Raw genomic sequence first — 144,179 nt, forward strand, 5'->3', positions numbered from 1 at the left:
CTTTTGTTGATGTTCATCTTATATCCTCCTTTCAAGACACTGTCCATTCCATTCAACTGCTCTTCCAAGTCCTTTGCTGTCTCTGACAGAATTACAATGTCATCGGCGAACCTCAGAGTTTTTATTTCTTATCCATGGATTTTAATTATTATTATTATTATTATTAAGCATTACAATCCATGAAGGCTTTTTGCTGCAGAATGGACAATGTTGAACCACTTTGCTCTGTCTTTACAAGTAATTTGCCACTGTCTGTCATGTCCTAGTTTTCTGAGATCGTCTTGAATATTGTCCAAGTATCTCATGCGTGGGCGTCCAAGAGGTCGTCTTCCGGTGGGAATCTCTTCAGTCACTTTCTTGATGGTCCTGTTTGGTGGTGCTCTGATGACATGCCCTATCCATTTCAGTCTTTTGGCTTTAATTTTGGCCACTATATCGGAGTCTTTATATAATTTGTAAATTTCATTGTTATTTAGCAATCTCCATTCATCACTGATCCTATCTCTTATGGGTCCAAATATTTTTCTCAAAATTTTTCGTTCAAATACTCTTAATCTGTTTTCCTCTTTTTTTGTGAGAGTCCAGGTTTCAGATCCATAGGTGAGTACTGGTATAATCAATGATTTGTATACTTGTAGTTTGGTGTTCCTAGATATTAACTTACTTTTGAAAACTGTCAAGAGACTATAGTAGCATTTATTAGCCTTCTGAATTCGTGATTCTATTTCAATTTTTATGGAGTTGTCAGAGGTTACTATTGTACCAAGGTAATTAAATTCATTTGTCTTTGTGAAAGCTGTGTTATTAATTTGCAGTACATTATTATTTGATGGATAGCGGGATAAGATAAAGTACATTGTTTTGTCTGTATTCAGCTGGAGGCCTGTGCCATTTGTGGCTTTAATTAATTGTGCTGTAAGAAGCTTCAAATCATTCTCACTGTCAGATAATAATGCAATGTCATCGGCGTATGCTACAATGTTATTTTGCTTTCCAGTTGTGCTCCAATTTGTAGTAGCTTTATTTTTGGATTATTCTATTGATTACTATGTTAAAAAGAACTGGTGAGAGTGAATCCCCTTGTTTGACTCCAGTTTTAACCTCAAAGTCTTCAGAAAGTTTGCCAGCTACTTTTATTTTGTATTTTGAGTTTAAAGTGCAAGCTTTTATTAAATTTATCAATTTGTTAGGGATGCCAATCTGCCTCATGCACTTCCATAAATATTCCCTGTTGATACTGTCAAAAGCTTTTTTAAAATCAATGAAAAGCATATGTACATTTTGATTGAATTCATATTTCTTTTCACCCAACATCCTTAGGACATATATATTGTCAATAGTCGATCTGTTAGGTCTAAATCCACATTGGGCATCATCTAGGGAGTCTTCAACGTAAGGGCTTATCCTTGCTAACAGTATATTTGTCAGAATTTTATATGTTGTGTTTAGTAACGCAATTCCTCTGTAGTTTGAACAATTTGTTGGGTCCCCCTTCTTGTATATAGGGCACACAACTACTTCTTTCCAATCATGTGGGACCTGTTCCTGCTTCCAGATGTTGGTGATGATTTTGTGTAAGCAGTTTACAAAAGGAAATTTACTGAGCTTCCATATATCTGTGTCTATACCATCACTTCCAGGAGCTTTATGTCTCTTCAGCTTCTTGATGCTTTCTTTAATTTCTGCTAAGCTGGGCTCTTCGTCCGATGGGTCAGCAGTAAGATATTCATTGTCATCTTCCTGAGAGACGCTTATAGTTGGAGCATTTAGTAACTCATTAAAATATTCCTTCCATCTGTTAGCAATGTCACTTCTTTCTGTTAGCAAGGAGCCATCTGGGTCTGTTATGAACTGTCCATAATTTTTTATATTCCCACTTTTAAACATATTTATGCTCTTGAAAAATCCTCTGGAGTCTGTGGTACGGTCATTCTCAGCTCTTTTTAATTTGTAATTCATAAAATCCCTTTTCTTTTTCCTAATGAGTTTCCTGGCATGTTTCTGTTTCTCTTCAAAAATAAGTTTGTTTTGTGTTATTGGTTTTTGTAGGAATTTTTCCCTTGCTAATTTTCTATCTTCGATAGCGTTCGAGCACTCGGCATCAAACCAGGGGTTCTTAGTTGTAGTAAAATGTCCCAAAACTGACGTAGTTGCTCGTGTGATATTTTCTTTCAGAGCGTTCCAGGCTTGATTAGTATCATCATTGTTAATTTTACTTTCCACTTCAGGTTTGTGTGTTTCTAATTCTCTAATGTACTGGTTGAGAATGTTTGGGTTTTTCAGTTTCATTGTATTAAACCTAGGAACACCATTTAATTTAGACCATTTATGTCTTGAGAGTGAGATCTTGAACTTGGCTTTTACAAGAAAGTGATCCGAATCGCAGTCTGCTCCCCTTTGACTTCTGATATCATGTATGCATTTATGATGTTGTTTTTCGATTAATACATGATCAATTTGATTTTTTGTGATGCCATCTCTTGAGGCCCATGTTTGTTTATGTATATCTTTATGTGCAAAATATGTACTTTTGATCAACATGTTTTTGGAAGTGGCAAAGCTAATAAGTTTTGTTCCGTTTTCATTACTCTGCTGATGTAGACTATGAGGTCCAATTGTAGGTTTATAATGATTTTCATGTCCTAACTTGGCATTGAAATCTCCTAGAATTATTTTAATTGAATTTTTCGAGAATGTATCATATACCTGTTCCAATTTGTTGTAAAATTCTTCTTTAATATTGTCCTCTTTATCCTCTGTTGGAGCATGGCAATTTATAACATTTAAAGTCTTATATTTGCATTGAATCGTAATGTGAGATATCCTTTCATTCACTGCCTCAAATTTCCTAATAAAAGGTAACAATTTGTTGTTTATTATAAATCCTGTCCCTAGTGCATGTGTTTGTGTATCATTTCCCCCATACATTATTGTATACTTATTTTTGTTTATACTTCCATTACCCGTCCATCTGATTTCTTGTACTGCAACTAAATCCATTTTATACCTTTCAAGTTCCTGTATGACATTTATCAGTGATCCTGATCTATAGAGACTTAATACATTCCATGTTCCCATATTCATAACCTTTAAATTTTGCAAGTTCGTCATCAAGTTTGGTGGCCCAGCATTCTTGTCATTCTGATTCGTAGCAATCCATTTTCTCCTACAGGATCCTGTGATAGGGTCGCTGGCCCTAAGCACAACCCCCAACCTGGAGGACCAGGGTCTTGATTTCGGGGATGCCTACCCCTAGAGCAGTTGCTTTCACTTCAGCTAACGAACTTGCTCTGTCCGGCCTGTTGGTCCGCGGGAGGTATTTGATTTCCCTCCTACCACCCATATCTGGGAGGCGTTCCCCGATCCGCCACCTGGGGACGCGCCCTCTAGGAGTTACAGGCTCTCCCGAGGATTTTAATACCTACTCCAAATATTTCTTTTGTTTCCTTTACTGCTTGCTCAATATACAGATTGAATAACATCGGGGAGAGGCTACAACCCTGTCTTACTCCCTTCCCAACCACTGCTTCCCTTTCATGTTCCTCGACTCTTATAACTGCCATCTGGTTTCTGTACAAATTGTAAATAGCCTTTCGCTCCCTGTATTTTACCCCTGCCACCTTTAGAATTTGAAAGAGAGTATTCCTGTCAACATTGTCAAAAGTCAACAGTCCTAGTCAACATTGTCAAAAGTCAACATTTTGTATGTGATGCCTAATTTCAAAATAACACACAAAGAGATATTTCACTCATTTCAGGAAAGTCTTCCATTTCAGTCTTCAACTTTTCCAATATGGCTGGTACAACTCTGTGAATGATGTTTGGTTTAACAGAAGTACAAGGCAACTAATTATATCAAGAGGACTGTCTCACAAGTTGGCTACATAACATCGATTGGCAGCACAATTGTTTCCCATCTGATAGGAAGCCCCGATACAAATATTGCAACAATGAACAATGAAATGGAAATACTCTCCAGAGGTTCAGCAACATAACATCCACAAGCCCACAGTTTATAAGGATGCAAAAGCAAGTGAATTAAACATCTGATATTAGATTCATGTGCATAAACACACAACAGCTGTGAAAGGCAACTGGAGAGATCATATTTACAGCTTTGGTCTTGTTCATATGCATCATCAACAATGTAGGAAAAGACATATTGCTACTTAACATAAAGAAGACATGTCAATTTGCAGTCAGACACAGTTAAAAGACACTTACATGAAGCTTTTGGCCACACCCTTCATCACTAAAGAGAGACACACACCATACACAAACAAGCAGGCAGAGCTAATGCACACACAATTGCCAAATCCAGCATCTCAGGCTGGAATGCAACTATCACGTGGGACGCAAGCAGCCATCTGGAGGGGCCAGGGAAGGGAAAGGGATGGGGATAGAGTAGTGCACAGGTTGGAAGAGAGATGAATGCTATCTGGTGGAGTGTGGGGGAACTAGACTGCCAATAGGCACAGTGTCAGGAGGTTGTGGGGCAGTGAGGTGGGGGAAAAAGGAACAAAAAAGGAAAGGAATAGGGGGAGTTGGGGGATGTGTTGGGAGAGGGTTGCAAGTAAAGAGGGTGGGAGATGAGAATGGAGAAGAGATGATAGGACTGATGGGGGGGAAACTGTTGAGTGGAGGATGTGAGGGACAGTATATTACCTTAAGCTGAGGCTGGTATAATTACTATCTGATTCAATATGTCACTTGGTTAAATTAATATCACATTAATAGACAATTTTCAACAAAATGTTTACTGATTGTGATTTAGTAACTAACACTACAGCAGAGAATGAGATTAGATTAAGTTACATTTGCTACAAAAGTAAAAAGGGAACAGAAATTTCAAAGTACAATAACAGTATTTGATACAGTTCCTCAGCATTGTTTCGTAAACAAAATATGTCTATGTAGAAGAATATCTGCAGAAAAAATTAATATTAGGGTCAACATTTGTAAAACTCTAATTCCTCTCTCTCAAACTTCAGCCTATGGGGAGAGAGGGAAAGTTTTAGTTTTAGCGAATCAAAATTTACAAAGTAAATTTTTTATTTATCTTTAACCATTTTCCATGCAAAAATGGATTTTCTTGAATTACAGCACCAACTACTAAGAATCAAAACAAATGTTTAAGACAAAATGTACATAGTTTTTTATTTAGAATCTGATCCTGCAATAAAAAATGGGGATTCCCATTTGAAATTTTAAAGGTGCCTCCCACCCCACCCCCAGGGGGCTGCAGTGGCGGGCTAATTTTAGCACCAGCAGATGTCCCCCTCAAAAATAATCAACTTTGGATTCTACACATTTTTTCATATGAAGCTTATTTTTCAAATTATAGTGGTTTGTCAACTTAAAATTTACACCCTGTATATTGCAATAACTTTTCCTATGTACTGAATAGTATTGAAAATATTCTCAGTAAACTTCTGAATGTGAATCTATTTGTATCAAAAGGATGACTGAGTTATGTAAAGGATCATAAGCATCATACTTCATTTTAAACTCTCATTGTTACATTACCTGCCACCTTCAAACCATTCTCACTTAATATGTTATTGTGATGAGAGTACTGTAATACTAGTCTTGTGCAACCAAAAATACAAAATTGCCCCTATTCAGTCTGGATTATTTGCAGCGAAAATTGCTGAGTAATGCCTGCAGGATAAAAACAATCTTTTTGTTGTACCTAAAGCATCTGCTGTCATCTCATTGTTCCAGTATAACAGAGGGTTAGTAGAAGGAAATACAATCTAAAGCAGATAGAATAGTAAATGATGAAGGATAGTTATACAGAAATCTAAATATGAAAGAATTTAACAATCATTTCAAGCCTTGCACGCGACACTCTACAACATTCACACAGATTGCGAATCCCCTGAGGACTTAAGTGCACACAGCTACAACCACCCCATCCCAGTGGCATTAAAAAGTGTATAGCAAGAGGCATTTCTGGATACATCAGTCAACACACACAAGGTGCTCAGGAATTCACATCACAAACATCTTGGACTTGTAGAGGGGAGTGGTTACATAATATTTTAAATAGGAATCCATGTCCGAAAACATACCATTTCTGCACTACAGCCTTTGAAAGCATGTTTACTAGATAAGTATGCAACAGGATAGTCATGGCGGAACTGGTTATGTCAGATAGGCTGACATCATTTGACTTCTATCCTACCTCTATGACTTGGTTCAAGCCTCATTCATATGTCTATGAGTGTTAGAGCAGAATGGTTGAATACATGTTTGCAGAATACACCAGCATGATTCTTCGCCACAATTGCGCAACAGCTTTGAAAAAAGGTACCTTCACTGTCAGCAGGCATGTCTGTGGTGTTCAAAAGAGATGCTGCACACCCACATTGAAAGAAGCTGTACTGCATCATGTTGAAGAGAACTCATCAACGAGTACGTCAGCCATTTCTTTGGCTATTAAAGAATGGAAGTGTAAAACAAATGATGCACTGGCTCACACCTAAAAATTACTTATTAAGTGGTCGTGTTAGCAACATGTTTTCAAATGGTTGCAGATCGGATATGGTTTGTTTCCTGGAATGGGTTCCAGTTCAAAATATTATCTACTCACTCCCCTCGACAAGTCCGACAAGCTTGTAATGAGAATTTCCAAAAACCTTGTATATCAATTTGTATAATGTAGGCACGAGGCCACCTACATTCCACTTCAAATTTGCCTTTTCATTTATCTTCAATTTTCGACAGATATTTGTCGCTATCATTTGTTGTAACTTACTGCTTAAATGTAAATGTACAGATGTCCTTTTTGGTGGTAAACACTTCAACAAATGTTAACATTAAGTTATTACTATATAATCTTATGAAAACATTAGACATGTTAGATAAATAGGAATCAAATGCCACTAGACAGTGAAAATCCAAATAAACATTCTAAATTGTTGACTAAAATCTGTTGTGTAATCATTCCATCAGTTCAGTTGAAACCGCAAGCCAAAATTAAATAATGTCTGCCAAATAGATCGATTGTGTCATATGATTAAAGAAGTGTGTCAACAGGTAATGTAATATTTTTCCTGTTCATTTTGAACAACTAAATGCTCTTAACCCTTCTCCAAAGTTGCATAAGTAGAACCTGACATTGCCGTTACATCTAATTCTTTATTCTATTCTAATGCATTTGAACTGATTGCAGTGTCTGGGACTTATTTATGTATTTTAGTAAATTCTAGTAAGTAAAACCTCTAGCCACCTTAAATCTTTATTCAGGTCTCTAGATTGTTCATTAACCTCAGTCTTCACTAAGTCACATTTTATAACAATTTCCGAGTGTAACTACTGTATTGAAATTGAAATTTCAGCTTGTAATTTACCTGTTTTAATATTTATCTTGAATTTCCTCGTTGCATCTCAACTATGTGCTCATCTAGTTTTTCGCTACTTGCAATTCCCACTTTAAGTCATCACTCTGAGCCTTTATACTAGCATTAGTGGTATTCAACCAAACACTTTTTGTGCCTGTTTTCACATTTGACTTAGTTAACTGCTCAGTAAATGTTCTGAATATATTTTTTAAACACTGCTCCATATGCATAGTCAGTCCAGGCTTACAATTCTAACAATATTCAGTTTAAAGCTAATGTTCTCTAGCTAACAATACAACTATACTGGAAAAAAGATCTTTTAAAACACAAATACTTTTTAATTGACCAACACACACACACACACACACACACACACAGTAAATGCTGTCTGAAGATGACCTTGTAAGCCGAAAACCGGTTAACAATAAAAGTAATATTGTAGAACAAAATCAAACTGGTGCTTTTCATTTACTATAATGTTGTTCTATCAAGAACCGATGGAAGATTCTGTTAACGTTCAGTTTGACTTTAACACAGCTCATCAGAGTTACTTGTGTTGGCTTGCAGCACCTAAGCGATGACGGGAAACCACATGAACTGAGTTGCTGTTGGCAGATGCACAGCTGACGTTGCTATCTTCTGCTGCTGTGGCTTAGTTTTGGACCTGAGGGAAACGTCATTGCCCTTAGTAGAGTCGGATACCAATCTTATGAGTTCTAAATGTTAAAAATTCTTCATAGTTGTAATAGTCGTTGATTAATTTGGTAATTGTTCATTGACAATTATTTCTTCACAAATCTTATCTTCATAGATGTAACTTCTTACTTATTTCGTTGTAACTTTCGGCTGTTGATGTACTTGCTAGTGACAACAGCAAGAATCATAGGTAAATCTTCAACTGTATATCACATTCTCCACATATTCCATTTAAAGTGGATATTTCTTCTTAATTTTCATTGATTTATAGCACATAATTAACCCAGGTCCAGTTGCCATGGTGTCAGAATGCATTGTTCCCCTTGAACTGTATATGTGTACAAATTCAAATTAGTTATCTTGAAGCTCTGAATTGCTTCATCTATAATTAAATTTTCTTCTTAGACCATGATGGAACTGCTTGAGGGAGTTTGTTACTGCTGCAGTTTTGCTTGTGCTGAAATCTGATTAACATCAAACAATTCTTGACTTTCTACAAACGAATGTGGAATAGTTCTTCTTTCAACAACTCCTTACATTGTACCACACTGTACAATATTACTTACCATATTAAAACATTTAGTAATCAGGCAAATACTTCGTATGTACGATTTGAGATGGTACACCAGACTGTTGGATTTTTTTACAATTCTATAGACATCTTCAGTTCCGTCGTAATGTAATACTGCATTTTCACGGTGCACTCTTTACTCATTATACTACTCCAGACTGGGACATCAGCTCATGGAGGTTGCACAAACCCCACACAGACATTGCATCTCATAGCAATACTGTAATCATCGTTCCAGCTTGAGGGTGCGTGGTGTACATCCATATGTCACATTCAAAACCGTTTACAAAAGCCCACTAACACCTTTCTATGCTGGACTATCATATGATTTCAACTATTACAGCCATCAGTTGTTGGCTAGTTGGACGCAGGGTTACACATCACTGCCAGAGTGATATGTTGAAGAAAGACAAAGCTCTTGCAATAACTCAGATGTGGAAGAAAACAATTCCAGATTGAGTATTATAATTTTTCTGAAACACAGACAGTAGTAGTATAAACTATAGTTCACAATATCATGAAAAGGAAACTTGCTACTTACCATACAGCAGAGATGGTGAGTCACAGATAGGCACAACAAAAAGACAGTCACAGGGGAAAAAGGGAAAGAGAGTAGCCATTTTGCTTCAGGGCACTTTCCTCTCCTGTGCACCGCCTGTGATCTTGGGAGAGGAGTAAGTCTCATTTCACTTATACTTTTGCCATTTCTCATCTTTCTTCCTATAGCATAAATGTCGTTCATCTAAAATGGAGGCAATGCTTTTCCAATGCATGTGCGAAGCAGCTAATCCAGAAAGGATTGACATAGGGCGATGAACATTTGATCATGGTTTTAAGGGAGATGGCCAACATTTGAGATTTGATGGAGATTTAGTCACAATAAATTTCAGCTGCATAACTACACACATCAAAAAAAGTTTTGCATCACCCTGGTTCCCAGAACTCCTGAAGGCAGACGTTGTCTGTGGATATTGTAGCACAGACACAGTCCCTTTGACTGTGCGCAATAGGCTGTAGCCCAACTTCACTCCCAACATCCATGGCAAGGTCCATCTTTGCAAACACGGCATGTAGTATGGTACAGCTAAGCCCCAACAACATGCCAAATGGACCGCTCAGGATTGGCATCACATTATCTTCACCAATAAGGGTTGCATATGCCTTCAACCAGACAATCGTCGGAGACGTGTTTGGAGGCACCCCGATCAGGATGAATGCCTTAGACCCACTGTCCAGCGAGTGAGCAGCAAGGTGGAGGTTCCCTGCTGTTTTGGGGTGGCATTATGTGGGGCCGATGTACGCTACTGGTGGTTAAACAAGGTGCCGTAATGGGTGTATGTTACGTGAATGCCACCCTCCAACCGATAGTGCAGCCATATTGGCAGCATATTGGCGAGGCATTCGTTTTCATGGACGACAATTCAGCCCCTAATTGCACGCATTTCGTGAATGATTTCCTTCAGGGTAACGACATCACTTGACTAAAGTGGCCAGCATGTTCTCCAGACACGACCCCTATTGAACTTGCCTGTGATAGATTAAAAAGGGCTGTTTCTGGAGGACCTGACCCACTCTGAATCACCATTGAGGAGAGGGACAATTTGGACCAACAGTGCCTTGATGAACTTTGTCATATTGTGCCACAACGAATACAGGCATGCATCAATGCAAGAGGATATGCTACTGGGTATTAGGCGTACCGGTGTGTACAGCAATCTAGACACCCACCTCTTAAAGTCTCGCTGTATGGTGGTACAACATCCAATGTGTGGTTTTCATGAGCAATAAAAAGGGTGAAAATGATGTTTTTGTTCATCTCTATTCCCATTTTCTGTACAGGTTCCATAACTCGAAACCGAGCTGACGCAAATATATATATAAAACAAAGATGATGAGACTTACCAAACAAAAGCGCTGGCAGGTCGATAGACACACAAACAAACACAAACATACACACAAACTTCTAGCTTTCGCAACCAGCGGTTGCTTCGTCAGGAAAGCGGGAAGGAGAGGGAAAGACGAAAGGATGTGGGTTTTAAGGGAGAGGGTAAGGAGTCATTCCAATCCCGGGAGCAGAAAGACTTACCTTAGGGGGAAAAAAGGACGGGTATACACTCGCGCACACACACACACACACATCCATCCACACATATACAGATACAAGCAGACATATACAGAGGCAAAGAGTTTGGGCAGAGGTGTCAGTCGACGCGGAAGTGCAGAGGCAAAGATGATGTTGAATGACAGGTGAGATATGAGTGGCGGCAACTTGAAATTAGCGGAGATTGAGGCCTGGTGGATAACAGGAAGAGAGGATATATTGAAGAGCAAGTTCCCATCTCTTCCCACTAACACCAACCTACACCAACCTATCCGAACTCCGGAGATGGGAACTTGCTCTTCCCACTAACACCAACCTACACCAACCTATCTGAACTCCGGAGATGGGAACTTGCTCTTCAATATATCCTCTCTTCCCGTTATCCACCAGGCCTCAATCTCCGCTAATTTCAAGTTGTCGCCACTCATATCTCACCTGTCATTCAACATCATCTTTGCCTCTGCACTTCCGCCTCGAGTGACATCTCTGCCCAAACTCTTTGCCTCTGTATATGTCTGCTTGTGTCTGTATATGTGTGGATGGATATGTGTGTGTGCGCGCGCGCGAGTGTATACCCATCCTTTTTTCCCCCTAAGGTAAGTCTTTCCGCACCGGGATTGGAATGACTCCTTACCCTCTCCCTTAAAACCCACATCCTTTCGTCTTTCCCTCTTTCCTGACGAAGCAACCGCTGGTTGCGAAAGCTAGAATTTTGTGTGTATGTTTGTGTGTCTATCGACCTGCCAGCGCTTTCTATTGGTAAGTCACATCATCTTTGTTTTTAGATATATTTTTCCCATGTGGAATGTTTCCCTCTATTATATATATATATATATATATATATATATATATATATATATATATATATTTATTGTAATAAGTGGTGTGTGTGTGTGTGTGTGTGTGTGTGTGTGTGTGTGTGTGTGTGCGCGCGCGTGTGCATGTGTGCATGCGTGCGTGTGTGTGTGTGTGTGTGTGTGTGTGTGTGTGTGTGCGTGTGTGTGTCCGTGCGTGCGTGTGAGAGATGTCACACAGTATCAAATTTTGAGGTAACTCCAAAAAAATGGAAGAAAATTAAAAGAATGAAAAAGTGTTGTATAAGACTCATTTCTGGCATAAATTCTGAAATGAGTATTACGTTCAAGTGTTCAAAATGTTTGTCATATTGTGTTTTCTGATATGTTCCACACATGCAAGTATCCCCACATCTTTGGATATATGCAATGAAAAATTAAACTAATATAAACAAAAAACTATTTATTTGTTCATAGCGTATTATACACAGATAAAATCAGAATAAATGCAACAAATTTGTATATATGTATTATGTGTAATCTCTAAGTATTATTTACAGAAGCTGCAAAACTCTGCAATCTTTTAGCTTCTTGAAGAAATTTGAAAAACTCTTTGCAGTCATAATCAAAATTTATTTCAATCATAACCTTGGATTTCATCAGTTTGCTGCTGTTTCTCTGAATACTCCACTTATTGTTTGTATATGAAAAAATTCTTTTGAAGCCTTGTGAAATGTTCTCCTGTTGTATGAGTCAATTTAGGAATAAATAACATAAAGAGCACATTTAAATGTGAATGTCTCTATAAGCCTCTTTCCTGAGTCCTTGTTACTTCCTTGTGTTAGTTGTACCACAGCTGCTGATCAGTACCCAGCAAGCACATCTGTGGGTTGTCAGGACTGAGCGACACACAAGTGGATGTTCTCCCTCTACACATTATGTTATTCTTTCTCCACACCTCACACTCCCTTACAGTCAAACCATCTTCCTTCCATAGAAGCACGTACCAAAAGAAGACATGTTGACAATAGTATCAGTTACTATACGGAAACTTTTCGAGATCTGTCAGTCACGGGACAATTGATGGTACTTCATGGGTACAAATTTTTCTCTAGTCATCAACAATATCTTGTAGAACAGGCTTCACAACAGGCAGTTGGTGGCTTCGTAGTTTATTCAGTCTGGCTGTGGCTGCTGTTAAGAATGGACACTACAGCTGCCTTCTGCCAAATGTAAGATGTACAGGATTACTCAGTTTCTTAACTCAGAGGTCCTCCCAGTTATTTTGTTGTCTGACAGTCATTTATGGCGATATGATTAACCAGTGTATTGTTAGGAAATGGTATGTTCAGCTATAGAACCAGTGTGCATGACAAGGACGGAAGGAGATCTTCAATTGATGACATACTGTTGGAGAAAATTTAGGCTCAACTTCATGAAGACCGCTGTCCAACAGTCCAGGACCTTGCAATTTCGATTCCTGAAGTCAGCAAACCAACGATCCAAACCCTTTTATTAAAAAAAAATTGGGTTACAAAAAGGAATGCGCTCCCTGGGTGCCAAAAATGTTGACAAGAGATCCACAAGAAAAATTGTGTGAATAGTGCTCAGAAGTTTTTGAACCATTTTGAAATGGCAGGAGATGAGGTTTTGAACTAAATCATATACAGATGACAAAACATGTCTCAACTGATGAGGAAGAATTGTCAAGGTAATTGCAGACCTCGTTCCCAGACTCAAAAAGGATGGAGATTAAGTAGAAAAATATAGCAGCAATGTATGAACGTCTTGTACAAACAAAACCTTCTCACTTTTTAAAATAAACAGGATCTTTAATTTGTGGATAACCCTTGTAAATGACAGTTGTATAACACAACAATGCAAATTTCTGGATGGAAACAACAGAAGACAAACAGCAAGAGTTCAACACCAAGTGTAAATACTATTTTGTTACATGTGTCTATGTGCCACACATCTGTTTGCTATAGGTGAACGGTTGCCTTTCCCTTATTTTATGCAAATCATATGGTTTGGTTTACACTTTTTTTAAAAAAATAGTATTAGCATAGCTTGGTAAAAGTAACCAAGCTTATGTATTACCTTAACTCAGCTGAAGATCAAGTTCACAGTATAACTGGCTAATATGTCCTCATTGTAGATTAGTTTCCATTACCGCTGCATTGAAGTAATGACAAATAAATTGTGGTAAAGATATTTTAGGGTTTTGTCATACTTAATCTATACATTTATATTAATTATAATTAATGACTATGAGAATGGATTAAATATGTGGCTATTTTGTAACAATGCTCAAGTAGGTTCCAGACGAAGTACAATACAGTAATTGAAAGGGTAGTTTTGATATAGGTACTGCTGAATACTTATTTGCATCATTCCTCCAAGCAGGGGAATATGTGGTGTACATTTCTTTTTGGCATAGTGATGTGTAATCTTTTGTCTGTCTAGCCAACAAATTATGGTCATGATAGTTGAAACAATATAATCGTTAAACAGTGAATAGAAAGCTGTTTGTGTGTTTTTATTACCTCTTTTGCATATGACACTTCTATGACGACCGCAGTATTACCACTAATTCTGGGACTCGTGTGAGTGATTTACGTGCCTCCATGAGTCAGTGTCCCGGTTAAAGGTAGCGTACCGTATTTACTCGAATCTAAGCCGCACTCGAACCTATGCCGCACCTGAAAAATGAGACTCGAAATAAAGGAAAAAAAAATTTCCCGAATCTAAGCCGCACCTGAAATTTGAGACTCGAAATTCAAGGGGAGAGAAAAGTTTTAGGCCGCACCTCCAAATCGAAACAAAGTTTGTCCATTGTAATATGAGACACAATTTACGTCGAATGAATGACGATACAGCTACAGTAGTTTGGTTCGAGTCTAAGCTTAGCAGTTAAGCTTCACCACGTAGCCATTGCTATGCGTCAGGCGCTCCGTCCGTATTTATACGGGTCCCCTTCCTTTTTCACGTGCTTCGTCTGGTTTGAATCGATTGCTTATTTTGCTTTGATCTGATAATTGCCGTTCTCTTTGTTATAGGTGTTTGCGTCACTCTTAAGCTGAAAATACATTACTGCACTGTCATGCATTGTTTGTCGCATTCTGATAGTGCGTGGTTACGGCCTGTCGCGGCTCGCGGAACGGCTTACTTTTGTGCGCGCTACCACCGCGTACAATTAAAAAAAAAAGAGGAATCGTCTCATTAGCGAAACAATGGCAAGAGACCGCAATTTGTTGTTACTTACACTGCTGCTTTCTTTGATAATGATCAACAAGAATCAAATAATAGACTGCGTATGATGGGACATGTTTTGAACGAAAGTTAGGCAAAAATTTTTCTCCGTTTGAAAATCTTTGCGGTCGCATCTTTATTACATCAAATTCTGCACAGAAATTAGAGTCATTTTAGATTTAAAAATCTAGTCACTTGCCGTGCTTCATTTCTGACTGTATCACTATTAGGCATAAGAATAATACGAATATAAACATGACACGATACGTATATTCTTCCGAGTTTGCTGTTGTCTCAATCTAGTTTCGTAGTTTATTAGGCAGACAGGATTTAAATGAGATAGCAGCAAACACGAAAGAATACATGGCAAAATGTTTATATTCGTATAATTCTTATGGTGAAGAGAATACTGTATATGATTCAAATTTCATCAGGTTCCTATTAGCAACCATCTCTTCTCACAGATAGGAAAAAATTCAGAACGTAGAGTTGGCCATATTGACAAACATCCCAAACAGTCTTGCCAGTCAGATTTTCGTAGTACACTGAAATTGTGCTACACTCGAAGATGAACAATACGGAATTTGTATTTACTTCGTTGGATAATGTATGAAAATGCATTGGTCGAAACTCGCGGCGGAGGAAAAAAAGCTCGTCTTCCACTTTTTTTTTTTTTAATTTATTTGCTGACGCTGAGATTTTGGCGCCAGTATTTATCCTTGTGCCTACAAAGCATGTCTGCCTAGCGCTACATATATTCGGCAGCAGTAGTTAGTTGTGGCGGCATGTACCGACATTTTTCATAACTTCTGCTTGCTTTGCACTCGATTCTAAGCCGCAGGCGGTTTTTTGGATTACGAAAACCGGAAAAAAAGTGCGGCTTAGATTCGAGCAAATACGGTAGTGAGCCACTGGGTAAGTAGTGTACCAGAGACAGCCCAGTTGCAGACTAAACTGACCTACAATTGCTTCACAGTAAGCTGTTGGTCTTCACGGCACAAAGACTCACATTATGCATGTTTAAACAAACAAACAAAAGTAGGTTCCGGAAGCAGGCATTAAAGTTTATGCCCGAAATGAAACTGTGTTAAAATTCTTTGTGGTCCACTGTATTTGCCCCTTGATTAGCATGCTTCCATCATCAGCAAATGTTACAGATATTGAACAGTCCTTTAAAGCAAATTAATTTTGGCCGGGAAAAGTGGGACTGGCATTTTATATGCTCCATTGCAAGTTCAGTTTTATTCAGTTTGCCCACATATGATTCAGTTTTCTGTTAAGGATGTGCGATTACATACATGAAAGAGAGATACCACTGTATCATAATATTTTAGTTTTTGAAGTAAAATTTTATTGTTCTTACAACCAAACACCTAGTAAAATAACAGAATATACAAAAAGAGTGGTTTTCTCATTTAGTTATGGGAGGAATTTACATAGCTTTCTCCGTAGGGAATTCTTTGCTGGAGCCAAACAGAAGCAGACAGTGAAATGCTGTGGAAGATTAAACAGTGTTCAACTGCACAGCCTTTTATCAATTTTAAGACTGGAAAGAGTTTAATTAGAGGTGACTAACTATCTTCAGTTTCTGGTATGGTGTCACTATAAGGTACTGGGGACAGACAAAAAGACGACCCTTAAGTCACTGACCGATTGCAGAGAGAGCTCACATGCAGTCCTATCAAGTCAGCGTAAGACACTGACCGATTGCAGAGAAAGCTCACATGCAGTCCTATCAAGTCAGCGTAAGACTGAATATTCTGCCACTTCCTACTAGTGATTCTTGTAACACCTAAGGATTCGTATGTTTGATGCTAGAGGCAATTAGTGGTGTACACAGTGTCTATTGGAGTGCATCTAATGAGTACGATCCAATCCAACATTTTGAAACCTGCTCTGAAATATTTTTATAAAGAATACACCAAAAGGAAACATCACGTCAAAATTTTAGCTGCTAAGATGCACTGCAACTATATATATATCTATATTTCACCAAGCAGCTGGAGAAATGTACACCCCTACCTTAGTTGTAGCAGACAGCATATGCGCAACAATGAAACTCTGAAATGAGTGAAAAAAAAAAAAACTATAGGAAAGATTTAGAGCTGCTTGTGATAGTCAATGCACTATTACTGAGAGAGATGTATGAGTGCGCCGTCTGGTTTCAGGATTCAGGAAATCAGACAGAAAAGGAAGTTGCAAAATTATTTACTTTACTTCTGGTAAACATCTACAAATGTCATTAATAGGTAATACTATAGAGAAATTTGTAGCTGACATGATCCTGTTATCCCTTAAAGAGGTAAGTATAAAGGCCGTCAGTCAATTTCGTGCAAGATCTATGTGCAAACTACACTTGAAAATGATAAAAGAAGACAGAGCCGCTGTGCAGTCATTGAATGCTATGGCACATTAGTACACAACAATGCAAGTGATAAGTATCAGTGGATTAAGGTTTCCACAACTTTATATCCGTTTTCATGAACCTCGAGGCAAATTATGGCCAAACATTAAAACAAGAACTGTTTAGTTGCAGAAGTCTTGTAATTGACACAGTACTAATAATTACAAAGAAGTGCCTGAATGCATTGATTTGTATCAGGTGTGGCTGATGTAAAGAAAATGCTTGTTTTTGTCATCCAATAGACACTAATCATTTTTGACAACTGCAGGGAACAAGGATCTGTCTCACTGTATGTACAATATGCGTTATTCAAAAATTAACATAAGAACTGTGTTACAGGGATTGCTATAAAATATTTCATGTCAATAAATTAAAGTCCTGTTTAATGGCAGTCTTCTGTAATGTAATATCACACACTTCCTCGATTTTCTCACTGCTTGTGTAACAATTACACATCCAACAGCTTAGCTGTTGAGTTCATGTTATTCAAAAAATTAATGATTTGAGACATTTCAAATTCATCTGTGTGCACTTTTGACATTACACCATGTTACTTGTCATCACTGTGTCTGCGTATTCACCGACTCGCTCAATATGCAGTAACAGCTGTGCAAACCACTGCTGTAAGAGGTTCTCCATACAGCAAAAATAAGGAACTTCAACATTTTTAAAAAAAAAAAAAAAATCTACTTGCAGTGGGTCTTGGCAGCTAAAATTTTGGTAGTGTCTTACTTTCGGTGTATTCTTCTTGTGAGAAAAGTTTCACGGTAGTCTTCAACATGTCGGGTTGGACCATGCCCTTCTAAGGCATCATTACTTGGTTATTTATTACCATATGCAATGTTTGCTGTGACATTTTTATAAATAGGTGGTCAATGATTTCACTGGATCATTGTTTCTGGCACTTTTATGATTTCAGTACTCAAAGTAACTGCAGTAACTATTTGTATTTGATTACTGAGTAAAAAAGCTCTAGATTGTATCTGTCTCTTTCTTCAACTAATTGATTTCTTGTAGGTAATTTTTTAACAGATTAGGATTTAGTAACAGTTGTAGTATTAAAGTTTTGACTGTTAAAGCCACACAAAAGTGACAATCAAAACTTAATTGTTGTTCACACCTATCACATGACAATGCTAGTCAGTCTTTTTAAGAATACAGAAGCAAACATTGTTGCAACTGCAGTCCTCCTTTCTCAGGTGTAAAGATTAGACTGCTGCCACTATGGCAGGAGCTTCACATCTCTTTTTGACAATATTTTCAAATTCAAGCACATTTAGTAACACAAAATGGAAATTCAAAATACAGCAACAGTCAGTCATTTGTAGTAATATTTTTACATGGAAAAGGTGAGGGGTTTGCACAGAAAAGATTTTATTTTTCTGCTGCACCTATGTGAAAGTTAAAAACAACAGATACAAATATATATATAAAAAATTTATTTGTACAAATAACAAATGACAGTGCCTGGGCTGCCATTTTTACTTTCACTGTCTTTAAAACCACCACGCCACATTTATTATCTGTTTAATTTAAACAGAATAACCACACAATATAGCAGTCATAAATGAAAAACCTATTTCTCTTTCAAATGGCTCACTCCATAAATTTCACGCTGCCTCACCTTCTTCCTTCCTTTTATCTTTATCTTTCTTCTTTTTTTTCTTTTTCTCCTTGGTAGGTTCCTGAAACAAAACACCATAAAAGACTCACACATTTGTATAATTAATGATATTCTTACAATATGTCCTCTTGTGGGTGTTAGATCAGCTTTTTATACTGCTAAACCCAAATCATTCGTACCTTAATAAAAACCTTCCATGTTATCACAGCTAACGCTCCCAAATGCAATATTGTAGAACACTGCCTCGGAGAAATACAACTAATAGTTATCATAAATTCATGGAAATTCAGAAATAATGGACATAAATACTTGATTTGTAGAAAAAAGTTCAGTAACATATTTGGTAACCTGTTAGCGGCATTGCAACTAATACTGTAAGAAGTACCACTGGTAAGTATGTTGATAAATAAGAATAGGATGCTTCACAATGTTCTTTTCAACAATTACTTTATCTAAATAGTACAACAGCGGACAGTTACAGCATGTCACAGCAGCCTCTCTTGGGATGTGTACAGTTTACACCTTGAGGAAGGCAACTGTAATACTCTTAAAAATCTGTAATTTGAGTATTAAAGCATTTTAAATCATGATGAAGTTATACAAACACAAAGATTTTAATCCTTTCATCACCAGTCAGAAAATTCTATGTGCTTTCTTTAAAGACAATATTCTACACAACTCAAAAAGAAATACTTTCCGATTGCTGACAACTGGTTCATATTTAAAAATGCAAGTTAACCTTCAGCCTACCAAGTGGTGTAAGTCAAGAAGCCAAAGGTATATTTTTTCTTATTTTGACATGGAATCGGTGGTTGTACTTAATGACACTTTCTCTTATCTTCAGATAGACTCTCTACCTCACGTCTCTTGTGTTGGTTACATAACTAAGTGATTAAGATGAGAACTTATTTTTCAGGATATGATTTGTCTTCATTCCACTGGTGTGCCTGATCTAAGGAAAATGTCCGTCTTTGTTATCCAATAAACACTTTGCATATTTGTGACAAATGCAAGGAGCAAACAAGGAACTATTTCATTGTTAGTAAAATACACATTATTCAAAAATTATCATGAGAAGTGTGCTACAGGAATTGTTATAAAATATTTCATGTCACCAGATTAATTATGCCACAACAAACATTTCAGTACCTTCAATATTGGCAGTATGACCAGTTGTTTTGTCCAACTTTGTTTAGTTTATTATTTGGCACTTATCTGAGACCTCAGAGTCTTCGCGGCAGCATTTTCAAACCGCGTCAATTTGAATAAAATTCTCGAGCTTTTTAGGACTCTCTCTGCCATCATCATCATGAGTAAAACCACTGACTGCCAGGTTGACATGGTTTCCCATTTATATAAGTGTGGTTGCAGCCTCTGACACCAATCAGAGAGGGCCAAAACAGCATGTGCGGAAAGTGAGTTCGGCAGCTCATAGCAGCTCCAGCCCCCCCAAGGACCAAGTGACATCAGGTGATGTGAGGCACTGGATCCACATTTGAAACTGCCATTTCTGCCTCTTTACAAGGTTCAAGCATCTGTCTTTGTTTCCTTTCGACATCTGAAGCTCACCCCCCACACCCTAAGAACTGTATATCCGGGGGTCTCTGTTAAAATTGTTGCTTATCATTCATTTCCCAGTCACGGAATATTCCAATATGTTGACACATGAGCCAAAACTCCCATGTTTTCAAACTGTTTAATATGCTGCTTGTACTCTATACAACACTGTGCAACTGTGCAAACCTGTGATCTACATAGATGTTATCACATTCGCAATGGACACCATATATACTGGACACACAAAGAACTGTGTCGTCTTTGACAGGGTGCAAATACTTCGTATCTTGGGGGCAGAACGGAACACCGGTCTAAGTCCATGTCTCTGCAGCACACATCCTAACTTGATGCTCCTTGTCCAACATTATGGCAGGAAAGCAGCTGGCTTGGCCTCTTCTGCTGATTCACAAGGCATCCATCTTTGGTGGCATCTGAAAGTGTTTGCAAGGTCTCTCTTGCTATAACCATTCTCTCTGGATACATGTCTCAAGTGCTGCAATTCAGACTGTAGGTGATTGCCATCAGAAATACGAGAGTTATTCCAAAAGTAAGGTCCGATTGATTGCCAAATTGAAACCACAGTGAACATCAGAAATGTTTTACTTGTAACAATTAGCTACACCTTTCAGCTACTTCTCTACGTAGTCGCCGTTCTGACTTAGACTTTTGTCATAGCGTTGTACCAACTTTTCAATAGCCTCATCATAGAAGGCAGCCGCCAGTGCTTTCCGCCAATTCTCCACGCTGGCCTACACCTCGTTGTCTGTGTCAAAATGTTGTCTTCAAAGACAGCGGTTCATGTGACCAGAGATGAAACTCAGGGGGGGACAATTGCGGACTGTATTGTGGATAATCTCACATTTCCATTTGAAAACGATGCAGGAGCATCTTCATTGCCCCTGCAGAATGCGGCTGAGAATTGTCGTGAAGACGAAACAGCACGACAGTTATGTAATGTTGGCTGCATAGCTTCAGGCGAAATTTCTCACCAGGCCCTCGTACTTGGCGGCAGACACTATTTTCTAGACATCTTTACGCACTCACTGCGAGCTCAGAAATGAGAAGAGCGATGTGATGCTAACTGGGGTTATACTAGAGACACTACCCAACACATCTGTGCAAAGCTTTATCGGATTTTCATAGTCGTTTCCATTTCGCGACCGATCGGACCTTACTTTTGGAATAACCCTCGTAACTTTTGCCCCATGTATTAAGATGTTTAAGACCTCTTTCTTGTGTACAGGTTGGTGAAATCTATGGGCGTTGACGGATTGATTAATGTGTGTCAGTTTCCTGTATACTGAATGACCAAGCCGGCCTCCTGCCTTTTCCTAACTAAAACATACAAGAACGATAGCTTGCCATCCTCCTCCATCTCGATGATAAATTTAATGTTGGAATGGACACTGTTAACGCGATCAACGAACTGCTGCAGTGGACTTTCACTGTGAGGCAATATCAGGATGGTGTCTTCAACATACCTTAGGAAGCAAAATGGATGCAATGCCGCGAAGTTCATAACAAACTCCTCAAAGTGCTTCATAAAGAAATTCACTACTGCCAGAGACAATGGTGATCCCATCACTGTCATCCGTCATTTCATAATATTCATTACAATACAAGAAGTCTGTTGTCATTAAAATATGATGGAACAACTTGACGCTTCCAGGTGGAAATTGTGGGGCCAAAATATCCAGTGTATCCTGAACTGGCACCCTTGCAAGAAGTGACAATGTCCAGGCTAACCATTACATCATTTTGGCCTATTTTCATTTTCTTGAATGACGCTTCCAGGTGGAAATTGTGGGGCCAAAATATCCAGTGTATCCTGAACTGGCACCCTTGCAAGAAGTGACAATGTCCAGGCTAACCATTACATCATTTTGGCCTATTTTCATTTTCTCGAATATTTCAGCATGGTGTTCATAATGTTTCAGTTTTGGCACTAATAATCCTGCAAAATCTTTTGCCAGTCTGTAGGTGGGCAAACTGATCACACTAACAATGTGTGTAAGGGGGACATTTTCTTTGTGTATCTTCAGCAATAAATAAAGCCTAGGAGGTTTCGCAGTACAACACCTTAATTTCTTAACCACCTTTTCTGGTAACTCAGTCTTTTAATAACTTCCCTGTCTTTCTGATGATGGCCTGTGTCAGACTGTGATAAGCTTCCAGTTTAAGTCATCTAATAAATGTAGTACCTTCAGATGGTAGTCCTCAGTGTTCAGAACCACGGTGTCACTTCCTCTGTCAGATGACAAGACAGTCAAGTTGTCATTCTCATGCAATAAGCATAAGCCATGTCATTCCTCTTGGCTAATATTAGATTTCGGTGGCTTAGCTTTCATCAGTATACGGCTGGAGGTTAGTCTGACATCCTCAGCTGCAATCACAACCTATATGCAGAAAATCATGGCAGCCCCAACAATCATAGGTTTTACTCCTAACAACAATGGCAGAGACAGCCATCAAAAGCTCGGGAATTTTATTCCAACTGACGCGGTTTGAATACCGAGAAGGTTTTATTCGTTGATCTGAGAAATTAAAAGTGTTGTTTGTGTTAGTGAAACAAAAATGCCATGAAGGTACCACAACATGTATGACCTAAATAACCCAGAGAACCTTAGTGAAGTAATTTCCCTGATACAGAATGATAGTGATAGCGAAGAACTAAATAATGACATTGAATCAGAATATTTAGGAAATGGGTATGTGTTAGAGGTAATAGAAGAAATAGCAGATGAAATAGAAAATAGTGTTGATGATGATACTGATAATATACCAAGTGATAAAAATTTTGTAAGTAAAAATGGAAGATCTTGGTCGATAAATCCACGAAAAGCTATGCATCAATCAGTTCATAACAAAATTGAAGTGCTTCCAGGAGTTACAGGAGCATCTAGTGGAGCTGAATCAGCAAGTGAAGCTTTCAAGTAGTTCTTAGACAACAGCATTTTAAAAATTCCTTGTGGACTTCACCAACAAAAAGGTATACAGATATTATGAGGAATGAAATGCAAGATATCCAGAAAAAGCAGAAACAATTGTTGCCGAAAGATGTTGATGAAATGTACTCATATTTTGGAGTGCAGATAACTGTGCGTGTTCAGAAAATTAAACAGGAGTCTACAGAACTGTTGTGGATCACAGATGCTGTGTACAAAGGAGACTTTTCCTTAGTTCAATGTCTCAAATTTGATTTCAGCAGTCGTCTATGTTCATCAGATTTGATGACATCACTGCTATCAGAGACTATGTCAAATTGTTTGGCAACCAACTCAAGTCAAATTACAATCCTCAATCCTCATACGTATGTTTCAATAGATAAACAATTTTTCTCTTTCTGAGGGTTGTATGAAGTCGAAACCTATGTACAGCGCGTAAGTATGGGCTTTTGTTGATGCTGAATCAAATTATGCACTGAGCTTTCAGGAGTACACTGGAAAAGAAGGGAGTGCTCCAGAGAGAGAGAGAGAGAGAGAGAGAGAGAGAGAGAGAGAGAGAGAGAGAAACACACATTAAGGACAAAGTGTCAAGCTGGATCTAACTAGCTGTCTCAGAGCAGGTTACAGCATCACTACTGATTTTTTTTTTCCTCTTCCAATTGCAATTTAATGTTGCAAGAGAATCAATGAGGAAGAATAAGCAAGAAATACCTGAAGCTTTGTTACCAAACCCTATAAAGAAAGTAATGTCATCTGTCTTTTTCATCTTTTCCATAATGAGGTTACTTTGGTGTACATGTCCCAGTGCTTTGACTTTGCATAGTACTGAGCATAACAACATAAATGTAGGAGGCGACACTGAAAGCTACAAACCAAACATAATTTTGCTTTATAGCACAATCAAAGAGGATGTATATACAACAGACAAGATATTAATGAATATTCTTTGAAAAGAACCACAAGAAGATGGCCTTACTTCTTATTTCTCAACATTGTCGATATAGGATATTTGAATGCTTATATGTCATGGAAAAAAAATCAAATTCTCCCATGAAGTTCTATGCAAGAGAGGAGAAATTTTCTGCTGAATGTTGGCAAGGATTTGGATAGCCCAAAGGACATACGAAGATGGTAACTGTAATCAAATAGTCTTATTCGAGAACCTGGGGTACGGCAAGACAATATAGTGAACCTCCCACAAAACTCCAGCTTTCAAAAAGACGCCGATGTCAGCCGAGTCCAAGAAAGTTTGACAGAAAGTGTAGTATATCCTGTGAGATGTACAAAAAAGAACGTGCATAAAACATTCGAAGAAAATTACAAAAACTGCTTGTGTTCCATGCAGTGACAACAAAAAAGTAGACAAATGCTTGGAAAACCTTAAATTTTGTATTCACAGCCACAGCATTGTAGCCTTCATTAATTGTTTAAATGTGTTATATTAACAAATAAAGTTCATGTTGCTTAAGTACAGTTTTCTGTTACAGTTTGCAGTAATTTCTATTCAAAAATCACTATTATACTGATTAGAATCTATAAAAATCAAAGCTGCACTAATTTTGTGATTTGAAGTTGTCATATTCACTGTCATCGAATTGTTGGAAAGGTATGTTAGAAGGTAATTAATAAATTTTTATGTGCACTCAAAATATTCATTTTTATATTAACAAAAATTGTTAGGTATGCCAGACAGAAGGGACCTGAATCACGTCCTGAAATGAGGTCCACTCTATAGGAGAAGGAAGCATCTGCCTCCTCCCCCCCCCCCCCCCACACACACCTCCCCCCCACCCCCCTAGAGGTTTGTCTTTTAATCGTTTACAGACAACACAGAGTAAGCTAACTACTTGCTTCTGAAACTGCTGTTTATTTAAGTCCTTACTATTGAAGAATCATCAGTTGTTAACACCAACCACGAGCCTGGAATTTTGTTGGATAACACTTGCTACACAAACTACTGCAATCTGAGTAGTTTACAAAGCTGTGGAATTTTATCTTATCTTTTCTTCTATCAAAAGCAAATCCATCACCATAGTTCAATATATTCTACACTGGAAAATAACAGATGCAACACGTACAAGCATTTGAAAGATGCTATTTGTCTCTCACAGTTTGGGTTTTGAATTTAGAACACAAGAAAAGCAAATTTCAACAACTATGGGATTACTTACTTTATTTCAGTAAGCAAAGAGGACAACTGATTTAGACCAGGACTATATTAGCTTGTAGATATTCAAAAGAAGAACTCAGAAGCAGCTACACAAATGAGATAGTTAAGACTGTTAAAATGAACACAAATCAGTCAAAGAAAGAGTGGATAATGTGACAAGTGGCAGATAATTAAAATGTATGCTGAAACTACCACACAATTTGCACCAAGCAATTGTTGGTCTCTTCTCCAAGAAAGGGGTGACCTGGCTTCAGGCACATTCAAATTTCATCATCTCTCCTGATTAGTAATGAGGCAGTATTTCAAAGCTAGGCTACTAATCTCACAAACAGCCTGTAATTATTCTTACCACCCACCACACATCCTCTGTGACAACAAGACTACAGCATAGAAACTGCACTTCATACCACCACATCAACCACACAGGTCGTCTTGACATTGCTCATTTGTCGAATATGAATGTAACTGGTGACTAGCAGCATGAGTACCATTTTACAAGCATAATTAGACATAAAACAGTTGTGGATGTTATAGGTGTATTTTTCTCTTGGGCATATTGATTGAACTGCTCTAAGAATGTTCAAGAAGCTTAGACATGTGAGTGACGGACGGACTGCATTTTAGAGGCTACATTGCTATCATGATTAAAATATATTAACATATATCCAAGGAAACAACAGACCCATTACCCTACTATTTGCAGGCAATTCATGAAAACCTACTTAAATGGTACGAAATGACACAGAATGCTACTGCTGAGGAAACAAAACGTAATGGATCTGAAAACCTAACAGAAGCCTTTTATATTGAATCAAATGTACTTATGGCCTGCAACAGAAGTATTTAACAAGTCTCATAGCTTTGATCATTCTTCTACGCATAGTCCATATGAATTCAGGCAGGCTAGGAAAAAATCTTACCTTCATAGGCTCGGACATTGTTGAATTTAACATATGTTAAAACGAAGGACTACGTAAGGAACACATATTTTTTTGTTTTCTCAAAAAAAAATAAAAATAAAAAAAATAAAAATAAAACAAAAATTTGCTCCGAGATACAGCCCTCCAAAGATGAGACTGCGCATACCATTTTGAAGATGCAAATTTTGGAAAAAATTTTAAAATGCTGTATCTCTGGAACAATTCCAGATTTTTTTTTTTTTTTTATTTTAAAGATAACTGCTTTATGATTACAAAGAAATCCTTCATTTGGATTTATCTGTCAAAACTCTTTTACTACAGAGTTCTGAACTTTCTTTACAATTTATAGGATTTTTTTTTTTTCAAAAATACCAATCCATAAAATTTTGATTTTTTTCTGTTGGTTATTGCCATATAGTTCTACATTCTCTGAAAAGGAGAGCTTCCACTTTTAGATGGTACAGGTTTTATAAACAATTGAAATTTTTGCCATACATAAAACCTGTTTTATTACCACATTATTATATAATAGGCTCATAAAAATCAAAACCTAGCCTTCTTTAACATAATTTTAGTTTTGAAAGATGAGAAAGAGACTCGTGTTTCAAGCATTTTAAATTGTTCCGAAATGTATGTGAAATATCCAAAGACTTACAGGTTTCAATTTCTACAACTTCTGTGGACTCTGTTTTGTACTGAAATTAGCCAGTCAATTTATTACAAATGTGTTCCACTGCTTCAGTATCTCCCTTTGATATAGAGTGATGCCTTCCTGATGAACCAATAGGAACTGGAGCACTTACAATCTTCAAAACATTGTGAACAGGAAGTGAGCACTGATGGCAATGTTGCTGTCATCCAGCTGGAAACCTATATAAAGCAGCTGGTTCATGTGGTAGCATAAAGTTCACTACAATTTCGTTTAACTCATAACTGGTGTCTATAATCTCTGCCACCACTCACAGTCACACACACCACAAACATACCCCTTCTCAGGTTGTGAATCTGAATATTATCCTGCTGTTTCTGAGATGTTCGCCGAATGAATGAAATTTCTTCTTACATGCTATTTAAAGTGCACGCATTGTAAGTTCGTCAATCACTTTGAGTCCAAAAATGTGTCTTCTGAATTCCTTTCACAGGAGTAGTTTGTTTAGACCATTCTTCTCTTCTCTGCTCATGGAATTCTTCGATTTCCTCTTTGGACAAAAGAACGAGGGCTGTGGATGTGTAAGATTTCACGACTCTTGTAAAATCCTCAGCATTCTGAATCGCAGCTGTATTTGATCTGGAATGATTATGTTTTGTAGCATGGTACTTCAGCAAGCATCCAACACCATCACAAGGCCCCTTCCCATGACCAGTACCACTGCATACCCGGTCAGTTGGCAGAAGTGATTTACTCAATTCAAACAGCTGGTAATAATTTTTAAAATGATTAGGAACACCATCAGAAATGATGATGATCTTCTCTGTGCCTGTTTGCAGTTGAAGAATTTTGCGCATTGCTAGTAAAGCATGTGCTGAGTCATGTCCTGTGTCACCACTTATAACTGCAACACTTGTGGTCTTGTTTTGGAAATATGTCACTCCTGTAAAAAGTGAAGCCTTGTCATTATTCCAATGATACCCTTGTACTTCTTTTGGGAGAATTACAGTTCAGTTCTCAGCAAAATCACAGTGAAGCATTAAACATAGTTCTTCAGCCTGTACACACCCTTTCACTTCTGCACTGTGGTTGTTGCAATTTCTTCAGATGCTGGTGTGTTACTGCTTTCACAGACCATTTACCAAGTTCATCAATGAAACCATCAAAGGCAACAGTTTTCCTAATTAGTTTATTTTGCTATGCTATTTTATGTCACATGTGTAATTTCTGCAGAGTTATCTGCTACCTCTTCCAGGCCAAGTGTCTGTAAAGACAGTCCTCCCTTTCCAGGGCAGTCACCACATTCTTGAAACAAACAAGTCTCTTGCTTTATGTCACATACTACTAATGACTTCACATGCTCAACCAAGGTGTCATACATCACATGTTCTGGTAAGTTCTTCAAAGTTACCACACAAAGTTCAAAATTTACACAGTTCACACCTAAACAGACATCTAGGTGGGTGTGGAACTATCCACTCAGTTTTGTAGTACATAAAATTTTGATCTTCCAATATTTGAAGTTGTATAGTTGCTCTTATAAACTGCAAAAGTTTCTTTAATGCTGCGAGTCATGTATCTCTTCCCTTTCACAACTATTTTACCTTTAACTGTTACAGTTATAGTGTCTTTCTTTGTTGTCACTCTGGTGAGAACAAACCCATTTATCTTAAGAGTTCTGCACTATCTGAATTTGAGATGCTTCTACAGCATGACCAAAATAGTGATCTAGTCTTCCAAAGACTCCTTTTACAGACCTCACATTTCTTGATTTGTCTACCATGTACTTTAATACTGATGGAACGTGGTTCAAAAATGTTCTCTTCGAAAATGTCTCTGGAATAATAGTTAAAACTTGCATGTTTTTCACTGCAGGATGCACAATATTCAACAGCTGAATTGATATTTGTGAAAAATTCCTGGCAAGAGGTGCAAGAGTGCTTTGGTTCATTTTCTTCTGAAGATGGAATTTCTACTTTGAAGAGTGTGGTCAGTTTTGCTGTAGTGTTCATCCATAGCTTTAGTAAGTTCTCTGCACTTTCTTGATGCATAGAGCTTTTGACTCTACTTCACTGACCACAGATTCTTAACAGGACTAACACCTACCTCTGTAGTAGGGTATTTAATTCTTCCTCTACTGATGTAAAATCTGTATCACCTATACCATGGGAGGCTTCACCTTGTTCAGATACTATCATTGTTGTTATTCTGTCAAAACATTGAAGTCTTTTTTTTTGTCACTCTTATGGATATGCAAATAGTCAGCACACTTCACTCTCCTGTGGCCCCAGTCAGAAGACATTTACACCAGTCCTTTTCACAAAACACACTGCAGCTGTATCAACTGGCAAATTCCTCACGAAAACACAGAACTCACTGGATGGTCTAAGATTTCTTGGAATCCTCTTCAGTAAACAAATCAACACTAAACAACTATAATGCAGAAATCCGCAATGAACAACCACAACAAAGAAACTACAACAAAGAAACTACAACAAAGTGCAAGAAATATCTGCAACAATGAACGTGAAAAGAACTAACTGCAACAAAGAAAGTGATAAGAAATAACTGCAACAAAGAAAGTGATAAGAAATAACTGCAACAAAGAAAGTGATAAGAAATAACTGCAACAAAGGTAGTGTTAAGAAATAACTACAACAAAGACAACAGAAATGAACACTGTAACAAAGAAATTAGTAAGAAACAACTTCAGTGAAGACACATTACCTTTAAAAAAAAAGCTTTTTAAAAATAAAATCTGCCCAACTTAAAAGTGGAAGCTCTCCTTTACATAGAATATAGTACTACATGGTACTAATCAACAGAAAAAATCTAACTTTTCTGGATTGGCATTTTCGAAACAATATTTTTTTTCTGTAAATTATAAAAAAAATTCAAAAGGTGATAGTAAAAGAACTTTGTTTGACAGATATGTCCAAACAGAGGATACCATTGTAATCATAAAGCAATTATCCTTACAAAAAAAGGCAACAAAATATCTAGAACTGTTAGAGAGATACAGCATTTTAAAAAGTTTTCCAAAATTTGTATCTTCAAAATGGTGTTCACAGTGTCATCTTTTTGGAGGCCTGTATCTCAGGACAGGTTTTATTTTTCTTTTCTTCTTTTTTTTGAGAAAACGAAAAGTACACGTTTCTTTCTTACTCCTGACTTTTAACATATGCTAAATTCAGTAACACCCAAAGACTATGAGGGTAGGGCCCCCCTTGCCTGAAGTGATACGGATTATTCCTCTAATTCTTACAATTCTGCTCATCGTGCTATTTACTACATTAACTAGAATTGTACTGTACCTTTACAACATGAGGCAAATTTGGCAAATGAGAGACCTCAAATAATTACAAAAAAAGAAAACTGACAACTTTTTCCATTTTTCCTCCCCCCTATTCTTTCTCCAAATACTATCTATAATCTAACTGTATGTACATCCCTACAGCTTCTGTTAATCTTTTAACTGTTGAGGCATTGTCACATAGACGGAAGAGAAGTCAAACAATGGAAAATCCAGCATGGAATGTAACAACACGAGAGAAGGAAAGTTACCACTCACCATATAGCGGAGATGCTGAGCCGCGATAGGCACAATAAAAAGATTCACACAATCATAGCTTTCGGCCATTAAGGCCCTTGTCAGCAGTATATATATATATATATATATATATATATATATATATATATACACACACACACACACACACACACACACACACACACACACACACACACACACACACACACACCAGCAGTCTCTGGGAGCTGAAACTATACTCTGGAAGTGCCCCCCCCCCCTCTTTATTTATTTATTTATTTATTACAACACCATGCAAATTTGTCAAATTAGAGAGTTTCAGCTCTCTCAAACTGCAGATGTGTGCGCAAGTTGCGCTTGTGTGTGTGTGTGTGTGTGTGTGTGTGTGTGTCTACTGCTGACAAATGCCTTAATGGCCGAAAGCTATGATTATGTGAATCGTTTTATTGTGCCTACCGCGGCTCAGCATCTCTGCTATATGGTGAGTAGCAACTTTCCTTCTCTCGTATTGTTAGATGGAAGAGAAGCAGAGACATGTAAATATACATGCAATATCATTAACAAGTACTCCATGACTTCTAATGATCGAGCTGGAGTGTAGTTTCACTTTTAACAGAATTATGAGGGATACCAATCTCAGTGTCACAACTATCTGATATGACATCACTTACACAATACCTAACAGAACTGATAATACACAGATGAGTCAAACCAATGACTGAGAAAATGCACACTGCATTTCCACCCAGACATCACGTGTCACTGAACTTGCCGAATGTATACTAGCTGATAAATTTCCTGCATTCCGAAACTCATAGAAGGCCACAGCGGACATATTACAGGGTCTTTCTGATCCATTTAGGACAATGTTATTTTACTGTGGTACGTAAGACCCTCACCAAAATTCAAAAGGTATACTGTAATTGCTTTATTCTAGTATCTGGAAAGTGTTCTACCAGGCAGAAAGCAAATATAAATTGGAAATATAATTTCTTTTTAGTGATTTGTGAGGCTCTGCAAGATATTGTAACAAATATGAACGAGATGCGCTGAAGTAACTCACGTAATTTACAAAACTGTTTCATATGGAGAAATGGGAATTATATACCACAGTGCAGATTACAATAGTCTCACAATTGGCATGCTCCATGTTACCTTTGTAGTGCAGAAAAGCTATGTCCTCTTGCGTGTGTGTCTTGATATACATGTGTTTTAACTGTGGCAAAAGACTGTCCCCAGAACCTTAGCGAGTTTTTATCCTTATCTACACTCCTGTGACTCAGTGTGGGAGAAGTGAACTGTCCAAATACATAATTACATTTCATTCTGCATGGTTCACAATTTTAGAATTACAAAATACTAACCTCTGTACTAGCCTCTAACCCTTCTGTAGCTTGTGCTGTTTCCTCTGCACTTTCTAGCTCCAGTTTGGGCTTCTTTTTCTTCTTCTTTTTCTTCTCTTTTTTTACTTTCTCAGTAGATGCTCCTGATTTATCTAGGTCACTCTGCAAACTCGAACTGCTTGTACTCAATGTTCGCTGCAAATAAAATGATGTAATTAGCCATTTAATATACCAGCATTATCTGATTTTGGTTCCACAGCATATTCAGTTAATTAATGTTTTAGTTTTCTGGATAATTCCTGTGCATATAAGTCATTATACATTTAAGAGCAGCTAAAAGCTACTTATGTATATACTGATGAAACATACTAAAGTAACATTTGGAACCACGGAGCACTATTTCGCTACACAGCCCAGACTTTCAAGTGTATGGGCCCTGAGGAAGAGTAAACATGCCAACAATAGACTGAATATATAATGCCCAATGAATAGAGGCACCTGTTTGTGATGAAAATGTTTGCCCGATTTCGTCATTTTCAAAAAATTATTTCGGTATATTTTTCGCTAGTTTTTTCCATTTCATCAACAATTTCGCTAAATTTTATTTCCACTTTTCAGCAGTAAAAGGTAAAGGAAATACATTTATGGCACATTTGCAGTGAAAAATCTTTTATTTTACATAAATTGAAAAAGCATAAAAATTATAAATCTTATTGAAACACAAATACCAAATCATGAAAATTTGGAAAACATTTATCCTGTCCTAGTCTATGTACACGACACACAAGTCAGTCTGAGAAAGACAAGGATACTATGACTTCCATATTACTGGGAGTCAGAGCTGTTCTCCTGTCAGACATTATGTTGCAATATCTAGAAAATGATCTCCCACTATCAACATTACTGATTGGGATCCGCAAAGCCTTCACTGCAGCTTACACAAAAAGTCCATACTCTGCTTTCAGAGAAAGAAGAATACCAATCACATCAACATCTTTACCTTCTCTACAAAAACTAGTAACTAAATCCCTAAACAATGTGTATGGTACAAGAAATTCTGACATTGGAAGTTCTTGTAGAATGGGAATTTTCTTTATCAGCTGAGAGATTTCAGTATTGTCTAAATTGCCTTTTATTGTGTTTCTCGGGTCAAACAATTTACCTATAGAATTAATGACAATTTTTCCTGTATCACACTCCATCAAGTGGTTCAGTTTTGTAAGACTTGCTCTACCTACAGACTGGAAGAGTGATGTTAACTGTACTTGCATATGCTCTGGCAGTTTAAGAAGTTTTTCTGAGGTTGTCTCGGAAAAAAAAAAAAAAAAAAAAAAAAAAAATGCATCCTCTAGTAACATAAAGCTCTTTGCAAGGTCACCAAGCTTAGAATGCAGAAGATGAATTAACGGTATCTTGGTGCCCTCTAATGTGAGCAGGAAATTGCAACATTTTGAGCAGTGCTCAACAAGAAAAATAGCTAGGCATTGATTTTTTTTATTTTTTTTTTAGCAGAAGTCAAAGCTTTAAAATAATTGACAGCTACACTCTCATCTTCAACAGTTTCAACAAATTCTACTATTTCACAGAGATTTTCTCCAAGGTACTCGACACTTTCAAACCACGAGTTCCACCTGGTGATGACAGGAATAGAGGAAAGTTTAGCTTTTGTGGGTACACCTACATATTTCTGAGCTAAGAACTGAATGTATGGATGCTTTCTCTTTCGGGTATTGAGGAAGAAGCGTTTTGTCTGCAAAACACAATGGTTCAAATCACAAAGTTCCACAGCCCACACATTGCCAACCAAATTTAATTTATGAGCCCAGCATTGTGTGTGTACTAACCCTTCTGAAACTAAAACCCTAATTGCATTTATACACTTGCCCATATAACGAGCTGAATCTGAAGTTATAGGAACTACATTTCTGTACTGAATTTCAAGTTTCTGTATTACACTCATAATTGCTTGCGCACATTCTTTAGGATTTGCAATAACTTTCACTCCCCCGACAAATAATTTCTGAACTGCACCATCGCCACAACTAAGTACTTTTATCAGAACCACGGACACACACTGCCCTTTTCTGTCTGTCGTTTCATCACAAAGAATTGAAACTCTTTCGTCTTTCACGGCTCCTTTTAATCTTTCCTCTTTTTCTTTGATGATTCGATGTATGTAACCTTCCCGTAGTCTTCCAGCTGAGGGTAAGTCTACAGCACCTTAAAAATGTAAATAGAACTGCTATTAGAGTACTATGTAACGAATTAAATTACCACACTACCCAATTAGAAGACTTTTTTAAGAGGGTGCTCGAGGAAAAATTATTTTTAATATAGGGCTATTCTGACCAACAAAAATTATTGGATATCGAGATTACCTATCTTTGCTGCAATTAGCAGACAGTAAATTAATTATCACTCACACCTGGTATGTATTTGTTCATCCAATCTCTTATCTTTGGGTGATCAACTTCTTCCATCAGAATGTTAGCCTCAATGAAAGCTCGAATAGTCGATAAAATGAATTATTCTTCTTCATTTTTCGCTCGTTTTGCCACTGCAGTGACTTCCGTCAGCGTAGCTTGTCTTTTTATACCAGTAGTTGTTAGTGCCTTCTTGTTCTTCTCATGGGAAGAACTGTTATTAATGTGTTTCAGGCACGTGTCCTTCCTCTGCCATTCAATACGCACTTTGCAGTATTTGCACAAAAGTATCTTCCTACTTTTGTCGAAAACATAAAATCCTTCTGACGAAAGTTCCTTTCCTCGGTCGAAAACTGTCACTACCATATTAATCATCTGTAGCACAAAAACAAAACACAAAATACCACACTCAATGCACCAGCGATCCACAACGATTTCCAACACGCAATACTGAATACACCGCCAGAACATTGTAGAATGTCTTTGGAATACTCGAAATGGTGTACAATCGATATCCGGATTTTATTATCGTAACTCCAATCGATTTTCCGCAGTTAAGTTCAAATGACGAGATTTTGCAAAGTTTCGTAAATTATTTCACAATTTGGCTTAAAAGTAAATAGTTTCGTGTTTTCTGCAAAACGTGTAAAATTTCGTGAAAATTTCGCGATTTCGTGCTTTACGGAAAACATGTGCCTCTACCAATGAATCATTACAACAGTTAGTTGGGCAGATTTTGCTTAAAGAAAGATGACGTAATGCAGTGCAAGACGAAGTTTCCATCAGACCTGTATGATCAATCCCCTCTACGGGATCAGCTTCCAAGCTACACCTTTACACGATCACCATATGTTATTATGAAACTTATTACATTATCTTTTTATCATGAACAGCAACATCTTGTCATGTATACAATGTTTGTGTATTACTGTAGTCCGCAACTGATCAACTTTACAGGAAAGTAGCTATTCCTCCACAAAGCAGAGTGAAACTGATGTCCAACATTCCAGTGAATTATGTTCAGGTCTTTGTATGCTCTATTAATGAAGTGACAAACATGAATGTTAATTGTTTTGATAGTGTACAAGTCACAGCTGAAATACAAACAAGATTTTTATGCAGTTAATACTGCTGTATTCTGAAGGTCTAATATATCAGTCTGATGGTGCCGAATTGGGGAGGAAGGTAGCTACGCAGCTAAAGTTGTAACTCATCATTCCAGGTCATACCTGCGGGCCTGTTCGGTTTGCTATTATAGACACCAGGTCTATTTTCCAGTATGCATGGAACATGAGCTATTCTCCAGAGGTGATGGGGGTCGTCTTTAAATAATCCTTAAAATGGGTTTTGGTTGAAGCCTACTACGCTGGTGAAGGGGTAGCGACTTTCTCATGATGGCATAGGGTGGAGACGCTTGTGTATGAATACGTGTGTGTGTGTGTGTGTGTGTGTGTGTGTGTGTGTGTGTGTGTGTGTGTGTGTGTGTGTGTTTTACTGAAACTAGCAAACTGACTTCATCAGAAAGCTTAGTCTACTTTTATATGTGTGACTGCCATTCAACATCTCTTGTATGGTGAGTACCAATCAATCACAATTCATATTGTTATTACTCACACAATATTATTTCAAGTCCATTTACAAGCACTAAGGGCTCGGAGAAGAAATTTATTTTGTAAACACTAGATGAAATGTTCAACTCAAAATAGCAACTGAAACACACAAAGTTGAATGACATTACAAACAGAACAGTAAAACCATACTCGCCATTGTAAGGAGATGTCGCTCCAAAAATATCGAAAAAGTCATGCGAAATATTTTTAACCATGGGTGGGAGAACAGAGATCCCTCACAGATTACATTATTTCCATCATTTTACGAAGTAGTCCATGACAGTTTGAAGTACAGAATTTTTATGTAATTAAAATTCAGTACATTTCTCTGAGTCAGACTTGCAAAGTCTTCCATTCCCTCATCTTCATTTTTAAACAAGTAATTGTGTCGTTCATTAATAGTATACTAAAGTGCGTATTTCAAACAGTACATACAGGGTGATTCAAAAATGACCGGTATATTTGAAACGGCAATAAAAACTAAACGAGCAGCGATAGAAATACACCGTTTGTTGCAATATGCTTGGGACAACAGTACATTTTCAGGCAGACAAACTTTCGAAATTACAGTAGTTACAATTTTCAACAACAGATGGCGCTGCGGTCTGGGAAACTCTAGAGGACGATATTTTCCACATATCCACCATGCGTAGCAATAATATGGTGTAGTCTCTGAATGAAATTACCCGAAACCTTTGACAACGTGTCTGGCGGAATGGCTTCACATGCAGATGAGATGTACTGCTTCAGCTGTTCAATTGTTTCTGGATTCTGGCGGTACACCTGGTCTTTTAAGTGTCCCCACAGAAAGAAGTCACAGGGGTTCATGTCTGGCGAATAGGGAGGCCAATCCACGCCGCCTCCTGTATGTTTCGGATAGCCCAAAGCAATCACACGATCATCGAAATATTCATTCAGGAAATTAAAGACATCGGCCGTGCGATGTGGCCAGGCACCATCTTGCATAAACCACGAGGTGTTCGCAGTGTCGTCTAAGGCAGTTTGTACCACCACAAATTCACGAAGAATGTCCAGATAGCGTGATGCAGTAATCGTTTCGGATCTGAAAAATGGGCCAATGATTCCTTTGGAAGAAATGGCGGCCCAGACCAGTACTTTTTGAGGATGCAGGGACGATGGGCCTGCAACATGGGGCTTTTCGGTTCCCCATATGCGCCAGTTCTGTTTATTGACGAAGACGTCCAGGTAAAAATAAGCTTCGTCAGTAAACCAAATGTTGCCCACATGCATATCGCCGTCATCAATCCTGTGCACTATATCGTTAGCGAATGTCTCTCGTGCAGCATTGGTAGCGGCGCTGAGGGGTTGCCGCGTTTGAACTTTGTATGGATAGAGGTGTAAACTCTGGCGCATGAGACGATACGTGGACGTTGGCGTCATTTGGACCGCAGCTGCAACATGGTGAACGGAAACCCGAGGCCGCTGTTGGATCACCTGCTGCACTAGCTGCACGTTGCCCTCTGTGGTTGCCGTACGCGGTCGCCCTACCTTTCCAGCACATTCATCCGTCACGTTCCCAGTCCGTTGAAATTTTTCAAACAGATCCTTTATTGTATCGCTTTTCGGTTCTTTGGTTACATTAAACCTCCGTTGAAAACTTCGTCTTGTTGCAACAACACTGTGTTCCAGGCGGTGGAATTCCAACACCAGAAAAATCCTCTGGTGTAAGGAATAAACCATGTTGTCTACAGCACACTTGCACGTTGTGAACAGCACACGCTTACAGCAGAAAGACGACGTACAGAATGGCGCACCCACAGACTGCATTGTCTTTTATATCTTTCATATCACTTGCAGCGCCATCTGTTGTTGAAAAATTGTAACTACTGTAATTTCGAAAGTTTGTCCGCCTGAAAATGTACTGTTGTCCCAAGAATATTGCAACAAACGGTGTATTTCTATCGCTGCTCGTTTAGTTTTTATTGCCGTTTCAAATATACCGGTCATTTTTGAAACACCCTGTAGCTCCACATTTTTGCATAGAATATGCTATATTAGTTCAAATATTTGTTTGTGTTTTATTGTTATTGTTATTTGTTTACGTGGCATGCAGTGGCAAGAGTTTGCCAGCTGACGTATTTACAGCACAGAAAGTGCAACATGGAGTTTCCAACACTGCACAGACACAGAAGGGGAGCCTCAAAGGAGGCAACAGTGGAGATCACATTACAAGATCGTATATTAAAAATACAATTCGGATAAAAAGGAGAAGCTATTAGTTTTGTTTTAACTGTACTCACACATTTACACTTCAAGTACACTCGTAAATCCTCATGTAATAAATGCAAATTGTTATACAATCCAGTGGAAATTCATTGGAAATAGTTCAACCTCTGTCTTCTTTCCATAAAGAACAACCAACACACTGTCATTCTGGGATAACTAAGACAGTTTTGGCAGAGTTTCATAAAAGACTAATTTTCTGTGGTGTCACCAAGACAATGAATACTCATATAATGAAATTTTATGAGAGAAATTAAAGTGGTGTGCTGACCTCTCATTCCTTCCTTGAAGACTGAAGTCTTGCCATCATCATAAAAAATATAACTTTAGATAACAGGACAAAATATGTATTTCTGACATTATCTTAACTGTTTTTTGATATACCTAAGCCTGGCTCACAGTTACTCTGTATGTCTCTGCTTCCTTAGACCTATTTTAGCTGTACTTAGTACTTCTCGGAACCACTCGGTACAGAGCAGCATTTTGTGGAGCAGTGCAATACAGCACTGTTTCTTCCGACATATGGTGCAGTATTTTTCGATCAACATGATTCAACTTGGCAGAATCAAAGTGCCACTGCTTTTTATGCCACACTATTTGTTTGTGGTTTAAAGGAATTTGAAAATGTAGTGGTTGTTGCAACAGTACATACACTCAAAAAGATGTAATCTATCAACCTATTGTCACAAGGCTTTGAAAATGACAAACTCATGGCCAGGCATAGAAAATTTGCTGTGAGTGCGAGTGGCATTACAATACAATGTATAAAGAATTTAAAGATTTAGTTTGCAATGACAGAGAAAAGGAGTTGGCAGACCTAAAAAGACGCAATCTGATCCCAGTGTGAGAAACCCATACAAATATACAAATCACAGAGTTTTTGCTGTTTTTATTTGTACGTATTTGCTTGTAGAACTCCAACGTATTCACAGTCAGTTTCACTGTTTCTTGTTCTTAGCCAGCAACCAACTACACCAGGCCACCATTAAAAGCAAGCTACAACGTACTGCTAAAACTTTCCATATCAAATAAACTTTTCAGTTCAAAAAACTTTTTAGAATCCTGCCAACCTCACATCAGTTTTTGTGGTCTTTTGGAGATCGCTTGCAATTTTGACTGGAAGCACCCCTGTGCATTTGCACATTGAACTGATAGACCTGCAGCATTCAGTTTAAAAAAACAGGTTATTTCACATTAGAACCGTCCTGGAGTTCTATATAGGATTGTTTGGGAAGATTTTCCACGTCAGCAAAAGTGGTCAATGATTGGATCAACATGTGTGTGACAATTTTCTCAATAATTAAACAACATAGATCATGATTATAGAGGAACCTGAAAGATGATGTTTGGTTTGTGGGGTGCTCAACTGTGCAGGCATCAGAGCCCCGAACGAAGTCCCAATTCTCTACAAACGAAGTCCCAATTCTCTACGAACGAAGTCCCAATTCTCTACGAACGAAGTCCCAATTCTCTACGAACGAAGTCCCAATTCTCTACGAACGAAGTCCCAATTCTTCGCACAGCCCAATTCTTTACACAGTCCAATCCAGTCACTGTCAAGAATAATGATGATGATGATGATGATGACGACAACAACAACACAAACACCCAGTCCCCCGTGATCCAGAGGCAGCGACACTGGGCACTAGATCACAAGCTGCGAACACAACCTGAGAGAGGAAAATCTGTGAAACTGTCTGCACCTATCTGTGTGCCAGATATAAATTATACTATATCTTCCGTAAAACAAAAATAAATAATGGTGAAATTTTGAGAGGTATATTGCTGAAAATTTTAGCCACTGCAATGTCAGTAGAGAAGTCGTAGATAACAAAATTTGTTTCTTTCGACGTAGTTAAAATCATTTATTCCGTCTTTAATAGCACACTATAGAAATTATTTGCTTTTGCCTCTTTTTATATCTCAGCTTAAATGTTGCACAAATAAATTTTAATTTTTTTAGGTATATTCTCTTGTACCAACCAGAAGTAACAGTACAACACTGCTCATCATGGTATGTTGTACATAGCTTCAAATTTTTGAATTTGCTAATACATCATAACAACAAATGTAGCCACACACAATCTGTTCAGTGTTCCATGAACAGTTGCTCTACCAAAATGCAGCATGTTCGTAGTTAACCCTTCTTCACACTCAAATACCACAGTGAAGGGGGAAAGTGAGTAGTTAAGATGAGATATATCCACATGTGTGTAGAGTTCTTGGCTGTCCCTGTGCTACACACAAACTGATACAGTGTCTCCCCCCCCCCCCCCCCCCCCCAAGTACAACAGTAATTGTGTCTGCAGTACAGCTTATGACTGCATTAACAATATAAGCAGTTTGTCTACCACATTACATTTTACAGGAGGTACAAATTTGTTCTTGCTCTCCCCCTGCTACCCTATACTACATTCTTTTTCATAGGCCCCACAGAACGCATGTTTAATATTTAAATCTAAAAATATGTAAGTGTGTGCTTCAATGTGCTGTTGCCGTTCAGACAAGTAAGAACAGCACCACTTATTGTATTTAATTTTAATATTTCAGTATTCGTTTGTGGTAGCTGTAAATAACAAAGTAGAAAAAATTAATGAATATCACTACCTTTCTTGTCTCTGTTGTTTCTACTGGTACTTCAGATGGAGCCGCTGTTGCAATCTCACTCTCTGGTTTTGGAAGGCTGCAAAATATTGGCAATGAAATAAAACATATGCTGCAAAACATCAAATAACAGAAAATTGGAATTTGAGCACCTTGGAGCTGACTAAAGTTGCAAGCTTTAACTTAAATAATAAAATCTGGTTTTTAAAAATACTGTCTTGGTTAGTAATTGCATATTCACTAGTGGCAGAAAATCCCTGTAAAAGTTAAGTTTGGTAAGCATTAAGCACTGGCATCAGGAAGGTAGGAGACATGTCCTGGCAGAAGAAGAGCTGGGAGGGTGGGTCAGGAGTCATGTTTGAATAGCTTAGTTGGTAAGAGCATTATCCGAAAAAGGCTGAGCTGCAGGTTCAAGTCCTATAAGGCACAGCTTTAATCTGCCAAGAAGTTGCACAATACCACACATACTGCTGCGGATTGGAACATTCATTCTGGATTTCTTATCATATGCTCACTAATTTGTAAATTTTTGTCTTTGTTTACAGAAACTTCAACATTTTCAAAGAATACATAAGAATCATATGAATACATTTCTTGACATCAGAGTGACACAGAGCGGAGGATGAACAGTTGATGAATGAATGAATGCTGTTACACATACAATGAACAGATCTAATTGATAGCAATTTCAATATACAAGGACTCTTTGTAAGTGAGTATCAAGTTGCAGTAGACAATGCCAGCCTCAAAATACTATCAAAACACACTAAACATTGTTTCAGATAAGTTGATAGTCGAACATATTCTGTTTCGAACATATTCTGTTAACATGAATCCTTATGAAAAACGCTAGCACATGTAAATCTGCAGGTAAAGCTACTGAAGTACATGAAAGTGTTGCTATAGACATAGGAAAACCGCTCATGTCTTATCTGAATTTGACAGGCTGAAATATTTTTCTTCAGTCTGTTCCGTATTTTGACCATGGCATATTCTCCTCTGTGTATCTTACACACAGCTGAAAGTAAGAACGAATGAGTTATTTGTCAACTGCAGGAATGTTGATAAGTCCAAGAATTAATGTGACTTATTTATGGTAGTAATTTCCACATGCTACTAGCAATAGGAATCTGACCAAAATCAGAAAAGAAGAGCACCAAATCTTAAGTTCCAATTGAAACCTGCACACTTTTGGAGCCAGTTGCTCCCTCCTCTGGCAGAAGCGTTGAAGGGGGAAAAAAAGGGATGAAGGAAAATAATTGGTGATGTTTAGAAAATGAGGAGAGTTCAGAAAAGTTGTCCAGAACCCTGAGTAAGGAGAGACTTACCAGATGGGATGAGAAGGAAAGTGATTGTTGGGGACTGCACCAGACGGTATTTTAAAACCTGAGAGCTTAGTGTTGGAACACAGGGTAATATGCAAGACAGAAATTACTGCTAAAACATTGAACACAAGTTAACAATAGCGGAAAGCTAAATGCATCATATGCAATGGAGGTGTGGAGGGGGGGGGGGGGGGGGGGGAATAGCTGGGTTAGGAAACAAAAGATATAGAAAACTAAAAGGGAATGAAGAAAGGAATAATTACTAAGAAGAAATGCTGAAACCGAAGAAATTAACAAAAATTACAGCCAAGTTGGTGGTGAGAACCAAGGACATGTAGTAATGTCAGCTCCCATCTGCGGAGTTCAGAGAAAAAGGTGTCTGGGGGAAGAATCCAGATGCCACGTGTGGTAATAAAGGCACTGAGGTCACAATTGTCATGTTGTACAGCATGTGTGTTGCCATTTTACAGCCTTGGCCTATGTCTATTCATTCTAACTGATAACTTGGTGGAAGTCATTCCAATGTAAAAGGATGAGCAGTGTTTACATAACAGCTGGTTTATGACATCTGTTGTTTCACAGGTGGCTCTCCCTTTGATAGTATATGTTTTGCCAGTTAAAGGGCTGGTACAGGTGGTGGAAGATGCATAGGCAAGTCTTACAATGCGAACAGTCTGAGGGATAGGGGTCATAGGGTAAGTAAATGAGTGCAGAAGGAGTACAGGGTCTGACAAGGATGTTGCACAGATTGAGAGGTCAACAGAAAGCTACTCTATGTGTAGTGGCCAAAATGTCGGACAGAATGGCTCTCATCTCAGGACACTATTTTAAAAAGTCGCAGCCTTATAGAAGTAGTTGCCAACTTCTGCTGCTGCTTGGTAAATATTTTTTTTTTTTAAGTTATCTAATTACATTTATATTTTCAATAATTGGTTGCTTTTGTTGATATATTAAGTTCCAGGTGGGTTTATATCACAATGATAGGTTGGATGCCACATGCAACAATATTATTTATTGCAATAAATAACTACATTATATCTATTGACATCATTACAGATTCAGAATACAAAATAGCCTGGGTGATTGCATCATCAAAGGTGGGCCAAATCGGTTGCCTCTATAGGCTACTACTGGCCTCTAGAGGTTTAGTGCCACAGGGTTTCAGAAGGAAACTGGAAAATACTGTGGCTAAATTTCCTACTCACATTACTGGAGCATGGTGACATTTTAATTTTACACTTACTGAACGAGAAGGTTATGAGGGTAAAACAGTCACTAGGGACTAATATTTGAGAGTGTATTGCAAACTTTTATTTCTATTAAAAAAATTATTGTCTTGAACAATTAGAAATCTATCAGGGGAAAAACTTTAGTATATCAATAACTAACAGGCCCAAATTTTTCCATTTAATTAATGCAGAGGAGGGAATAAGTGACAATAAGGTCCTTGTCAGATGAGTGACTACTAATGTTACGAGGGATGTAGAAAGTTGATACAAAAGCAAAAATAGCTACAGTACAGATTTCTGCAAAGCTGAAGCCTCATTGACAGACAAAAATGAATGAAACCAAAATGAATACAAGGTAAGCAATGTGATAAAATGTTACATCTACACCCAAGTAAAATTTTATCTGCCACTTTGATGGAAAATATTTAATTTCAATCATACATGAAATTAGCCAAAAGATTAAAATCAACTATACAGTAGCCCAGACCATGTACTGGCCCTGAAACAGAGGATAATGTAGAGAAAGCAGAAGTACTGGATTATATTTCCCAAAAATGTTTCACAATAGATGATCCAAATTCTCCTCCTCTTGATACAAGTTAAACACCACATGGATACAGTGAGATGTTATAGAAGAATAGGAAAGCAACAAAAATCATTTAGCACAGGAAACATTTCTGAGGTGTCTATAGAACACTAAGGCCTTGCTTACACCGCAACTGCAGTTTGACATAGCAGCCCAGTCAATGACAGTTGAACAGCTTTGTACAGCAGTAACAGGACATATCATAAACAAAATACTAAAACCTCCACTGGTGGGGTGTCAGCCTGGAGGTGGAGCAAGGGGAGGGGGGGGGGGCATTTAAAGATCACTAAATTTTTTCTTCAATAACTAAAACTACGATTTCTAGTGAAAATGTTTTTCAGTACAAAATTAAACTACATTAAATTTTCTACGAAAAAGGTCCTATTCATTTTTCTCTAGGAGTAATAGTTTCTGTGTTGCAGAGCATGGAAAATTCACAGATTATTAAAAATAATGTATTAACATTATAAAATTAATAATGCTTACTGTTAAATGAAGTGGGTTAAGAACAAATATTAAATTGTTTACCATATCTAAATGTAATAGAGCCACATAAAAAGAGAAATAGTGTTCTGCGGGTGTAAGAAGGTGGAGATCTCAGTGGTAAAAACATGGAAGAATGTAGGTCACCGGATTGTGGTCAAGCACTTCCCTTTTCCATAGGTCAGCAAACTTAAGGTGGGCAGGTGATACCATGCTCTATCTATACCACTACATCGCAAGAAGCAACTACATGGCGTTTCATGGAGATATACAGAGTTTTCTATTGTGCTTTGTCAATCACTGGTGACACAATGCACAGACATGCCAGAGGGTGTTTATTTTCCGAACACTACATGGAATACAAAAGATTATTTCAACAATAACAGAAATCACTGGATGAAGCAGTATGTGAAATAAGGGAAAAGTAACCACTCACCAATAATGGGTCAATGCATGAAGCACAGAAACACATAGCAGAAAACAGTATTCACACTAGAATTTCAGCATTAGCTCTTTTAAGGGACAGTGCGCACACACACACGAAACGACAGTCTCTGGCTGCGAAGGCCAGACTGTGAGCACATCGCATGAAATGAGAAGCAATCTGGGTGGTTGGGATAAGGATGAGGATGGGCAGGAAGGGGAAGGGTTGGCAGGTTATGGGTGGGGGTGGTAAAGTGCTGTTTGTGGGAGAATACAGGGATGGGGTGGAGAGAGGGTAGGGCAGCTAGGCGCAGTCAGGAGGTTAGGCAGAGGGCAGAGGGCACAGGGCACAGGGAGGGGGGAGGGGGTGGGGACCAGCAGAAAAGGAGGGAATTAAAAGGACTTAGTGCGCTGATGGAATAGAGGGCTGTATAGTGGCAGAGTGGCAACAGGGAAGAGGATAGTGGGTGTAAGATAATGACTAACGAAGGTTGACGCCAGGAGGGTTACGGGATGTAGTATATACTGCAGGGAAAATTCCCATCTGCACAATTCAGAAAAGCTGGAGTTGATAGGAAGAATCGAGACTGCACAGGCTGTAAAGCAGTCACTGAAATGAAGGTTGTGTTGGGCAGTGTCTCAGCAACACGGTGGTCCAGCTGTTTCTTGACCACAATTTGTTGGTGGCTATTCAAGTGGACAGACAGTTTGTTGGTTGTCATGCTCACATGAAACACAGCACAATTGTTCCAGCTTAGCTTGTAGATCACATGACTGGTTTCACAGGTAGCTCTGCCACTGATAGGACAGGTGATGCTTGTGACTGGATTGGTGGTCCAGCTGTTTCTTGACCACAATTTGTTGGTGGCTATTCAAGTGGACAGACAGTTTGTTGGTTGTCATGCTCACATGAAACACAGCACAATTGTTCCAGCTTAGCTTGTAGATCACATGACTGGTTTCGCAGGTAGCTCTGCCACTGATAGGACAGGTGATGCTTGTGACTGGATTGGAGTAGGTGTTGGTGGGAGGATGTATGGGACAGGTCTAGCATCTAAATCTATCGCAGGGATATGAGCCATGAGGCAAGGGGTTTGTGAGCAGGTGTGGTGTAGGGATGGACAAGGAGTGGGCAAAGGAATATCACTGTGGGAGGGGTGGAAAGGATTGTTGGTAGGACATTCCTCATTTCAGGACATAAGACAGGTAGTCAAAATGCTGGCAGAGAATGTAATTCTGCTGCGCAAGTCTGGGTGGTACTGAGGAGTCACAAGGGGAATGATCCTTTGTGGCCGGATGGCAGGAGGTGACTGGAGAGATAAGCCGGAGGATTTCTGTTTCTGTACGGCAAGATCCTCGGTATATATTGAGAGGGACTGCTAGTCTCTACAGATGCAACGACTATGGGTGGCTAACCTGTATGGAAGGATCTTCTTGGTATGGAATGGGTGGCAGCTGTCAAAATGGAGGTATAGCTGGTGGATGCTAGGATTGATATGGATGGAGGTACTGCTGTAGCCATCGCTGAGGTGGAGCTCAACATCAAGGAAGGCCGCTTGTTAGGTCGAAGAGGACAGGTGAAGTGAATGGGGGAGAAGGTGTTGAGGTTCTGGACAAATGTGGATAGAGTGCCTTCAACCTCAATCCAGATCATGAAGATTTCATCAATGAATATGAATCAGGTGAAATATTTTGGATTCTAGATGGTTAGATAGGATTCCTCTAGCTGGCCCATGAATAGTTGTCTGTCCGCATGAATAGCTACCTACAAACTGTGGCCAAGAAACAGTCAGACCACTACACACAGAGTACTCTGCCCAAGGTAACAGTCTCCATTTTAATGACTGTTTCACAGCCTGTGCCATATGGATCCTTTGTACCAACACTAACTTTTCTGAATTGCGAAGGTGGGAACTCTCCCTGCAGTATATCGTGTGTTCCCTGGCCTCAACCTTCATTTGTCATTGTCCTACATCCACCTATCCCCTTCCCTGTTCGCATTCTGCCACTAAACAGCCCTGTATTCCACCAACACACTCACAGTCTTTTTACTTCTCTACTTTTCCAATGCCTCTCCCCCTCTCCCCTGCCTTCCATCTACCCTCCCAGCTGAATCTAGTTGCCCTACCCTCTCTTCATCTCGTCCCAGTATGTTTCCACAAACAGCACTTCACCCTCCCCCTCACCACCAGAGCCACCTCCTCACCTCTACCACCACCAGGACTATTTCTCCCATTGGGCACCGCTGCTCGCAGTCTGGCCTTGGCAGTGAGAGACTGGTTGTGTGTGTGTGTGTGTGTGTGTGTGTGTGTGTGTGTGTGTGCGCGCGCGCGTGTGTGTTTTGTCTATTTTTGACAAATGCCTTGTTGGCTGAAAGCTTATTGTGTGACAGTATTTTTGTTGTGCCTATCTGTGACTCAGCATCTCAGCTATATAGTGAGTAGCAATCTATCCTTGTCATAGTATTGTCATTATTAGTGATAATCTGCAATTTTTCAATGGCGTACAACACAGAAGCTAATATTTCTAGACAAAAAAGAAAAGGATGTTTTTCATAGGAAATGTACTGTAGTTTAATTTTGTACTGACAAACATTTTTGCTACAATTTTCGAGTTATTCAAGAAAAACATAAAAAGTGAGCTTTGAACACCCCCCACCCCTCCTGCCTCCATGCTCACACCCTCTGCCTTTCATCCTCCACCAGCACAACCTTATATCTCTGCATCCAGTCCCCGTCATGTTACTGCTTGCTACCACAGCAGCACATCTTCCCCCACGCAATGCCTCCAAGTTACCCCCACCACCCACCTTGGATTACTGCAGCTGCTGCTTGGCACCGGCACACAACCCACAGTCGGCTCCAAGCAGAAATAGACGGTAGCCGTGTGTGTGTGTGGGGGGGGGGGGGGGGGGGGGGGTTCCTTCTGCTTCTGGAGGAGGACTTTGTGTGGAAGGTGAAAGCTTAGCAGTTTTTCCATTGCGTCTGTCTGTAACACACCACCTACACTACATGTGATGAGTAACAATTTATCCCTTTCATAGTGATTTTGTAATCATTGGTAGGAAACGAGAAACAAAAATTATGTAGGTCACTGTCTGCCTTTATGTTTTCCATTTGTCTTGAGAAAACCCTGGAAAACAACGTAATCAGAATTGCTAATCTGAACTGAAACTTAACAGTTCCTGAATAAGCGTAGTTGCTCATTAAGCTTTATCATCAGCTTTACATTAAATTGTCTTCATATTTCTTTTCAATTAAAAATATTTAATATATTTTAAATCACCTACCATAAACCTGTTCACTAGACATCTGAAAAAAAAGGGATGAAGCAATATTTAACCTTACAATCTCTTGTCCTCACCTGTAATCTTCATACTCATTTAGCCATTCACCAGGAGTTTTATCATTGGGCTTTCCATATTTGTCCAGAAGACCTTGCTTAATCATGTTCTTCTTCAGTGATGCCTACAATCAGGAAAACAAAGGCTACAGAGAGAACCAGTGATAAATGTCAAATAATTCACTTATTCACTGATTTACTATTTCAATACAACAACATTAGAAAAAGTGCCGAAAATCAATTCGTCAATACAAGTAACAATTCTGGATGCACTAAATCCCAGTCAGACTGAATTTAATCAAAATTCAATTTTGTTGCAGGTGGCCTATGTTGGCTCATCGCTGCCATGAAAAAAAGCTGAGACTTGCATTGTAGTAAGACGATCAGTTTGCACTCTGCTGTCTTCTTGTGAACACTATTCTTTTATGTTTATTATTTCATTTCATTATTTCTCTCATAAATCAGTACTCCTTGTGGATCAGACACAAACAGCTTTTAGCTTGAGTAAATATTTTGCAGATTATCAAATTATGATGTATTGTATTACAGTTTTGCATGCTGTGTTTAGAAAATTACTGTGCACTGGATTACAGATTTAGATTACGTCGGAAGTTCAAAACAAAGTTGGCAGAATGTTTTTTCATATATACATGACTGTTTTTTAATTTGTTCTACTGTTGCACAATATTAAACTGTTTCATTCTGCTGATGAAAGTTACATAATTTGTTCATAAACTATGGCACTTTCCACAAAGGAACACTTTTTATTTTTGAACATGTATTTCAACGAGGTGACAAATACAAAGATTTTGTGCAGGAAGCATACGATGAATAATTCCCTGAAAGAGCTGTACATCACTGTAAAGCGGTTTGTCGACTTTCTGAGAAATTTCGAGGGGCAGGCTCAGTGTTAGGTGCCAAATGAACCAGAAGACAACCTAAACTAAACAGAATGGTTGGATATTTCTGACTACACAGCAGAGTCCAGCAAAATAATTGCTGAACTTGGCAAAAGAAAATGTTATTGGGCTTTAAATCATACACGATGGTTAGGTAAACAATGAAATTGCTCCTGAATTAAGACACAGCAGTGTATGAATTGAAAGATGCGGATTGTAAAAATCAAATCAGTACTGCAAATGGTCACATTTTACTGAGTAGAATACCATTTATATTCTTGATGTCACCTTCTATACAGATGACACCATGGTCCATCTTTCTGGCCACGTTAACACACAATTCTGGTCAGTTGAGATTCCTTGTGTTGTGTTTGAAATGTCACTGCATGATCACAGAACTGGAATCTGGGTATGAATATCCAGTAGGCACACTATTAGACTTTTTTTTTTTTAATCCATGAACAGAAAATAGAAACTCCATCTGTAAGGCACCCCACAACAGTATATAATTTCTACAGAAGGTATCTGACCAATTGAGTGCAGCCAAAAAGTCACTAGGCAACTACAATATATATTGTTTATGATAAATCCAGACTTTTTACGCAACAATAATCCATTACTTCCCCTTATTTTTAATTTACATACAAAATTACTTATTTTGTTCATGAATAAATTTTAAAGGCTTTAAATATTCTGCTCAAAAAAATTAGGGGGGAAAACATTTTAAACACCTGCATTACATTTCAAGAATGTTTGGAGTGAAACAGTTTTTTGACCTGGAAAATAAAACCTTTAACAAAAATGTACAGATCCTGCTCTCTTCTCATCACACATCTTGATGCTATGACCAGAAATTCATCAGAATGTCATAATCCAAAGTGGAAACTTCTTCACTTAACTCACATGATGTGCAAAAAGAAAAATTTAAATATCTGCCAGACCCCCTTATGTGCCTGTATTACTGCCCCATATCTTTGAGGCATGCTCCTGGCATGTCTGCAAACACATTCTTGTGAACTTTTTCCTTTCTCCTCAATAAAGACCTCTGCAACTTGTTCAAGAGTCTGAGGCACCATAGGACAGGCCCAAAGTCGTCTGTCCAGGTTATCACATAAATGCTCAATAGGACTGAGGTCAGGAGTCAGAGTGGGTCAGTCTAACATTTGAATCGAGAGGTCCTGTAACGCTACCATGTTGGCTGCTGCTGAATGCACTCTCACACTGTCTTGTTGTTGGGTGAACTGGGGACCCAGCACAACTATAATGTGCGTACTGTAAGCCAGTACACTCTTGTTGATGTACCTTTAAGTGTAACGTCGGTCTATGAATATCGGACGGTCAGATCAACCATCAATAGTGACACCAACCCAGCCACGACAAAACCACAGCCAAACCTGTCCATTTTCTGGACCACTCCTTCATTGTAACATTTATTGTGACAACAACATACATGATACACCCATCACACTGTGTCAGATGAACACGAGACTCGTCTTTAAACAATACATTGTGCCAATGACACCGTTTCCAATGCCCACATTCCTCAGCAAATCAAAGTCTATCTCTCACATGCCGAGCAGTTAATCAAGGGATGTGAGGAAGTCTTCTTGGTATTAAAGCAGTCTCTCTGAGTCTGTTGTGTGTTGTCTGACCACTGACACTACAACCAGCTGCTGCTCTTCGATCTTTTTTGTTGGTCCCAGGCAGTTGCAATATGCCAGCAGAGGTAACAATTACCTACATAACTGTCATCTCTGGGAGATTTTCCATTTTATTACTTGCCCTGGCTGTCTTATGTATGTACCAGTTCCATGAAATCATTTCTGATCCTCCCGACAACAGATAAAGCTACATTAAGCTCTGCAGACACTGCACAAATAGTCCAATCTTCCTGCAGCAATGTCACTGCCCAAACACATTGTCTCAGTCAGATGAAATGTACACAAAGACTTCAGAGACACACTCACTACTTACATTCATTAGGTGGCAGAGACACTGCTCATCCATTTCACTCTTAGGTGCAGCATGATACTTTTGAATACCACCAATAAGACATGGCTTTCAAACATATTGTGGAGGATTAGTCTCATTACTAAAACACTTCGGAAGATAAAGAGAGTATATATATAATCACAGACTACATACATGGTATATTATCAAATTCTTGTCCCTCTAATTGTTTTGAGCAGTGGTATGTGTCCCTTGTCATAAATATAAACAAAAATTAGAGAGGTCTAGAACGTTCTACCACAAAATACATCTGTAGGACACCAGGCAGGTATAGTTAATGGAACTAATCTATACCTTAGGTCCCAGACCCCACTTCCTGGGGTATGTGTCCCGATCCATGATAACACGTTTTATCTTGGCAACAACGCCGTGGTCACAACTTGCAATAGTAGCAGTAGTCATTAGAGCAATGCCTGAAAAAACAAAACTCCACACTTAATTAGAGTAATCTACAAAAACAAACAACAAGTTTTCTAATTGGAAGTGATAACTCTCACCCAGCGCAATAGCTTCTCCCTTTGTTGTAACAATAACAACTTCCATGTTAAGCTCAATGCCATCTTCATAACGGAGAACTCCAGGAAGCATTATTTTAGCACCATAGCAAACAGCATTCACCTGTAAAAAAATAGATAGGAGAAATCAGGAATATGAATAAAAACCATTTGTTTGCACGGACTTATGATTTCACTGTACTACTATATAAAGGGTGCATATTTGATGAAATCAGCCATTTATTTCACAAGATTAAATTAAGAATCAGCTTTAGAGTGGAGAAAACAACTGGATGGAAGGATAGTTGGTTGGATGGGGGACCAAACAGTGAGGTCATCAGTCCAATGATCTAAGATGCCAGAAATCAGGGGAGGAACGACACAAACAGCACAGTCCAGTCACGGGGAAGGGATAATGGGCAAACACGGGGGAAAATTGACATCACGGCAGTAAAAAGAGGAAAGAAGAGGAATGGGGTTGGTGGAAACTGGGAGAGCAGGGGCAACCCAAAAACGGTACCTGCTGTGGGACATCAGGGACCCCATCAACCCGTACCAACACCCACACCACGCCATTATCACGATACAATGGGGACAACGACAGGAAAGAAAGGAAAGAATTCATAAGGAAAGAGGAAACAGAACTGTGTAACAGAGCAGACAAAATGGAGGGAAAAGGAGTGGGCAGTGCAGGGGGTCCAGCCGTTGTGGATGCAAGGTCGAGGCCTCCATAAGCAATGCTTACGCTAACTGAGAGACTCAAATTCCAGAAGAAAATTCAACAACTTACACCTGAGAGGACAAACCACATTCACAAAGAAACCAGAGGACAGATGCAACCATGCAAGGGTCGTCCACTAAGGACCAGAACAAGGAAAGGGGGGGGGGGGGGGGGGGGAATAGTAAAAAATCATACGTCAACCTAGTATGGCATATATGAAGACAGCGGAGGATGGTAGATTTCTGCTGAGTGAGGCACAGGGAACAACACCACATGGTGAAAGCCTCCTTGAGTGCATGAAGTTCATTAAACGGGGAGGGGACAGTGGTAGCTTCCCAAGAGTCGGCCCACGACTGAACAAAAAACAGATCTGAAGTAAAGCTACAAATCCGCCCCCCAGAGGGGACATGGAGAACATGGGGAAGGTGGTCGCTCCCCCAGCCAGATGATCAGCAAGTATCAACCGAACAACCAGCATCATAAAATTCAGCGAGAAAGTTTTAGATGGCAGAGACCTCCGGATGGTTGGAAAAACTCCAAGTTATAGCCTGAAGGCCACTACTTAAGTGAGCGAGAACTGTTCAATGAAGCACAAGGCTCGATAGATTGCCATCAACTCCACAGTAAACCACACACACGTGGCAGGCAAGAGATGGTGTTCCATGCCAACAGAATACATATCCCACATTGATTGGTAGATTTAGAGCCATCAGTGTAAGAAACAACGGCATCCCGAAACACCCATAAGAGTGTTTGGAACAAACAATGGAACACCATTGGAGCAATGGAGGCTTTCGGACCCCAGGCCAAGAAATTAACTAAAAGGGGATGGTCAGTAGAGAATGTGAAAGCCCAGTCAGTAAACTGATCAGAGGGCGGGCAGCAGACTGGTGACAGCCTAAAGCCAAGAAAAGAACAGAATAGGACATGTGAGAAGGGGAAGAGGGGACAGTGATGGCATAGGAAACCAGGAGCTGGGACCATGAAATCAGCCGCGTGATCTGAGGCACCTTGTCACAATTCACATGGCTGTACATCGGGAAGATGTGCCTGAAATGTAAGCACCGAAAACACCACATGGGTGGCAGGATGCATGCCATAACATCAAACTGATAACACACAACCTCGACCTACTCTGGGAAGGTACCTCCCTCAAAAGCCAGAAAAAATGGCCCAGTATCGGCATGATTTCCCTTACGACCTTTCAGCACATGCCAAACAAAATGAACACCCCCATCGCTCCAGATTGAATCAGAGTTTCTCATAGTTTGAAGGATGAGGTCCCTATGTAAAATGACTCCTTGAACCATATTCAAAGACTGGTGAGGTGTAATGGACACCAGGACATCGCCAAGATGATCACAAGCACGAAGGGCTGCAGATTGGGCGGCAGAAGAAGTTTTGATCAACAGGAAATCCGCCAGCATCATACTGTAAGACTCCACGTCCCCAAACTTGTCTTGATAGTTTCCACAGAAAACAAAAGATTTGTGGCGATGAATGTATCACCGTCCGTCTTAGTACAGTCCAGGTAGCGGGCAACGTGTTTCACTAGCCTAAGCCGGCAAGCCTGGGCCTCTTCCCTGAAAGCAGCCATGGAAGGGAAGGCCATAAGGTCGTAAGCATTCATTCAATGATCCATTACCAACCACTGAGACGGCCAGATTTTTGGAGCTTGATACGTTTCATATCCAAAGAATCCGCTCTGATACCGTCCACTCCGATCAGGGGCCTCTTCCCATTGGCGTCACCAGACACAGGGTCTGGCATAGCGGCCATTGCCTGGAGTTCCAATGGTCCAGAATGACAAGCAACCTCTGCTATGCGTATCTGGAGGGGCAACAGCTCAGCTATCAGTACTGTGATCCCTGTGTTGTCAGGAGGGCTCAGCCAGATAGGTACACAACAACCACACCACACAAACTGGCTATACACACTGATGACCTAGCGGACTGGAGGGGGGCTGTGGCGGGGAAGGAAGGGAGGAGAGGAATCCATGCCATAGACACTAGGGAGGAAGTTCTTCCTAGAAGTAGACGTCAATCCTCAAAGGAGGACCAAAAATGCCAAAAAGGAAGGACGAAACAGAAAAGGCAAGGGGAACAAAACCACAAGGAATACAAGAAATGGGTGGATAGTCAGGTCTACTTAATTAAGAACGCCAAGAGAGGGGAAGGAGGAGGCAGTGGGGAAGGAGCAAGGATGAGGAGGGAAGGGCACGGGGAAGGAAGTGCAGACCAGGAAGCTCTGGGCCCCATGGGCACCACACATGGACTCACAAAATAGCCAAGAGCCCTGAGGGAGGGGAATATGACAGTAAAAAGGATCCTTATTTATAATCAGGCGTCAGGCTTCAGTGCATCAACTGCGATCAAGTGTATGTGGGACAGACTGGAAGCAAATTTAACACAAGATTCAGGAAACATATTTATTTGAGTGAAATAATCACTTATCTTTTGGTCTCACCCAAGACAACAAAAACAGACTGCAAGAGACATTAAGAATCACCTTATTGTCCGACATGAAGCAAATAAAATGAGATTACTTGGTGTTATGGGGAAAGAGAAATACACAGACACATTTATTTACACACAGGTATTACTCTTAATGAAATGAAGGAATTGAGGAATAAGAGTTTCATAAAAGATTTTAAAAATTAGCAGCCAAGACACACAATGAGGAGACAGTTTGTGATTACTATTCAGCCACATTTGGTGTTATCTTGTTATATAAATTTTGAACTACTAATTTAGCTTGAAAGTATTAAACTAAGTGGCGGCTTTATGTGCAAATGACCAGTTATTTTGGATTCTGTGTAAATTATATTTCAGGTGCCTGTTATGAATTACATTAACGATTATAGCCCACTTTTCATGTACATAACACTGATTCTAGTAACTATTAGTGCCAATTGTTGGCACTCAACAACAATGGTTAATGACCGGGTCAGTAATGCACAATATTTAGATTTTATATGACCTATCTTCATATTTTACTACTTTATATTGATTAAGTAACCTGTATCACTGCAGCTCAGATTTCACTTGGATATTTGTGCTGATACTGACAGATGGATACGATTGCTTACATTTTTAAAAATGCACCTTAGTTGCAAATAGCCCTAAGTAATTGAACAGGGTGCAAGCAGGAATGGTCAATATTCAGGGACATGACAGGAATGATCATTCGAAGCAAAAAAGTTTAGTAAACATGTGTTCTAAAATGCACACCTCGAGAGCTCTGTTCGGTAGATCTGGTACATACTGCACTCACAATTGCTAAATTGGAAAATGTGGAACATTTTGCCTCCACGATGCACTTGTTTCCAGAAGACTTTAGTGTTTATATGATGCTGGTACAGTGAGGCAAGTTTCTACTAGTTGACTGCGTGAGATGTATCAAGTTATATCATAGAGCACTACGTAGCATAGATTCAGTACAACTGGTCTTATGCTGAAATTAGCATGAACTGTTGGTTCTATCTGATTAAGTTAATGTGGTGTTCATGGAGGTGTATTCCTTCTTTGAACCTAAATGGAAGGCAGTTTAAAATGGAATACCAAGAATATCTCTCTGCACTGAAATGATCTACACTCTTGGCATGATGGCTGAATCTTGTAGCCATCAGCATGAGAGAGCCACTTTCACTGCAAATTATCCACCATGGTACCCTAACTGACTGGAGGATGTCACCATGGGCACCACCCTGCCATAGCAACAGCTGCTTGAAGTACCCTTGCACCAAACATGACTAATGCATACTCCTCTGAGTGCAAGGGGAACTCAGCATCTACAGTGCACTGCTTGCACTGTATAGGGAGGGGATAGAGGGCAGGTAGATAGGTCTGTGACCTGAAGACACAACCCCCTCCGCACACTAGACCCTCACTAATTGGCTATCATATTCAATCTGAGCACCTAATTAGATCCATTCACACAACCAGTGGTTAAGATAGCATTGCCCAGTGGGTAGAACATGCACCACATTGGGCTGTTGTGTTGCCGGTGAAAGCCTTTGACTTCATGCCTCTTCAGCATTCAGCATGAGTGCGTGTTCCTTTCTGAAGAAGGCTTTGGCTGAAAGCTCAAATGTGTAACAGTGTTCTGTTGTGCCTGTCTGCAACTCAACGTCTCTCACTCACTCACTCACTCACTCTGCAATATAAGTGTTTCATTTCTTTTATTCATGAAGCCTCTTCAATGGCCTGTAATACACATTTGTTTTACGTATCTAGTGTTTCATTCTGGAGATGTATTCACTCTGTCCACACACTTCAAATGGCTATTTTTTCAGTGGGTTCTTAACCACTTTTATATCAACACTTCACCACTTCATTTCAACAACCTATCATTGTGTACTGAATGTGTGTGTTTACAGGGCATAGAGCTACCAACTGCCATTGTGTGTTTATCCTTCGTCTTTTGTTTTTATTCTGGTATCTGGGTGTAGTTCAGTATTTGTTCATTTACTCTGTGTGTGTGTGTGTGTGTGTGTGTGTGTGTGTGTGTGTGTGTGTGTGTGTGTGTGTGTGTGTGAGAGAGAGAGAGAGAGAGAGAGAGAGAGGAGAGAGAGATGTGGATAAGCAAATTGGCTTTTTTTAACTTTTTTAACCTCATGTAACTTCCATTGCAAAAATTATTTCCAACATGAAAAACAAGAGAATAGCAAGACAAAATACAATGTAGCAACATATTTGTTAGTGAAAAATACATTTATTATATACACATTACAGGGCACTGCATATGCTTCACAAAATTCATCTGTGTCCTTGGTGGCTCAGATGGATAGAGCGTCTGCCATGTAAGCAGGAGATCCCGGGTTCGAGTCCCGGTCGGGGGGCACATTTTCAGCTGTCCACATCGAGGTATATCAACAACACCTGTCAGCAGCTGAGGGTTTCAGTTAGTCATCATTTAAAATTAATTTTACTTCATGTCAAGAGCACAATTCTCATTCTGGAAACATCCCCCAGGCTGTGGCTAAGCCATGTCTCCGCAATATCCTTTCTTTCAGGAGTGCTAGTTCTGCAAGGTTCGCAGGAGAGCTTCTGTAAAGTTTGGAAGGTAGGAGACGAGGTACTGGCAGAAGTAAAGCTGTGAGGACAGGGCGTGAGTCGTGCTTGGGTAGCTCAGTCGGAAGAGCACTTGCCCACAAAGGGCAAAGGTCCCGAGTTCGAGTCTCGGTCCGGCACACAGTTTTAATCTGCCAGGAAGTTTCACAATATGACATGTCCAGAAGCCAAGTGTCATTCCCCTGAGGATCGCATTTACTTTTATTTTTTCTATGTATCAAATTTACTTCTCTACCTATTAAAAAACCAGCCTCCTGCAACACAGGGAAGGACAGATTTGTAAATATACGAGGAATAAATGCAATGGTTTTGTTTATAAATTTGTAAGTAACATGATACATTTGCAATCTTTTTTTATTAACAGCCAGATTTGCAAAATAAAAAACTGAAGTAATGAACCACTGAGTAGGCAGATCTCCAAACTTATTTTTTAAACAACTTATTAACACTTTTCCCCCCAAATGCACAGAGGGTAAAATTAGTCTCCAATGTAGTCCACTATTGTTTCAAAAGATTTAGAACACTTCTCACAGACATATTAAAATGCTTACAACAGGCTTCTGAGGTAGTTTTATGTTACACACAGCATGGACAACCAGTGTTTTCTTTCTTTTTCAATATTTTTAATCTGGAACCCAGCATTCCAATAAAAATTACATTAATTTTTAGTTGTTGTCAGAATACTATTTACTTTTTGGTTAAAGGCAAAAGCTAGGTATCCAGATGCACATTTTCTTTTCCTATTTCTGAATTCCAAAAATGACAGTAAAGTTTAATCTGTCCTGCTTGGTTTCTATGGCATTCTCATGTTTTTACAGAGGTTCTGCTGAGTGTGTGCACTTCTAACAGATTAAGTAGTACACTACCTGTTTCTTTGACAGATATACGCACAATGTATAACATACACTACTGACAAAACTTCTACACCAAGAAGAAATGCAGATGATAAACGGGTATCCATTGGACAAATATATTATATTAGAACTGACATGTGATTACATTTTCACGCAATTTGGGTGCATAGATCCTGAGAAATCAGTACCCAGAACAACCACCTCTGGCCATAAAAACGGCCTTGATATGTCTGGGCACTGAGTCAAACAGAGCTTGGATGGCGTGTACAGGTACAGCTGCCCATGCAGCTTCAACACGATACCACAGTTCATCAAGAGAAGTGACTGGCATATTGTGATGAGCCAGTTGCTCGGCCACCATTGACCGGACGTTTTCAATTGGTGAGAGATCTGGAGAATGTGCTGGCCAGGGCAGCAGTCAAACATTTTCTGTATCCAGAAAGGCCCTTACAGAACTTGCAACATGTAGTTGTGCATTATCCTGCTAAAATGACGGGTTTCACAGGGATTGAATGAAGGGTAGAGCCACAGGTCCTAACACATCTGAAATGTAACGTCCACTGTTCAAAGTGCCGTCAATCCGAACAAGAGGTGACCGAGACGTGTAACCCATGGTGCCCCATACCATCACGCCGGGTGATACGCCAGTATGGCGATGACAAATGCACGCTTCCAATGTACGTTAACCACGATGATGCCAAACACAGATGCGACCATCATGATGCTGTAAACAGAACCTGGATTCATAAAATAAAATAAAATAAAAAAAAAAATGACGTTTTGCCATTCGTGCACCCAGTTCGTTGTTGAGTACACCATCGCAGGCGCTCCGGTCTGTGATGCAGCGTCAAGGGTAACCACAGCCATGGTCTCCGAGCTGATAGTCCATGCTGCTGCACACGTTGTCAAACTGTTCGTGCAGATGGTTGTTGTTTTGCAAACGTTCCCATCTGTTGACTCAGGGATCGAGACATGGCTGCACAATCCGTTACAGCCTGTTACCCTCCTGAATCCACCGATTCCATATTCTGCTAACAGTCATTGGAACTCGACCAACACGAGCAGCAATGTCGCGATACGATAAACCGCAATTACGATAGGCAATCCAATCCAACCTTTATCAAAGTCGGAAACATGATGGTACGCCATTCTCCTCCTTATACGAGGCATCACAACAACATTTCACCAGGCGACACCGGTCGACTGCTGTTTTTGTATGAGAAATCAGTTGGAAACTTTCCTCATGTCAGCACGTTGTAGGTGTCGCCACCGGTGCCAACCTTGAGTGAATGCTCTGAAAAACTAATCATTTGCATATCACAGCATCTTCTACCTGTCGGTTAAATTTCGCGTCTGTAGCAAGTCATCTTCGTGGTGTAGCAATTTTAATGGCCAGTGGCATAGCAGCAAAGACACACACAAACATTTATTTCAAAGTAATTCTAAGTTTTGTGTTTTTTATGTGCATATCATTACACCTATGTCTGTTAATAATGTCTGTATATATCCTTTTCATAGGTGCGCAGTGAGCAAAACGGAAGAGTTAAGGAATGAATGATGCTTCTGAATGGATCACAAATACAACAAACAACATGCAACTACATTGGTTTGCGAGGGCTTTATATTTTTCATTAATTTATGACCTCATCAAAATGTACCTAGACCTGCTTGCCAACATATCAAATTTATTGCAAACTACAAACAAAAAACATAGGCCACTTACTGCACTGTCCTTCATAATTATCCTCTTATGTGACGTCAGGAGTTCTTCTAGTGGTCGAACAACTCTACGTAAATATGATTCATCTTTATGGTTCTCATACAACCACTGTGCATCCATGACATCATGAAGAGTAACCATTCCCTTCTTCTCACTCTGAATCCCTATAATAAATTTACAATATAATTAAATATAAAGTTCCCTCCTTTGTAAGCAAACTGGTAAATGTTACTTTCAAAAATAAGTATCTGATGTCAAGGGATAAAAGAAGTGACAGGTCAGTTAAAATTCTATTTCTTACCTGATCTGTTTCTCCTCAGTTCCAACATTTGGCCACCCACCCCCAACATCAGCCCTAGGTGAACACACAATGTACGGACGTATGTTCCAGCCTCACAACTGACCCAGAAAATTCCTGAAATAGCAAATCAAAGCAAATAGGAGGTCAAATTTAGAAATATTTACACTTTAGAGCCCAAAAGTAGCTACAAGAACAGAAACTCTTGTGCCCCTTGGAATTCTGAATGAAAAATTAGCTCTGTTGCTATGGTGCAGTTTTGTTCATTTTATTATCAGGCACATCTCATGGAAGCATAATACAGTTGTTTCAATGGAATTTCTGAAACCAGGATGAATTAAAAACAAACAGGTGATAAATGTATTTTAGAAATGTTGCAGACCATATCTACAGACAATAACTAAAGCTAAGTGTGATCCAATTGTCCAACACGCGACACACATATCACTATCACCTTGCTCAGAGCCGATGCTAAAGATCTGTCATCAAAAACACTGTCATCAGGAAGATTTTAATTCCAGATCACACTGCCAAACTCACTTTTATTACTTGATACACTCAGATTTATTTTAAACATTCTTTCACAAAAAAGAGACTTTTTAAGCACTGTAATACACAACCAGGATACTATAAAGTTTTAAAAGAACTTTGCTAGAAATCTGAACCTAAAACTTTGAAAACTCAATTGTTTTGCATACACAAAACAATGATGGGGTATGTGTTGAGGTGACGGCTTACAAGAAATCGTCAACCTTCAGTTATTTAAACTCATCAAATGAGCAAAAATACATTTCAAGTTCTAAAAGCCTTAGAGTGAGAATACAAAGAAAGAATCCTGAATCCCCAAGTGGAACAGTGCAGTTCTGATCACATGAAGGTGCACTCAGATGAGACTGGTTGCCAGTCCATGCAGCAGAATCAGTACAAGTAGCATGCCACACATAACCTGGCTGGTCTGCTATCTTTCTCAGAAGACTGAACTGTATATATTTTCGTTCATGATCTTAATTATTGCAGTATTTCGATACCATATTTAACACTATATGATGCACTTTTTTCTTAAAAAAAAATTGCCTCCAAAATTCAGGTATGTCTTATACTCGAAATTAACATAATGTCCTGTGTTTCATTTAAAATTTCCGCCAGTCTTAAAAGTGCCACAGGAAACCTATCTCCGTCTGGAAACACTGGGTTCAACAGGCAGCAACAGTGCACCAATGCAACAAACATGAGTTGTGGAGTATTCAGAAGTGTGCTAAGACTGTCTTTCTTCCGCCCCATCATCACAAACCCAGAACACTGTGTGCTCTATGATGAATCATTGCAGTCCATGGTCCAATGAACTTTAATTGAAAGCTATTTGTTATCAATAACAGTACAATATTTTTGTTAGTAGCTACAGAAAAAATTAAAAGGTATTCACATGATGCAGGCTATAAATTGAAAGTAATAGCATATTCAGAATAACATGGAAGCAGAGTAGCTGAGTGGCATTTTGGCCCTCCACCAACAAAAAAAAAAAAAAATCTATTCGTGATTGGCAGGCTAGTAAATAACAAATGAAAAAAATGAGGAACACTAAATGCGCAAGTAAAGGACTGAGTGAAAAATGGACAAAACTAGAAGATGACGTATTAAGACAGATTAAATGACACCGTCAAAATGGTAATGGAATTAAAACAAAAATAATCCAAACACATGCTCGGAAGCTAGCACTACGTGGAACTTAGTCTAGACTAAGGGTGGAGTTGGTTGGTGCTAGGTTTATTTAGTGTCATGGACTTAGCATGTGAACCAAAACCAAAATATCTCAGAAAATGTCGCAACATTATGAAGAGAAGATACTAACTTTCCGTCGCTTTATTATTCAACATTGAAAGAAAACCAGTGTGGAAGTAAGCCAAATAGTGAATAGGGACAAAGCCCCTCCGACATTTGATGTGGTGGTAACAGAACTGTTGCCATGAAAGGTGTTAAAGCTGTAACTATAAAAACAAGTGGACAAGAAAAAGTGCACTACACTGTTGTCCTTTCATGTAGGGCTGACAGTACTAAGTCCAATAACAGTTTTCAAGGGCAAAACAATACCGAAACCTTCTGAAATACCACCAGGTGGTGGTGTTAACGTACATTACAAGGGTGGAATGGACGAAGCTGGTATAAAATTTTGGATTAACAGTGTGTGGGAGGGAAAGACCAATTTAGTAGTCATTTGAAAAACTTTGTGAAAGAGAAACTGAGACAGGGAAATTAAGAACATGCTGTTGTTCCGGGAGGATTTGCTTCTTCATAACTGTAACCTCTTGATGTCTTAATAAAGAAACCATTTAAAGTGAATAAGAGAGAGGAATGCAACAAATGGATGAAACCCAACATAAATTCATGCCGAAGGTAGTTTTAAAGTGACCTATCATCAAACAAGTGTGTCAGTGGATAAAACAGTCTTGGTGAGGGAGGACATTATTGTTAAATCTTTCAAGAAGTGCCGCTTATGTAACATTCTCTATGGCAGTGAAGACCATCTTAAATATGTGAAGACGATAATGATGCCAATGAAGGAGGAGGAGGAAGAAGAAGAAGAAGAAGAAGAAGAAGAAGAAAAAGAAGAATGTTCAGATAACAATTTTCAGGAATTTTAAAGGTCAGTTTGGTTGTGTGAAGTAAGAATCTCCTTTAGTCTGGCTTTGCAATCTAATAATAAAAATGGTAAGATTTTTAAAAAATAAAAAAAATGCTTAGAAATTAAGGTGCATCTTGTAGTCCGTGGTGTCTTATAGTCCATAAAATATGATAACCTACCATACAAAACAGCATACGTTTGCAGTAAAAACAACAAACTTACATTTGATGGTAGTTAGGTCATACACTGCAGCATACAAAAGAGGCAAAAATCTTGAATTTTTCTTGAAACTTGGCAGGAGATATCTCAAATCACAGAAAATTGACTGTATGTAGTGCACTCACTTCTGCCTGTGTGCCCCACAATAGTGACAGTAAATTTATCCACTGACATGTTCCACATCCTGGAGGACCTCCTCACTACGGATCAATTGGAATGAAAGTAAATCTAATCTAATCTATTCCTAACGTCCCTCAAATATCATAAAAGTTCAAAATACTTGAAACTACTTTTTGGCACATGGTGGCATGTAAAAATGGAGTATTTTGTCATATGGTTAATATGTGAATTTTTGTTAAATATTGGATTACAGACGTTAACTAATGTGAATTTTTGTTAAATATTGGATTACAGACGTTAACTATACATTTTTCAATGGAAAATTTAATTTTTAGGGGCCATCAATAGTTGAAGAAGGAAAATTTGGCTGGGTTTGCAACACTGTAACAAATTTTTTATAAAAAATTTATTTGCATACCGCAATTGCGCTTTTCACAAACTATTAGCGTATCTTGTCCTTAGCTGCCTTCTAACAAAAGACGTGTTTCAGGATTCCCTCGCAATTGCAACTGCAACTGTGGGTATAAGCTGGGTGCATAAGAGAATATTTCTCACCATTTATTTTGAATATGCTTCCCCTATGCCATGTCCAAGGAAGGGAGAGTCCTGGGATCTTATCTCTCTGCACTGAAATGGTCTATGCTCTCTTGCAAGATTGTAGGATCTTGCAGCCACCACCATGAAAAAGTTGATCTCTCTTCACTGCAAATTATCGATCGTGGCACCCTCACTGACTGGAGGATGTCCCCAAGGGCACCACTCTGCTACAAACACAGATGCTCTAAGTCCCCTTGCACCTAACATCACTAACTCTTCCTCCTCCAATTTCATCAGGAGTTTTCAGCTCTGGCACCTACAGTGCACTCCTTGCAATGTTAAGGGAGAGGGTGGTGGGCAGGTAGATATGACTGTGACCTGAAGAACACCCTCCCCACAAGCTAACCCACAAATAACAGGCTATCATGTTAGAATTTGGCCACCTAACTTGATCTGCTCACACGAGTGGTTAAGACTGGGTTGCCCAGTGGCTGGAACATGCACCACATTGAGCAACCTTCCCTGCATGGCCTGTACTACTGTAAAATTTTGAGAGACTGGAGGTCAAACCCAACTGTTGGGATCAAATGCAAATTAGCCAAAATGTGTGGGTAAAAGTAAGTCTGGAAAAAGTAAAGTAAGCGCCATACCCTGGTTGTCAACAAGGAAGCCGTCCAACAGATGAAGTTAGAGAAAAGGAACATTCGGCAAGCAGGATTGCAGCACATGAGAGAAAGGTATACTGCTATGGCTCAGGGGGCACCATGCTCGCCACAACACATACACAGTCACAAGAAACTGAGAGGTCCATGGAGGAGGGCATGGGGGGAGGGGGCATGTTTTGCCAGTGCAAACCTTTCAACGAGATGCCCCTTCAGCATCTTGCACAAAAAACTTCAACATTAATTTTATCAAGCAATTCCTTATTTGGTCATGCACACACACACACACACACACACACACACACACACACACACACACACACAACTTACTGATCTTTCCCATCACATTAGATAAACGATCTGGTTGACACAAAATATAATTTTACCCTTGTGCATTGTGGTGCGCTGCACACCCAACGGAGCACATACATAGAATAATCAGCAAACATGAGGTACAACCTCAATTTATGACAGTCAATGACAGCATTGGTCAAGAAGTTAAGCCTATTGCCATTCCTACAAGAGCTTCCATTTCTGTGGCTCTTTTGGTGACTGTACACATATTGTCACTAACACACCAGTAACTTGGAAATGCGATCTCAAACAGTTCTGTAGTGTGGTGGACAAGATGGCAGTCAAAATACAGCTGGTTTAGATTTGACTATCGATCTGTCGATCTATGTGGTGTCAGATGTTTACATCTACATCTACATCCACATCCATACTCCGCAAGCCACCTGACGGTGTGTGGCGGAGGGTACCTTGAGTACCTCTATCAGTTCTCCCTTCTATTCCAGTCTCGTATTGTTCGTGGAAAAGAAGGATTGTCGGTATGCCTCTGTGTGGGCTCTAATCTCTCTGATTTTATCCTCATGGTCTCTTCACAAGATATACGTAGGAGGGAGCAACATGTCTCCTGCACATCTTGTTATCATATTACAGATGTGTGTTCACAAAATACATTACAAACTGAGCACCTGTTACAATATTATTGAACACATTGTGATATTAACTATTTATTTTACATATTTCTAAGCTATTTCTGGGGCTACAGTCAAACAACACCCATGTTATGTATCTTTTATTCTAGGAGTACTGTAGTGAAACTGGAAAAGAAATGTGAATTTTTGATATGTCATTTCATTCAGGATCTCTTTATTCCCAATGTGGGTATTTCTTCAAAGATGTCCACTTTCCAGCTCTTTTCTAAATTATGTAGTACTTTGACATCGTTGTCTATTGTAACACTGTGTCCTGTTTCATTTATGTGTTTCACTATAGCTCATTTATTCGGTTTGCCAAGTCTGAAACAGTCAATGTGTTCTTTAAAGCGGGTTTTAAAATTTATTCATGTTTGGCCAATGTAATATTTGATGCATTGACTGCATGTAATTTTATAAATTCCAGCTTTGTTAAGTTTCTCTGTGTGTAAGAGGTCATGTATCAATTTTTTTTAAGTAGTTGTTGGTGGCAAAGGTGATCCTGATGTCTGTTTTTTGAACAGCTTGGCTATTTTGTCAGATATGACACCTAAATAAGGTAACATTATGTACTTGGGTTATTGGATGTTGTGTGAGGAAGATGTCTCACATTGTTTGTTGTTATTTTTAGTTGTCCATTGTGCAATGTATCTATTTCATGTTTGTGATAGCCATTATTATGTGCAATGTATTCGATAGTGTTCGTTTCTGTCTCATAGTTGGCAGCATTAACTGGGAATTTCTGTGCTCTGTTTAAGAAGGATCTTAATGCGTCTTGTTTATGTGAGTTGGGATGTGTGGAAGATTTATTGATGACTGTGTCTGTGTTGATATTTATGGTGTTGTCTGTGTTACTTACTGCCATGTCTAGAAAATTAATTTTGTTATCTTTCTCATATTCTATGGTAAACTGGATGTTGTAGTATACAATGAATGTGTCAATATATCTGCAGTAGCGTATATTTTCTGGGTTATTATTTCTGTGTTGTTGAGAAGTTTATTTTCAATGTAGTTAATGAAAATTTCTGCAATGATCCACTTCGAGGACTTCCCATTGCTAGGCCTACATATTGTTTGTACATTTTGCCATTAAATGTGAAATAACTGTGTGAAAGAACAAGCTCTAGCAATTCTATTAATTCGACTACTTCAGCTGTGGACATAGTCTGAGCTTTTAATAAATTATTTTTGATTATATCTATGGATTCTTTGATGGGTATGCTGCTATATAAGTTTACTATGTCAAAGGAGATGAGCTTTTCCTTGGATGGGACATGAAGATCTTCAATACTTTGAATTGCTTTTTGAATTTTCACTGAAAATGAGGTCTTAAATTTCTATTGTTTTTGTAAAATTGAATGCAGCTTACACGTAACTTTGTAGCCTGGATGATTTATAACATTGACAATTGGTCTGATAGGGATATTAGGTTTATGGATCTTAGGCTGGCTATCACGAACATGAAATAGACACACTAGCACAACGCACAACTAAAAATAACAACAATGTGACAGCTTCCTCACACAACATCCAAAAACCCAAGTACATAATGTTACCATATTTAGGTGTCATATCAGACAAAATAGCCAAGCTGTTCAAAAAAACAGATATCATGATCACCTTTGCCACCAACAACAACTTAAAAAAGAAACTGATACATGACATCTCACACCCCACAGAGAAACTTAACAAAGCAGGAATTTATAAAATTACATGCAGTCATTGCATCAAATATTACATTGGCCAAACAGGAAGAAATTTTAAAACCCACTTTAAAGAACACACTGACTGTTTCAGACTTGGCAAACCGAATAAATCAGCATTAGCGAAACACATAAATGAAACACGACATAGTGTTACAATAGACAACTATGTCAAAGTACTACATAATTTAGAAAAGAGCTGGAAAATGAACATCTTGGAAGAAATGGAAATATTCACCCATACCCACATGGGGAATAACAAGGTCCTGAATGAAATGACAGACTTCAAAAATTCACATTTCTTTTCCAATTTCACTACAGTACTCCTAAAATGAAAGATACATAACATGAGTGTCGTTTGACTGTAGCCCCAGCAATAGCTTAGAAATATGTAAAATAAATAGTTTATATCACAATGTGTTCAATGATATTGTAACAGGTGCTCAATTTGTAATGTATTTCGTGAAACCACATCTGTAATACGATAACAAGACGTACAGAAGGCATGTAAACATCTGACACCACATAGATCAACAAGTCGATAGTCAAATCGAAACCAGCTGTATTTAGACTGCCATCTTGTCCACCCCTCTACATAACTGTTTGTGATCGTGTTACTAAGTTACTGCTGTGTTTGTGACAACTTGTGAACAGTGACCAAGAGAGCCACGGAAATGGAAACACCACAACACATCACAACGAGACTGCCACGCCAGAAGAACAAAGTGAGTGACCGTTACAAAACATTTTCGTGCAAACATCAGTCCAGCTTCCAAAGGACATTGCCTCTTACTAAGTTTTCTCTTCTTCCACAGCATGACCACAGCATTTACGAACAGACTATGTAACATCAGTATGATCTTATTGTAAAAGTTGTTTTTGTAATGCCATTTAGCCTGAAGATGAGGTTTAACCCTCAAAACAAGTCGCTAAATAAATAAATAATACAATAGTTGACAAAGTTTGTGACTGGTAGCGGTAATTTTAAAAAACTTTACATATTATTAGGCCTGTGAAAGGAGTTCTCTGTGCCACAAAACCCACAAGTGCATGCCACATGTACGTCACTATCCTAGTTGCAAATTCCTGCATGCAGTGCACCAAGTTGCTGAAGGATTCACCTCAGATGCCCAAACGTCACCACAGCTCATGGCAGCAGCCTGAAACCTGTCAGCCATGGCCAATACAGCATCCAGCATTTTATGGGCAATGGCCAATTCTCCTTGTATGCATACACAAAAGGCACAGTAACTAGATGGTGTCTATACCACAAGGACTTCCCAAGAAATCACTGGATTCAATCTAATTTGTTCTGCAATGCTGCTTTTGGTTTGTACTACACTCCAAAGAAAGCTCACACAATGCCAACACACTATTGTTCACACTAAAACGTTTTCTCAATTAGTGCACACTAGTGAGTACAGTAAAAAACACAGACAAATTTCATTTCTTCGCAGAAGCATGTGAGAACAAACATGAAACTAAACCTTGTACAGAAATAGAACTACTTCTGTACATGGCATGTCCATTTGGTTTCCCAGTGATGGCTACATGTAAAATGTACTGAATATAGTTTGATATGCCATCAGTTTCTCCAGTGCAAGTAACATTTTCAACAGCTAACATGCCTCTGCGAACTGTTACTGTTCCTTATATCCTCACAATTAATGCAGAATAATCATTCTAAAGTATCTAAATGAGAGAAGCAGAATGACCAAATGCCATAATTCTTTTAATGTGAAAAGCGCTACATGTGGAGGGTTTTCACAACATTGCAGTTACCAGCTGTGTTACCAATATACACCAAAGTCAGTACACAACGCAGAAAGCTGTACTGTTTACATACAGCCTAAAGCCATGCAGACCTACGTCAAATAGCAAAATCTTTAACAAGTCAAGAACAAACTCCCAAATAAAGAGTAACTAAAGAATACCCTGCTACAGAGTAATTTTGTCCCAACAAGAAGCATACCACACTGAAATGCATTCTATATTAATGACACTCACTAAACAAGTAACAACCAAGCACAAAATAAAGCTGCTTATCATTTCACTCTAAGATACACTGAAACCCTCTTTACAAATTATCTATGCTGCCACCTCCAAACCACCACCTGAATCACTACTTCCATGACAATTCTTTCTGTATGACATACCCATATTGCTTTCTTCATCGTACTCCAGAAGTTTACTATCATATATTGTTCTGACCCTCAATTGTCTTTTCACTGCAGATATCAATGGGGGTCTCTGGAATAATGCACCACGAAGTTTCTCCAACGTCTGGCTGACCTGTAAAAATTGATAGTTTTGTAGTACCAAATGGAAAAAATATGATCAACTAACTATTCCACCGTATAACCAAAAAAATTAAGGTATGCTGTTTCACTCCCTCACAAAATGTGAGGTGACAATGCTTATGTAGATTTTATTAATGCAGAACTTCAGAACCGCAATCTACAGCATGAACTTCACAATTTGCTTATTTCCAACAAGTAAAAAATTGCTCTCTTTCAGACAGCATTGTGGTGAGGGTGGGGGAGGAGGATGACAACTAATACACACACAAAAACAAAAAAAAGATAAATTTAGCCATTTTCTCACAAATTACTGAAAATTGTGAAAAACAACAAAAAATGAAACACAATCAACATCAACAACAATACTGTAAGTCAGACTGTTCCAACTTGCTTGCACGTAGCATGCACAAGGCTGGGTCCCAAGCCTTATTTAGTTGGAAACCAATTATTTACAAGATAATAATGAAGTCTGATCTCGATTGTTTTACAAGCGACTACCTAAGATTATTTATCCTATCGTTATGACCCAGTGCGCCGTCATAATTCACAGTATGTCACTTAAACTGACAGTGCTTTGCAAGATCTTGTTGTTGGTTGTCCTTTACATATGTGACACTTACCCTCTGCACGTCTTTCCTATACTATTCAGATAGTCTGGTCTATGTATATTTTCCCAATCTGGCACAGGACACTGTAAATTCCTGACTTCCAGAGTCCTATATCACCCTTAATCGAAATCACCAATGCTTTCATCTTACATTGTGGCAAAATATGCTCTTCACGTATTTCCAGTGTAGTCTTGCAGTTTTCACCGATGTATTCGCAACGTAAGTCTGCTTCCAGAGCTAAGTGGTCAGCGTAGATGGCTGCCATGAAAAGGACCCAGATTTGGTTCCCAGTATTGCCAAGGATTTTTTTTCTTGTTGGGAGGACTGATACGGGATGCAATCAGCCTTGTGATGCCAACTGGGGAGCTACTTGATCAAGAATAGTGGTTCCATAGTCTGGAAATTCTGCAAAATGGTCCTCCATACCACATTCACATGACACTGCATGGCAGAGGATGGTACAGCAGCTGACAGACCTCTCTTAGACCATAACAGCCTGATGAGGCATTCATTGCGAACACAAGGGATATATACTTGTATAGACCGTATCTCTTCTTAACCTGTTAAGTACTGGCCTAGGCATCTTTGGCTTTATAAAATGCTGAATCTGGCAGTTGTAGCAACTTTTCTTACAGAAAATGAGAATTTCTGAGTCCTGTGAACTAATATGTTTAGGACACACATTTATTGAAAGATGGATTCAAAGCTATAAGCAAGCTAGTACAAGTTAATGGAATATTAAATTTATTCTGTTAAAATATTAGTAAATTCACATTGGATAGTCATGTCTGTCAAAACAATGAGCACAATGAATTCAGTTCTACCAGAGGCATCTTACAATGAGATGTCAGACCTTACAATCCACCAATTTCTGCAAGCTTGTGCACACTAATCTGGGACCACACTAAATTAATTTCTGTAAAAAAGGATTTTTGTCACCATGCGTCTATTTCAAAGAGAGAAAAAAAAAAAGGTCAAAGTTTATGACCTCATATGAGTTTTGGATTCGATGGAATCATTAGAATCCCTTAAATATCAAGCCTGCAATTTAAATGGTTCTGAAGAAAAAAGGGACTAATTAGTGATCCTCACCAATTTATGAAGTTTCAAAATTCTGATGGGTGATAGGACCAGTAACTTGAGCTATTAAAATCTTTATTTTCCTTCAATAACCATCACAGTTGTGATAGTAAGTCACTACTTTGTGGCAACTAGTTTCAGAAAATGACATCCATTTTTCAAACCGTGGCCTTAGGTGGAAGTATAATCATACAGCTCCCACCAACGTATACGTGAATAATCAAATATGCACTATTGCTCACTATTAACCATTAAACAGATACAATGTGACAAGTCTCTTATGAGCATACAATGTCAATTTCTTCCAATTTGACAAAGAAAAGGCGTCTGAAACTGGATTAACACTATCAGCAAATTCATCTCTTGATATTGTCCTACATGACATTTATTACGTTGTAGCGAGCTTCCATTAAATGTTATCTATAGGAGCAGTAGCTTAAATGGCTCTGAGCCCTATGGGACTTAACATCCGAGGTCATCAGTCCCTATAGGAGCAGTATTTACAATTACAGGTGGTGTCATTTAATGACAGGACATTACTGCCCACACGGATATGATTATCGCAACTGTGACAGATCCCGAAGGAAAATAAATATTCTCACCAATTGTTCATATACTTAGAAAGATATGTCCCTCAAACTGGGGTGGTGATCAAGTGATACAAGGCCTTCTTTAAAGTAATAGTCAATTCACACTTCATACAATATTTTTTTTTAAACATAAAGATACAAACCCTTTTATGAGGGTTAGTCAACATTTCAATTACCACCTTGTCACTGAATATCTCATCTTTACAGTGAGTTGATATTCCAACATGGACTTTCCATTGTTTGAAAGTTAAGTAATTATTTTTTTAATTTGTTTGCAGGTATATGTCACCAATCCTGGTACACATGGAAAACACTATACCACAGCGATATAGCATGCCACTTGGAGAACAGGGTCAACATGATGCTGCCCACTGATGAAGTTGAGTATAATGCAGAAATTCATTTACGGCACCAGCTGAAATGTTACAGCTGTGTCAGGCCAATCCATATATCTTTAGCCATGCTTATTTTTGATGGCTTTAACAATTCCATCTGATCCTGCATGATGACTCCAATTTTCAAAAACTGAATTTTAATGGCATAAACCCTGTCACAGTACTTACTTTCGGCTGTTACAGGCTAGTAGTTCATCAAAATCCGAAAGTTGCAGGGCCTAACCTCTCCTTCCTAGCCGCAAAAGAATGCACAAACAGTAGTCATGTATTAACACACATGACATGGTCAAATTTAATAATTTGAAATAATACCTGAACACTTCGGAATGTTCTTCCTTAGCTGAAGACTGTCCTACAAGGCACAGTATATTTGTGCAGGAGTGCAACTTTAAGAACTGTATCACACTGTATTGTGCTTGAGAAATGTTAGTTCCAACTAACTGCAATGCTTCCATGTATTAGTACAAGAAAGCACCTTGCAATTTCTTTTTTGTAACAGTGGAGAGGGTCTCTCTCTTATGTTGAGAAATGTGTGTACAGATTTCAGCTACAGTCTACTTATGTGAAACTATTGGTAGACAACACCCTTTTTACAAAATGGTTTATAGAAAACAAAATAGCATTACATACATTTCAACTATGCAACTTACCTTTTGAGCACTCTCTACTGCAGAATGCAACTTGAATATGCATATGTACTCTTTCCCAGCATTTTGCTGTGATTTTACAAGTCGCGTAGCTCTATCTATGCATACTATTAAACAACCTGTGAGCAAACAAACAAACATTTTTTATAAAGCATGCTAATTTTACAGTAGTGCCTATGTTAACATATTTAATGGCTGTTTTCTTTTATGAAGGCAAAATAAACCTTTTTATTATGTTACGAAACATGATGTGCAGATTTAGTTAGATACCTTCTTCAATATTTATAGCAAGATACGCACAGAAATGGAAACATTAACTTGCGCAATCCAATTAGTAGTTCTCAGTTTACTGAATGCACTGAGATGGGAAAAGGCCATATGCTATCTTAAGAAATCTTCGCTGCTATTGTCAAATAAATAGCTTATCTGTACCACTGGTTGCTGGTTCCAGAGGGATCAATCACAGGTTGTGAAGCTATACAACTCCATAATTGGGAAGTTTCTCACATATTCACTCTAACATTGTAACAGCTAGTCTTTCTAAGCTGCAAGAAGCATCTGGCATAAGCAAGTTAACATATCGGAGCCTGACAGAAACATTCAGATAAAACAAGTTACCAATTATCACATTATACACCAATTAAAATTGCTTTGTGATTGATATTTCGGGGAGTCATGTGGTAGGGCCCAGGTCCCAGCCAACTGCAGCCATTTCTTTGCCTCCACAAGCTCGCTGTGTTGTTTGTTATACAGGCACAAACCTTGTAAGGTGATGCTTCCAGGAGGGGTTATTAGGGGCCACGTAGTGCAGCCCGCAAATACAGAAGGGGAGGGAAAAAAACATCAAATATACAGTGACTTTTTCATGTTCTGTTGTGTCACTATAAAAATATCTCTATGTAAATGAGGAAAAACTGTGTCTGCTGCTGAAGTTAGCACTTAGGTAAACATTCTAGTGTCTGCATAAAAATATTGAATTTCTGTAGCACTTGTCGATATCAAAAATTTAAGCCAACCTTCAGTATCAGTTATGGACATTGCCTTATGTCATTTGAATATCCTTGATAAGGAAATGCAGACATTATCAGCCATCTACAACAAAACATTCCCATACCAGAAGACTGTAGAAAGGGTGAATTACTGGACATCACCTTTGTGTCTATGTTGTCGATAAACTAGCAAAAACTATGGCTCTACAATTCTCAGATTGCCATCAAATCACTGTCATTTCAATTCCGTTGAACTCATATGAGCTCAAGTCAAGGGTTACATGGCATGGAACACCAAAACTGTATGCTCACAGAAGTGTAATGACTAACAAAGAATGCTACAAACCAAACTTTATTGTCAGATGGTAGAATTAATGTGTGGTGGAAAATAATATTGAACAACTTATTATTTCATTCAGCCCTAACAGCACTTCTAGAGACCACACAGGCAATAGTGAAAATGATTCACATATAACTGCCTTGTATCCATTTCACCATTTATTTAGATAATTTGTTACTTTGAGATGTGTCTAAGGGAATGCTCATCTTATTGCTATTATTTATCTATAACATGTGACTAAGATATCTTGTGCATCATCATACCTACAGTTCCCACCATAGTCCTCTCTATTACCTGCAAAGACATTGGCAACAATCAAAAAGTAGATGACTTTTTTCTATTTTGGTGCATCCACGACTATCGACTGCACTAGCATGTGGAATGGTGTGCATGTGACTGCAATTCTGCTCCCCACAGTGCTATCTGTCAATCACCAATAATTTTAATCCAAGTATAGTGACTTTTCAAAAGTAACAATGACTGTTGTTTAACAGCAGTTCACCTGAAAAAATTACAGGTCTAGCAGTCCCAGAAAAACTATTGAAACAACATTTACGATGCATTCTTCAAAAGCCAACTACTCTCAGCAATAACGGCAAAAGCACCTCCCATATTTATTATTTTATTGTTTTCACACATTAAACTTTAATGCCCTCATCAAAATTGTTTACATCCAACACATGCCACCAAGTATACTCTATTGGAGGAGGAGGGGGGGGGGGGGTCACGAAGGCATTATCCAAATGGGAAGGAATTATCCAAATGGGACGGAAATCAGTAGATGTGATGTACATGTATTGGATACAAATGATCACAATTTCAGAAAAAGTGGATGATTCATTCAAGAGAAAGTTTTACAAACTGACCAAGCCATTAACATGCTGGTTCTCTTCTAGCCCATATGCAAGACGTTATTCAGCTTGGCACCAACTGATGGGAGTTGTTGGATCTCCACTTGATGGTCATCATGCCAAATTCCATCCAATTGGCATTTTATATCATCAAAATTCCAAGCTGGTTGGAGGGCCCTGCCCACAATGCTCCAAACATTCTTGTTGAAGAACAGATCCAACTACCTTGGGGCAAAGGTAGAGTTTGGCAAGCACGAAGACAAGCAGTAGAAATTTCGATGTGTGCAGACAGGCTTTATCATGCTGAAATGTAAGCCCAGGATGGCTTGCTATGAAGGCCAATAAAACAGATGGCTTGCTATGAAGGCCAATAAAACACAGAATATCGTCAATGTACCAATGTACAAAGGTGCCACGACAGCCAAAGAGGTCCCGCTGTGAAAAGGAATTGGGTCCTGGATCATCACGCCTGGTTGTTGGGCCACGTGGCAAGCGACAGCCAGGTTGTATCCCACACAGTACGAGGCATCTCCAGACATCTCTCTGTCCTGGGATCTTATTGACTGGGATAAGACTCTTCAGCAACTAGTCCCACTTCAAGCTGAGGCCCAATGACCAGCAAAGATGTGTCTGGAGACACCCCGGGCAGTGATGGGGTACCAACCTGACTGTTGCCTGCCATACGGCCCAACAACCGGGAGTGGTAGGCTGGTGTGCCACTTCATTTGATAGCAGGATCCCTTTGGTTGTCACCCGTGGCAGCCTTACAGCACAGGGGTACACTGATGATATTCTACACCCAATTTTGTTGCCCTACAGCGCAAGCCTTCCCGGGCTTACATTTCAGCAAGATAACATCCACCTGCACACAGTGAGATATTCTATTGCTTGTGAAACCCTACCTTGGACAGCAACATCGCTGGATGTTTTCTTAATTGAGAATATTTGGAGCATTTTGGGCAGGGCCCTCCAACTGGCTTGGAATCTGGCGATATGACTGAACAGCATTCGACACAATATCCCCTAGGGCATGCAACGACTTGTGAGTTTGTAAAGCTCTTTCTCTTGAATAAATCATCGATTTTTTTCTGAAATTGTAATCATTTGTTTGTCTGTGCCTGTGTATCACATCTATTAATTTCTGCCCAATTTGGATAATTCCTTTGTGGTGTGTCATCCTTTTTTTAATGAGTGTATTATCTTTTACCAACAGCAGAAGTGGATTGATTTTCATAAGTGTATGACAAAGAGCACTGGTTTTGACCCAACTAATGAGCAGAATAGCAGGAGATCAGTTCTAACTGTAGTTGACTTTCCCATGTGACTTCTGTCAAACAAATTTCTTTTTTCTGCACATTCACAAGGTAAATAGAATGGACAAGAATGTTGGCATGAAGTTATCCAGAAAAAACACATCAGTAACCAGATAATACTCTGAAGAATCAATATCAATATAAGTTCCATGTTCTGGTGCTAGATTGGGTAATTGGAACCAACAGCCCACAGTGTCATCCTTTGCCAATGGTACCACTGGACGCATTATGGGGGGGGGCATGTGCCCAGCACACCACTCTTCCACTCTTCTGGTCATTGGCAGGTTTCTTATACTTGTAATGGTTACTTGTCCGTCGAGTAGGTCTCACGAAGCTGAGTGCACCCAGTACCATTATCAACATACAGCCATCATTTTTTACTTTTTGAAAACTATACTGATTCATCACCAGCTGCTACAAAAAAATCTAAACTGAACATCAGAATCTGATACATAACATCAACATATTGACTCTGTCAATAACGATCTAAAACAAAAAACCACAGTACTAACCGAACATTTCACAGCTGCCGTCTGAAGAAAGGTGCCAGAAGTGTCTTTTTTTATGTTTATAGGCCTAATTTTCTCAAGAAAATAAAGTTTTTAAATATCAATTATTTTTGCAAAACTTTTCCAATTCTCATTAGTGATCATTATTTAGGATACAATCCTTAATATATTGTGGATTTTGATTAGGCCATTAATAAATGCTGCTAAAATTGTTATTTCCTCAATTTTGAGACCAATGAGATAAATGGTCGCTCATTATTCATACCTTTTTGAAACTGTACAGTCAATATATGCTTGTTATCACATCTACTTGACAATAAATATTTCATAAATGTTCACTTGCTACACAATGTCCTCTTAATATACATGCTGACAAAAAAAAAGTGAATCATCCGAAAAGGACTCAACAAAAAACTTCGTGGCTTGAGAGGGAATTTGATGTCATTTCAGCGATTAAAAATTAAGTCAAATTTACAAACAATTTTGGGAGTATGAAGTCACATACCAGTACAGTGTTTCATCCCCACTGGCATGGATGCATGAACTGATTCATTGGGAAAGCTGTCAAGTCAGTTTTATCCTCGCTGAGGCAAACTTGCTCCAACTGGTCCTTGACATTCTGGCTACTGGCATGGAGACAGAACTGACATCTGAGCAAGGACCACACTCATTCTAGTGAGGACAGATTTGGGAATTTCACTGGCCCCAGCACCTCATCAAGCACACAGTTCACAGAGAGATATGCCGCGTGTGGATGAGCACTGTCATGTTGAAAACTGGCACCACAATGCTGTCACAAGCGAGGTAGCACGTGAAGGCATCATGTCTTTAATGCACAACCGTGCTGTCAAAAGTTCACTCAATCACTACCAGCTGTAACCTGAAGTCATACCTGATGCAACCCTACACAATGACGCCAAGATTGACACTACTGCCTTTCTCCAAAACAATGGGATTTCATTCAAGGCCACTGCCATACTTGACAATGATGGTCTTCAGGGATAGTGCAGAACCATAATACATCACTGGACATGATGCAACACAATTCTGCATCTACATGTATATTCTGCAAACCACCATGAGGTGCCTTCATCAGTAGTCCAAGCTTCCCGGCCACTGCACCACTCCAAACGCAGCTGTTTGTGTCGTGGTATTAACAGCAGTCCATTCACAGGACAGTAATTGCCTAGACCGACTGCTGCTAGTCTCCGACCAACGATGTGGGGTGACGGAATGTTACAGTGAGTCCATTACTTGCTTTTGAATGGCAAATCCAGATGTGTAGGGGTTACAATGTGCTTGATGCATGGAACAGCAATCCTCCTTTAAAGTGGTCACATGTGCTTGTCTACAACCTTGACAATGGGTACGTCTGTCCTCATACTCCCATCGTTCCAACACAGGGCCAATTGTCACATTTGAATGCCCCACAAATCTTGATATTGCACAATTCAACCAGTGAGTCAAACAGAAACCCAAAATAAGGACTTCTTCAAGCTCTTTAAGTTGTTGATAATGTCTCACATGTGCACACATCACCTCTGCAGACTTTGCTCTAATCACTCAACACCTGATCAAGTTCTAGCCCACTTGTATACTCTAACAGGAATGGTAACAACAATAAATACAAGCAACAGTAATGCACACTGGTGTACATTCTACCGGTCTTAGAGAATTGCAATTCTAGTCACTTACACACCCACCAATTTCATATGTGTTACAACAAGTTATACTGATTTCCGCATGCTTCAATTCTCCCCTCCCCATCAGCCAGCACCTTCACAGTTCATAAATATTCAAAGAAAGTCAGTTTTCTGCAATACAATGAGCTGTTAATAAACAAACCTCTCCTGTAACCCGTATCAAGTTTTACAATCATAAGGCAATACAAATATATTTTATTGCATTCTACATAGTACTATAGGTGAGTGATCAATAATGGAAACAATGTTATGAGACATTATAAAAAGTGAATCACCATCTCCACTAGTCCTATATATAGAGGCCTGAGAATGTGGATAGCCGCAGCAATCATCACCTCACAATGGTGTGAGCTGTTGCAGATATGTGCGCACATAATTATTTCTTTGTAGTTAAAAATTCAAGGGCAATCACAATAATTATTTCTTTGTAGTTAAAACTTCAAGGGCAATATAATGTGGTAAGTGAATGAGAGGCACATTTCACACTATTTTGGACAAGATAGGTGTATTTTAATTTTCAAGAAACGGGCATACGAAGTGAAAGGTAATTATATGTACTTCCCAAATATAACAAAATTAACTGCCAGAAACTCATGTACGAAGACTGGTGTAACAGTAAATAAGAAAAATGTAAAATTGCTGTTTGGCACATGACAATTTTTTCTCCTTCCCACATCAGGGGGAAAGGATTTTCAAAAGCTGGTGCCATTGATAGTTGCACACAGCATCCACGAATCTTACATGTCAACACCACCCAAATTATTCAAAATGGGTGACAACACTGTTTGGACACACAGTTCTGGTCTCATGTTTATAATCTAAGTTAATTTTTCCATGCTTGAGCTGTGAAGCAATACCTTCTGGATTGAGAATTTCCATGCTCTAATTTCATCACAAGTGAGTCTACATGAATAATTAATTCTCATCTAATTATGTTTGTTTCTGAAATATGAGGTGGAGCATTCTCTAAATTTCATTTTGTTAGGCGTATGACAAGCGTGTTCTTCCTCCAAAATATTGACCACGTCTAGTGGCCATATATCATGCACCTGGGAATGTAAGCTGGCAAAATTGGAGGAAGAAGCTAGCTTGTGCAGACAAAAAACATTCTAAAGTGAAGCAGTAAGAGAGAGGCAGAGTGTGTCACCAAAAGATGAAAAGTAGTGCGACACTGGCAGGAAAAGAAGAGGTACAAAAGAGGCACAGAAAGGAAACTTTAACAGCAACAGTGAGAAAACTTCCAAAGCAGGAACAAGACGCAAATGTTCATAAAATTTCTCCACAATAAGTGTGAGAAGCAAACTGTAGAGCAGGCATATTTATGCCAATCATAAAAAGACAAGGTATGGATTAAAAATAAATAAAGATAAGAGTGAAGTAACGGTATTTGGGAGATATAAAGGAATCAATGGAAATATTACCTTGAATGGAGAATCCCTCAACGTGGTAGAAAGTTTCACTTATTTAGGGAGTGAAATATCTAGGGATGGAAGAAATTGATAGGAGGTTACAGATGGGAGGCAATTTCTACCAAATAATAAAACACCTGATTTGGAATAATAAAGTTTCAGAAAAAGCATAACTCCTTATGTACAAGAATTATTACTTCCCTATTGTCACCTATGGTGGAGAAACATGGACAATGACAGAAAGGGACTGGAGCAGACTGCAAGCAGGGGAAATGAAATTTCTCAGAGCAGTTACTGGAAAAACATGAATGGACAGAGTAAGGAATGTAGAGATTAGAAAGGACCTTAAACAAGAAAGTATGAGAGAAGAAATTGAAAAAAAGAGATTAAGGTGGTAAGGGCATGTTAAGAGGGCGCATGGGCAGAGACTCCCCAAAATTATGGAAGAACTAAAGATGGATGGAAAAAGACCTAGAGGGCACCCAAGAACACGGTGGAAAATGGGAGTGAGAATATCTGTGGATAGGACAGGTGTGACCTGGCAGCAAGTGGATGAAGAAAAGTGGTGAGAGGACCGAGTCAAATGGAGAGGACTCATCAGCACCCAGACCCAGCAGTAGCTGGAGCGGGATCCGGACATAGATAGATAAAACGACAAGAGTTGTTGGTGACACATCGTGCAAGAAGAGTTCCGATAATATTGTGCAAGATGACCTGTGATGTGATTAATAATAATAATTTTTTTAGTCTCAAATAGGCTTAAGTGTTATCTCAGTTGTTATGCCAAATGTAGGTGAAAACTGGGGAGACTGATTTTGTTAAAAACTAAGGGTGCCATCTTTGTATAGCCAGGGAACAAGGATTATGCCAACAGAGTCTGTTTTATCTGAACCAACATTTTTTTGCTCTTGAGTTTTCTGGGTACAATGCATGTTAAGTGGTTGGTTTAAGTATACTGTCATACTGTTTGATAGTTATGTCTGTTTATGATTGCAGCCTTATTTTCATCTTTTAGTGAAGTGTATCATCATGGGGTTTCCTGGTGTAAATTCATAGAATAAATAAACCTTTTAGTCATGTTTTAAGGTGTTCTTGTGGTATATTTCAGTCATTTTTTAAGCTCTATGTAATTAAATTTCATGTACAAAGTGTCACATACCTTACAGTCACATGCCTAACATGCACTAACATCTATAACAATACACAGAAAGTTGATGAGACTTACCCAACAAAAGCGCTGGCAGGTCGATAGACACACAAATAAACACAAACATACACACAAAACTCTAGCTTTCGCAACCAACGGTTGCCTCGTCAGGAAAGAGGGAAGGAGAAGGAAAGACAAAAGGATTGGGTTTTAAGGGCGAGGGTAAGGAGTCATTCCAATCCCGGGAGCGGAAAGACTTACCTTAGGGGGAAAAAAGGACAGGTTTACACTCGCACACACACACATATCCATCCACACATACACAGACACAAGCAGACATTTGTAAAGGCAAAGAGTTTGGGCAGAGATGTCAGTTGGGACGGAAATACAGAGGCAAAGATGATGTTGAAAGACAGGTGAGGTATGAGCGGCGGCAGATTGAAATTAGCGGAGATTGAGGCCTGGCGGATAGCGAGAAGAGAGGATATGCTGAAGGGCAAGTTCCCATCTCCGGAGTTCTGACAGGTTGGTGTTAGTGGGAAGTATCCAGATAACCCGGACGGTGTAACACTGTGCCAAGATGTGCTGGCCGTGCACCAAGGCATGTTTAGCCACAGGGTGATCCTCATTACCAACAAACACTGTCTGCCTGTGTCCATTCATGCGAATGGACAGTTTGTTGCTGGTCATTCCCACATAGAACGCTTCACAGTGTAGGCAGGTCAGTTGGTAAATCACGTGGGTGCTTTCACACGTGGCTCTGCCTTTGATCGTGTACACCTTCCGGGTTACAGGACTGGAATAGGTGGTGGTGGGAGGGTGCATGGGACAGGTTTTACACCGGGGGCGGTTACAGGGGTAGGAGCCAGAGGGTAGGGAAGGTGGTTTGGGGATTTCATAGGGATGAACTAAGAGGTTACGAAGGTTAGGTGGACGGCGGAAAGACACTCTTGGTGGAGTGGGGAGGATTTCATGAAGGATGGATCTCATTTCAGGGCAGGATTTGAGGAAGTCGTATCCCTGCTGGAGAGCCACATTCAGAATCTGATCCAGTCCCGGAAAGTATCCTGTCACAAGTGGGGCACTTTTGGGGTTCTTCTGTGGAAGGTTCCGGGTTTGAGGAGATGAGGAAGTGGCTCTGGTTATTTGCTTCTGTACCAGGTCGGGAGGGTAGTTACGGGATGCAAAAGCTGTTTTCAGGTTGTTGGTGTAATGGTTCAAGGATTCCGGACTGGAGCAGATTCGTTTGCCACGAAGACCTAGGCTGTAGGGAAGGGACCGTTTGATGTGGAATGGGTGGCAGCTGTCATAATGGAGGTACTGTTGCTTGTTGGTGGGTTTGATGTGGACGGACGTGTGAAGCTGGCCATTGGACAGGTGGAGGTCAACGTCAAGGAAAGTGGCATGGGATTTAGAGTAGGACCAGTTGAGGTTGGAGAGGAAATTCTGGAGTTCTTCTTCACTGTGAGTCCAGATCATGAAAATGTCATCAATAAATCTGTACCAAACTTTGGGTTGGCAGGCCTGGGTAACCAAGAAGGCTTCCTCTAAGCGACCCATGAATAGGTTGGCGTACGAGGGGGCCATCCTGGTACCCATGGCTGTTCCCTTTAATTGTTGGTATGTCTGGCCTTCAAAAGTGAAGAAGTTGTGGGTCAGGATGAAGCTGGCTAAGGTAATGAGGAAAGAGGTTTTAGGTAGGGCGGCAGGTGATCGGCGTGAAAGGAAGTGCTCCATCGCAGCGAGGCCCTGGACATGCGGAATATTTGTGTATAAGGAAGTGGCATCAATGGTTACAAGGATGGTTTCCGGGGGTACACAGAAAGTAGCGGAAATGTAGGAAAAGTCTCATTACCGTGCACTCATAATGAAAGGTTCTGGCTATCATAACATATTATTCATCAAATATGTAAAACTTCAGGTTTTCTCAAATTTCTAAAATGATCTTTTCCTTGTCTATTCTCTGTCACGTGCCTAACATATACAAACTAATTTCTTTTATAAACAAAAATAAAATTCTCACTTGTCATTGGTGGTTATCCTAACTGTTTTAATTACTATGATTATTTGTAAGTTAGAAAGTGCATCACAACTATTAACTACCAGGAGCAGTAGTAAGCTTAACTTTTAAAAGTCACATGCCTAATGAAAAAAATACTGTGTAATTCCCCAAGATAGCAATGATAAGAAGAGTGATGTACACAGAGTAACAAATTCTTATCAAGCTGTCACAGTCTTTTTTAATGACCTACAGAAGTTGATGAAAAGGGGGAATGTCACATGATACGACAGAAAACAAGTGATGTTTTAAGTCACTTAACTTTCAGTGGTTCGATGCTCTAGCTATTTCATGCGAGACACATCGACACAAGTGACTTCAATGTTGACGAACGAGTTGGAAGATGTAATAAGCTTTGTGACACCTTTTAGAAATGCCTCACTACAGATATTTTTATTACTCTCAACACGAAATTTTGACTTAAAATTTGTGAAATATTATGAAACTAAACAATGATGATCTGTCAAATGCCTACTCAAACTTTTAAAATGCATGATAGTAATAAAAGGCTATTATTCTTAAAAGGCTGTTCCAGCTTGTGGAACATTGTTGCTCCCTGTGAACAATTTAGTGTCCAGGCACACTGGGAGCACTGCTGCTTGCTGAAAAACAATCTAATGTGCCAGCACAGCAGAGCCCTGAGAACTGTTGGCTGCATCTAACATGATCGCCAATCTTATACCCCTAGCATCCACACCCACACAACTTCAGACACACTGCATCGAGCATCGAGAGAGCTCCTGCCCCATGGCACTCGCTGCACCTTACTCTACATTCACATGAGCAAGGAACTCCGCCACCTTGAGAAATCCATTTCCAAACACAACTCTGCAAAATAACAGGACTTTGCTGACATGATTGATAAGGCAGATATGGAACTCACAGATGCGAATAAAGGGTCTTGCGGATAAGGTGCAGATAGAATTTTTTTTATCTGCGCAGATCTCTACTTATATGCATCTATATCTGGATAAGAACAACAAAATGATTTACATCTAGCTGTTTACAAGGCTGCTACTGTAGTGCAAGGCAATCAGAGAATGCACTCGGTCACACCTTCTGTTCCATTCAGAGTTATCAAATTTCTCTTTGCTACTGCTACTATAGCCAGTTGCAGATAAAGCTTGCAGCTGGTAACCTTAATAGTTATGATCTATTTTGCTGTGTGCTGTCTCTCTGTGCAGCAAGTTTATTTTACACTAGAGAATTTCTGAAACTTGCAGCAGGCATGTGTAGAATAGTGCGGTTGCTGAACGGAAAGTTCAGTGATCTGCATGTTTTGCACGGGCAGGCACAGGAGTTTGTGTGCTCAGCGTGTGAGTATTTTGATATGGAGAGAGAGAATGATGCAACTACCATCTGTAATGAAGGTAGCCTAAAGAACTGCAGACACTTTGAAGACACATAGAAACATTGTCACCAATGTTTGTAAGGAAAAATACAGCAGAAAGAAGGGAGAGCATCGTTATCTAAGTAACGGACACCTAGTATGAGCTGGTATTCAAAAGAAAAGGTACGAAATAATGGTGTTGGTATAATTGAAGTCTTATTCAAAATTAATCACCAGAGGCCTAAGCACAAGTATCCCACTGTTTCATGAGCCACGAGATTCCCTGTTTCCAGAATTCCTGAGCCTATGACAGAAGCTATTACAACGTGAAGCACTACCCTTTCAGACGTAATTTTAGTGAACAGATGCACGGGAGTTGCAGGGTAACATGTCTAGGCTGCAGAGTGGATGCTCAACTTGCTCCCACTTTAGCTTAGCCATTACACTTTTGTGACCTTTTAGACATGTAGACATGCACTATTATGGAGCAGAATCACTCCCACCTTGAGCAGCCCAAGCCACCTCACAGAACAAATCACTTTTAATAGTTTTTCCTTATCAAGGAAATTGATGAGTATCATAGCTTGAACATAAAATAAGACAGTGAGTATCACCTTGCCAGGGCACAGCTTTGAAACATTTCATGCGCACATGACAATACTATATTTACATCCCTAGACATATCACATGTTATCCCAAAGCAGCATATACAAATTCAATTTGTTTGGTTGTTATGACTATTCATACCTTTTCATTTGACTACTCTTTCCAGAAAGAGGCAAAACCACTTTGACTTTAACTAATTCCTAAACTAGGCTAATTCAAACAGGATGCTGTTCATCACCACATATTTGGATATTATGAGAGAAAAGAACATGTTACTGTAACAAAAACTGTACCTTACCCTTCGTGGGCAGAATTATTCTGCGGCAGCATGACTTCTTTGTTAATGATTCTCAGAACCCTCATTTTTGGTACAAAAACAATTAATGGACACGAAATTCTGATGGCGAGAAGTGATATTGCAGCATGGTGCTCTCGGTTTTAAAAAGCACTGTTAAGGAGTCGTTTGAAGACAGTGTGTGGCTTGAGGAAACATGGGTAAACGGTGGTGGTTCTGCCAGAAAAAGACTTGACAGATGAAAGATTTGGGATTCAAGGGGGCAACTACTGGAAAACTTACATCAGCGATCTGTTACTGTAACAGAGAATGCCCCATACCATTTTGTCACTGAAGATAAAGCTCCAACAACAGAAACTGATAAACCTGACACTGCTGAAACAACAAAATGTTTTAAGTTCAGGATGATTTACGTAAGGCAAAGCACGCCAAAAAGAAAGAAAGAGAGAGAGAGAGAGAGAAACAGGGAGTTGGCTAAAGAACATGGGCACAGGGTTCTTCGGGTTCCACCACACCACTAACATTTCAAATCACTGAAATAATTTAGGCACAAATCAAACATTGTGTGGCAACACATAATAGAAGCTCCACTGTGGCAGAAAAGAATTGGAGTAATGTTGTACATTAAATAGAAATGGTTATTAAAGAATCATGGAAGAGTGAAGATACTGCAGAAAGTAATGTTGAAAATATAATATCATTTCAGCAATTCCAATGACTCTTCCACAGACCACAGTACAGGTAACACCAGTGTTGACGAAGAAAGTGCCTGTGAACTAAGTGCCATTTCCTTTTGCATGATTAATCTTTATTACAGTGTTTTGTTTTTCCCATTTCCGCAACAAATCTTATCTTGTTATTAAGGAGTACCACTATGCACAAATGTGATATACTACATACACACTACAGTGTTTGGTAAGTACTTAAGCTGTTTATATTAATTTGATATTATGAGTTATTGTATTTACATGAACGATTCAGCTACATTTCAGCATCCCTTTCGTAACGAATATGTCAACCAAATGTGATTCATTTTGACAATTGTAAGACAGTATGTTCCCTGTTCAAGGTTCCCACAAGTTTCCCCAAGTGAAATTCCCTGGTTTCCAGACAAGTCTTAGCATTTTTCTCTGACACATCTTGAGGTAAGCAGAGGCATAAGCTGACAAACAAAATGTAAGCACTTCCATATTTCTCTGCCATGTGAGCAAAAATTTTAAGTACTAACATCAACATCTTTCGTAATGGACTCTTTTTAGATGGAGAAAGCAAGCCAAATGTTGTGTGTGTCATTAAGACCCCTGTCGTCATTTTATTTCAATAAAACGAAACATTTGGTGACAAAAATATGCACTTCCTTGGAGCCGCAAGACAGATTTAAAATACCTCAACAAAAGTAGGCCTCTTGAAAGAGGTGTACAAGCCGGGGAAGAGTTGTGTAAACCAACATTACAGGTGATCGCCAATAAAATGTTGGTTCTACTATGTTCATCATTGTCGGTTATTACCCATTGTGTTATGTCTATTCATTTACAGGTGTTGTGTGATTTTTCTTTCAAAAAATATATGAGAACATAACGTACAAACTGCCAGCCACTGCCACAATTTTCCTCTTCTTATCGTCCAAACTTTCTAATATATAAACCACTTTTGAAGTCTTAAAATGTACTAGAATAAATAAAAGTCTATCACATTCTGCACTGTGTAATGTACTTGTAGAGAGACAGTTGCAATTCCTGAAATGCATCGCCCGTGACCTCTGGCCTGCCGAGAAGCACCACAGTCCTGGGACCATAGATAACCAATAAAATCTGCTGCATTATGCCACACACAAACAGACCCAGCCTGTGGGCAGATCAGTTAGACTAGATCTGACAGGCAGGGCCTACAGCTTCACATTGGCAGGCCTGATCCGTTAGAAGTACCCACAGAAATGGCCTGCTGTTTCCGCCCGTCGTGGAAGCCCCCTCATGTGGCCAGCTATTCACATGTCATAGACACTTTCGATGAAATGAGACTGCAGTGATAAATCCATGCAGCAGATAACTTGTGCAAATACTATGAGTATTAATATAGGGTGTGAATAAAGTCTAGGAGCACTTTCAATTATTTATTGCACAAGAACCAAACACTGTACAGATATCATATATATGCAATTTTGAAGAGAAATCCTGAAAGTTTTTTTTTCACGTATACCACCACACCGTAGTTTGGTAATTTGCTGATAGTCAGCGCCAGACGCAAATATGGGGAGTTCAGGTGTGGAGCGATCTTCCTGTGTGTTGGAGTTAAACAAAATAAGTGTGCTATAGCTGTTCAATGTATGTTTACAACCAAGTTTGGTAAGAAGCCACCAAAAAGGAAGGCCATTTACCACTGGCACAGCAAATTCTTTATGACAGGTTGCCTGTGCCCGACAAAGAAAAGCGGATGTCCCAGTGTAAGTGAAGTGAATGTTAAGAGCGCATACGAGAGACATTCATAAGGAGTCCAAAGAAATCGGTGCGTCGTGCATCCTGTAAACTCAAAATGGCTCCAATGACAGTGTGGAAAGTCCTGCAACAGAAGCTGTCTATGAAACCATTCAAATTGGAGCTAGTGCAGAAGCTCAATGGCGACAACAAAGACAAGTATTTTGAGTTTTGTTTGCAGTTGAACAACTGAATGAGGGTGGGGATGGCATTGTTAATCGCTTAATTTTTATTGACGAAGCAACACTAATGGGAAAGTAAACAGTAACAATTGCCGACTCTGGGGTACAAAACATCCACATGAATGCACTGAATTTGAGCACGATTCCCCAAGGTAAATGTTTTTTGTGTCGTATCATGTCGAAAACTGTATGGGCCATTCTTCTTCGCCGAGAGCACTGTCACTGGATATTCCTACTTGGACGCATCGGGGCAATGGCTGATGCCTCAAATGCAATTAGACACTGTTCATCTTTCAGCAGGATGGGGCTCCCACCCATTTTCATCGTGAAGCTCGTGGGTACCTGAACACGGACTGCCGCATCAATGGATTGGCTGTGCTACAGATGGGGACAGCTGTTTGTTAAAATGGCCTCCCCAATCACCAGATATCACTCCGTGTCACTTTTTTCTATGGGGACACATTAACGATCTGATGTACGTACCACCTCTACCACGTGATGTTGTAGAGCTCCAGGAGAGAATACAGGAAGTGACTGCCACTGATGATGTCATGCTGGGACAGGTATGGCAAGAATTCGATCATCATATTGAAACTGCCAGGTCACTCATCGTTAGCATATCAAATGTTTGTAAAAAAAAACTTTCAGAGTTTCTCTCCGAAATGCAATATGTATGACATCTGTACAATGTTTAGTTCTTGAGCAATAAATAATTGAAACAGTTCCCGTACTTTGTGTACACCCTGTAGTGACGAGGATAGGTAGCAACTCACCGTAAAGATGATCACTGAGCCACAGACAGGCATGTAGGAAACACAATCACACTCTCACAATTAAATTTTCGGTCACAGCCTCTGTCAGACTACAAGAGCACACACACATTCACACAATGACTCAGACACAACTCATGCACACACGAAAACCATCTCCAGACCCTGCGCCAACAATCTCTCAGAATCCAAACAAATCATTCCTCATCCCTCCTGCCTCTCATTCGCAGCTGCTAGGCTGATGGCAAGAAGTGGTGGCAGAATGGGGAGAATAAGTAAGAATGAGGGTGTAGGGAAGCAGCACATGTAGTCAGCTGTGCCTGGTCAGCGATGATTCATGACATCTCAGTAAACAAACCATTTCACCTCAGGGACAAAAACAATAATTTTCTGTTTTTTTTTCTTTTTAAAAGTTCCCTGATATTTCCCTAGCACGTTTGAAATTCTCTGTTATTTCCTGATATCCAGAACTTGTGGAAACCCTGCTGTAGCATTTGTTCAGAGAAAAATGATAGGAATACCGTACCATTTTATACACAGAAGTGTGATCATTATGCAGCAAGTACATTATGATTCTGTAAAGTGACCTAAATACTGCACATTAAATGCAGCAAGATTTTTATGTTTTTCATGGCAGTGACACATAATGGCCTCTTATAATTTTATTTTCGTTGGGACCACACCACTAACAGTGATACATAGGTTACATTAAGAATTTTGATGTTGCCTGATGATCAAAATGACACACTGATATTAAATAAAAGTGTGTGTGTTAACAGCTCATATTTTTTACATAAAAATTACACTCTAAATATCCTCATTTTTTATTTGTTTTTTGTTTTAGAAATTAATTTACTGGTTGCTGCATTAGCCCACAATTATGAGAAAATGAAAAACTAGCTTCTCATTTGTGTACTTAGGCCTACTGATTCTTGTCTGAAAATGTGAAAATGCAGTAACAGCACTGACCTATGAAATATCTTCTTTGAAATCAAATCAAACTTCACAGATTGCAGAAAATTTACATACTACAGAAATCAGCTACAGTTTATAATGGGCCACCCACATGCGCATGTTGGAAATGTCTAAAACAGTATGATTAAAAGTGAATGTATTATTAATAAAAACTGAAGTAAGTAAAAATGATTAGTTGGTCCTAAGGCCCACTCACTTACAACTGGATTTTGTTTTAAATTTAAACCATTTGAATAAATATCCCAATGATGGTACGACAGGTTAAATTTATCATACTACTTACTCTAACAAACCGGGTCGACAGAAGCGTCCGATCCCACGCGTCGGCTTTGACCCGTGACGTAAGGGTGTTGTCGTGTGTGACGTCATGACGGCGCGGAGTTTGGTTTGAGTGTGGCTGTCTCCAGTTCTGTTTTATCTTATTTTGTTTACTTTTCTGATCTGTTCGTTCTATCTCGTGAGATTTTTTTTTAAATTTAAAAACGCTTATTACTTATTTTAATTATCTGTTTCCTCCAATTTCTGTTTTAGATTATTATATTTATCTTTCTGATCTGTTCGTTCTATCCCGTGAGATTTTTTTTTTTAAAAAGACAAAAAACACTAATCAGCTACTGAAGCATCTTTATCTTCTATGGGTTGCAGGGGTTACGACCCCTGGGGAGGTGGGTGGGTATTCATGCATGGCTGTCTTCACTTACACGTTGTAGCTACGCAAGGCGTCTAAATTTGTTTATATTTAGTTTGCCCCCCCCACCCAAAACACCCCATTTCCCGCGCTTGTCCCGTTAGTGTCATTAGGCTTCTTGTGGAAAGTGTGTGTGTGTGTGTGTGTGTTTTTGTTTCCGCCATATTTGTGACGTCATGGGTCAAAGCAGACGGGCGGGATCGGACGCTTCCGTATTTCCAACAAACCCACCTTTATGTCACACACTTCTGTTTCAACTTTCTCTAATTCTTCAAATAATACTTTCAGTTGCAGTGTAATGAGCAAACAGCCAAATTATTTGTAATTCATCAACTCAATAATTTATAATGAACTAAAATTGGCACTGTACTTACCTGTAACTTTTGGATCCAATGTTCCAGAATGACCAGTTTTTTCCACCTTGAGAATTCTTTTAATCCATGCAACTACTTCATGGGAGCTTGGATTGGCTGGCTTATCAACGTTAATGAATCCATACTTAATATAATCCTTTATGGTCCTTTGAAGAGGAGAACATCCAAATGGCAACGGGGTAAAGTGGTTCGTGCGAACATTTAATTTGTCAAAGTTCTGAAAATAAAAGAATTAGCTCTTACTAACGACACCAAGATGCACAATCTTATCAAGTATTTTCAAAATCTAATAGTAATTACTTGATGCGAAGTAGTACTCTGTACTAACAACATTGTTTATACACAATTCTCCCAAGATTAAACAAAAATATACCTTTAACAAAAGTGGCCATTCAGATGTGTCTAGCTTGGCTACTTTGTCTGAAGACTGTAAATGAAACGATTCTTCATGCTGAATATCTGCAACTGACTTCTCCCTCTTTTTTTTCTTACTTTTCTTCTCCCCAAGCACAGGTTCTGTTAACATGAGAGCATCAAACATAAATTACATGCTCACATAAAGTACTTTACAATATAAAGAAACTGAATGTTAACTTGCGTGTACAATGTAAGTACTTGTAAGTAAAACAAATATACGACGTTTACCACATCGTAATAGTATGAACAGGTCTTTCGGATGTGTAGGAATCACACGTTCTCACAGAATGTAAACAAAAACCGGCGAATACAAACACAAATGAAAGCAATACAAATACCGATCTAGCAATGTATAATTTCGAAAATGGATCAAGATTGACATCAGCTTTCGACATATCCACTTATTTCATTCACTTATACAACTTTTAAAACGAGTAAAACATAAAACCTCCTGGGTGAAGTTACAACTAACTTAACCTATTATCTATTAATTACAATCCTAACAAAATATTCTTCATATATCTACAACAAAAACATAATTGTAAACTAAATGGAGTTGCAATGAACATCCTTCATACCTGTTTCTTCCATGTTTTCAACACACGTGGTCTACAGGCGCCACTAAATTCAACTTTCGATACATTTGGCAACGTCGGCACCTTCGTTTGATCACAACCAGAGCACGCGGCAACGTAAATAAAATCAAAGTACCACCAACTGCTGGAACTGGGAAGGAAATCGATTTCACGATATAAATAAAAAGATTCCTTAAAGGAACACTAATTTTTCTAAACATGTATAACACATTTTAGGAGAATAACAAAAGCATTTTGTATACGTGGAAGAACCCTGGGGACACGGAGAGATCTCGAAACTAGATTTTTCACAACTTCTGAACTGCATATTAAAACTGTAAAATGCAGAAATGTAAGAAATTTAGGAGATGGTGCATGGCTAAACTTAAAAAAACAGTGTTTATTGAAAGTTTCCAAGGGTTCATTCTGTAGAAATATGAGCTGTAACATAAGATACTGAATTACGTTGTCGAAAGGGAGACAGCATGAAAAAATTCAGTGAACGCAGCAGCGAAAAGGGAATACAGATGTTTCATAAATGAGATTCGCAGCAAGTGCAAAATGGCCAAGGTGGAATAGTTATGGAAGAAATGCAAGTATGTTGAAACATGCATGACTATGAGAAAAATAGAGAACACCTATAAGAAAATTGAAGAGATCTTGGGATAAAAGAATAGCACATGTAGGATATCAAAAGTTCAGAGGCAGGCCAGTACTTACAAAAGAAGGGAAGGTTAAAAATTGGAAGGAATATGTTGAAGTGTTATGTGAGGGAAAAACATTTTAAGACAGTATTGTAGAAGATAACTTAAGGAAGGAGAGAGAGACACCATATTGCAAGAATAATATGACATAACACACAAACATCTAAGTTGAAAGAATCTGGGGTAAGCAACAGTCTTCCAGAATTATTCAGACGATTTGGGGAAAGTACCGTGAAGTGATACGATGGGGTAAACTGAGACAAAATGCAACATTTGTTGTAATACGTCAGTATATTAACAACTCAAAGTAAATGGTGGCAACAATTATGTTTCTCTGACCATCAATGTCTGTTCTAAAGTCTGCAACAGTCAACTGTTTTTCTCGCCAATTTCTTGCTCAGCTGTATTGTTTACTGTTAAAGATTATGTTGTTCTTTTTTTAAGGTACTGGGAACTTTACTCAACTAACACAAATCCTACATTTGAACAAAGCTGAATTTCTCGTGAAAGACAAAGAATATATCTAAGATCATTAACTTGCTATTGTTATTACATATTTAAAAAAAGTTTTCTAAAAAATAAAAATTTTAAAAAAATTGTCCTGCCATTGAATCTAAATTCTATACAATTCATTTTTTTCATTTTTTTGGCTAGAAAAAGATGCCTAGGTTTTACAAGAGGCCCCCTGGGACAAAATCAGTGCAAAGCTGATGATTTAGATGAAGCTGTGAATGATGTAAAGAAAGGAAAATTAACTATACATGCTGCTTCAGAAAAGTATAACATAGACAAGATGAAGATATATCGAAAATGCAAAAATATCCATCAAAAGTCTCACAGTGGACAGACAACTTTGAGTTCTGTTGAAGAGTATATTTTGAATGGTAGGTCCTATTAATTTGCTGCACTAAAGTACAGTACAGTACAGTACCGATTTCATTCCAAGTTATTAACAATTACTGTAGATAATCACAGTACCACTACCAGTGTCAGCGCTGTAGATACCATCTTTAGGCAGAACCCATCTAGAACAAGGGTAATATAATATTATAAAATTATCAAATAAGACAAACATACTACGTTATTTAAACATTTTTGATTTTCAGATAAAATTATTCTTCTCAGAGAATGAGGTATTTCCAAAACATACATGGATTTGCGTGTTGTTCTTAAAGTATATTTGGGCAAGGACTGTAACGAAGTTCAAAAATAATCTATCAGGTGAAGACTGGGTCATTTCCTTTCTGATGAGACACAAAGAGCAGCTTAGCTCAAGAATGAGACAAAATATCAAAAGGGCCAGAGTGGGCATTTCTACATAAACAATTAATGATTATTTTGACAATCTTGAAGAAACACTTAGTGGTGTAGAGTCTTGCAGTATCGTAAACTATGATGAGACAAATTTGACAGATGATCCTTGAAACAAAAAAATTATTTCTAGAAGGGGTCAAAAGAACCCTGAAAAAGTAAATGACTTTGCAAAATCAGCAACAAGCTTAATCTTTGCTTGCAGTGGTGATAGTAAATTGCTAACAATTTATGTTGTTTACAAAGTTGAAAATCTGTATGACTCATGGCGCATTGGAGGGCCTAAGGGCACACGTTATGGGTGTACAAAGAGTGGCTGGTTTGACCAAAAACATTTTGAGGACTGATATTTAACAATAGCTTTGCCTTACCTGCAGAAACAGCCCCAAGTAAGAGTTTTCATTGGTCACAATTTGTCAAGCCATTTTTCTGAAGCTGTTTTGACATCTTGTGGAGGTGATGGAATAACATACACGATGCTCCCCAAACATTCGACTCATCTGGCCCAGCCTTTTTATGCCTTTGAAAAGTAAGTGAAGGTCACTCCTCCAAATATGGAGAAATGAGGGTAAACGAGGCTCTCTGACGAAGATACATTCTCCATCTATTTTGAATAAACTCATTGAAGAGCTGAATAAAAGTTGTGGAGACAACATTAGAAGTAGTTTCAGAAAAACGGGCATTGTTCCATTAGATCGTCAGGAAATACTGAAGATTTTTTTTTTTCAAAGAAAATTCCGCACTGGCTTTATGAATGATTTTTATTTAATCTGCGACCAGTTTCGCACCACTTATCGGTGCATTCACAGAACTGGGGGATCGGATAGTTTGTATGAGCTCTTATTATATTATTTTTTGTACAGATTGCCTGAGGATGTACCACTAAGTGGTGCGAAACTGGCCGCAGATTGGAGGTGATGGAATTACATTTATGATGCTCCCCAAACACTCGATTTTTCTTCGACAAAATGCAGAAGTTTGGTTGTGGTTGCCCGCCCTACAATACAACATGTTAAATACTGAATCTGCTGCCTAACAAAGTAGTGGATGCAAATCTTGTTGGTATTGAAGAAAAAAAACCAAGGCCGAGAACCTGGCGGACGGAAAAGCTCCGCATTGAACCAGGAAGAAGTGTCAAGAACGTTAGAAAAGATGAACCAGAATCAGAAGAAGAGATGGTGACGTTTCAGGACAGCAATGACGAAAATGAGGGATACTATATGGCTGCCCCAAAAGAAAGCCAGAAAGAAACTGAAGAAGTTGAGCCAACCAGAGAAGTTGATTACATGACTCACACTGTAGGAAACTTTTTGCTTGTAAAACTAAAAGACCAAATACCAAAAAAGGACAAGTTTGCAAGACAGAAACCAACAGTGGTACTAATAGGATTATAGAAGTAAGTTTTCTAAAACAGTATAGATGCCGTAGAGACACATTTGTATGGGAAGAAGTCAAGTATTGTATACCCTCATGAAGTTATTGCACGTCTTCCAAAGCCAGCACTTCTTCGCAATGGTCGCCTTCAATTTCCAAAAAGGATTTTCTAATTTTTTTGTAAGTAAATAGTTTTTTAAAAAACGTACTATGTGTTTCAGTTTACCCCAGCGCTGTTAGAACATGATACAGCAGCCACTTTATATATTGAATCACTTCATCCCCTTACCTGGGGTGAAGTGATACAAGGGGTTGTATAAAGAAATGATAGGTAAAGAAAATAAGAAAATTAAAAAGGATTATATTGACAGATATCCTAACATAGATCTAATCAGCCATTGGTTTAAATAGATTATTAAAAAGTTTATATGTGTTAATATGTTTTTAATTTGCAAACTTGATCACTTCACCCCATTTTACAGTACTGTGGCTCATCTATTCCATCCAGCACAGAAGACACTTAGGCAGATGAGATACCATCAGACTAGAAGGAGAAAAATTCCAATTATAAAACAGGTAGGTGCCGATAGGTGTGTATATTTATTTATTTTTTAGTGGGCCTGTGACATCCTATCCAGATAGAGGTCATTAATAAAAGAACATTACGTGTATATAATAACGTTAGTGCAATTTACCCTTCATGTAAGGGAATGCACAAATTACAGGTTCATGTATTATTGCATGTGACTAATATAAGTGTTTCCCAGTTAGTTCCTAGGTGAGGTCTTATTGCTGTTGTCAGGTTGACAAGACTACATTTGTTGATAAATAACATTATATAAATCTTTGCTGATGTTGCACATTAAGTAAGTATTTTGTTCTTGATGTGGTAGCAGATGGGTGTGATTCTGCCAAACACTGATTTGATCAACTGTTTAGGTGTGTAATTTAATAAAGTTATCTAGGAAATGAAAAATTCAATAAGACAACTTGTGATGCTACATCACATCATTGTGGACAGTTAGTGAAGCCATTGCACGTCTTTACAAGTATAAAAGAAGACAGCGAAGAGGGAAAGTATTTCAGTTGGCACATGCAGACAAGGAGAAACATCATAACTGAATAAAAATAAATCAAAAAATTAACTGGTGGAGAGAAATGGGCAGCAAGACATATTCCCACAAAAGTTATATTGGAACGTGAGGCAGTTTATGATGTGGTAAGTGGTATTTTCATCAAACCACAACTAAATTCTGAAGATTATGTTGAAAAATTAGGTAACTGGATGAATGCGAATCACAAGCCAAAGAAAGGTTTCGTTTTGCCATTAGATATAAAACAGCAAGTTTGATTTGCCACATGTGGAAATGCAATATATATATATATATATATATATATATATATATATATAGAGAGAGAGAGAGAGAGAGAGAGAGAGAGAGAGAGAGAGAGAGAGAGAAAGAGAGAGAAAGTTGCACAATATCTGTGATTGTAAGTGTGCAGAAAATATTGCCTTGTTGCGATATAAGTTTCTTTATATCGAACAGGGACACAAGGATTCCTACCCTAAATAAACCATAGGCGAAGCTGATTTGTGTACATCTACCACAAGAGGTGAAAAACTCTCATAAATTACAGAAAAATGCTTAAATTTCGAGTTGCGCATATAAGGAACAGATGATACAAATCTAGCAACTGCAATGTTTTCAGAATCCAAGAGATGATATCAGCACAGCAAAAAGGCCAAATTTCAAGCAAACATGATGTGAAGAAGTGGTAAAAATGGACATATTTCGAAAGATTCCAAAACAGTTTTAGTGTGCTTTAAATGCAAACATGAAGGCCATCTATCCAAGAACTGTCCTAGTCATGGTGGATCAGTAGTTCAATGCAATCATGCTGATTCTGTGATGTTATCAGCTATGAATATATCATCAGCAGTAGTTCCAGGGAAAACTATGTTCGAGAAATCTGATATACCTGAAACTGTAGATATATCAGTGTGTGACGAATGGTGCAGTGATAGTGGTGCTACACATCAAGTAATGGATCTTAAAGCTCGGTATGTTTCTAACGATCCTTCTTATACACCAAAGTAACTGGGGAGTCCTAAGAATAATGTGCATATCAAAGCGTTTCGAAGTGACCATACTAATGTTGAAATGTTTGATGGGAAAATTTGGATTAGACAATTCTTTCAATATGTGTGGTACTTTGTAGACGGTGCTTGTAAATTATGTACTGTTAAAAAGGCTGGAGAGCAACACACTGATCAAAGTATCAAAGATTATGGCAAAGTATGGCTGTTTTATAGAAACAACACGCCAATTGCTGTTGCTTTATCTGATAACAAGAATGAACTTGGTCGTTTGGTAGTGAAAGTCATTCAGCAAGAAAGTCTGTTGTAAAGGAAACTAGTGGTAATCTTCAAAGGTGGCATGATAGATTTGCTCAGGAGAGTAAACGTCATGCACAGCCATTCTTGACAGGACATGGTATCGATGTAATGCTGATGGCGAATTTTGTAAAGATTGTATGCTAGGTAAACATAGCACCTAGTTCTTGGCAACGAAGTCGATAAATCAAGTGGCTCAGCAGAATTAGTCGTTGCTTATCTCGCTGGTCCAGTGGAAGAAAAGAATTTAGCTGGCTATCGGTATTTTCTTGTTTTTAAGGATGATTTTTCTGGTTTCAGAGTGACATATGTTTTATGACAAAAAGGTGAAGTTTAACAGAAGTAGCCAGTATTTATTTAGGTGATGAAAACACGAGCTCAACTAAATATTAAAGAATTGTGAGCTGATGGTGCAAGGTGTTTCATAACTGTGATGTAAAACGATATGTTGGGTCAGTTAGAATGACACATTCTCTGACCACACACTATACACCACAGATAAATAAAGTTGCTGAATATGAGAACAGGATTATCTGTGAGGTGGTATGTTTGTGGCTTGTGGCTCTAGTCATCTGGGCATATGCCAAACACATTGTGTCGTGAAGCTGTAATTGCTGCAACTCACTCTGAAAGGAACTGGACCAACAAGATTTAAATGGGAAATACCAATAGAATCACTGAGAAGAAGACTCACTTTGGCCATCTGAAAGTATTTGGGAAAAATGTTTTGTCTGGATTTCAGCACAGAAATGGAAGAAGTTCGATAATAAACCTTTGAAAGGTTGCATACTTGGCAATGACAACTGTGACTATCATGTATTCCTTCCAGACAGGTATTCAGTTACTATTAGCCAAGCTGTAAAATTCAATAATGGAACATTACAACCAGCACTGATGAGTGATATTAACAAGTTAGTTGATGTCTCGACTGTGGATGATTTTAAAAATTGCAACACCATGTAATTTAAATGATAAGGAAACCTCACAAGAAAATGTTACAGTGCTGAATCATCACAATCATAGCAAAGCTACTGAAGATGCACATCACATCTCTCTAAATGGAGCTGAAAATATAGATGGACAACGAGTACTGAGCAATACAGAAATGATTACCCAAATGAACCTGAATGATGCTGCTGGAAGATTCAGAGGACTATGATGAAATGGTGAAATCTTCAGATGGATGAACAGATGCAGTCACATCAAACGTTTTGTACCTGGAAATCAGTTTATTTGCCAGTCAGAAGGATAGCTATTGGCAATCACTGGAGGTCTGCAACAAAATTGAATAATAACAATGATATCATCTGCTACAATGCAATATTAGTTGTAGAAAAATTTAGTGAGAGACCAGGAGTTGATGTCATTAGAACTGAAACAATGACAACTCTTTTTTGTGTTGTAGTTCAACGCAATTGGAGGATTAAACAATTTCATGTCAAATCATCATACCTGAAAGGCATGTCAACGGAAGAAATTTACATGCAATATTCACAGGGTTTTGATGATGCTACATGTCGTCTTTTCGGATTGTCGCAAAGCTTGTATGGATTGAAGTGAGCAGCAAAATCTGGATATGAGTGCTGAAAGAGTGCCGTAAGAAATAAAATTTACAGGAGAGCAGTGCTGATTCATATATAAATTTTAATGAGCGTTGAAGCATTTTATTTCATGTCGATGATGGATAGATAATGAGATTTGATAGAATGGTTCATAGTTACAAAAATAATTACAAAAAGACTTTGATATTGTGGTAAGTAAAGTGGATTACTATCTTGGTCTCTAAATCCAAAGATTTGAAAATTGTGTGAAGATTAATCAGACTGCATGTGTAAAACGGGTGTTGGCAAGGTATGGTATGACTGATGAAAATCCAATATCATTACTGACTGAAACTGGATGTGAACTTGGTGACTCACCACCACCTTGCGACAGTGACACTTACTGAGTGATTATTGGTAGTCTCACATATTTAACGTTGGGAACACAAATCTAACATACATTACAATGTTGCTTCATGAGCACAATATTCACCTGCTGAAGCCCACCTTCAGTTGGTTAACATGAATTATTCACTATTTAAAAGGCACCATTGAAGATGGAATTCAGTTCAGAGAATTAACAGATTCTGTTATAGAAGCTTTTAGTGACGCTGCTCATGCAGGTGAAAAGTTTGCTACAAGTTCTACAAGTGGAGTTTTAATGAAGTATTGAGATGTACCAGTAATGTGAAAAAGGAAACTTCAGAAATGTGTCACACAGTGATCAATGGAAGCTGAATTTATTGCTGCAAGCGAGGGAAGCAAATCATTGGTGTAGCTGGATCATTTATTGAAGAGCATTACAATTATTGAAGAAAGTTCAATTACTAAAGTACGCAGTGATACTGAACGCAGTATTAAATACATAAAAGGAACAGGGTTTTACAAAAGCTCTAAACATATTAAAACAAGTTATCAGTATATACAGCACTCCTGTCAGTGAGAAGAAGATCAATGTAGAATATGTTTCAGTAAAAGATCAAGCAACAGACATTTTTACTAATTGTCTACCTGTGAAGATGTTATCAAGGATAAAACCATTGATTGAAATGACTGAGTTACACCTTCGAGTCAATAATAAAATATGAACACTGCTGCAAAGTGTAAAGGAAAGTGTAAATTACATTTTCACATCTTAATATATATGTAATGATATCATTGTTGCTAAGTAAGTTCTTAGAGGAGTTGCTGTTGATCTTATTATGTTTCCATGAGTAACATGCTGTTATACAACAATGAAGCATATTTGTCAGGTCTTTTTCTCCTGACAATATATATGACTGCTATAACATGACTAGTAATTGTAAATTGTACATTATGGTGCTCCTCTACATTGTGTGAGAAATTCATTTACAGAGTAAAAACTTGGTCCATTAAAGGTGATTTCAGATTTTTGAACAGCTTTTCTTTCTTTACTAACGTGATGTTGTTAGGATGGTGACTGTATAATTTTGTTCCATTATGAAGGATACTTTTCTCATAATCAGATCTTCTGGCACCGTAGACATGAATTTATTGTCATTTTTTCTTGCATGATTGCATGTAGAGCTATTTTGCTAACATACATTGCAGATTCTGTTAACCAAAGTATACCAGATGTCTCTCCTATGGGTTGTCAGGTGTATTTTCTCTGTTGTTTCGGTAGATATTTGCGATTTCGTTATTGCAATGTGTAGCTTGTGTCACTAAAAAAAAAACAAGTACTCCTCCTCACTTCTTTTTACCACACCTACAATTGAGAGAAAGAATTTGTTTGTTTCCCATTACAAGCAAAATTATTGGTCAAGGCCAATTACAAAGTAAAATTAAAGCAATATAGAAAATACATATACATGATATTTAGTCCTATACATGACATGTGAGTACTGCTTCCTTTTTGTACTTTTAGTTAGCACTTAGACTTTTAAAAAAATTTCCTACAATTTTGTAACTATGTTATAGGCCAGTTTGAGTGTTTTACTTCTGATGAAGACACTCATAGCAGTGCTGAAATCTAGGTCTAAAGACTTTTTTTTGCATCTGAGAGCTGCTATTGCTTTAATTTTATCCTCTATAGATATGAAAAGTAACGTTGGTCTTACGACTTAATCCTAGAAGACAGACTGAAGAAAGGTAAAACTATATTAATAATTGTTGCGGTCAAACAGAAATGTTTTGCCAAAGTTGACTGGAATATACTCTATGACTTTTGAAGGGAACAGGGATTAAATTTGTGCAACAAAAGTTTATTTACTTGTATGAGAATCATAAGAGTTGAAGGACATGAAAGGAAAACAGTGACAGGGAAATGTGGTTGCCTTTCTCTGATGCTGTTCAATCTGTACAGTGAGCAACAATTTGATAAGGGAATTAAAGATCAGTGAAACGAAATAAAAATTTTATAGTTTGCCAATGATACCATAATTCTGTCAGAGACAGGAAAGGACTTGAAAGATCAGTTCAGCAGACTGTATAGTGTCTTGAAAAGATGTTATAAGATAAATGTCAACTCAAATAAAACAAGAGTAACGTAATGCACTCGAATTCAATCAGGCATTGAAGAGAGGGTAAATGAGGAAATGGAATCGTAAGAGTAGTAAATGAGTTTTGTTGACTGTGCAATAAAATAACGACTATGGCTGCATTAGAGAGGACATAAAACTCAGATCGACAATAGCAAGAAAAGTATTTCTGAAAAAAAGAAGTTTTGACGGAACCAGCATGGCGAAATAAGTAATTCTAAACACGAATAATGTAGGTATATTTCAACATCCATAATTACATAAAAGAATGCATTTGAGTACATCGTTAAGGTAATGCCACAGAGTATACAAAGCATGTACATAGAGGTCTATTACACTCCTTGCAGTAAACTTTGCTGCACACACATTCAAAATGGTTCAAATGGTTCAAATGGCTCTGAGCGCTATGGGACTTAACATCTGTGGTCATCAGTCCCCTAGAACTTAGAACTACTTAAACCTAAATATCCTAAGGACATCACATACATCCATGCCCGAGGCAGGATTCGAACCTGCGACCGTAGCGGTCACGCTGTTCCAGACTGAAGCGCCTAGAACCACACGGCCACACCGGCCGGCAACACACATTCACATAGAGGATATATTGTTCATATATACCAAAAACTCCCTTTGAACAGATGTTTCTGTTGTCACTTTCACAAGTCAAACCATATTGTCTCACTATACTCCGAAATTTCTCTGAGGGTTTGATTAGTAGATCAGCCAACATCTCTTATGGACACAAATATTCTACTTCAGCATTCCTTGCTCTATGTTATCGCTTATAAAATGGTTCTGTATATCAGTGTCTTTGGTTCTGGCACTAGTGACATAATTTTTGGCTAAGTTTATTGCTCCCTTTTTGTTACAGAATATCTTGATGGGTTCCATACAGATATTTGGTGCTATATCATTTATTAGAGTCCTGATCCACAATGCTTCTTGAGTTGTGTGTGACTGAGCCATTCAGTTTCTACAGTGCTCAAAGCTATTGTTTTCTGTCTCTTGTAGATCAGGATATAAGTTCTCCTATTAATCTAAGACAACATCCAGTAGTGGAATGTATGCTGTCCAACTCACTTTACCTATAAGCATCACTATAGCCCTTCAGTTTTACATTTCCCTCTTATCAATACCATAATTTATAGTCTGTTGAGCCCTTTAGACACCTAAAAATTCTTGTAACAGCTCTCCATTGTTTCTCTCTTGGGCTTTTTCAGAACCTGCTTAAAATATTTGTGTATTGAACGCAATATCTGGGCTTAATGTTTGTTAAAATATAAAAGAATCCCTACAGCCTCTAAATGTTTTCATTGCACTAAACACCTTACTCATTGGTTGTTAACTTGGTTACTGGTTCCAGCAGTGTAGAACTGGGTGTACAGTAACTCATGCCAAACATTTTCAATATTTTCTTCGTTTAAGACGATTGGTCTATGCATAACTCTGCAACCTTCCTGTTTTTAAAAATCTTGATACCCAAGTATTGTTTCATCTCTCTCAAGTCATGTATGTTAAACTTGTTTTTAATTGTCTTTTCAAATTGTTCTTCTTCATCTTTAGTGAGAAGCAATAAATCGACCAGTCACATAGCCATTGTTGTGACCTCTTATTTACATCTTCTATAATAGAGACCAGGATCTATTGTTTCATATCCATCTTTAGCAAGGTTTCACGCAAACATCTGTTCAAGCAATGGCCACTCTGTTTCAATCCATTAATACTCTTCTTTTTCTAGAAGAGTTTTTCTAGTGTCTTCTGGTGGGATCACATCCATTTCTTCATTTAATTTTCTATTTCATTAACTGTCTTCACATCCATTTGGCGAATTTCTAACATTCTGCATGGTATCTGTTTGTTCTATATCGTGTCTCCCTACCACTTTCGCACAACGACGCTTTGAGCATATTTTTTTGGGAATTGACTAGTTTGAACCTGGGACCTGTTGCTGGTAAGGAGACGCCAGACCACACATGACATGTAGAGTTCAGAAGAGTTCAGTGAGACTAGCGATGATATAACCAAATAATGATTTCAGCGTCAGCTCAACTGCACTCCCTGCAAAAAAATTTTAATAGTAACTAAATTTAGTGGAAGGGGTTCAAGGCTTTCCTATTTTTAGTTAGCTGGTAAAATAACGTCGAAAAAGCAGTTAAGTTCACCACTGGAAATTTTATTCTACTCACAAAACATTGTTTACAAATTGCACTATTGATAGAAGGAAATGTTTTAATACAGGATGGTAAAAACCAACTGCGTTCAACAAAAATGTGAACGAATATTCCCTGAATGGGTTTCCAAGTTCTACAATGGATCAAAGGATGACCTATGCCATATCACATCTATAATCTAGGTTTAAATTAAGTTTCACAAAAGAGAAAACTATCATAATGGTCTACAGTGACCCTCAATTATCTTTAATTACTTATCTAACTTGTCGTAAATTACAGTGGGCTAACGTGGCTTCTCAATAACTATATAACAGAAAAATCATCGCGTTTCAGATTTTTACTTCAAGTGGCAAATGTGAACACCATGAGCAACAGATGAAACTTCTGCAACCTTGTCGGTGTTCGTCAGGGGGCGGCGAGCAGCACAGCTCCACTCACCTCGCCGTCTCGGAAGCAACTCTCTTCTAACATCTCCTTACTACAATTTACCAAAGTTGGTTTAAAAAAACTATCTGGCTGTGTTTTCATCTGACCAATCAGGGTCTCAATGTTAACCTTAAGCTCCGCCTACAAAAATTCTGTCTACCCAATGAGAAACGTTATACTTTTCGTGGTGGGCCAATGTTTTTAAAGTTTGCAACATAACACAGATGGGAGAAAGTCTCACGCTAAAACTTGCAGCTGGTGTGGTCCTATGTTATCGTAAGATCTATACTGTTCTTCTGGAGGGCTCTATCTTTTAACATGGGCTGGGGGGTGGTCCTGACGTAACAGAGGCGCGAAAAAGTCTCACGCTAAAACATGCGGCTGGGGTGGCCCTTTTTGTGTTTTCGTAAGATCTATACTGTTCTTCTGGAGAGCTCTAGCTTTTAACATGGGCTGGGGGGTGGTCCTGACGTAACAGAGACGCGAAAAAGTCTCACGCTAAAACATGCGGCTGGGGTGGCCCTTTTTGTGTTATCGTAAGATCTATACTGTTCTTCTGGAGGGCTCTAGCTTTTAACATGGGTTGGGGGGGTGGTCCTGACGTAACAGACACGCGAGAAAGTCTCACACTAAGGCTCTAGCTTTTAACATGGGATGGGGGCTGGTCCTAACGGTTAGCTGGTTACTTTATCGTAGGGCCTTCTAACTTAACACGGTTCTGCTCTCGGCTTCTGTTCTCGTTTCTCCTCTCGGAACTGCGTCTGTCTCTCGGTGGGAAGGTATGACATGCATTTAGGCATTCTTGGGTTAGTCTGTGGTATTCTATTTGCTCATTCGTTACTCGTATTACTTTGGTTAATTTAATGTCACGATTATTCGGAGCTATGTGACGTACTACTGGATTTGCTTATCATGTCAGGGTTTTCGTGGAAGCTGTTGGATTTGCCTGACACCTTACAAATTAGTAAACCTTATTTTGTTGCCAGGGCTAAAATGTGTCTAAGTGATTCATATTTTACCACTGGCGAAAACTTTTCTCTGTAATCTATCCCTTCTTTCGGTGAACGTCCCTTGACTACAAGTCATGCTTTACATTTTCGTGTTGCACAATCAAGATTTTTTATGTTAAACGCCCATCATGACTGTAACGGTTTTTTCCTTTCTGACATTTCGACCCAGTTTCATAAAATTCTCTTTCCTTAGTTTCCCTCTATTGTTGAGAATTCAGAGGCCTCTTCAATTGTTGTAGGTCCAACATTAAATGGTTGGGCTAAATACATCTCATATTTTCTTCCTTTCCTGATCCACTAAAACTTCGTCTTCGTAGAATGTATCTATGTGTTCGTTGCCATCTTTTCCTTCCTCATCTTCGTTTTCTGTTTCTTTCCTAGAATTAGTATTTCCTGGACTTGATGACGTTAATGAAGTGTTTGCACTCTCTTGCGATCCTCTTTTATTTCGTTTTTATTATCTTCAAGAAAAACAACATCTCTACTAGTCAGTTCTTATTTGTAGGATTCATGAGTCGGGTAACCCTTTGAGTAACAGCCTACAAAAACATATTTTTAAGAATTTGGATCCCTGTTTCCATTTAACTGTTTCAGGATCTGTACCATAACCTTGCATCCAAAAACTTTTGAGTGTATGTGTACAGCTTCTTCCCTGTCCATACCTCATAGGGGGTTCTATTTGTTAACACTCTGGCAGACCATCGATTGATCAAATACACAGCTGTCGACACCACCTCTGATTAAAAACATTTAGGTAACCCAGCATCAGTTAACATATTTCTTGCTTTTTCAACAATAGTCCTATTTACTCTCCCTGCTACTGCATTTTGAGAAGGACAATATCCAATGGTGGTTTTGTATCTATGTCTACATCTACATGATTATTCTGCAAATTACATTTAAGTGTCTGGCAGAGGGTTCATCAAACTACCTTCACAATTCTCTATTATTCCAATCTTGTATAGTGCACAGAAAGAACTAACAGCTATGTCTTTCCATACTAGCTCTGATTTCCCTCATTTTATCATGGTGATCGTTTCTCCCTATGTAGTTCGGCTTCAACAAATAATTTTCGAATTCGGAGGAGAAAGTTGCTGATTGGAACTTCGTGAGAAGATTGCTCCACAACAAAAAACGGTTTTGTTTTAATGATGTCCATCCCAAATCCCGTATCATTTCAGTGACACGCGCTCCCCTACTTTGCGATGATACGTTTTCGATGTACTCTGTTAATCCTATCTGGTAAGGAACCCACACCGTGCAGCACTATTCTAGAAGAGGACGGACAAGTGTAGTGTAGGCAGTCTTCTTAGTAGATATGTTACATTTTCTAAGTGTCCTGCCACTACAATGCAGTTTTTGGTTAGACTTCTCCACAACATTTTGTTCCTTCCAATGTAAGTTGTTCATAATTGTAATTCCTAGATATTTAGTTTAATTTACAGCCTTTAGATTTGACTGATTTATTGTGTAGCCGAAGTTAAATAGATTTCTTTTAGCACTCATGTGGATGACCGCACACTTTTCGTTCTTTAGGGTAAATTGCCAATTTTCACACCATACAGATATCTTTTCTAAATCGTTTTGCAATTTGTTTTGAACTTCTGATGACTTAGCTAGTCGATAAACGACAGTGTCATCTGCTAACACCCTAAGATGTCTGCTCGTATTGTCTCCCAAATCGTTTATATAGATAAGGAACAGCAAAGGGCCTTGAGGAAAGCCAGAAATCACTTATGTTTTACTCGATGTCTTCCTGTTAGTTACTATAAACTCTGACCTCTCTGACAGGAAATCACGAATCGAGTCACATAACTGAGGCGATATTCCACAAGCACGCAATTTCATTACAAGCTGCTAGTGTGGTACAGTGTCAAAAGCCTTCTGGAAATACAGAAATATGGAATCAATTTGAAATCCCTCGTCAATACCACTCAACACTTCAAAGGAGTAAAGAACTAGCTGTGTTTCACAAGAATGATGTTTTCTAAATAAGTGTTGTCTATGTGTCGGTTCACCATTTTCTTCGAGGTAATTCATAATGTTCAGGCACAATATATGTTCCAAAATCCTGCTGCATATCGATGTTAATGATATGGGCCTGTAATTTAGTGGATTACTCCTACTGCCTTTCTTGAATATTGGTGTGACCTTTGAACTTTTCAGTCTTTGGGTATGGCTATTTCATAGAATGAACAGTTGTATATGATTGTTAAGTATGGAGCTATTGCCTCAGCATACTCTGAAAGGAACCTAATTGGTATACAGTCTGGATCAGAAGACTTGCTTTTGGTTGGTTGTTTGGGGAAGGAGACCAGACAGCATGGTTATCGGTCTCATCGAATTAGGGAAGGATGGGGAAGGAAGTCGGCCGTGCCCTTTCAGAGGAACCATCCTGGCATTTGCCTGGAGCGATTTAGGGAAATCACGGAAAACCTAAATCAGGATGGCCGGACGCGGGATTGAACTGTCGTCCTCCCGAATGCGAGTCCAGTGTCTAACCACTGCGCCACCTCGCTCGGTAGACTTGCTTTTATTAAGTGATTTAAGTTGCTTCACTACTCTGAGGATATTTACTTCAATGTTACTCATGTTGGCAGCTGTTCTTGATTCGGATTCTGGAATATTTACTTCATCTGCTTTTGTGAAGGCATTTCGGAAAGCTGTGTTTAGTAACTCTGCTTTGGCAGAACTGTCTTCAATAGTATCTCCATTGCTATCGCAGAGAGATACTTGAATTATATTCTGCACCATTATTAGGTCTGACAGTTTTAATCTTCTTTACAGTTTCTCTTTCTACCTTATTACGAAAGTTCTCAAAATATCACTCACTTGATCTTTAGAAGTTAAAATATAAACACGGTTTTATCTTGAAAAGTAGTCAATAAAGGTTATAAAATCATGGGTCCCTCCTATAGATTCACACTCCATCAGTTCACAAACATCCATATGTTTTATCTGCAAGATGTCTGTACTTCTCCTTTTGCTAGTCTTCAAGCGTAGTATAATCTGTTTCCCTTGTACATTTATTTCACAGATTTCTTTATATTTACCACCATTTTCCATTTCTGTCAACATCATATCCTTTCCAGAATGAGATTTTCACTCTGCAGCGGAGTGTGCGCTGATATGAAACTTCCTGGCAGATTAAAACTGTGTGCCCGACCGAGACTCGAACTCGGGACCTTTGCCTTTCGCGGGCAAGTGCTCTACCATCTGAGCTACCAAAGCACGACTCACGCCCGGTACTCACAGTTTTACTTCTGCCAGTATCTCGTCTCCTACCTTCCAAACTTTACATAAGCTCTTCTGCGAAACTTGCAGAACTAGCACTCCTGAAAGAAAGGATACTGTGGAGACATGGCTTAGCCACAGCCTGGGGGATGTTTCCAGAATGAGATTTTCACTCTGCAGCGGTTCTGTTTCGGTGCCCTAAGCATTCTATGCTATAAGAAACCTTTTGCATAGTACACAGAATGGTTTACAACTTTACCTATGTCTTTAGCAATACCTAACATGAAAATTCCCCTTTCATCTGTCGCTGTAGCTATAACTTGCCCATATTGGTTAACTATTTGTGCTGCCTTTATATTAACGGTTACTCCATTTACCTTCTTGACTATTTCACATCCAGATAACAAGCTAGTTGCAATACATTTTACATAGTAAATATCCTGTGCCGTAACATTCTTGCGTTCTCCATTTACAGTTATCTTAAGATCAACTTCCCAGAAATCGAACACTGTAATGTAGTATCATTCACTGTGGATATACCCATACAAGTTTTATTAGTAGCACCATAAAGACTTGTTTTGCCTCTAATAATATTCACTGATGCTCCTGAATCTAATATCCATTCTGGTTTTCTATGACTCATTACTCCAAAAGTGTAATAAATAGTGTGTGCCTTACCTTGATCAGCAGTTCTTCTCCATAGACTATTTGCATCATACCTTTTTTTCTTTGTACTTGGACTTTGGTGACATTGGGATATGATGTGACCCATCTTCCAGAAGTTGTAGCACCTTCTTAGAATAAAGAGCTGTAGCTGTTTCCTTCTCCAAATTAAGGTACACTGACATACTTTTCACATCATACAGGATCTTCACTTTTATGCTGTGTCTCATAATTAGTATGCCCAAGCTTTCTATCCTCATGATCATATGTGTACATTTTGCAGGCAATCCTGCTAGCAATAATGTCCCATTCCAAATGTGCTCCATAACTTGTCACTAATTCCTTTTGCCATTACAGCTTTCTCTATGTCTACCTAATTCATGTAACATCCCCAGTGAAATATTACAAATAACTTGGAAATGACAGTGAAAGAAAAACAAAAAACATTTTAATATTAGATTATAAGTGAACAATAACCGCTCAAGCGAGATACAATTTTCTCTCATGTGTATTATTATTATTGTATAAAAATATTGTGAATCATTTTCGAGTGCAGAGAATAAAAAGATGCACTCGAAACAAGAACGGACCAGATATATGAGAAAGGAGCTATATTTGTCTTATTTTAGCGATTATCACTTCTTCTCTTACCTTTGTTGTGAATAGGCGGACATCTTGGCCAGTGCCGTTGAATGTAAGCAATACAGTATCTTTAATCAGATAATATTTTAGTTTCATGTTATTCACTTTTAATTTCTGAGAGGTGAGCCCTGTCTCATGTCTGATTCCTTGTCCTTTAAGTGATTTACAGCGCAACAATTGTGGCGGCCGTTGATGCCAATGACGCCATTAGGTAGCAATCTTAACTTATAAAATTTGCAGAAGCGAAAAACTCGCCCGCTACAATTATAATAACATTTTTTTTCACAGTTGCCAGACGCTGCTGCAGAGCATATAGTTTTAAGATTTCTATTTTCGGTTCAATAGCCGAGGTACAGAGCCATACTCCAGACTACAATGCAAACTCTAAAAGCGGTAATAAATAATTCTCTCACAGGTGTATGAGCAAAATGCAAATAATAATTAAAGATCTCATGCTTGATTAAAAAACCTAATTAGCTGAGGCAATAATCTGAAGAAGTTTATTTCATTTTTCGACGTATATATCTGTGTTCTAAGATCAATGCGTCTTATAGTTAGTACAGTGACAAATAATTTTGCTAAAGATTAACTTTGATTAAATGGACAATTTCCACAAAAGCAAAACCAAATTATCAATTATTTTGAGCAAAGCCCATCACATTATGACAACAATACTCCATCATTATCGTCGCATAATTTGTGTAAAACATAATAAATCAAATTGTCACCCGAGATTGGCAACCCAAATTAAGCACTCGAAACAAGTACAAATGTAAGACTGATGCTTCAAACTCAGAGCTTGAATTATATATTGATTTGAAGTGTATATTGTTACAATGAATGTCATTATATATGCGCATACTTATTGTAATATATTAATGCTTATGTGAATTCTTTGACATTTACAACAAAACCACACCCTGAGGAGATCTGGAGAAGAAAAAGGAAACGAAATTGCTTGAAAGAGAAATCATAAAAGTAAGACCTATTGTGCAAGCATCCTGAATAGCTCTGTGCGGAACACCCAATCCATATGCGAGTGAGAATGAGATATCTTTTGGTGAAAAAAAATAGTAAGTAGAGTGCAAACTAAAAGTGTGTGCATTTGTGTATTTATGTGTTTATTTTTGGAGGGAATAATTGTTTTTATATTTTAGTGTTAGGATTTGTAACCGTGTTAAAGTAAATTTATTATGGGTAAGATAGGACAACCTAGAGCTTCTGTACCAGATGAACAAAATTTTGTTAACATGGAAAGTGAGGATCATGTGCAAAACGTGAACGAATCCCAAACCACTGCCTCAGATAACAAAATTCCCAGAGCGGGGGAGGGGGGAGGGGAGCATGGGAACAGACTACTAACAACAACTCCACTGCATACACAGGGGGGGGGGTTAGACGAGTATTAGATTAGGTGAGCCACCAGTATGCACACCAACTGCAGACCCTTTTGCTGAATTTCTGCGTAGGCTCGAAGAAAGAGACAGAGAAAGGGACGAAAAACTGATTCAGATACTACATGAGCAGGAGAAAAAATTGATGCAAAAGCGCAGTTAGCAAGAGCAGTGCAGTGAAGCGAAACTAAACAGTATCCAAAGCGAACTTGTCGAGACACGGAACGCTTGCAAAGAAATACCCGATCTTTTGCAAAACTTGGCTGGCGGGAGTGCAGAGAATTAAAAGATGCAAAACATGGGAGGGGGAGAGGGGTGGGACACTGCTGAAGGGGCCAAAGCTTGACTACAATAAACAACTTGAAATAATTTTAGGTTGCAGACTTGCACCAGATATACAAGTGTAGAAAGTTGCATCAACGCCTTTCAGGACAACACCACAATTTGGCTGGTGTATTTCAAGTGGTGGTTGACCAATGAGCTCACTGGTGTTGGCTAATGGCCAAATTTTTGTTACACATGGAAACACATCTTATCAACAAGGAAATAAACTCCAGAATCTAGCTACTTAATGAACACCTCCTGGCCATAGGACACAATACTATAGGGAGGCAACACCACTACCAGAGTGAAGCAAACTGAACAAGCCTCCACCACATTTTCAGAATGCAAAAGAAAGGGTGTGATATGTATCAGTGTGTAAGCAAATTACAAAATTGCGACTGTTAGTGTTCATTAACAATATTATTTCTGAGGTTAGAGCACTAACACTTTATATATGCTGCATCTTGAGAGTATCAATTGATTACATTTAAATAATTTAACCCCAGATGCCACAAGCACAGCATTTACAAGTAAAAGACACAGCCTGTAAAGTTTAGAATCCTTCTTCGTTCGTTTTAGCACACCCTTCTATAAAGATAACTTTCGAAGAGTAAGAGTCATTTCTAAGATTAATGTTCTACTGACAGACTGTGTTAATTCAGAGCAAAAATTCTGTTGCACTGAGCAGGGAGACACCGCCCCCTACAGTAGATATTTACGATCTAGATCAAGGAGGCAGTCGAATATGCAATGAATTGTTTGGTTGATCGTACGTTTATGAAAATAATAGTCAATATACATTTATCGTTGTTTATTTATGACATATGTAACGTAATTGCATAAATACACTTGGAGACTAGTGCAGTAGCTAACAAAGCTTTTCTGAATTTACCATGCACATTCAGTTTTTAAGACGAAAAGTGCATAAAATATGGAAAGGTGTGGTTAAGTAAGGGACATGTTGTAAACATTAGGCTTTGCTTCCCAAACAAGATTTCAGGGGGTGGGAGGTGAGTGGTCCAATACCACGCTTTAGTCCCATGACTAATCCTCCCACATTGCGATTCCTAAGATTCAGAATCATATTATTTTACGCTTTACAAATTAAACCTTATCTACACGATTATGGGAAGTTATCATTTAAAATATGTAACTACCTGTTGTAGAGCCAAACTTTGGAAAATGGCTATCCATATATAGAATCATACCAAAATTGATTCACAGAATATGTTATACTTTGTGTATAAAATACTATATTACAATTTGTTTCTATAGTTTAAAATAAATAATTATCTGTTCACAGGGAATTACAGACCTTTCCACCTGTAATCCACACTTGCTAATGCAAAAGCATATTGTGTTTACTTTCCAGATAGCAACAAAAAAAGTTATTGGAGTAATGCCTATTCAACAGTCAAAAACTGAATTCTACCATCTATTCCAACCAGTAACTAAATTTTTCATCTCAAAAAAGCTTATAATATTATGCCTAAAGTTTCGGAAATGTTACAAAATATGATGAAGGTCATTGTTAGCTTCTCCATCATCACAGAAGTCTCTGAATATTATAGGCTTAGAACAACTTGGGCGAATTAGTTTTATTATACAAGTAAACAAATACATCACAGCACACAAAACACTGCATAGGGCCAGATGTACAATCTCCGGAAAATAATCTTGGGCTAACTAATCCAGACGTTTCTGGTCGCTTAGTGAGCTTAACTGGGGAACAAGTTTGAAAGATGGCAGGAACAGGGACGGATGTAGACAGCGATAAGGAGATTTTGGCTGAACTACTTGTGAGTATGAGGAAGGAGAAGAAAATGAGACGATGCCCATTCTGAATTTATATCTAGATTTTGCATGCCAGGGGAAGCTGTACTTCATCTTTTCAGTCTTGCACGTGAGAAATTGGAGTGGACAGGCGAGACTATACCTTTGTTTTCTTAAATAATACTGTTTATCTGTAGGCGATGCATTAGATTTCAGTATTTTGTGAATTCTGTTGTGATATTTTTGAAAATAGGGCACATTAAAATGACGATTCACGCTAAAATGGCCTTGTGTTACGACTGCTACAATAGTGGAAAGAACTGTTTCATTTCATTTAGCATACAGTGCCATAACAGACTTTGCCAAATCGAAAAACTGCAACAGCTCTGTGTGTTAATAGCTTTCTCACTTGTAAACAAAACATCGATTTTCATGTTGCAAAACGCTATGATAAAGTAGTAGTGTCCCAATTTCACTCATCCGCATTATGTCAATAGCAGAAAATATTGTTCTACACTGTATTTTATTGGGAATGGCCCTTTTTGTAAACAACACAGCAGTGTTGGAACAACTTCACTATTTTAGTGAAGATACTGAGATCACAGTCCCATTAATACTTTGGATTAACAACATTGTCTCTCCCTTATCACTATTCACTAAAGCCTGTGAACTATTTGTTCTTACTCATGCTAAGTTTAACACAGAGAGTTTAAGAGGAAAGTTAGCATTTATTCTTTTCTTTAAGTGGTGCTTCCCCAGCTATAGAACATAGCTGTTGTGTTTCTCTATTATTAGTATTTGCCACATAAGCTCAGCAATATTTATCATGAAATATTAGCTACATTTGTACACTATAAGAGAAGAACAAGAATCTTGTTGTTGAATCTACATAGTTGTAACATTTGGAAGGAATGCCTGGAATGCTGTTTTTAACTTTCCTTGAATAACAAGTTATTTTCAGTGTCCTCCTTTATGTCAAATTGTGGCTAGTTGAAGGTAACTTAAATTTAAATACGTTATGTTATACTTATGTGATGTAACATTTCTCTGAAATTGATGGCTTATTATGATTGATTAGTGTAATAAAAAATTTGATTCTATGCTAATGCGCCACATTCACTCAGCCACATCTGTACCAGAAAATACTGTTCACTGTTACCTCCCATTAGGACAACTACTTCACATCTTTTAGTTAATGCTTCAGAGTAACAAAATATCCCACCTCCTAGCATTATTGACACAACATGTAAATTATTTGTATTTACTCAAGATAAATTTAACATGGTACAGTTAACAGGGAAGTCAGTCTTTTCAAGGTAAGCTACAGCATATAGCTGTCGTATTTCTCATTTATTAGTAGTATCCACATAGCCACACTCATATTTATCATATAGTAATTGTTATCTTTTTGTTATAAGAATTTAGTTATTTGTCATTTGGCTATCAGGAATCTTTAATTATTGAATCTACATAAATACAGTGGTAATAGTGGCTGGCAAGTTAGGTTTTAAATTTCTCTTTAATTGTCTCATCTTATCCTTTTCTTTTTTCAGGAATCTGATTTACCAATGAACCAGGTACTACAGACACTCAAATATTTTGCCTCTGGCGATTTCTGTCTGGAGACTTCATTGGTATTAGCAAAGGGACAGCCAGCAGGATTATTAAAATATGTGTATGAGATAGACAACATTCACAAGAGCCAGTTTTTTTATTATTTCAGTTGTTTGATGACATTAAAAGAAAAGATAATAAGCAAATGTGTATGGATTAATATTCATTCATTCATTCATTTCATATAGGCCATATTTGGACCACGTTATTCAACTGTCTTGCTTTAGATGTTCTGATGTTTGCCCAATGCTCCAACATTTGTTCTTGGTGTTGCTCGTTCTTCTTTGGGTCCAAGCTTTTCCTGTTTTTAGTTTTGGATTTTCCTGGAAAACCTGCCATGCCATAAGTTTCTCCTTGAGAGGTACACACTCCAAGGTGTCATCATGTGTGATCCCTACTTCTTTAAGATCTTTCTCCACCTCTGTGAACCAGGCCCATTTTGTTTTCTTCTCCTGAAAGTAGGTGATCATATGGTTGGTGAGTCTTCCAGGGCTCATTCGGGTCATATGTTCATAAAACATAATCTTCTCTATGTGGGAATACAGTTCATGATTATGACGTTTTCTATATCCCCATTCTCTTTTATGGGACCTAAGATCTTTCTCAAAATCTTCCTTTTCTTGGCCTCCAGTATTTCGATTAGGCGTTTTTGTTCATTAAGAGGCATTCAGGAGCGTACAAGACCTCCAGACGGATAACACTACAGTAATGCCTTAATTTTGCATTTAATGATACTGATCTTTTGTTGTAGATGCCATTTCCGTTTTGTTCATGCGTGATCTGATGGCTTCTTTCTCTTATAATGCGTCTGTTATCAATTCTCCGAAATATTTAAACTTTTCAACACGCTTAATTTTGCCTTGACCCACTACAAGCTCCTTTGGTGGTGAATTTATGTTAGTTATTAACTCGGTTTTCTCAAATGAAGTTTGGAGGTCAGTCTTCTGTGCTTGTACATTAAGCTCATTAATCTGTCTCTCAGCTGTTTCCATAGAATCAGAAAAAATTACAAGATCGTCTGCAAAATCGAGACAATCGATTACAAGATTTTGTTTCTTGTAATCCAACCTGAGCACCACTTTCAATTCATTGGTTTTCCATTTCTTTGCGCCTCTCACGAATCACCTTCTTGAGGGCACCGTTGAAGAGCAGGGGTGAGAGCCCATCTCCTTGCCTCACTCCAGTCTCTATTTCAAAAGCTTCTGATGCTTCTCCTCTAAATTTTTCTTTCGAGGGTGTGTTGGCTAGTGTTTGTTGGAATGTCGCTTTGGTCTTCATGTGTAGGCCAAATTCTTCTGGAGTTCTGACCAAGGTTTAGCGATCAATCGTAAGCTTTTATGAAATCGTCAAACGTCACAAAAAAAAATTTATTCCTTGGGCTTCAGGTACAGAAGGATGCATTTGACGTTCATTATCTGTTTGACACATGATCGCCCCTTCCTGAAACCTCCTTCATACTCTCCCAGCTGTGGGTCTGTCCTAGTTTGCAGAGATTTCGACAAAATCTTGTATGTTGTTGATATGAGAGAGATATCATGATACTAATTTCCATCTGTTCTGTCGCCTTTCTTATGAAGAGGATAAATTCGAGCAGAATTTCAGCCATGTGGGAGTCTTTCAGTTTCCCAAATCTGGCTGATAATTTCTATTAGTTTATCTACTGCCTTATCCCCTGCATGCTTCCAAATCTCAGCAATTTTAGAATCTTCCCCTGCTTTGTTGTTCCTAAGCGAGTGAATAATTAGCTTGATTCCTCTTTCGCAGATGAATTTGGGTGTACTTCTACATAGTCGGTACAGGGAATGTGGAGTTTGAAAGTTCACGATTCAGAAGAGCTGTAAAGTAATTCGCTAAAATCTGGCAATTGTCTTATCACTGTGAGCTAGCTTCCCATTTGTAGCTTTGAAGTGTAGGCTTGGAGGATTCTACTTGGTGAGATTGGCCTTAAAAGGTCTATAGAAGTTTCGTGTATTTGTCTTCTGGAAGTCTTATTCAATTTGTGCCAACTGCATTTTCTCAACTGTACGACTCACTCCCTGTATGATCATTGCAGCGTGTTTTCTAGCATCCAGGAAGTTAGTTTCATTAGCTTCATTTTTCTTGGCATTCCATCTCTGTCTCGCTTCTGTCTTTGCTTCACTGCTGCCTCACAATCATTGTTCCACCAAGCATGTGTCTTCGGTTTCAGAAGCAGAACAGTTTCCTTTGCTGTTCTGACCAGAATCTGGCTCTAAGGATTCAAGTTTATGAGTGAATTCTCGATTGTACATCAGTTTTTCTGTGTCAAATCCGTCTGTCTTTTGCTGGAATTTCTTGGAATTACCTTAATTTTAATCCTTTAAAGACAATGATCTGAATCCAGATTGGCATTCCTCAGAACTTTAACATTCTGGATGTTTCGTTGTGCTTTTCGGATGATGGCAACTTCATCAATTTGATATTCTCCAAGATTCGGATTTGGGCATGACCAAGTTTTGTGTTTTCTTGGCAAGTGTTTCAATGCTGTTGGTTTCATGATTAGGTTAAAAGCTTTACACAGTTCCATGAGTCTCTCTCCATGGCGGTTGGTTCTTTTATTAGCTGGGTAATTTCTAACAATGTCTTGGAATTTTCTCTCCTTGCCAAGTTGCGCATTGGGAACTCCGAGCAGGATGATGATGTGTTTGTCTGGGATCTTGGGTAGGAGGTCTTATAGTTAGCCTGGTTGGTAGGTGAATGAACAATAATAATGCTGCAAACTCTGTTTGTGCTTTGGAAAGAAATAGTAGATACTCGGATATTTTATGAGACAAGGTCTGTCATGGAATCTAGAACTTTCTTGTTGACTATAAATCCTGTGTCAAGACGAGGAATAGTTTTTACAGAATAATATAGAAGCAACTTGGAAATGCTGTCTACTTCGTGAAATAGTTGGCCTTTCCAATCTCTCTAATAAACAGTGACAACACAGATATTGTGGAGACTGATTTGATTGAAAATTCTGAAAGGTGTTATTGACTAGCTAGCTGTTGTATTTGTGTTTTAGACTGATTAATTAATGACAGCAGCAATGGGTGTTCTACAGAACAAGCCCTTGCTGAATTACTTAACACTATTAGTGCATCCACTTTTGCAGTTCTTGGGCATATATAAATCCTGTTTCTGTGGTGTGGTGATTATTAATTATATTGAGGTTATATATGAAGAATAAGATTCCAACACTTACAATATGCAATCTTTATCTTTTTTTATAATCATGGGGTAGAAATGCATCTATGGCATGTATCAAACTGGAGATTGTTGTTATTGTATATCACACTAGGTATTTGAGGAACAGTAACTATTTCACACATAATTTTGGCTTGTGCAAACATCTTAGCAGTTAAATGTCATCTGGGAGAGAAGAGGACATAACTGGAGGTGAGACTACTTCACTGTGTTCATCCTTCTTCTGTACAATCATCTCAGTTATCTCAGCGTAGAACTGTCAATTTAGTTTTCAGAATAAAAATACCTATTTTCAAATGTCAAAGAAGTAGCAGAGTTGCAGATGGTGTTGATGTGAAAGTAGCATGAGAAGAACCAGAGAAGTGATGAAGAACTGTATTGATTAAAAACAAAGCATCAAGTACAAAATTAGGATCAGAAAATAAAAATAAAACATGACTTCAGAATAACATATGTAAGTCCACGTTGACCCCAAAAAACAGTTTTTCAACAGACAAAAGCATGGAGGAAAGCTCCACAAATGCTATTAGCCCAGGTGGCACCCAATGCACCATCGTGTTGGATGACACATGCAGGCCTTCAGAGTCTGGGGAACCTACACCAACACACTTGAAGGTATCAGAGACTCCTGCAAAGATTAAGCACAAACGCCCAAATTACTTTGCCACCTTTAATGCCAACTCACTTCTGAAGGCTGATAAACTGAAACAATTTACAGATATCCTGCAGCAACATAAGACAGTAATTGCAGCGATTGAAGAAATAAGATTCCCAGATAAACATACCTTTGAGGGCTACAGAATATTTAAAGGTAACACTGGCAGATGCGTAGTAAAAACTATTCCTCATCTTGACACAGGATTTATAGTCAACAAGAAAGTCCTAGATTCCATCATAGACTTTGTCTCATAAAATATCCGAGTATCTACACTTTTTTTGACACGCAAGACTACTTCCAGTATATAAATGCAGGGAAGGGGTAAGATCTTTAGATCTTTAAAAAAGGATTTGCATGATTTCTATTGTTCAGTTGTTTCATTATCCTTATAACTGCTTTTGTTTCCTGAAAACTGTTATGGCCTGGTGTACTTTTCCCCCCAGAAAACTATATCGTACTTCAGTACTGAATGTACATGAGCAAAGCATACAGCCCTAACTGTTTCTGCACAAATATTTTTGCAAGGAACTCTTACCACATAGCTCATTTTTTTCTAGTTTTGAATTTAGGGATGTGATATGAGTGCGCCATTTGAGATTTTCGTGGATGTGAATTCAAAGGAATTTAGTTTCATTGACAGCACTAATGTTCTGGGTATCTATACATATTAAGGGTTGTGCCACATTTTTATTTTGATCTGTGTGGAAATTCATGATATCTTTTTTTGGGGATTAACTATTAGCCTGTCTCTGGTAAACCATTCAGACACTTCTTTTATAATACCTTTTGCAAGAGTAGTAGGATTTTCTTCATTATTCCCTTCAATCAATAGACTGGTGTCATCTGCAAACAGCACTATTTCAGAAACACTAGCGTGTTATGCGAAATCATTAATGTGTACCAAAAAAAGAAAGGGACCTAAAATAGAGCCCTGTGGAACACCAGAACGTAATCCACATGGCTTTGAAATGTGTACTCGGAGTTCATTCCTTTCTATGTACTTAATTTTAGTTACCTGATAGCGATATTCCAGATATGATTTAATCCACTGGTTTGGCGCACCTCTTAGACCATATCGTTCAAGCTTCCTCAGGAGCACAGAATGATTGATTACATCAAAAGCTTTTGTTAGGTCTAACAATAAAACTGAGATACTTCTGTGGTTGTCGACTGCATTTAAGACATGGTTGATCAGATTGAAAGTGGCTGTTTCATTTGATCGCTGTGGTCTGAAACCATGTTGATATTCAGAAATAACATTATTCTTGTCGCAGAATGCAGTTAGTTGTGAAAGGTGAATTTTTTCAATAATTTTCGAAAACCCTGACAGTAGAGACACAGTCCTGTAGTTACCCAGGCATTGCTGATCACCTGTTTTCTATATGGATCTTACTTTTGCCATTTTCAGTTACTGTAGGAAGGCACCACAAGATAAGGATGAATTACATATCTTTAATGAAGGAGAGAGTATTTGTCTCGCTGTTATTTTTATAATGCAATCTGGAATATCATCAATACCAGTTGAATAATTACTCTTAGGAGCTCTGTTGGGTCTATTGGCCAAGGACATGGTTATATTATTTATTTCAATAGATGAAACTTCTTTCCATATTGTATTAGGTGGATTACCAAATTTTTCCTTCACTAATTTTCCAGCAACAGATGTATATTAAGAATTGAAGCTGTTTGCAGCCGCCTTGCTATCGTGCAATATCACAATATTTTTGTGAGTTGTCTTGTTCCCCATAAGATCCTGCACATCTTTCCACATGGACTTAGTTTTATTGGATAACTTCATAATATATTTGTCATTTTCCTTGATGTTTGCCTCTTTTATGACTTGTTTCAAAACTAGCTTGCATTTTTGAAATAACTAATAAATTCAGGATCGCTGTCAGTTTTTGACTGCAGAAAAAGTTCCCACTTCCTTTTATAAGATGCTCTAATGCCTGATGTAATCCAATTTCTGAATCTATCTGTGCTTCTGGAAATCACTTTCCTTTATGGAAAAGCTATGTCAAAGTTATGATTGAAAATGTTCAAAAAGTTTTCCATCTTTTCATTGGTATTACTTCTCTACAACATTGTTTGCTGATTAGATACTATAAGTATTCAATATTTTTCTGACTATAAATCCTTTTGTGGGTAATATTTGCTACACTGTTCGAAATGCGATTTACAAGTATGGTTAGTAATTGCGAAAAGTGGTCACTATAGCTGGTATCAAAGTTTTCTGATGTACACTTGTCCATGTTTACACATACCTGATCAAGGATAGCGACACTAGTTTTTGTTACATGCGTTGGAGAGCTAATAGTCCGACAAAGATTGTAGGCTTTGGTATTTAAGAACTTTTCCTTGGACTCAGAAAGTCAGTATCAAAATCTCCACACAGCACCACTGTTTTCCCAGCTGTCTTAAGTTTTCCTAACACAAGGTCTGGTTTCTTGTAAAAAAAAAAAAAAAAAACACGTTGCTAACAAGAGCTCTATATACACATAAAATAATAGTTTTTTCAGACATTAACTCAACAGCTGTGATTTCAAAGTCTTTTTCACAACCAAGTTTGCAAACAGAGGTTATACTCTTATAATCTACATTTTTTGTTTACATATATACAAGTTCCTCCATGTTTTGATTCCATTCTACAAAAGCAGTTTGGAAGGTTCAAATTCAATAATTTAAGTATTGAAAATACTTCTTTTGTAACCAGTGCTCACAAAAACATAAAACTGAAACGTCTTTGCGTTCCCTATTGAGGGGTATATTTATTTCATCAACTTTGTTTGTTAATGACTGTACGTTCTGATGTACAATGTTCAGTGTGTATTGGCAATGTGATTCTGCAATTTTTTTAGAAAAAATCGTACGTCTGGTGTAGCTGCTCTGTCGATATATGAGAATTGAAGCAGTTGCATATTCTTTCCCATACTTCATTCGGAAATCTATAAACGTATCTTACTGGTGAAATAACGAATACCTGATACTTTAATTAATTTCGAGATACATAGTTACTTTGTTGTACATATAGTTAGCTCACTCGTTGTTTCCAAAACAACAGCAGAATGACTCCCCGAAACATAGCAAGTGATAGTATGGTATAACACCATAATGAGCGCTGAATAGCGTGCCACAACCTCTGTATGAAAGGGGTATATAGGTCGTTGCCAAAGACAAAGAACATATTCTACCTCATGGAGGTATATTCTTACCTCCATGGTCTACCTGTTTGGTCATTGGCATGGAGGTCATTGGTCTTTATGTGTTCCCTAATACCTCTTTGCTCCAGTCTATCTTTGCATCCACTGTGGTTTGTATTTTGTAATCTGCGATTCGTATGCTTGTAAATTGTAGGAGGATGCTAAGTTCACCCAACCTGGATATGATGGGACGTCATTATGACGTATATACACTTTAGTCGATTAACACACCTATCGACTTTTACGAACGTTCGAGATTCTAAACTGTCGTCAGCTAGTGGTTTGTTTTGACACGTGCGATTCTGATAACAGCTCAGTGTGGCAGCGTATATGTATTTCGCCAAAATAAAAGTAAAAGAGCTGGATATTAATAGAAATATTCCTGACCGTGGCCTTGAAAACACCATGGACAACACGTTTCGTAAAAAAGTGAAGTCTTATGTCCCGACCAGATTAGATTGTGTGATTGTTGTATTGAACGCTTACGCCGAAAATAATATTTATTTATTATCAATATTTTAGTATGCTTTCAAACAATTGGTCTTGTCAGTACATATTAGATTGTAGCAGCATACTCTTGCTGACTTACTTTTCTTAATTTATATAGCTGAAAGAGAACTCGTGCAAGTTTGTTAGCTAAGTAATTTATATGTCCATACCAAGATAGTCTTTTATCAACCATAATTCCAAGTAATTTTACACTCGGACCGCAGAGACAGGTATCTTAGTGTCCAGTAATGACTGGTGTGTAGAATGATTGAATTTCGAAGTTAAAAAGAAAAATATGAGGCAGTGTTGAAGAAAAATCGTCGACCGGAGATGAAATACGAGGGGAAGTGGATTTCTCAATGTAATCTTAACCAAAGGTTAGTGTCTTGACGCATCTAAAGATTTTGGCTGCTGAGTGCTTCTTCTCACCGAGTACGAATAACCGACGCACTTCAGCTGGGTCAGAAGTACATCAATTTCTGTTTGAGATTCACAATAACCACGCAATTGCCCGTCGTCATCGATGCTGAACTCTTTCAGCTTTTCTCTCATTAGTGTCTCGAATGCTGAACACATAATTACAGACGAGCAAACGAAAAACAACACACAGTACACAAACACAGTACAATACACGATTTAAACGCAAGGAACGCAAAACACATCTAAACGAATGGCGCAGAGCACAGCGCTAACCTGTCACAACCTCTCGAAAGTTCACGAAAGTCGAATAGTCGATATACGGTTTCTATCGTTTTCGATGTAGCGTGTATACGTCATAATGACGTCACATCGTATCCAAGTCCGGTGAACTTAGCATCCTCCTAAATTGTAATGTATCGAGAGATCGAAACCTAAACCGGTAGACGCGAAATTGGCAGTTGTACATTGTTTGTCATTTGTGCATTTGTGGTGTGCAGTGCCGTATCGAAGACAAAAGGGTACATGGGACAGAAAAAATAACTGTAGCGTTGACTCTAAGGAATTTCCCCTAAGAGAATTGCAGACTTTTGAAAGAAAGAAATAACACAAAAATGAGCAGGAAAGAAGCTTTGTCACAGTTCATCCAGCAGATACATGGGCGCCCTGTAGTTGTCAAGCTTAACAGTGGAGTTGATTACCGAGGTACGCTTCAGACAGCAATATTTGAAGATAACTATTTACTTGTCGTGTTACCATTAGGTTACTCGGAGATGAGGCAGCTTGCACAGGATAGAGTAGCATGGAGAGCTGCAGCACACCAGCCTCTGGACTGAAAACAACAGCAGCAGCAAAAGCTTGATTTCTCTTTCCGCCTTGCCCCAGTAGTTAACTAAACTGGTTTGTCGTATTGAGGCAGCATGTAAAATATTGGCTGTCAGAAGCTTTCTTGCGGCCTTTTAGCATAAGAAGTTTGCTGACACGGACGACCGTGTAAGAATCCAGGCTTTAAAATAAGCCAGATGCACGTTATAAATGCAGGGAAATAAATTTGTGTAAATTAGTTTCCGTTGATACTGTTATCACAGAGTGATCAGTATTATTCACAGCCTGTGTAGCAACGTACTGATAATTCCTGATAGTAAGAACGGAAAATCTATCCCTATTTTTTTTTACTTTTACTGCTTCTCCACCATTAAAGTAAAATGTTATTTGACACCATTTTTAAATGCAGTATTTGGCTAAGGCTTTTCACATATCAGTATGATGTAAATAGCATATTAATCGTAAAAATTGATGAAGGCTCAGTGAACTTAAGATGCATGATTGCACATGCGAGAATTGTCCTTCATTATGGTATTTTTTAGTAGGAAGCCAAAGTGTTCATTAAAGTGAAGTTAGGTAGCCTACTCCATCCCAGTGTAAAAACAATCTTCATTATTAAGTCCCTCAAGGTCCTTCCCAGTCCGTGCTGCACATGTTCAACAAATATGAGAAAAATGTAGGGTATTTACTTTCGGATGCTTCTCACAATATGCGAAAATTCCATGCTGTAGTAAAATTTTCAAAATTTTTGTTTTCAGGTACGTTGAATGGTGTTCTCTATGGCATAGTCCATATCAGTTCAGGAAGGCTAGGAAAAAATCTTACCTTCATTGTCTTAGATGTTATTGAATTTAGCGTATGTTAAAATGAAGGATTAAGCAAGGAATACATATTTTTTTCTCAAAAAAAAAAAAAAAAAAAAAAAAAGAATTCTGCTCAGAGATACAGCCCTCCAAATATGACAGACTATGAAGATAACGACCTGCCTGAAATGATATGGATTATGCCCTATGTTTCTCATCTTGTGCTAACCTTTTCATCTCTATGTATAGTAATCAGCCAGGCAAGTCTTACAGTAAGTGTACTTTCATTAGAGTGGGGTAGGTGGTCAATCCTGGCAATTGCCTGAAATGATTTAGGGAAACCTAAATCAGGATAGCCATGTAGAGCATGCTCCATTCACCCAAACTGTCTCATTGGGTTGGTCCCTATTGTACAATATTCTTTGGTCTACACACAGTTTGCTCCATATAACTTTGTCAGAAAACAGTTTTGCTCTTCATCACTGTACACACTGACACCTTTTGGTGATACCTGGACCATGAACATGCTGTTATACCACTTGCACCACTCCAAGCCCATAAACATGCAACTACATCCCATACATGTCTTCATGCCCTCCCCTTAGTCTGTCTGGAAAACTGAGACAGCATCCCTCCATGATAAGAGGTATTTAACTTCAGGAGAATGACAAGATGTTACTGTCATGCCCCACAGATCTTGGCAAATGACTTTCGTGTAAAAACATTACATTATAATAAAGTACTGCAGTGTGGCAGGGTCTAGTAGTTATCACATAAAATTATTAATCACTAATTATTCTGATGACGGTTTTAGTTGCTATTGTAAACAAGTCTTTTAGTAATCTTTTTCATCTCCCTAGGCAGTCTATAATATAACTTTGTTCCGTGAAAAACAATGTTGGTTTGAACTTTGTTTCTTGTTCCTTGGTAAGTAATTTGCATATTCTAGTTTTTGTGTGTCCCATCTATTTATCCCACTACTGCTCCCTCTAGTGCAAAATTATTCATGATCCCATAACATATGTCCCACTAACCCAACCCTTCTTACAGAAAGGGTCTTTCATAAACTTCAGTACCAGTTATTTTTAGTATGCCATCAGATACTTTATCCATTTACCTAATTTTCAACTTTCTTTGATAACTTCACGTGCTTGGAGTGTCTTCTTCGGATTGCTGATGGTTCTTTTTTCTGTACAGTGCTGTGGTCGAGGCATACTTTTTGCCCAGTTCCATACAACTTTACATGTGGCAAGTGCCTTATCGACCATATGCCTGCTCTATGAGCCTCTTTCACTTCTGCCAGTCCAATGCGCTGTTTGTCCTGTTGCTGTTCATCCTAGTTGTGTCCTCCCGAATGTTATCCCACCATCTGATTCTGGGTCTCCCTCTTCCTCTCGTTCCATCTATTCTGCTAAATGCTATTCTAGGTAGTCTATTCTGTCATTCTTGCTATATGGCCTGCCCAATTCAACCTTCTCCTCTTGAGCACTTCGACGATGTTATGGTGTTTGTACAGCCCTCTTTATTCTTCATTTCTTCCTATTCTCCATTCCATGTTACTTTTGTCGTACACAGGTCCAAAAATTTTCCTTAGTAGTTTTCTTTCGAATATTAAGTTTTTCTTCTACTTTCTTTCTAAATGTTAATGTTTCACATCCGTACAACTTTACAGGTAGAATGGTAGATTGATATAAGCGGATTTTGAAGTTACTGCTAAGTGATCTTTTTCTTAGAATTTTGATGAAACTAAAAACTGTCTTGTTTGCTGTTGATAAACGGGCATCTATTTCTATAGCAGTTCTGTTGTTACTAAAAAGACTTCCTAGGTACTTGAGGTGGTCAACAGTCTTAAAATTGAATCCATCTACAGTCAGACATGCATCTTTTCTGGTTATATATATATATATATATATATATATATATATATATATATATATATATATATATATATATATATATATATATTATGGGCAGGTATTCTGTATTTTCTTCATTAACATGTAATCCTGTTCTCTCAGAAATTTTGTAGTAATTTTGCATCATTCTGATTAATTCTCTTTTAATTCATTGAAACTTTATTCGCCTATGTCGTTTTACCTACATCTTCCTTGCATTGGCCATTCTGTATGATCTTGCTTGCTAGATAGCATTTTCACTTCTACACCACAGACATTACCAATTTTTTAAAAAATTTTAAGACAGTTTCTATGTAAGAATGCGGTCCACTAATTTCAACAAACTTTCCAAGTCTTCCTTACATCTGGCCAGAACAGGCCATGTGTACGATAGGTCCTACTGTGTTTTTGCATTAAACTCTTGGATTTTCTGCTGGTATAAAGATAACCTTTGCAACAGTAACGAGGGCATTGTTCATTTATACGTGTTCAATATACAGGGTGAGTCACCTAACATTACTGCTGGATATATTTCGTAAACCACATCAAATACTGACGAATAGATTCCACAGACCGAACGTGAGGAGAGGGGCTAGTGTAATTGGTTAATACAAACCATAAGAAATGCACGGAAGTATGTTTAACACAAACCTATGTTTTTTAAAATGGAACCCCATTAGTTTTGTTAGCACATCTGAATATATAAACAAATACGTAATCAGTGCTGTTTGTTGCATTGTAAAATGTTAATTAAATCCGGAGATATTGTAACCTAAAGTTGGCGCTTGAGTACCACTCCTCCGCTCTTCGATCGTGTGTGTCGGAGAGCACCGAATTACGTAGGGATCCAAAGGGAACAGTGATGGACCTTAGGTACAGAAGAGACTGGAACAGCACATTACGTCCACATGCTAACACCTTTTTATTGGTCTTTTCACTGACACACATGTACATTACCATGAGGGGTGAGGTACACGTACACACGTGGTTTCCATTTTCAATTACGGAGTGGAATAGGGTGTGTCCCGACATGTCAGGCCAATAGATGTTCAATGTGGTGGCCATCATTTGCTGCACACAATTGCAATCTCTGGCGTAAGAAATGTCGTACACGCCGCAGTACATCTGGTGTAATGTCGCTGCAGGCTGCCACAATACGTTGTTTCATATCCTCTGGGGTTGTAGGCACATCACAGTACACATCCTCCTTTAACGTACCCCACCTGCACATTCCGCAATTAACATTAGGCTGATCCTTGACAGTATGTTCGATGGGCGTTTCATAGGACGTGGAGGACGCATAAATTGGCCAGCCCGTTCTCCTGATCTTACACCTCTGGACTTCTTTCTGTGGGGTACGTTAAAGGAGAATGTGTACCGTGATGTTTATCAACACCTGTTTAATACTGAGCTGGTCCATCATGGAATACAGTACAGCAATGATTTCCACAGGTCCGTTGTAGGTTACCAGAGTTATTTGGCATGAGATGTTTACATATAGGTTGCACAGTTGTAGAAAATAATGGGGTGGGGGATATGAAACTTTTGTCCAGTTGCATAAAATGTGTTCAATCAGTTTCAGATCAAGTGAATTAGGTGGTAGTCATCAATGTGGGAGTTCACTATCATGCGCAAACCATGGTAGCACAATTCTAACTTTGTGATAAGGAAAGTTACTCTGCTGAAAAATGTCAGACATCGGATAAGGCACGAGACATGAAAGGATTCTGGTAGTCTGCGATAATCTTCATAGCCCATCATTATCATGGTGACTTCAATAAAATTACCTAACCAATATGCATCTGTTGTGCGGTGCATGTGTTGAGTTGCTGTTCACCCAGATGAGGTATCTGGATATGACCATTGACCTGGTGTAACAAGAAACATGATTCGCATGGCCAGGTGACACTTTTCTATATGCTAATGGTCCAATGTTGACTATGCTGTGTCCACAGCTGTTGTAATTAATGTCATTGGTTCAACATGAGAACAAACTGGAGCCATCTGTCACAGAGGGCCATAGTCAACAGTACACAGTGAATGGCATGCTCTAAAACACTTGTGCGTGCAGCAGCATTGTACTATGTCCTCAAGTGTGCTACACAAACCCAGGGGGCTCACCACCCTTTGATGAGCTCATGCTTGGTTACCATGGGCCCCAGCCTCTGCAACACCTTCCCCTTCCATGCTGCATGTCTAGCCTCGTGCCATTCTTTTTCCCCTCCCTTGAGGAACATGTCTGTGGTATTTTGGGGAATGTGTTCTGAAGTTTTAGTATCCTGACAGTAGAACAGTCCTTACTCTATTTTTTCTTGAATCTTTCTTCATTCTCCATCTCATACGCTTCCTCTGCTTTGGTGTTTGAGCTTCCTCTTTGTTTATTCTTCCTCCCTGTGTATCTGGTGGCTGGCCCATGCATTTGACACGTAACAGGTGACTGGATAACATGTAACTCCCAGCCCCGGGTCGACAGGTAGGGTTCGCACATATCCCCTGGTACAGACCAAGCCCAGGGACGGGTGACTGCCTGTGGTGTTACCTTCTTAAATTGCCAGTTGGTCCCTCTGTTGGAAGTTGGGCAGGTGTCAACAATCACCTAAGATTGGTGAGCCCCCCCTCTGAGGGGGGCAAGGGGGGGGGGGCAGTTGGAAGCAGGGCACCATCGGAGATGCTGGCAGTCATGAGGATTTTCTTACAGTGAGCCAATCAACACCTCTGTCTGCACCTACTAAATGTAAATGGAATAAGGCTAAAGATTCCAAGACACTCCCTGTTGCACCTCAGTTCTTTGTGGTATCACAGATGGATGAGGTCAGTCCTTCATCAAGATTAATTTGGTTATCATTCAGAAAGGTGTTGATGCAGTTACTGGCCCTGTGAAATCATACTCTTTTATTTACTGGCACTTTACTTTTGGAGACCAATTGTGATTCTCTAGCCCAGCAACTGCTTGCAGCTTCTCTCCTCCACGGTTATCTTTTTTGTGTCCAGGCCCACTGAGTGCTGAATTCTTCACAAGTTGTTATTTACGCTAGGTCGCTCCTTAGTCTTACCAAGGGAGGAATACGATCTTACCTCTCTGATCAGGGCATCACTGCAGTCCATTGAGTGATGAAAAAGGTTGATAGCATCTACACACACTCTTTTTCTCATGTTTGAGATTGTGCTGCTTCCATTGAAGATCAAAGCAGGCTATGGAGTCATTGTGATCCAACCGTACATTCCAAACCTGATGAGCAGCTACCAATGTCAATGTTATAATCACACTCGAATGTCCTGTCAAAACGTGACCAAATGTTTTACTTGTGGTTGGAATGCTCACGAGGGTGATTGCCTGCCGCCTCCTCCTCCTCATCCTCCTTGCTGTACCGATTTCTGTGGTGAGCATGCAGCCTTATCCTAAGAATGGCCTGTGTATATGTTGATGAGTGAATGATCCAGGAGACCTGGGTGAAGGAAAAAATGCCTTACCTTGGTTGCTCGTAAGTTGTTGGCTAATCAGAAGCACTGTGTTTTACCATCTTGCACTTATGGTACTGTTTTTGCTACACCTCACTCCATGAAGGATGCAGCCACAGACCTGTGACCTCAAATTCAGCACCAAGGTTGTAAAATCACCCAATGTCATGGTAGTAACCCTGTCTCCTCTCCAGCTGTGCAGCAAGCCACCAGATCACCTCCAGTGGTGAAATCACATACTACACCACAAAAGGCCAGAAAGGATAGAAGGAATACTCCTACAAAGACTTTTTATGTCCTTCAAGCTAACAAGCATCTGAGTCTTCATCTACTGACCACAAAGGCTCCAAGAAATCAAACAAAGGCAAATGGTATTCTTCACAGACTCGGAGATCTTCAACGGTGTCGCAGCTTGATGCCTCTCTGGCCTGACCTGGGTTTTGCCGCTACATACTGCCAACAGTTTTCTGCCCTGGAATCCGCAGCCTGGCCCAGTGGAAATGGTGACTCCTTTGGATATCTCGTGGAACAGGATCCTATAGTCTCTGCACCCTGTAGCAGTGGGTCTTCGAAGGCTGGTACTTGTCAGCTGCCAAGGTGACAAGCCCCTCATTTTTTCCCTAGCCCTCTTTCCCCATCATGACTCTCCTCCAATGGAATGTTCGCAGCATTAGACCAGCAAGGAGGATTTATGGCTGCTCTTGGAATCACAGCATCTGCTTGTTTTCTGCCTGCAGGAAACAAAATTTCGTCCTCACGAAGGCTTTTTTTTTCTCTTGCATTTCCTTCCAGTCCACTTTGACCTTCGCCCTGGGGATGGCATTCCATCTCATGGAAGAGTCATGCTGCCCATCCAGGATGACATTCATAGGCAAACCAATGAACACCCAGCTTCAAGCTGTTGCAGTCCCCATTTCCTTCATTAACTGTTTCTCTTTGTACCGTCTACATCCCTCTGTCATTCATTGTCGCCGGGGCAGAATTCCTTCAGCCTATTGGGCAACTCCCTCTCACCATTTTACTGTTTGGTGACTTTAATGCACACCATCTCCTCTGGGGCTCTTCCAGAACCTGTCGGAGAGGTGTCCTCTTTGTTGGCTTTGTAATCAACTCGTCTGCCTTAACACTGGAGCACCCACATTCTTTTCAGACTCCACGCACACCTATTCCCATTTAGACCCCTCATTCTACACTGCCCAACTTGCCTGTCATCTCGATTGGTCCATTCTCTCTATCACATACTAAAGTGACCATTTCCCACGTGCTATCCATTTTCTATCTCTTACCTTACCTACGTGTAAACCCAATTGACAGTTTTCTAAGGTTGACTAGAGACTTTACTCCTCCCTGTTGACCATCGATGAAGAGCACTTCCTCAGTGCTGATGACCAGGTAGAATAACTTACAAACATTCTCCTTACCGCCGCAGAATGCTTTATGCCTCGCACTTCACCTTTACCGTGCCATGTCCCGATCCCTTGGTGGACTGAGGCATGCCGCGACACAATTCTCCTGTGTAGACATGTTCTCCGCATCCTACGATGGCGAACTGTATTTGTTATAAATAGTTGCGTGCACAGTGTCATCGCATTCTTCAGTATTGCAAAAAAGTTAGCTGGATTTCATTTATTTGTCCTTTTTACAGTTCCACCCTCTCTTCCGTCATGCGAGGCAATCTCCATTGGTTCTCTGGAACCAAGGTCCTTTTCCCGATTTCCGGCCTGACCATAGCGGGTGATGTTGTTGTGGACCCTGTGACTATCTCCAACATCTTGGGCCACTATTTAGCAGAGGTTTTGAGCTCCACACACTATAACCCCACCTTCCTCCATTGGAAATGAGTGGAGGAGGCTTGGGTGATACCTCCTCTCAGCATTGTGAATGCTACAATGCCATCTTTTCTATGAGGAAGCTAGATCGTGTTCTCACTTCATCCCTATCTTCTGCCCAGGGCCGGACAATGTTCACATTCAGATGTTGCAGTACCTTTCTCTTCCAGGCAAGCACATTCTCCTTCATATGTACAATTGCATCTGGGCAGATGGCATGTTTCCCAGATGTTGGCATGAAGCCACTGTCGTAATCATACCTAAGCCTCCCCCCCCCCCAGGGGGTCCACAACTCTTTTGTGGATACGTGCGTAGCGAGCACGGGACCCCGGGCTGCATACCTTCCCTTTCCGCATCCTTCCCTATCCCTCATCTTCGCCCCCCCTCCCCTCATCTCTGGCTCTTGCTTACAGCTGCGGAACGTTCAATACCACGCACCTCCGAATTTCCCCGGCGCCCCCCAGTTCCTTGGTGGAACGAGGCGTGCCATGACGTAATACGTGAGCGGCAACGTGCTATTCGCGTTTTCCGCCACCATCCTACTTTGGCCAACTGTATCCGCTATAAGGAGTTCTGTGCGCGATGCCGTCGCGTCATCCGCGATAGCAAGAAGGCAAGCTGGAAATTCTTTATTAGCTCATTTAACACCTTCATTCCCTCCTCGGAAGTTTGGCGTCGGCTTCGACGGTTCTCAGGCACGCCTAGTTTCTCCCCGGTCTCCAGGCTCAATGTCGCACATTATACATTAGTGGACCCCATCGCAACTTCTAACTCATTGGGTCAGCACTTTGCTGAGATTTCGAGCTCTTCAAATTACCCGCCAGCGTTTCTCCCGAAGAAACATGCAGCGGAAGTGGAACCTCTTGCCTTCTCCTCTCAAAATCGCGAAAGCTACAATACTGTTTTCTCCATGCGGGTACTCTTAACATGCACTCTCTTCTTCTTGCTCCTCCGCCCCAGGACCGGATGGTATCCATGTCAAAATGTTGCTGCACTTATCAACCCATAGTCTGCGTTACCTCCTTCACTTTTATAACCAAATTTGGACCGACAGTACTTTTCCCAGACGATGGCGGGAAGCTATCGTCGTTCCTGTTCCGAAACCTGGAAAGGACAAAGATCTCCCCTCTAGCTATCGCCACATTTCTCTCACGAGTAGTGTATGTAAGGTTTTGGAGAGTATGGTGAATTGCCGTTTAGCTTGGTGGGTGGAGTCCTGCAGTCTAACACCTGCCCAATGCGGATTCCAAAAGCATCGTTCTGCAGTTGACAATCTTGTTGCTCTCTCCACTTATATCATGAACAATTTTCTCCAGAAACGCCAAACAGTAGCAATATTTTTTGATCTGGAGAGAGCATAAGATACCAGTTGGAGGACAGGCATCCTCCGCACACTATTCTCTTGGGGCTTTCGAGGTCGGCTGCCCCTTTTTCTTCGCAAATTTATGGCAGAACGCACATTCAGAGTGCGGGTGAACACTACTCTCTCCCGTACTTTCTCCCAAGAAAACGGGGTACCCCAGGGCTCTGTGCTGAGTGTTGTACTGTTTGCCATCGCCATAAATCCAATTATGGATTGTCTCCTTCCATATGTCTCGGGCTCCCTCTTCGTGGACGACTTTGCGATCTACTACAGCTCTCAACGGACCAGCCTTCTTAAACGACGTCTTCATGGATGTCTCGATCGCCTCCACTCTTGGAGCATCGAAACCGGCTTCCGTTTTTTTCCCAGTAAGACCATTTATGTTAATTTTTGGCAACGTAAGGAGTTTCTTGCACCCTCCTTACACCTAGGACCTGTCAACCTTCCATTTTCGAACGTCACTAAATTGTTGGGTCTTATGTCTGACAGAAAACTGTGCTGGTCCTCCCACGTTTCCTATCTTTCAGCTCGCTGTCTGCGATCCCTCAACACCCTCCGTGTCCTGAATGGTACCTCCTGGGGAGCGGACCGAGTGGTCCTTCTCCGCCTCTATCGCGCCTTAGTGCGCTCGAAATTGGACTATGGCAGCATAGTCTACTCCTCTGCTCGGCCGTCTATTCTTCGGCGTCTCGACTCTATCCACCACCGTGGATTACGTTTAGTGTCTGCAGCTTTTTACACCAGCCCAGTGGAAAGCCTTTATGCTGAGACTGCTGAACCTCCGCTGTCCAATCGGCGAGCTGTTCTTCTGAGTTGTTTTGCTAGCCATCTGTCTTCCATGCCTGCTAATCCAGCCCATGACATTTTTTTCGACGCCTCCTTTGATGTAGGGTATGCAGGCCGCCCCTCCTCCCTACTACCACCGGGAGTCCGCTTCTGTCAGCTGCTCCATTCTCTTTCCTTCTGCTTTCCTAAAACCTTCTTGACAACTTGGGGTACAGCACCGCCTTGGCTCCGTCCCCGGATCTGCCTGCTCCGTGACCTCTGTCAGTTTCCCGAGGATGGTACCCCTTCACTTGTTTATCGTCGGGTGTTTTCTGCTCTGTGCACAAATGAAGGAAGCCACATTTATTTACACTGATGGCTCAAAAACATCGTTTGGTGTAGGGAGTGCCTGTATTGTTGGCGACACCCCAAATTGATTTCGGCTTCCAGACCAGTGTTCGGTTTATACTGCGGCGCTTTACGCTGTTTTCCAGGCTGTCCACTACATCCGCTGCCATCAGCGGATATAGTGTTATCTGTTCAGATTCTCTCAGCTCTCTCCTCAGTCTCCAAGCTCTTTACCCTGTCCACCCTCTGGTCCACCGGATTCAGGACTGTCTGCGCTTGCTCCACCTGGGGGGCGTCTCGGTGGCATTCCTCTGGCTCCCGGGACACGTTGGCATCTGTGGAAATGAGGCGGCCGATATAGCAGCCAAGGCTCCAGTCTCTCTTCTTCGGCCAGCTATTCAATCGATTCCCTTCGCCGATCTACGGAGCGTTTTATATCATCGTGTTCTTTTATGGCACGCACATTGGTCGACACTTCCCCATAATAAATTGCGAGACTTGAAGGCTCTTCCTTGTGCTTGGACCTCTTCCTCCTGAACGTGTCGTCGGGAGGAGGTAATTTTAACTAGACTCTGGATAGGGCACTGTCTTTTTAGCCATCGACATCTTTTAAGCGGCGATCCTCCCCCACTCTGTCCCCACTGCTCTCAGCTGTGCACGGTAAGACACCTTTTAATTGAGTGCCCCTATTTTACTCCGTTACGCGCCCGTCTACAGCTGTCGCCTGATATATCGTCAATTTTAGCAGATGACACGCGCTTGGCCGATCGCGTTCTCGAGTTTATTAGTGCCAGTGAAATGATGTCAGTCATTTGAAGCTTTTTTTGGGGACAACCAACCCCTTTCTGTAGTGGATTTTTAAGCCTTCCTTCTGCGTTTAGTTTCTCCAATTTTTTGAGTTTCGTTCCCATTGCTGCTGGTTTCCATTTTTGGTTTTTTACTGTTTCCTAAGTCACGGACCGGGTGCTAATGACCATAGCAGTTTTGCACCCTAAAACCAAAAAAAAAAAGCCTTCCTTGTAGCTAACGCCCCATTTGCAGGGTGATGGAATGTATGATTCATGCTTGGATGGTATGGTGGCTCGAGCTCACAATTTACTAACTGCTGCACAATGTGGATTTTGAGCACGCCATTCTGCGGTTGACTATCTTGTCACTTTGTCAACCCATGTCCACGGACATTTTTCTGAAGAAATACCAGCCTGTGGTCGTGTTTTTTGATTTGGAGAAAGCCTATGACACCTGCTGGATGACTGGTATCTCCATACTCCTATATGTGGGGTTTCCGAGGCTGCCTACCCAATTTCCTTCAGGAACTTTTAAAAGACAGTTTTCAAGGTATATGTGGGTTCTGCCTTGTTGGACACCTTTATCCAGCAAAGTGGGTGCCTCAGAGCTCCATCCTGAGTATCGTCCTCTCTGTTGTAGCCCTTAAGCCTATTATGGCCTGTCTCCCACAAAGCATCTGTGGCTCCCTTATTGTTGACAAGTTTGCAGTCTATTGCAGTTTCCACTAACTTGTCTCCTTGAGCAGCATCTTCAACAATGGCTTTTGCTTTTCCTCTGACGAAACCATTTGTATGAATTTCTGGTGGCACAATGGATTTCTTCCACCATCCTTACATCTTGAGCCTGTTGCTCTTCTGTTCGCTGATATTATGAAATTCCTCGGGCTCATCCGTGATAGGAAACTTTGTAGGTCCTCCCACATGTCTTATCTGGTTGCAGCTGCACTCAGTCCATTAATGTCCTACATTTCCTAGGTGGTACTTCATGGGGAGCGGATCGGACCACTCCTCTCTGTTTGTACCAATCCCTTGCCCATTTGAAACTAGACTGTGGGTGTCTTGTTCATGCATCTGCTCATTCATACATCTTACATGTCTAAATAAAATCCACCATTGTGGTTGATAATCTCTATATAGAAGCTGCCAAACTACTGCTGTCATACCGATGTGGTGTTCTCTGCAGATAGCATGCTGTGTGTCTGCCATGCCCGGCGACCCATCCTATGTCTCTCTATCCTATGACTCCATTGACCACCAGTATGGGGCATGTCCCTCTTCTGTTGCCTCCTGGAGTTTTTCAGCTATTGCCCCAGTATCGTAACTTAGTGCTACCTGCCACTTTCTTGATGGATGTGAATCCTTTACCATCTTGGCTTCTTGTAGCAGCCAGTATTCAACTTAGACTTCATTCACTTCTGAAGAAACTACTCTAGATGCAGTCTGTCGCTGTAAGTTTCTCAACCTTCTCATGAAACTTCACAATAGTGCCTTTGGGTATGCTGATGGCTCTTGGACTGACAATGGTGACGAGTGTACCTTCATCATTGGCACTGATTATTTTCAGTATCGACTTCCAGAACACTGTTGAATATTTACAGCAGAGCTCTTTGCCCTGCATCAGGCCACACTGTACATGAGGTGACACAGGCTTTTCAGTTGTCATGTGCTCTGATTCCCTCAGTGCCCTTTAAAGCCTCTGTGTGCTGTACACAGTCCATCACTTAGTGCAATGGGTCCAAGAAAGTGTCCACTTGCTCACTCCTGAGGGAACCAATGTGATGTTTATGTGAGCCTGTGGTCATGTCAGTCTGACAGGCAACAAGGCTGCAGTCCTTTTACCACAGCCCACTAGTTCATCCACCCATTCCTTCCTCCATGTCACATTCTTGTCAGCAGGTGGTGTCAATTTGGCATCACCACTGTTCTTCTCTTCATTGGAGCAAGCTCTGGGAAATTAGACTTCTCCCTGTGGCTTGGCCGACCTCCTCTTGGCCCTCTTGCCATGAAGAGATCATTTTAGCTACGTTGTAGTTTTAGACATCACCATTTGTTAAGTGGTGATCCCACACCACTTTGTGCTCATCATCAACCTTTCATGATTCGCCATTTCCTGACCAAGTGCCCTTTTTTTAACCACTTACATTCTAATGTATGTTTGCCATCTGAGTTATCAGTCGTATTAGCGAACAACTTGTGGGCTGTTGACTATTGCATTTTACTTTTTATCTGTTGTAGCATTATGGCGAGGGACATTTAATCATTAGTTTGGAACCTCCGTTGTCTCTACAGCGGATTTTGTGAACCTCTCTCCATGAGGATGTCCTGTACTCAGCTCTGTTTCCTTTCATTGAATGGGCTTAATGTGTAGTCGCTTTTAACTCCTTTTTTGTCTTAGTGTTCTAAGGTTCTGGCATGGGCACATTTGACCTTAGTTGTATTTGTGTTGTAAAACAAAACAAACGTGTGCTACAGGTTGCTGTATATCCTGCTGTACACCCCCCTGCAGGTTCGGGGGTTAGAATAGGCCCACAGTATTCCTGCCTGTCGTAAGAGGCGACTAAAAGGAGTCTCAAATGTTTTGGCCTGTATGTGATGGTCCCCTCTCGGGTTTGACCTCCATATTTTCAAATTCTTCCAAAGAGCGAGCCAACTGGGGAAGGACGCCTTACATGGTGCATTGTGTCCATAGTGCATTGAGACCTTTAGCCAGCTTTCTCGTCGTTGCATTGCCATCCTGCTCGTTCTCCATCTCTTGGGAGAGGATACATTCCTGGGTGCGATTTCCACCATGCACTGTGCAGTGTTGCTTTTTGCGGAGACAACAACCATGGACTTCCTTGCACCTAATAACCAGCACGGTAGCCAGTTCGTTGTGGTGGGGCCGCCATGTACCCTGTTGGTTGTAGCCCCCTGAAAACACAGGGATCGCTCTGCTGGTGCCTGATGATCCCCATGTATGTCAAGGAGTAGATGCCTGTCTCCCTGGGGCATCGGGACTCCCGGCAATGGCCATTCTGCCAGGTGGCCCTTGCTGAGGCTGAGTGGCGCCCGTGGGGAGGGCCCTTGGTCGGAGTGGGTGGCATTAGGGCGGATGACCCACAATGAAGCATGGTACATCATTTCTCACTGGTGGCCAGCTGCCAGCAGTCTCTAAGCATTCTCGGGCTCAATTCAACGCTCAGAAATATGATCCCAAATCGCTCCCCTCCCTGGCCACACCGTGGGAGGAGTATAAGGCTCAGGATGGCAGTGACACTTACTTGCCTCGGTTCCTAGTTTGTAGGAGAGCTGATAGGAAGTTTTTCATGTCAACTAAGCCTCAGTTCTTCATAGAGTATTTAGGGGACAAGTTTGGGGAGGTGGAGGGCTTGTCCAAAATGCGCTCTGGGTCAGTATTGATAAAAAAAAAAATCCTCTGCCCTGTCACGAAGGTTACTTGCTTGTGACAAGTTGGGGGATGTTTGTTACCATCACACCCCATAAGAGTTTAAATATGGTCCAGGGTATTATTCTCCATAGGGGCCTTCTTTTGCAGTCTGACGACGAGCTGCGCACCAATTTAGAGCGTCGAGATGTTCATTTCGTCCAGCGCGTTCATTGGGTTCCGAAGGATAATCAGATTGCTACTGGTGGCTTCATCTTGGCCTTAGAGGATGATACATTCCCGGAGAAGGTCAAGGTGGTGGTCTACCACTTTGATGTCAAGCCCTATATCCCTCGCCAGATATGGCGCTTTACATGCTGGAAGTTCGGCCATATGTCTTCCCACTGTACTTCCAGCCTCACATGTTGAGAGTGCGGGCGCCCATCACATCCCAACACTCCATGTGCGCCGCCTCCCATCTGTGTCAGCTGCAGAGAGCATCATTCATCTTGCTTGCCAGACTGCAGGATCATACAGAAAGAGCAGAAAATAATGGAATACAAGACCTTGGACCGACTGATCTATACTGAGGCTAAGAGGAAACATGAAAGACTCCATCCTGTGCGAATGACTTCCTCATATGCGGCTGCCACGACAACCATGATAGCCCCATCAGTTCAGCAAATTCCAGTCGGATCACCGAGCTGTACAACTCCACATGCCCCCTTGCCCATGGAGGGCACTACCTACCCTGTTGCCACCTACTTCGGGAGTAGCACCCTCACGCCCCCCCCCCCCCCCCCCATTGGGGACTTCCATCCTCACTTCTAAGTAGGAGAGGCATCCAACTTCTTCGGCTCCTCTCGCTCGCAAGGGGTCCCTTGGGTCCCTCCCTTCCTAGGTTTCCATAAGTGGCAAGGATGTCGCCCGACAGTGGCATAAGAGACCCCAAGAGCTGGCCATAGGGCTTCACAATCCTCCTCCGTCCCGGAGACTGAATCGGTGAAGCCCTCCCAGCCAGTGAAACCCGAGGAGCAGCGAGTCAAGTTGAAGAAGACCTCTAAAACGAAGGAACTTGCGGTGGCACCCACCCCACTGCAACCTATAAGCTCTGCGTCTGAGGGCGAGGTAGAGATTCTGGTGTCCGCTGAGGACCTAGATCTCGCCAGACTCTCAGGCACAATGGATGTCACTCGCACAGGTACTCAGTCGGTGGCAGCAAGTGACCCAGCCACGTAATCTGCCTCCCCGGTCTCTTCACGCCTTTCTCGGCCGTGGACAGTGTCATCCTCCAGTGGAACTGCAGTGGTTTTTTCCACCATCTTGCTGAGCTCTGACAACTTATCAGCTGTCTGCAGTCTCTATCTTCCACCGGATGGTGATGTCCCGCAGCATGTCCTGGCTGCGCTAATAGCACAATTGCCGCCACCTTTTCTGTTACTGGGTGACTTCAGTGCCCGTAATCCTCTGTGGGGTGGATCAGTGGCAACAGTCAGAGGCAGAACCTTTGAGCAAGTATTGGCACAGCTTGACATTTCCCTTTTAAATAATGGTGCCTTCACACATTTCAGGGTGGCAAATGGTACATACTCAGCCATCGACCTTTCGATCTGCAGCCCTAGCCTATTACCATCTGTCCAATGGAGTGTTCATGACGACTTGTGTGGTTGTGACCACTTTCCGATCTTTGTCACTGCCACAGCGTCACTCTTCTGGGTGCCTCTGCTGATGGGCTATGAATAGGGCTGACTGGGAATTATTCTCCTCCATTGCCACTATTGAGCCTCCTTCCAATGACGCCATTGATGAAGTGATTCACTCGGTCACCACTGGCATCGTTACGGTGGGCACTCCAGTGTCACAAGCGGCATCCCTTATTGGAACATCTCATTGCCTTTAAATGGCTCCGTGCGCGAGCCTGCAGCATTATTTCCAACACAAGCAGGAGTGCTGGGAAAGGTATGTCTCCACCATTGGCCTCCGTATCTCTCCATTGCAGGTTTGGGCCAAGATTAGGTGACACAATGGCTATCGGACCCCCGTCAGCGTACCTGCGCTTTCACGGAATGGAGCAGTGTGTACTGACTTAGACACAATTGCAAACTGCTTAGCGGAGCATTTTGCTCAGAGTTCTGCTTCTGCAGATTACCCACTGGCCTTCCGCTCCTTGAAAGAGGCTGGAACATCGGAGCCTTTCATTTCACACATGCCCCCCTGAATCGTACAACGCTCTGTTCAGTGAGTGGGAATTTCGAAGTGCCCTAGCCGCTTTTTCTGATACGGCTCCCGGGCCAGATCACATCCACTGTCAGATGCTCAAACACCTCTCAGTGGACTGCCAGCGACACCTCCTAGACCTTAACAACCATTTCTGGTTGAGGGTGAGTTCCTGTTGCAATGGCGGGAAAGCATCATAATCCCCATGTTGAAACATGGCAAGAACACCACTGGAGGTGGAGAGCTGCCAAGCTGGATGTTGAGTTGGCTACTTGAGTCTCGGGGCCTTCTGGCTCAGTCTCCGGGTGGGTTCTGTAAGGGCTGCTCTGCCGCTGATAATGTGGTGTGCCTGGAGTCGGCCATCCGTACGGCCTTTGCCCGCCATCAGCATCTGGTTGACACCTTTTTTGACCTGAGGAAGGCATACAATATGACATGGCGACATCACATCCTCTCTACGCTTCATGTTTGGGGTCTCCGGGGTCCGCTCCTGCTTTTAATACAAAATTTTCTGTCCCTTCGTTCCTTCCATGTGCAAGTTGTGACCAGCCATAGTTCCTAACGAGTTGCGTTGCTTAGAGTTGCACCAGCTGGGATGCTGATTGGTCTACCCTTCTATGGCTGTAGCAGGTGTTAATTCCTCCCAAGTTCTGCAAGGATCTGTCTTAAGTGTCTGTCTCTTTTTAATTGCAATTAATGGGCTCGCTGCGGTGATGATGGGAACATCTGTCTCAGCTTCCTTGTATGCTGACGACTTCTGCCTATACTTTAGCTCCACTGGTGTTGCAGCTGCTGAACAGCAGCTGCAGGATGCTGTCTGCAAGGCGCAGTCTTGGGCTGTAGCACATGGCATCCAGTTTTTGGCTGCCAAGACCTGTGTTATGCATTTCTGACGGCGACGCACTGTTCACCACAGCTTTACCTTGACAGCGAACCTCTTGCTGTGGTGGAGACGCATTAGTTTTTGGGATTGGTTTTTGATACCCGGTTGACTTGGCGCCTTCATATTCGGCAGCTTAAACAGAAGTGCTGGCAGCATCTTAATGTTCTTTGTTGCTTAGAGTTGCACCAGCTGGGGTTCTGATTGGTCTACCCTTCTACGGCTGTACCAGGTGTTAATTCAGTCCCGTCTAGATTATGGGAGCCTGGCTTACGGTTCGGCATCACCTTCCACATTGCAGTTGCTGGACCCCATCCTTCACAGCGGGATCCAACTCGCCACTGGAGCTTTCCGGACAAGCCCTGTCAACAGCATACTTGTGGAGGCAGGTGTTCCTCCATTGCAGTTCTGGCACCAATGATTACTGGCCGCTTATGCTACACACGTTTGTAGCTTGTCCGGGCATCCCAATTATCGTCTACTGTTCCCTCAGTCGGTCGTCAATCTTCCGGAACAGCGGCCCCAGCCAGGGTTTATAATCGCGGTTTGCGTCAGAGCTCTTCTCTCTGGGCTTGAGGTTTTTCCTCTTCCACCTCTTTTCCGGGCCCCTCTGTGTATACCCCCATGGTGTGTGCCCCGCCCATGCCTTTGGCTCAATTTGGCACAACGCCCAAAGGACTCAATCCCTCCTGAGGCCCTCCACCGCTGCTTTCTTTCAATCCTTGACACATTTCAAGGCTCTGACGTTGTCTATACTGATGGTTTGATGGTTGCTGGTCATGTCGGTTATGCGCATACCCCAGGGGATCATTATGAACAACTCATTGCCGGCTGGCTGCAGTGTTTTCACTGCCAAGCTGGTCGCCATCACTTGCGCCCTAGAGTATATCCACTACTGCTCAGGTGAGTCCTTCGTTATCTGTAGTGACTCCCTGAGCGGTTTACGAGCTATTGACCAGTGTTTCCATCGTTCTCGTCCGGTGATCGCTATCCAGGAGACCGTCCATACTCTTGCCCATTGCGGCCGCTCTGTGGTCTTTGTGTGGACCCTGGGTCATATTGGCATCCCGGGAAATGAACGTGTTGATGCGCTGGCCAAACAGGCTGTCTGTACACCAGCCTTGGAGATTGGCCTTTCAGAGAGTGACCTCAGGTCAGATTTGCGTCAGAAGGTACTTCGCACCTGGGGTGAAGAATGGCACACCCTTCCTTCACCCAACAAACTTCGGGCCATCAAGGAGGCTACTGGTGCGTGGTGCTCCTCCTTGCGGATCTCTCACAAGGACTCTGTTGTCCTGTGCCGGCTGTGCATTTGCCACACCTGGATTACACACAGCTATTTATTGTGCTGCGGGGACCCACCTTTGTCGCTGCGGGTCAGCTTTGACGGTGGTCCACATCTTGTTGGACTGCCCTATTTTAACTCCCCTGAGGCAGACGTTTGCGCTGCCTGATAAGCTTCCTGCACTTTTATCAGATGACATTGCAATGGCAAATTGGGTTTCGAGTTTTATTCGTGCAGGTGGTTTTTATCGCTTGATCTAAGTGTTTGTCTTTTTTTGTGTTGAGTCTGGCATTTGGCCTACCTATTTGGACTGAGGTTTTTAGTGCGTTTCTTGGTGGTTGGCTTTTCGTTTTTTGTTTCTGTGGTTGGCCAACCACTGTCACTCGGTGTGATTTTATTTCCTTTTTTCTGGTCTCTGTCTGTGTCTTTCTTGTCCTGTGTTCTCTCTTGGCATCACCATTGTTTGTTCTTATTCTTTGTGGGTGTTTAAAGTTAATGGAAAAAGGGAGCGATGGCCCTAGTAGTCTGGTCCCTTCAATCCCACAAACCAACTAATCCTGCTGTGCAGATCAGGCTGTACCATCTTGCTTACCTCTGGTTTCACCGTCCTTCCATCACATTTCAGATGCACACAGAAGTACTACACAAGTAGCTGATCAGCTCTGCCATTTTTGAAATGCACATTCCCAGGTGTGGCACCATAACGTATCTGCCCTTTGTCAAAGTCACTTATGTTTGTCAGTTTTCCCATTTGTGGCCCAGATTGTATCTAGTGATTCCACATTGATCTCTGCTCTGCATATATACTTCCTTACCACGTCATGTACCCCCTAGTGCCACCAGGCAGCCTCCCATCTTGCGGTGGGAAGTGCTCGTGATGTTTTGGAACGTCAGTGTATAACCGTTGTTGAATCATCTTGGTAAAAAGGTTATGTTTAAGTAATTTTTACAACCAGTATATTATTTAGATTTGGAAGCATGTTTTCCAGTGTAATTTATTAATTTGCTCTTAAGAATTTGAGATCAGTCAGTAGAAACAATCTTTGACACACTAACCCTAATATTAAGTTTTAAGCTCTATACATCTTTGTTTGCAGGAGTGCTTGCCTGTCTTGATGGTTACATGAACATTGCATTAGAACAGACTGAAGAATATGTGAATGGTCAGTTAAAAAACAAGTACGGTGATGCATTTATCCGAGGGAATAATGTTTTATACATAAGTACACAGAAGAGGAGAATATGATTGAAATTTGCCTTAATTTCTCTTTGTTTTGTTATACCATGAAGATTTTTGTTTTATGTAGAATTGAAATTGTACTATAACTATTTTGTGAATGAAATAAAGTGTCAATAAATATGTATTGCACAAAGAATGTAGTAATTTAGCATTGTTAATACTTCCATGCCATAAAACAGGTCGATACTTTCTTCATTCGATAAGAATTGTGTGAAACAGTCATATACAAAGCTTAGACCATATAGTCGACAGCAGCATTTATGGCCTCTGGGCCGAGGTTGCGCAGTAGACAGCTGTGCAGCTAGCCAGTCAGCACTCAATCTGTTTCCACATTCCATACTGTGTAA

At 39.6% G+C, this 144,179-nt stretch overlaps 2 protein-coding genes and 1 non-coding gene across 3 annotated transcripts; 2 read left to right on the plus strand and 1 right to left on the minus strand.

The window, feature by feature from the left end:
* Positions 1–18,588: 18,588 nt before the first annotated feature.
* Positions 18,589–91,844, minus strand: LOC126191287 (H/ACA ribonucleoprotein complex subunit 4). Its single transcript, XM_049932100.1, has 13 exons — positions 91,727–91,844; positions 91,105–91,247; positions 90,732–90,948; positions 72,724–72,839; positions 69,257–69,392; positions 60,263–60,376; positions 59,965–60,125; positions 51,598–51,718; positions 51,395–51,513; positions 48,213–48,316; positions 40,807–40,882; positions 31,944–32,117; positions 18,589–18,849 (listed from the first exon to the last, which is right to left on the minus strand). The coding sequence occupies exons 1-13, from the start codon at positions 91,737–91,739 to the stop codon at positions 18,775–18,777; spliced, it is 1,569 nt and encodes a 522-aa protein (XP_049788057.1). The 5' UTR covers positions 91,740–91,844; the 3' UTR covers positions 18,589–18,774.
* Trnat-ugu (transfer RNA threonine (anticodon UGU)) lies at positions 57,082–57,155 on the plus strand. Its single transcript has one exon. It is a non-coding gene; the product is annotated as a tRNA-Thr (tRNA).
* A 31,342-nt stretch (positions 91,845–123,186) lies between the features above and the next one.
* On the plus strand, positions 123,187–143,968 carry LOC126191085 (U6 snRNA-associated Sm-like protein LSm6). The gene is made up of 2 exons (XM_049931805.1): positions 123,187–123,476; positions 143,690–143,968. Exons 1-2 carry the CDS (start codon positions 123,386–123,388, stop codon positions 143,836–143,838), a joined length of 240 nt encoding a protein of 79 aa, XP_049787762.1. The 5' UTR covers positions 123,187–123,385; the 3' UTR covers positions 143,839–143,968.
* The last annotated feature ends 211 nt before the right edge of the window (positions 143,969–144,179 follow it).

This window comes from Schistocerca cancellata, chromosome 6, assembly GCF_023864275.1.
Source record: "Schistocerca cancellata isolate TAMUIC-IGC-003103 chromosome 6, iqSchCanc2.1, whole genome shotgun sequence".
NCBI classification, from domain to species: domain Eukaryota; kingdom Metazoa; phylum Arthropoda; class Insecta; order Orthoptera; family Acrididae; genus Schistocerca; species Schistocerca cancellata.

What these genes read in the sequence shown, in the direction of transcription:
- LOC126191287 (XM_049932100.1), bottom strand. An exon ending in CGATGAAGAAAGCAATATGG is followed by an intron (nt 60,377 to 69,256) that starts GTATGTCATACA and finishes TTGCTATTTCAG; the next exon opens with GAATTTTCTGGGTCAGTTGT. An exon ending in AATGAGTATGAAGATTACAG is followed by an intron (nt 40,883 to 48,212) that starts GTGAGGACAAGA and finishes AATATTTTGCAG; the next exon opens with CCTTCCAAAACCAGAGAGTG.
- LOC126191085 (XM_049931805.1), top strand. Translation starts at nt 123,386, where the DNA reads ATGAGCAGGAAAGAAGCTTTGTCACAGTTCATCCAGCAGATACATGGG. An exon ending in CAGTGGAGTTGATTACCGAG is followed by an intron (nt 123,477 to 143,689) that starts GTACGCTTCAGA and finishes CTTTGTTTGCAG; the next exon opens with GAGTGCTTGCCTGTCTTGAT.